Here is a 123,074-nt window from a genome sequence, read left to right as displayed (position 1 = left end):
AATGGTTCTATCTTTAACGCAACCCTATATATATATATATATATATATATATATATTCAAATGAATAATACGTGTGGATAACTGACGTAAAATTATTTGATAAAGAAGAAACACACATTAGGTTTAGCAAACATTAGGCAGTTTTTCATTATATAGAAATATATTCTTAGTATAAGAAAGAGAAAGATATATCATACTATAAAGTAATAAAAGTCAAAATTATTATTGCATGCACGAAAAAACCCATTAATTTATTGAGTAGGTTCCGAAGTATAAACTAAATTATAATCCTTACATATCGATCATCGATGTCATGTAATAGCACGCGCTGCCATTTTTTCTCAACGGTCATAAGTTAGTGAATTTTAATTGGAAATCATTAATTACTACAGAGTTGGAACTTAATTAACAGACCTAATCAACGAATGAACGTCTACTACTATTTATGTAGAAACTTATAGAAAAAAATATCAGCACGTTGCATGCTTTTCTGGACAAATAATTATTTTGATAATTAAGTTGGGGCACAGACAGAATTGGCTGGCAATAATAGATATGTCCATTAACTGAATACTTCATATGAAATTGTCAGATATCCAGAAAATCCACTCTAGAAATACAAAAGAATAAGAAATCAATTAAACTGAACTGGGATAATCCCACTCAATTATTGGCTCGATCGCAATATTGTTTTATCCTTTTATTCAAATACAAAGGTGTACAAAAATAGCATAAGCTCAATAATACATTTTCGTTAGTGCTAACTTTTACCCACTTGATTATTGATAGTCAAAAACCCAAAGTTGTAGGAAAAATAATTTCTTTCTATTTAATTAATATTCCTTGATGCGTTTTATCGATCTTTTATTTCTTTATTATTCCCCTTCCCAAAACAAAATTTTCAACTCTAATGGAAGAAAACTAAATGTTGAAATAGATTTTTATCAATCTCATGGAATTGGGAACTAAAGTGCACCATGGTATTTAATTTTCTTCAATATAAGAATATTGGTTCGAATAAGGAAATGAGCAAAAGATTATGGAAGATTACAACAATTTTGCAAAAAGGGCAAACGCAGAAATTTTTGGGAAGTATTTTGTTTTTAAGTAAACAGTTTCTTTTGTATGGAAAAAGGAGTTCAACACTTCAACTACAAATATTTTTTTATTTTCGGGGATATTATTTTTAAAGGAAGAGATCTATGCAAGAATGTATATTTGGAAAGAGTTTTCATAATACAATCATGGCGATAACACTTTTAAGATTGTTGCAAATGTGATATATGTGGATAAGTACCCAACCTAAAAAAGAAACTTAGAATTTTGGTGGCTAAAAATACCTAATTATACTATAGCTAGTCTTGTTGTTTCCATTATGAAATCTTACTACTACTCTATTATTTGACATCTTTTTGGTTTGAACACTTTGTAACATAAAAAACAAACAATAGATTATTTTGGAAAAAGTTCAAATATGACCTAATTAAAGTATTTTGTAAGCACTAAGACTTGGGTCAATTCAGTCGGGTCGGGTCGGGTCGGGTCGGGTGACTTGGATGAAATTTTGGATTCCTATCTAACATCGTACACATTGATTAAACGAATGCACCAAAGACATAAAACTCCAAAGACTCTCAAAAGAAAATGCAAGTGTTTCAAATATGAAAGGAATCAATGATTACAAAATACCAAAATGTAGACTTGCACATTTTGATGAAAATGCAGGTTGTGCTGCAATGTTGTTGCAGCAAAGTCGGTCAGTTACAACAAATTAGTGCATGTGGCATTTCTGCATATACATGCATGCCTACACTTACAATTTCACCTTTCTAATAATAATAAAGTCACATATAATATTAAATATTTTTGTTCCACTACCCTTTCGTGTATAAAACTTTCACCAGCTTTTAATGAGTTCTTGAGTTGACAATCTTTGCATTCCAAGATTTTATAAATTTTTTAGTTATTTATATATAGCTTTATGTATTTCTGTCTAGACTTCTCTCAAATCACTGATGGAAGTGACAGGTGTCCTTTCCTCGGCCGGTTAATAAACCACTAAATATGACGTGGCATGGAATTAAGAGCATCCACAACCGTGCTCTTGCCAGCGGCACGGTTGTGGGCCCGGGCGGTACTATTCATGCCTGCTCTCTGGCAAGAGCACAACACCCACAACTGTGCTATTCCGCAAGAACGAGCACAATTAATATAAAATCCAATTAAATAAAAACATTTCCATAATATTAAAATCCATTTAAAAACCACAATAAATATTACAAATTACAAATAAAATTAAAAAATACATAATTAAACATTTCCACCCGTAGCGCCCACCGGAGGCACCTTGATCGTCGATTGGGTATGGCCGGTAGCCACTCGGAACGCCCGAATCTTGGGTGAGAGGAGGGGCCGAATATTCCGTTTCCGGACTAGGAAACGGTTGTGAACCGAACCATTCGGGGTTCCAACCGTGGGAGCCCGAAGGGTTATCGTCTTGGCCGGACATAGTGATGTTGTAGGGTATGAGAGAATGAAGATGAAAATGGATATGAGAGAATGGAGATGAGAATGGATATTGGAGAATGATGATGAGAGTTGTGTAGTTTGATGTGAATTTTTGGGGTGAAATTGGGGGTATTTATAGATGAAAGTGTGTATTTTTGGGGTAAAAAAATGAAAAAAAAATTAAAAAGGTGTAAAAACGGTTATAAACGGATATATTTTTTTGGGAAGTGAATTTTTTTATTTTTATTTTTTATCGATTTTTTTAATAAAAAACCGATTTTTAAAAAAAATAAAATAAAAAATGTTTAAACACAACGGCTATGCCGTTGACGAATGGGAGCGCGCCACGTGTGCGTCCGCTGGCACGGACGTGCTCGATACATCGAGCAGCGCCGTGCCAGCGGCGCGAGCGCAGCGGCGGCGGATGGCGTCCGTGCCAGCGGCGCGGACGGCGCCACCGCTGCGCATGCTCTAAGCATTGTACGCATTAATTAGATAGAATCATAAAAAAAGTGATTTATTAAATATTCTAGTTAGCTAACAAAGTTAATAATCTTTTCATTACACATTAAAAATTTCTGAAATCTTTGTCCAATGAAACTTCCGAACACATTAATATAATCTTTTCATTACTAATGATATACTTAATAGTCATAATTTTGTTTTGGTCGTGCGGTTGAAGATTTTGGTGTTGGAACATTGAGATTACAATCTTAATAATTGGAATTGAAGATGAATAAAGGTGTGCGATTCAACTGCTTTGTCTCCCATCTTCCACTAGTTATTATGATTAGGGATAAATATGAGAGGCACATGCTGAGTTGACCTCATATCATTGCTGTACTTGATCCTAATAATTAATATTAGCACATAATTATGCTGTACTAATCTTTGGATTAAATTAGTGATTGTGACACATACCCACCATTCATAATGTCTGAATGCATTTTATTGATATAGGAAGCATGCACCAAATTAAGATCGGCGAGACATGCAAAATAATTAATGATTTATATGCAATTCTTAGTATTTTATTTGTGAATTCAATGATGATGGAGCTTTACGCAATGTCCTTTTTTAGAAATTCGTGCTCGTATCGTTTGGATATGAATAATGAATATGAGCATTGAAATTGCAAATTAATAAACAAAAAAGTAGTAGTACTACTTTCTTACTCGGCGACAAAATTAGTAATTTTCTTTCTTTTTTTTTTTAAATGTAATTTTCTCCTATCTCTTTGATTGATTAAGAATTAATGCGTGGAATATTGAATTCATTCATATATGTTGCTTGCATTACAAAATTAATGCAGTTTTTGATATTTTCTACATGACAAAATTTATCTTTGATTCAATTCAATTTCGGGCAATCTCAAGACAAGTTAAGTTTTTAGGAACAGAACATAGTACTTCCTCCGTCCCATAATAGATGACACACTTAGAGATTGATACGAGAATTTAAGTGATGTTGTTTTGTTTATTAGATGGAGAGAGAAAATAGTATATTTATATCATTGTGAGAGTGAGTTTTTTCCCAAAAAAGTGACATCTTTTATGAGACAAACTAAAAAGGAGAGTATGACATCTATTATGGGACGGAGGGAGTACTATATTAAAATTTCAACAAAAGACATTTTTATACAACTAACTTAGTAAGAGTGTCCACAATAAGACAAGCCACTTTTTTTTGTCCACGACCACAAAAATTTGTTTACCCTAATAGTGGACAAGCCACAGCCACAAATCACATTATTTTTCAATTGTTGGTACAAATCACATTAATTTATCACAAATCAGAATATTTTATCACAAAAAAACTGAAAAAATAAAAAAAAATTAAAAAAACTTTTCCGGCCGCCAGCGCCCCACAATAGGGAGCCGCGGCTCCTATCCCCCCGCCCCGTCCACGCTGAGTAGTCGGCGATGGCGTGTCCGCCCCTCCCTGTCCCGGCTCAGCTGTCCTCTGCAATAGGGAGCCGCGCCGCCGCCGCTGAGTCGGCGGCAGCCGGGGTTCCATATTGTGGACACCCCAAGGGACTTGTAAAAAATAGAGTTAGGAATGGATTGTGACTTGTTTGAAAGTCATATCCAACCAGTCTAAAAGTCAAATTAGTGTGTCATTGCATTCTTCACACTACACGCTGGATATACAAATTATAGCAGTTGAATTATGTCACAATTTGGAGTTACAAGAGGGTTGAATCCATCACCTTTGTTTAATATACATTGATAAATCTAAATCAATTTCTACCAACTAGTGTACACCAATAAAGACAAAATCAAGAGGTCAACGATGCAAAGGCTTTTAGGTATGAGCCACTCTACCTCAACGACCTTGCATGTCCTTTTCATTTCTACAAATAACATACAATGTACCCTGAATAAAAATAAAATACGACCGCAAAACGATGAACCAACACTTGAAATTTTACTTTAAAAAATTTTAAATGAAAAAAAGTTGTCAATGTAAATCCAAGAAGAATTTGGAGAGATGAATTGAAGTAGACAGGCACAATGTCATGCAGTCATGGTAACATAGATAGATGCAAAGCAAGAAGTGGATTCTTAGCAATCTCTTTTGTAAATTGTAATTGCCGAAGCACTTTGCATCCTGCCCGGTTTACAGCATACCTTGAGCAAGGACTCGTAAATGTAAGCATCGAGCTCGAGTCCCTCGTTTAGTAGCTTGGAAAAGTACTCAAATGCTTTTCCAATATCGCCCAACGAGGCATAACCATGCATGATGGATGTGTATGTGTGCTAATTGGGACTAATATCCATGGCATTCTTTATCTAACGATAATAACTTGAAGGAGAAAACGAAAACATGTGTGGCTACGTTCAATACTCCTAATATGCCTAAACTAAAACCATCAAGACGGACAATATTGTAAGAACTGATATTTCAATGAGTAACGTACCTGACACTTTTCGACGAGGCCAGTAATCAGAACATATTAAAAACATCAAGAGCTCTTCTCATTTTTCTAGCCTTTGCAAAAGAATGAATTATGGGCAAAAACATTCTTAAGGTCGGTCTAGGACTCTCCCTTTCATTTCTCACTTAGTTTTCCCCATATGTGAAGATAAAGAAAGCAATTTGTGAAAATTAAGCAAATCACACTTTGATAATTAGGACAGCTCAATAAAGTCGATTGTAAACTTCGTTTCTAAAGTAAGCAGGATAAAACTAGCTTGCAAATCTAGTTAAATTCTAATGCAGCGCTATTTTATGCATTGACTCGGAAACATTTGAAATGAATATGTCATGTAGTACTAAGTAGAGAAAGAAGATACAGCATTATAATATCCACATTCTCAGAAAAACAAACCATTCAGTAATTGCATCTAAAAGTATCAGCTACCTTGATATAAAGGTCGATGAGACACCCATAAGTAACGATTGAAGGCGTAAAGCCATTGCATAATAGTGTGCCAAGAATTCCTGCCCAAAATAGTCACTGTAATAGTTCTATAATCTATTCAGCTTATTACGAGAAGTATCCATTGTACTTGAAGTAGTTGAAAAACATGCTTACGACTACAATATTCTTTATTTGGAAGAATACTCTTCAACACCAATAAGTTAGCATTTACCTTAAGTCTGTGGAAAACCATTAGGCATTTCTCTTCATTATGTACCATCCATCATAGTATGGTATATATCAATTGAAGCATCTATTCCTTGTTCTAATTTGTGCATGGAATGAGTAAATAGAAGCAAGAAATGTGGAGCTCGATCAAAAAGTTACTTAGGAAACAGTTAGTTTAGAATTTGTTGAGCTTAGTTTGTGAGCTGACAAGCGCAAGATACTTTTAAATACTGATTGTAACATACATTTGCGTAAGGGTTGAATAAACTACTATCTTCCCTATTATCTCAATACTTTGTTATTCTCTTTGTTACCTTCGGTATCTTCTCGGTGGCCATTCATCCAAAGGCAATCTTGAAATGGATGAACGGCCACCGAGAAGATAATAGAGGGACGAAGTATTGAGGGAATAGACAAGATAGTGATTAACTGAAATCATGCGCACATGTATGTTACTGTTAAGGGTAATCCCCTCAACGAGTCTTGATCGACGACGCAGAGTCGACGATGAGAAGAAGAACGGCGGACGTCTCAAGCTTGCCTTGAGATCAGCTCCGATTGTAGGGTTTGCGGTAAAGTAAAGAACAAGGAAAAATAAAGAAAACGATAGATTGAGGAAAATAATACGTTATTTCATTGATTGAATTAGAAGAATACAATATCTTCTATTTATAAGACTACTATGACTTAGGGAATAAGAAATAAAGATACTAAGAATATATGGAAAGATATGCTTAATCAATACTAACTAAATAAGAGAGATTTTGGGATATTTGTAGAGATATTCTCGTATCAACTCCCCCTCTGTTAAAATCCACCTTGTCCTCAAGGTGGGAACCACGACATAACGATGAGCGTCACGAACAGAAGCTTTGCTTTGCCGAAAGGCTCCAGTTGCATTGGTATCAAGAATGCGCTCATCAGAAGTGGTGCTCCAATTGGAAAGCTGAAATCAAGTTCGCCAACTGTTTTGACAAAAGTGTGAGTATGATTCTCCACCAACAAGTTAGAACAGCTATATTTGCATGACTCCCAATCTGCCTCGTCGGCCTTATAGCTCCATTTAACAACAAAATCTTCACCTGTTTCGTGCTCACACAGTACTAGAACAGGAGGTGGTGTCTTCTGAAAACATCTGAGAAGGTAAATGCTCGTTGCCTCTTGCTTGACACAATCAACTTCTTGAACCACAGAAACCACCTTTGCTAGCTGCCTGACATCATCCAACACATATGCCAATTCATACTTGGGAAAGGAAAGTCGAGAAACGTCTAACTCCGACATGACATCCCCTGCTTTCAATCCCGCATTAGCAATGCTCTCGGTCGTCTCCTTAGGCAGACATTTACAACTCGTATCTAACTCCAATAGCCTACCACCCGCATCTGTAGCAGACTGTAAATCATGCACCCCTTGCAACCCAAATTGAAGATTGGATGAACCATGGTGTGTGGCTTTTGCGAGAGTGAATGGTGACTTATGTCTATCCATATCGTGCTTCCTATTGTTCAGCCCCAAAACAGAGAACTTGTCTAAACATCCTTGAATTCCCAAACACGACTGTGGTGACGGCGTGTCCTTGCACGGAGGGATTAACCGAGCATCGGCGTCGACCCTTGTTGAATGGTGAACAATGCTTGCAACATTGCTGAGATGCAGATCCACATATACAATTACCTTCTCAACTTCCTCAATGGGACCCTGTCTGTCCTTTTTCAACAAAAAAGAATCAATCCAGTTGCTTAACAATGTACTATACACCCTATCATGCTCCACATCATGTTTTCGGTATGCAAGTGACAATCCAGCAGCAGTACACGAATCATTATTGCCATGAATTGATCCACTAACATCAACACTAGAATGACTAACATTTTTTGTCTGTGCAATCACATTCGACAGATCCATATCAAATTGTGGTTCATCGGATACTTGCAAAAATTCCTCAACTTCTGTCAATTCCTCTTCCTTACCAATTAGATCTTGATGAAGTAGTTGATCAATTACAATATCATAATAAATTTGACGAGATTGCACTGATTCACGATTATCAATATCATCGGCAAGGGACTTCATTGAACCATACCTTATATCTGGGCCGCGCGGCAGGGAGATCGGGGCTGGTGCCTGAGTAGCAGGCATCGGTGCTGTTGAACCGTGGTGGCTCGGTGGATGGCAATAGGCGGGCCAACGTTGCAGTAGTGGTTGGTCAAGCACGGGCTCGTGGTGTTGTTCCCAGTAGGTGTGCTGCTGCTCTGGTGGGTCCCAGGACGACCTTCCTCCGTGAGTTTGATGATCGCTGAAACGAGGACCCAAAGCATCCCATGCCGTGGGGGCGCGCGACGGGAGAGGTGGATCCCACGAAGTGTGTGCGCGCGACGGGGGAGGCAAATCCCATGCCGAGGGAGCACGCGATGTGGGGGGCATAACCCACGGCGCTGTCTGCTGTGCTCGCGACGTGGGCGGCAGATCCCACGACGAGTGTTGTGCGTGTGAAGAGGGGTGCAAATCCCATGGTGCTGCCTGCTGTGATCCCGACGTGGGCGGCAGATCCCACGACGAGCGCTGTGGCCGCGACGTGGGCGGCGGTTCCCACACTGATTGCGGCTGGTCGAACCCTGGTCGAAGCGATCCTGTTGCGCAATTAGGGTTAGGAAGAAACCCCTCGGTGCGGCTCAAACAGGGGGCGGTCGTCGGTAGTGGCGGCATAGCGACGGATACCGCGGCGAAAGGCGGAGTAAACGGCAAGACGACCTCCAGTGAACGAGGGGTCGCGCGACTGTGTGGCGGCTCCGGTTCCGGTCGTAGCTTGTGGAGAGAAGACGGGCGGCGATCGTAGTCGTCCATGCGTGTCTCCACTCTCGCTAAACCTGCCATCACCTGTTCGAACAGAACCCTAATCGGATCTATGGAGGGCGACTCCACCGTGGGTGATAGTATCGGGTCCGTGACAGCGGGTAGGGAGTACATGGCTTCCGTCTGACCCCCGAATGATTGACAATCCGACATGAGATCAACAATGAAAGCACCAATTGTTAAGGGTAATCCCCTCAACGAGTCTTGATCGACGACGCAGAGTCGACGATGAGAAGAAGAACGGCGGACGTCTCAAGCTTGCCTTGAGATCAGCTCCGATTGTAGGGTTTGCGGTAAAGTAAAGAACAAGGAAAAATAAAGAAAACGATAGATTGAGGAAAATAATACGTTATTTCATTGATTGAATTAGAAGAATACAATATCTTCTATTTATAAGACTACTATGACTTAGGGAATAAGAAATAAAGATACTAAGAATATATGGAAAGATATGCTTAATCAATACTAACTAAATAAGAGAGATTTTGGGATATTTGTAGAGATATTCTCGTATCAGTTACACTCATATTTAAAAGCATCTTGTGTTTGCCAGTTGACAAATAAGCTCAGTAGATTCTAACTAACTCATGATTGTTCCCTAACTAACTTTTCAACCGTTCTTGATTGAGCTCCACATCAGCTGCTCTTCCTTTCTTTTTCCTCATTCATGCATTCCATGCACCAAATTCCATCTCTTTTACCAACACTTGAGCACGAGTTAAGTACTCTTTTGGCTGCATTCATGACAAGTATACAAATGATCACATTGAATAGTCTGACTGATTTCTTAAACGAATCTGCAACAAGAAGATACACTTGTGTAAATATTACAATCAACATATTAATGAACATGAAACAATGCTCCCATATATAATGGCATTTAAGCTTGTATGTCCCTGTTTTGCCTCCTAAAATCAAGCTCTGCAGCTCTTCACCAAACAGCAGGTAACAGTATTAGAGAGAGAGGATTTCAAAAGGAGTAATTTAGGGAAAGTCAAGAACTCTTCACCAAAATTACATTGTATCTCATGATTATCCACCTCACTTCCAACCCTATGACTAATTTAATCATAGATAAACCTCAATGTGACTTATCTCATATTGTATCTCACTATTATCTTGTTAATGCCACCAAATAATCTACTTCCAGTTGGTCAAGGTATGACCATTGTACAATAAGATGAAATCCCCACCAACGGCAACTATGGAGATACTTAGAAACTATACTATCTATACACTGTCAAAGTCTTGATAAACTATATTTTCTGAGGTTCTCCTAGTGGAATGCAGAGTCCACAAAAACTTATTATTCATTATGTGATGAGCAATCATATCTCAGTATAGCCCCTAAATTTAGTGGCTACATCTTGGCAAATTGTAACCTTAACAATGCTAAAAAAATTAAATGCATATCCATTATGCTTATTCATTGAAGATAAAAAGTTAATACTGCTTATAGCAAATGAAGAAAACAACAGTACCCCTCAACACTAAGTAGAAATGGGCATCAAAAGACACACTTTACCTTCTTTATCCCAACCTGCAAATTCTCGGATTGAGAGTCTACAGCCTTCATGAATTCCTCTCCTCATGCCACTCACACCGATACGCTTCCCCTTCTTTGCCTTCCACCCACCTCTCTCCTCTCTACATATTTACCTCTAACTTTCTCTTATTTTTCTTTCTACTAGTACTACTCCTACTATTTTTCTCCTTATTTCTGTCTACTTTTTAATCTAAATAATTATGCTAACTTTTTAACAAATATTTCGAAAATTTATTACTATAAGAAATTATCACACTTTTACTTATTCCAAAATATATAAAAAGGTCAATTTTTTTCTTATTTTATCACTAAAAAATGTCAATTTACTAAACCAAAATACAAACATTGTAATGCATGATTTATTCGACAATTAAAATTTTGTAATAAATATTTTGATTACAAACTAGATTATGCATGATTTATTTGATAATTAAAGTTTTGCATTTGTTATAGAAATCATATGAACTTATATACTATACTTATTATTTTTTTATTAAAATAATAGCTATTTAAATTATGAAATTTGGTCAAATTTTAGTTAATCGATCTGTATATAAATTGACATTTTTAGTGATACTAAAAATCAAATTGTTTCAATCAAATAAAATTGATCCTTTAATAATTTTTTGAATATGTTAAAATTTGACTCTTTCATATAAATAATTTAAAATAGTAGAGAGAGAGAGTCAAAGTTTGATCCTTTTATATAAATTTTTGGAAAGATAAAAATTTAGCCTAATTATATTTTTTGTAACAAAGTTAACATAACATAATTAGGTTAATGTGAAAAAAAACGGAGAAAGTATATTGCGTGAATAATGGCAAAATTTAAGAGCCCGCCCCGTTTCATCAAGCCCAGTCCAAGAAACATAAATTCAAAACCCTATTTATGAAAGAACCCTGAATTCATGTTTATTCCTAGTTGAAATTTGAAGTAGAATTAAGGCAACAAAAGGGGAAAGGAAAAAAATTTCAATTTCGTACTATATTTATTCCCTCTATATCGTAATTGCAATCTCCGGCCGCACCAAATTCCGTCGTTCTCCTCTGCAGGTTTTCTTGGTGAGTTTCTTGTTCGCCGTTGATACGAGTTATGCGAAATTGTCTGTGTATAGAAAACCGTGTATAATTTGAGTGCTTTCTTTACTCATTGTTAAAGAAAGTCGAGACTTCTGTTTAGACTGTTTTAATTCGACTGACGCTGTGGTGATAGATATACCTAAATATGCGAAATTCTTGTTTCCAGTAGATTTTAGCTAAGAATTGTTCATTTATTTCTGTTTAGAGGATATGTTAATCGTGTATGTGCTGTTTCTGGGCAGCTGTTTTGCATTTTGGAAAAAAATGAGCGGTACAGGGGAGAAGATGTCGGGCACTAAAACTCCTGCAGATTTTCTGAAATCTATACGTGGGCGACCTGTGGTTGTCAAATTGAACTCCGGTGTCGATTACAGAGGTTAACTTCTTCTCAATTAACCTTCTCTCTCACTCTCGCCAATTGCATTCTGACGTATTTTCTTATATTCACTATTTTTGGGCTCGATTCTTGTATTGAAGATGCTCTATTAAGTCTTTAGTAGACATGCCATTGAGTGTTCACATTGCTATTTACAATTTGTAACTTCAAAAATCAAGACTTTGAGAGCCTAGTTCTGGATTGAGTTGGTAGGGTGAATGTGTGTGTGTGTGTGTGTGTGAGAGAGAGAGAGAGAGAGTGATGATGCTACAGGTCTTGCTCTGTGTTTTGGAGTAATCTCATGGCTCTGTGCTTGGTACCCTTGAAGTAATTTTATTATAATAAAAGGCAGGCTAAACAATATCTTGCACCTGACTTAGGGAAGAGAACTTATATAGTACTATTATGCATATAGTTTGCTGGAATGATAATCTGAAGTTATTTGGCAAACCTGTTCTCACTTTTTTATTCGTGTACCTAATTAGGCTGCTTTAGTAAGTCTTAGTATGCGTGCCATTGAGTGTTTATGCTTGCTATTTACAATTTGTAACTTCCATAACCAAGAATTGAGGTCCTAGTTCTGTTTAAAATTTAGTCCTAATTCATGAAGTATGATTGTTCATTGGAGATCCACTCATTTAGGGGGGAATAGAAAGCTCTTTAAGTGATGTGACCGGCTGCCTTGATGTACCTAAACGTAAACAGAATATCCATTCATGTGATATGGTTGTTGGATCTCTCTCAAAGTGGCTGAATTGGTAGGGGGAATGAATTGGTGCCGGGTGAGAGGAGGGGTGGTGCTCCGTGTTTTGGAGAAAGCTCATGGTGGGTGCTTTGTACCCTTCAAGTAATTTTATACAATAAAATGCAGGCTAAATAATACTCCTCCGTCCCATAAAAATAGGGACTTAGGGGATGGCACTGGTTTTAATGTGAAATTGGTAAAGTAGGAGAGATGTAGAAAGAAAAAGTGATAGAAGTATTGTTAGTGGAGAATGTGGCCTAGCTTATAAGAGAGAAAAGACTTGCCAAAAATAGAAAGGGCTATTTTTGTGGGATGGAGGGAGTATCTCGCACCTAACTTAGGGAAGAGAAATTATATATTGTGCTTGTAGTTTGCCGTGGAATGATAATCTGAAGTTATTTTGCAAACTTGTTCTCGCGCTTTTTAATTCTTGTACCTTGAATTGGCTCAATAGTCAGTATATGAATGAATGTGTTTGATTGTAAGATGGTTTTGAACTGAAGGAAGTTCACTTGCTTCTTTCTTAATATGCCCAAAAACTCACAAGCTTCTTCTTTGTGTTTAATTTTATCATTCAGGTATCCTTGCTTGTCTGGATGGGTACATGAATATTGCAATGGAACAAACAGAGGAGTACGTGAATGGCCAGCTTAAGAACAAATATGGAGATGCCTTCATTCGTGGAAATAATGGTAAGCAACAACTAGCAGATAGGCTTTGTATCTGATGTTCATATGCATTCATCTTTTTCCCTGATCCTAAAGTATTGATTCATTTTGCAGTACTCTACATCAGCACATCGAAGGGAACCTTGGCTGAAGGAGCTTAGCATTGTGATTGTCGCTATTTTGTAACCGTGACTTGCCCAAAAAAGTTCCTACAAATTGCTGCAGCATCTGTAATATGTAAACACAACTTTAATTTTCCCTTCTCCTCAGACATGGTGGATGTGGTTGAATCTGTTTGCTTAATTTGAAATGTAGAATGGTTCTGATTATTCCAAGGTAATTAAATTTTGTTGCTGAGACAAAAATACTCAGGTTCTGATTGGCATTCCAATACCCACTGTTTCTACATAAGTCAAGTAAATATATTGCCACTTGAAAATGTTTCCCATCAAATTTTTTTCCATCACTAATAACAAGGAGTATTGTATTTCAAAATGAGTACTATATCAGCAAAATATTTGTAGTTAGTGAAGAGACATACATATTCTCTTTCATGGTTTGCATCTTCCCATCCACCATCAACGGATGCTTCACAAACATATGGAAAGAAGAAGAAATAATTAAGCTCTGACTCACACTAAAAAAGTGCAGAAAACAAAAACTCTAGGAGAGATTGGAAGCAAAATTTGTAATACTACTAAGTTTAAAAATGAAACAGCACAAATAAATCAGGCTTATAATTAACTGAGTAACTCTAACTCTGTGATGCTGATGCATGCTTTTCCATCCGATAAGAAAACAACACTTAATAAGACTGGAGTCGATGTATGTAAAAGATGCTAGTAAAATTGGTATGCCAATTTGGGTACAAATCACGACAGCAATACTACTAGACAAGATGCTAGTAAAATTGGTATGCCAATTTGGGTATAAATCATGACAGCAATACTACTAGACAACCATACCTGTGGCAGATGATGATCATTGGCAGAGCTGAGTTTCTCCTGCTTTATTCCTAATGAAGTATAGTGGTGGCGATAAGCAGAACTGAAATATCATATCGATCAAGCAGTCTACACAAATCACACACACACAACAGCAAATACTATTACTTTCATTTTTACATCCCACATCGCTGAGATATACAACAATGCTACACGCCAACCTATATAAATATGCATAATTGCTCCTTTGCAAAATCACACAGCTGCGCGTTGAGCACATAGCGAACTATTCTTTCGCCTTTTACTAAAGAATACCGTGTGTTCGTTGCTATTCAATCAGCATATGCCATTTTTTGGAGGGTGTTATATTTACAATAAAACCCCAATAATTTTAGTCTAATTTTTTATTTTTAAGTACTCTATAGCTACTCTATTAGAAAGCCAATCTAATAATATGACTGTTTTTATTTTCCATTTTATGACCAGATTTATTTCAGACAAAAAAAGTGTTGTTGCTATGCTCCTTTATTTCAAAATCAAAATTTATTCGACAATACAACTAATCGCTGAAATCAATTCCATCACTTCCTCTCATTTCCTCTCATTCAATCCTATCATAGTAATCAATTAATGAGTTGTCAACTGTTGGAGTATAATCTCACAATCACCGTTGGATGCAGCAAGCTAAAAATCAATGTCATTCTCAACAGCTGCAGATTTGTTAGAGGTTGAGCTCGTTCAAGATATTATTGAGCTCGGCATATTATTGAGCTCGGCGTTTTATTGAGCTCGGTGAGCTCGGTGTTTTATTGAGCTCGGTGAGCTCGGTGTTTTATTGAGCTCGGCGGTTTATTGAGCTCGGCATTTCATTGAGCTCAGCATTTCATTGAACTTCGGCATCATGCAGCACTTCGGCATCATGCAGCACTTCGGCATGTTGATGCAAACCAAGAAACGGGAAGTAGCCGTTGGAACAGTTATAACTGGTTTGATAACTAACATCTCAAGAGAGCTGTTGGAGGATGAAGGGACTGATATAAAGCAGACGAAGGCTGCATCTGAAATAGTTAATCAGCTACTTCGATATTCAAGAAAAGAGTCTCCAAACTATCACTTGATTAGTTCTTGGTTTAGAATTAGATTAGAGGTGTTGAGTTCTTGGAGAGAGTTCTTGAGTGATTGTAAATCTCTGCATATTTCTCAATATACTGAATCATATTGCCTTTGGCCGTGGACGTAGATCTTACGATCGAACCACGTAAAACTCTAGTGTTCTTTCTTTTTCGCATGGTTGTCATCATCGAACTCTTGCATACTTTCATAACAAGTGGCGCCGTCTGTGGGAAGCGCAATCGGAGTTGATATCGATGACGACGACGAGGTACGAAGCGGAGAAATTCTCGGGGAAGAATGACTTTGGTCTGTGGCAGATCAAGATGAAGGCTCTATTGATCCAGCAAGGGCTCGATGAAGCAATCGAGCCAATTGATCCGAAGGGGAAAGAAAAAGAAGATCTCGATGAGAAGAGCGTGAGGAAGAAGGCTGAGATTGCCAAGAAAGCCCATAGCGCCATTATTCTCAATCTCACGGACAAGGTGTTGCGCGAGGTTGCGAAGGAAACCACAGCGCATGGGGTATGGACGAAGCTCGAAGCGCTGTACATGACCAAGTCGCTTGCTAATCGCCTATACATGAAGCAGCGCCTCTTTTCATACAAGATTCTTGAAGACCGACCCTTCGCAGGGCAGATTGATGATTTCAGCAAGAATCTGGATGATTTGGAGAATGTAGATGGCCCCATGAAGAATGAAGACAAGGCCATCTTGCTCTTGAATGCTCTTCCCAAAACATTCCAGCATCTTAAAGATGCAATGCTGTTTGGCCGGAATGCAGAATCTGGCATCACATATGAAGAAGTTCAGTGTGCTCTTCGATCAAAGGAGCTGGAAAAGAACTCTTCGACGACAAATGAAGGAAGTGGCAGTCAAGCCTTGAATGTAAAGGCTTTCAAAGGCAAGAAAAAGAAATTCAATCAGAATCAAAAGCCTAAGTATCAGAAGCAAAATGAGGAGAAGCGAAGCTGTCATTACTGCAAGAAACCTGGGCATCTCAAAAGGGATTGCTACTCGTGGAAAAGGAAGCAAAACGAAGAGAAGGCTACCCAAAATCAGGCTGATCTTGCAGAAGACACAGATCCACCCCAGATCATGAATGTGGTGAGTGGTGGGATAGAGAGTTCTTGGATAATGGACTCCGGGTGCAGCTTCCATATTTGTTCCAACAAAGCTTGGTTTGAAAACCTTTCTGAGGCAACCGGGTCAGTAATGTTGGGGAATGATCAGATGTGCTACATCAAAGGCATTGGAGATATCAGATTGAGAGCCCATGATGGATCAACAAAACTGCTTACTCAAGTCAGGTACATTCCTGAGATTAAGAGGAATTTGATTTCACTTGGCATGCTTGAATCTAGAGGTTTCAGGTTTTCTTCTGAGAAAGGCTATATGAATGTCTCACTTAATGGAAAAATCTTGCTGATTGCTGAGAGAAGAAACAGTTTATACTATCTAGTAGCAGAAACTGTTGTTGCTTCAGTGAATCTTGCAGAGGACTCTGATATGAGTCTGTGGCACAAGAGGCTCGGCCATCTTGGAGAAAGTGGGATGAGAGAACTGATCAAGAAAGGGGTCATTCCGGCTGGAAGTGATCAGAGGTTCAAGGAATGTGAACACTGTGCTCTGGGAAAGAGCAAGAAGCTACCATACAAGGCTGGTAAACACACCTCCAAATTACCTCTTGACTATGCGCATTGTGATTTATGGGGTCCAGCTCAGCCTGCTTCTATGGGAGGAGGCAGGTATTTTATGTCGATAATAGATGATTATAGCATAAAAGTCTGGATATACATCCTAAAGCAGAAGTCACAAGCATTTGAAAAATTCAGAGAATGGTGCACAGAGATGAAGCTGAAGAAATCCACCACTCTCAAGTGCTTGAGGACTGATAACGGGCTGGAGTTCTTATCTGAAGATTTTGAGTCTTTCTGCAAATCAAATGGGATACAAAGGCATAGGACAGTCCCGGCTAATCCGCAACAAAACGGAGTTGCTGAAAGAATGAACCGAACACTCCTCGATAGAGTCAGATGCATGCTTTTATCATCAGGCTTGCCGAAGATGTTCTGGGGGGAGGCAGTGTGTACTGCTGCAGTGCTAATTAACAGTTCTCCATCATCAGCTATAGGAAATGAAATCCCAGATGTTAGATGGTATGGTGGAGATAGAGAGTACAATCAGTTCAAGGTGTTCGGTTGTAGAGCATATGCCCACTGCAAGCAGGGAAAGCTTGATGCAAGGGCTCAGAAATGTGTGATGGTTGGTTACCAACATGGAGTAAAAGGGTACAGGTTGTGGTGCACTGAAGAGGGGAACAAGAAGATAATTGTGAGCCGAGATGTGGTCTTCCATGAGCATCATATGCCATTCTTGAAGACTGAGGATCAGATGGGTGAAAGAATATCTATTGATCAAGAAGTTCAGCATGGCCAGCCACCACCTAGTGATCCAGATGATCAGAATGGGGGTGGAGCTTCAAGCTCCCATAAAGCTTCAAGTCCACAGCAACCCCAGCAACAAGATCAGATTGATGATGATCAGAGATCACATATTATAGCCAGGGACAGAAACAGAAGAGAGATCAGAAAGCCAGCCAGGTTCAGTGATTATGAGATGAGTTTTTTTGCTCTCTGTGTTGCTGAGGTATTGGAGTGCTTAGAGCCATCCACCTATGCTGAAGCTATGTCAAGTAAGGAAAAGGAGAAATGGCTTGCAGCTATGAGAGAAGAGATCCAGTCACTACTCAAAAACCATACTTGGATTTTGGTGAAGAATCCAGGGACCCAAAAGCTTATTAGCTGCAAATGGATCTTCAAGATGAAGATTGAAGTTGGTGAAGTTGAAAGTGTCAGGTTTAAGGCACGGCTTGTTGCTAGAGGATTCACTCAAGAAGAGGGGATTGATTATAATGATGTGTTCTCTCCGGTTGTAAAACACAGTTCCATCAGGATATTGCTTGCTCTTGTTGCAAAGTATGATTGGGAGTTACACCAACTCGATGTCAAGACAGCCTTCTTGCATGGTGAACTTGAAGAAACAATATATATGCATCAACCCGAGGGGTTCATGGAGGCTGGGAATGAAGACAAAGTGTGTTTGCTCAAGAGAAGTTTGTATGGATTGAAGCAAAGTAGTAGGCAGTGATATCTCAAGTTTGATGAGCATATGATGAGTATTGGTTTCAGAAAATCGCAGTATGATAGCTGTGTTTACATCAGAGAAAGGAATGGTGTACCAATTGCTTTTCTACTTTTGTATGTTGATGATATGCTTGTGGCAGGAGCAGATCTGGGAGTGATTGAGAGAATCAAGGCTGAACTGGAATCCAAGTTTGAAATGAAGGATCTTGGAAATGCAAGGAGAATCCTTGGCATGGATATACTGAGGGATAGGCCAAAGAGAGAGCTCAGGTTGTTGCAGAGGAATTACATCCAGAGAGTTTTGAAGAAATTTCAGGCTGATGACTTCAAACCTGTCTCTACACCATTGGCTGCTCACTTTAAGTTGAGCATGGATCAGAAACCAAAGAATGACTCAGAGAGGAGAGAGCTGAGCAAGATACCTTATGCAAACATCATAGGAAGCATAATGTACACAATGCTATGCACAAGACCAGATTTGGCTCAGGCTATAAGTGTTACTAGCCGATTTATGTCAGACCATGGGAGAGAGCATTGGATAGCATTAAAGTGGTTGCTCAGATACTTGAAGGGTGCTTCAGATTATGGTCTGTTGTACAAGGCAGATTGTAAGGATCAAGGTGGAGCACTGGTGGGGTTTTGCGATTCTGATTATGCATCAAATAGAGATAATAGGAGATCTCAAACTGGATATGTGTTCACCCTAAATGGCACTGCTATAAGCTGGAAATCTGGATTACAACATGTGGTTGCTTTATCTACTACGGAAGCTGAGTACATGGCAATGACAGAGGCTGTGAAAGAAGCAATATGGCTGAAGGGAATCCTAGAAGATTTTGGGGAGAAGCAAGACACAGTGGAGATAAACTGTGACAGCAGCAGCGCCTTATGCCTTGCCAAACACCAGGTGTTTCACGAAAGAAGTAAGCACATAGATGTGCGGATGCACTTCATAAGGGATGAAATACAGAGAGGTGAAGTCAAGATGGTGAAAATATCTACTGAGCATAATGCGGCTGATATGTTGACAAAGCCGTTGCCAGCCATGAAGTTTAAATACTGTTTGGGGCTGGTGGGACTTGTGGAGTGATGAGTTTGAGGTTCTGTCAGAGGATTATGATTCATTGTTGATTCTGAGATTAAGGTGGAGTTTGTTGGAGTATAATCTCACAATCACCGTTGGATGCAGCAAGCTAAAAATCAATGTCATTCTCAACAGCTGCAGATTTGTTAGAGGTTGAGCTCGTTCAAGATATTATTGAGCTCGGCATATTATTGAGCTCGGCGTTTTATTGAGCTCGGTGAGCTCGGTGTTTTATTGAGCTCGGTGAGCTCGGTGTTTTATTGAGCTCGGCGGTTTATTGAGCTCGGCATTTCATTGAGCTCAGCATTTCATTGAACTTCGGCATCATGCAGCACTTCGGCATCATGCAGCACTTCGGCATCATGCAGCACTTCGGCATGTTGATGCAAACCAAGAAACGGGAAGTAGCCGTTGGAACAGTTATAACTGGTTTGATAACTAACATCTCAAGAGAGCTGTTGGAGGATGAAGGGACTGATATAAAGCAGACGAAGGCTGCATCTGAAATAGTTAATCAGCTACTTCGATATTCAAGAAAAGAGTCTCCAAACTATCACTTGATTAGTTCTTGGTTTAGAATTAGATTAGAGGTGTTGAGTTCTTGGAGAGAGTTCTTGAGTGATTGTAAATCTCTGCATATTTCTCAATATACTGAATCATATTGCCTTTGGCCGTGGACGTAGATCTTACGATCGAACCACGTAAAACTCTAGTGTTCTTTCTTTTTCGCATGGTTGTCATCATCGAACTCTTGCATACTTTCATAACATCAACTCTGTTTTTGTGAAGGAAAGAATCTAGATGTCCCACATCGGAAGAGCATGGGATGGAGTCGATGAGTGATCCATACTTATTATTTTTTGTGATCCATAAGACCCATGGCCTAGGTTGGCGACCTCCATTGCACTTCGGAGGGGCGCTCGCCTAAGGTCGGCCTAAGTGGTCGAGCCTGCGTCATAATTTGTGACAGAGGGGCCCTGCGTTCGCGCGTCCCCTGCCAAATGTAGTTCAATTATTTTTTCATCATATAAGCTCTTGAAAAATTTATCTCCTTGTACTTATTATTTTGACATCGTTTGTCTTGGTACCCATTAAAAACATTATGATTGGTTCGTTTGCCTAATTTTGGTATGTTGTACATTAAAGAAAATAAAATGGGGCAACAGTTATTTAAAAATGTCCCCAAAGTCATTCAAAAAATGAGTGATCACCATATTTCAATAAAAAGTCACAATCTTCGTGAGAGTTTCTGGTATGTTTTTGGCTATAATTAACAACCATCCCACATCAGAATTAATTAATGAGTTCTCAATTTTATTTTTGTGAAGCAAAAAGATGAATTAGAAACCAATTATCCTATATTGGAAGAAGAGGTGGGGATGGATTATGAGATCAAAGGTTCATTAAAGTGGGTGGAGAAAGAAAAACCAAAGACAATACTTATATTGATGACGTCAATGGATGATTCATCAGGCCCAATTTTTTGCCAACGTTCCCACTGCCCCTACCCTATTCAATTGTGTTATGTTTTCCACAATATGAGATCTTGGAAATTAATTTGGACATCACAATTTTACGTTTATGTCTTCGTCTCGGCCATGCATTTCTAAAGACTGTTTTGTTGGCCCAATATTACTATATTTTCAATATAATGTATAGAATCACCGGCCCATCCCAAGAAGAAAAGATGGATGATTTTTTATTTATTAAATAAATGTATATTATAACTTTATCTTCGTGCAATCAGTTTTTAAATGATTAAATTCTATGGAGGTAATTTTAAAAATATAAATGAATATTAATAATTAGGATAAACATAACTAAAATTAGATTAAAAATTAAATTTTAGCGGACGGAGGGAGTTCTGCTCTATGAAAATTTGTCGTTTATTTCCATTTGCGTTCGTCCCATAAAATTTATCACATTTCACGTTTACCATTTAGGTAATGGACCCCGCATTTCACTTCTCACTCACATTTTATTATAAATCTAATATATAAAAGTCGGATCCACGTTCCACTAATTTTTTTAACCCACTTTTCATTATATTTTTTAAAGGAAGGTATTTTAAAATAGGATCCACATTTCAATAGCATATACCACCCACTTTATAATTTCTAAAAATTCAAGTCAGGTTAAAGTAAGATACTTAATTATGGATGAATTTCGGTTTGAATTAGATTTTAGGAGTATATATTTATAGAAATTTATGAAACATAACATGAGTGGAATATACATCTCATATTAAAGGCTTTAGTATAATATTTTGATATTAAGTTTGAAATAATTAGATTTGAAAAGCATTTATTAAGATAATTTTAAAATTGTTTGTAATTGACCCGACCCGAGGCGGCCTAAAGTAATTGTAAACAGTGGGTAGGGTTAAGGTTAAGTAGGTCGATTCTGTGACAGTATGATACTCCATTCCTCTCCACCTAAACAACACCAACAATGGCGTTGACATCACTCGCATCGCGCGCTGGATTAATTCGGATCATGGAGGGGAACTTGGCATCATCTACTTACACTCTTCGCTATTTTAGTGATGGTAAAGGCCGTGTCCTCAGTGAAGAAGAGCGCGCTAAGGAAACCGTTTACATTCAGGTTTTCCTCTCTCTCTCTCTCTCTGTTGGATTGAGCTAGATTGTGATAATTGATGTGTATCTATTTTCAATTGTATTGAAGAAAATGGAGAGGGAAAGGTTAGAGAAGCAGAAGAAGAAGGCGGAGCTCGAGAAAACTGACAAGGGCAAATCGGACAAGGTGAAAATACTAATTCCAATTTCATCTTGTTGTTTTTCAAATTCAACGGAAAATGCACTTGTTCTTTTTCCTATGTAATCTGGATTAGTATAACCTAATTTTCTTATGATTGATCCTGTGTCAGATATAATTTACACTTTGGATTTGTTAACACCACACTGATAAAACTTGTCCCTTTGTTTGGTTCTTTTCAAACTAAGCATTTGGAAAATGGACTGTAATCACTTGTTGTAATCACTGATAAACCTAAGCATATTGAAATTTTTGGTCTGATCTAGTTTAAACCTCGGTTTCTTTTTCTAAACATGAATCCAAGTAATGAATCAGAGAATTGTAGGCAAATATTATTGAGGTTGAATATGCAAAACGTAGTGGCTTCATTTGGTTTTTATCTTCAGTTTGTTGTTTTAAAAAAGGGAATGTTTGTGTTTTAATTGAAGGCTGCCGAAGACACCAAGTAGAGCTGAAATGGGATGTCAGTTCACTAGAAATTCTCCTGGTTTGTTTGTTGAAAATAAATGTGTTGGTTTGCTTGGATCATGCACTCAAGTTATATGACTAGTTGGTATTGCTCATGTACTTATGATACATAGTCTTGTGCCAATGTGGTTGTATATTTGATGAAGTTTCTTCCAGTTCCAGTTTAACTTGACTTCTTTTCAGATATTATGTCTCACAGTTTTCAGGAAAGCCTTCTTTTGTGTTTCCTATCATATTATCCCATAATTTGTTCTGGAATTCACAAGTGCGAAGACGACGATGTCTATGTAAGAAACAACTGAAATCTTGATATCAAAGGTAGAATCTGAAATTTCAAAGGAGCTATAAAGAGCTTGTGAGCTAGGAGAATGGTGTATTTGGAATTGTTTCTTTTTGCATTTGTTGAAAACTGACATAAAAAGATTTAAACACAACAGGTTTTTACCACTTTTCAGTTATTGCAGATCGGGGCATGGTATATATATTCACAGCAAACACATGAAAGTGTATAATGCTTAATACTCCTTCAATCCCAAAAAAAAGTAATTTATTGATAAAGTAAGAGAGATGAGGAAAATGGTAGTTAAAATAGCGTTAGCGGATAGTGTGACCCACGTTACTATTGTTTAATGATGGGCTCTAGTGGTATAAGTTATAAATAAATTGATGTATATAGATGATGAATTTGGGAGAACTTTCCATAAATGTAAATGAGATATTTTTATGGGACGGATAAAAAAAATGTCTTTTATTTTATGAGAATGTAGGTCCATCTTTATTAGGAATGTCAATCGTGTCAACCCAATGTATTTACGGTTAACCCTAACCTTGCTCTGGTTGTAGGTTAATCGGGTTTGGACTAATCGAGTTGTGATTTTATCGGGTTAGAAATTTTCAATCCTAATTCAAAATGTTCGAGTATCGGGCTAGCCTTGGGGACTAATCGGATTATTACCAATAAATTTAATATGTGTTCAATCTAATTATAATGACTAAAATTAATCATATTTATAGAATATAAAATATAATTATAATAATTAAAAGTTTGTATAAGTAAAATAATATATGAACATATTTTAAGAAATTTATAGCATATTGTAAAACTGTTTTTTTGGAGTGAATTTGAATTTTCTAACTTATTTATCTGTTGTTATATTAATAAAAATATACTCCTTCCGTCCCATAGAAATAAGCCATTTAGTGTTGGCACGAGTTTTAATGTGTAATTTGATAAAGTAAGGAGAAGGGGAAAAAGTAGTTGAAATTGTATAGTGGATGATGGGACTCATAAATGATAAAGTAAAAGAGAAGAAGAAAAATGTTGTCATAAATGGATATGGACTATTTCTGTGTAGGGATGTCAATGTAACCCGAACCCGCGGGCCGGCCCGAATAACCCGATAAAAATACAGGGTTAGGGTTGTAATTTCACAGCCCGAATTTAAAATCGGGCCATTCGGGCTGACCCGTTCGGGTTGTCGGGTTAGGCGGGCTGACCCGTTCGGGTTACGGGTCGGCCCGTCGGGTTGAAGGCTTCTGCACATCGAGCAGTTTTTGTAACGGTTATAACTTTCTCTACAAAGCTCCGATTGAGGCGTGCAATATATCCACGCGAAGCTCTTTCGAAGACGAAGAGAATGATATGTATTAGAGGTTTATCAGACTTCAAAATCGCGAGAAACATTGACTCAAACAAGGCTGCTGCACATCCACATATTTTGTGTACATTTTCTAATCAATTTTCTATCATTTCTCAACAAACATGTAAACATACCAAAATATAGAAATATAATCAAAATCATCCAAGAAAACCCTCTAAAACCATGCAAAATCCAAATACGTCAACAGACTATATAAGATCACGAAAAAAATCACCATGTGGTTCATGGATTTATAAATACTCGTATATAAAAGCTTTCTTTTAGTATATTTCCAATATAATAGTGCAAAGTGTTTTGACGCCGCTTCGTCAATGAATTATGCGTACTTTGATGATTCTTAAAACATAAATAAATTATTATTTGACTTATTTACAGCTGGAATAAATTAAATTTGACCAATCATAATTCAAGAAAACTTAGAGTTATTCCAATTAGCTAGTATCTTGATAATTCACTCTTTAACAATTCAAAATATTTTTGTTACATCTACGATGCACCTCTCACGTTATGAAAATTTTATTTAATTTTCTACGAATTGATTTATTTTTGAATTTTGAAACAAAGTGTTGATTTATGTTTTAAATACATAAACATAAACATACTATTGATAGATATTTTGTAAATAAAAATAACTTAATCTTTTTTAAAAATATTAAAGAAAATAAAAAATATGTATTTCATTGTTGAATGATTAATTAAAAATATGTATATAATTAAAGAAAATTTAAAATACGTATTATTTTTTGAAAATATTAAAAGAATTAAAAATACCCATTGGCCCGAATAACCCGGTGGGTTAGCCCGAAACCCGAAGGGTTAGGGTTAGGGTCGAACTATTATAACCCGAAAAAATCATAACCCGAATAGCCTGTACCCGAATGGCCCGACAACCTGAACGGGTTGGCCCGAACCCGAACGGGTTGGCCCGATTGACATCCCTATTTCTGTGGACGGACGAAAAAGGAAATATGGCTTATATCTATGGTCCGTCCCATAAAAATAAGAACACTTTCCTATTCGCCGTCCCATAAAATTATCCCATTTTTGTTTATGGAAAGTTCTACCAAATTCATTACATATATACATCAATGTATTTACAACTTACACTACTAGGCTCACTATTAAACACTAATAATAATGTGAGTTTCACTATCCACTGATACTATTTTGACTACGGGGATGGATCCGCTATTGTGCCTAAAAACACAGCACAAGGTGTTGTGCATAGTACGCAAGGTTTTGTGAACAAAACGCAACCACCCCTTTCTCTCTCTTCTTTCAATATTTTCATTCTTTGTTTATATTTATAAAATACTCAAAATGTTGTAAACATCTCTTTCTCTCTTTTTTCAATATTTTCATTCTTTGTTTATATTTATAAAATACTCAAAATGTTGTAGAATTTGAGAGGTATAGTTACCATGAAATAGAAGCTCAAGATATGCAGTCCTTAATTATTTTGTATATGTCTGATGATTTGAAGAGTTATCATTTAAAATCCTTATATTATTTCTTTAATTTTTAACGTATATATTTGATGATTTGAATAGTTATCATTTATAAATACTTATGTATCAAGAAGGAGGAATGTGATCAAATGGAAACTCTAAATATTGTACAAACTCCAAACTATGATATGGATCTTTAAAAAATATCAACAGATTACAAAATAACAGCAATAGAAAATATCAATACAGTGTCAACGGTTGACACTGTGTTGATATTGTGTTGACATTGTATTGACGATATTAAAATCTTGAAATTTTACGATGTGTTGACACTGTGTTGAAAAGTTTAGAGTTTGTACGATATACTCCATGAGTTTGTATTTTATCACTACCATATATATATATATATATATATATATATATATATATATATATATATATATATATATATATATATATATAACTATAATTAATATTTTTGAATTTTACAATATTTTTAGCATTTTATAAAATGAAAACAAAGAATGAAAGAAGAAAATATTTAAAATAGTGAAAGAAAGAGAAGGTATAAAATAAAGAAAAAAGATATTGAAAGAAGAGAGAGAATGAGATGGCTGCGTTTTTTCACAAAACCTCGCCGTATTATGCACAACTCCTGGTGCTGCAGTAGGGGATCCATCCCCATTTTAACTACCATCTCCTCCTCACTGTTACTTCACTAATTATGCATTAATTCTCGTGTCGTCCAAAATGTGTATGGTTTATTAAATATAAAATAGAAGATTAATTTTATTGTATAATTATTTTATTATTTATATTATAAAAGTGATCCATAAATATCGAATTAGTTGTCAAACAATACGGAAGAATAGATAATAGATAATAGATGCACATAGTTATAACCCATCGGATTATGGGTCAGCCTTACTCAACTTGTGGGCTAATTGGATTAAAATTTTATCGAACTAGAATCTTTCAATTCCAACCCTAGCGGGCTACTCAGACCAATATGTGGATTTCGGCCTGCACTGACTTTCATAAGTTTTAGTCATAGTAATTGATGGCGGCCAAATTCTAACTTTGTAGTAGTACTCATATGATCATCGCCTTATTTATGAGTTTTATGTCTAACAACTAATGAAATAGGAATATTCTATATAGAATTAATAGTCATTTAAGTAAAAAAAAATTCAATCAAATTCTTGTCAATTTTATTAGATTTGAAATTAGATTACTAAATTATGAATTTTTCAATTTTTTCAATTATCTTATTTATGTGCAAAATGTAGATTTTTAGTTATTCAAACAACGTATTTCAGTAAAATAATTATTTATTTAAGTTTTTTTTTCTTTTTTTATTCTTATTTAATAAAAAAATATCGTCTAATATCACCAAAATAAGTCATTTTTTATATGGATGAGATCATTTTAAAAATTTGAAATTTCGTAATTCAACAATTGTATATGAAATATTATGAGAATAATAAGAATTTTATCAAATTACAGTATTTAAATAACTTTTTTATGTATATAAATTACAAGATAACTTTTTAAATTTTCTTGTACGAGGTTTAAGCACAGGGAAAGCATAATTATTGCATAAAAATCTTTATTTCAATCCTATGAATCAGCATTAATTTATTGCACAGAGACACATTAAAACATTGACATTGTCCGGTAATAATTGCTCCATTTGGTCTCACTAAATGTCCTATATTTATTTATTTGAATAACTTGTAATACATATTTTATTTTATTTTTAACTTTTTTAATAAGTGAACTCACATTTTATTAAATTATTTTATTCATAATTATTATAGAGGTCATATTTCATTAACTTTTTTTTGCTCATTTTTTTCCTTCATAAAGTCAAACAATTTCTTAAAGGAGATGACTACAATCTCTCTCCCTCTAAGACGGTGATATTGAAAAATTAATTAAATATTTCCAATTCTTCCCATTAACCTACCTGCAGTTGTTCTTCTCTTCTATATCTTCCTTGTCCAATTCTTTCAACATTTCATCCTCTTACTCGTATTTCTCTTCTTCAGAATTATTGCATAAAAATCTTGATTTTAATCCTCTAGATCAGCATGAATTTATTATACAGAGATAAGATATGTTGACACATTGCCATTACTCCCACCAATCTTATTAAATATCTTATATTTTCTTATTTGGACGATAAATCTTTTCCTATTTCCTTTTTTATATTAATTTTTGTAAATATACTTTATATTCATTAATTACTCTATTCGGTCTATTAAATGTCCTATATTTATTTATTTGGAGTATAAAAAAGTCAAAGCCTCAAAGGTGATACCCAAAAAGCTTCACCTGATAGTTCCGGTTTCTACCATAAAACTAGCTGCCGTTTGTTTTTCTCTTCTACTGTATATATATATATATATATATATATGTGTTTGTCAATGTAGTAGACACACACATTCTGATCCCTGCTAAAAACATAGTGCAATGGCAAGCAGTTCTCAGTCCTTTTCCAGCTTCAAATCCTACCTCCACGCCCTCTCCGACACCCCAAACCGCCTCCGCCGCCGCGCCTGCTCCGTCTCCACTTCACTGCAAGAAATGAACAAGGTCCGTTCCCTTTCCGGCTCCGAGATGAAGCGGTCGCTCGGCTGGCACGACCTCATCTGCTTCGGAATCGGCGGGATGGTCGGCGCCGGCGTGTTCATCACCACAGGCCGCGCCAGCCGCCTCTGCGCTGGCCCCGCCGTCGTCCTCTCCTACGCCATTGCCGGCCTCTGCGCACTCCTCTCCGCCTTCTGCTACACCGAGTTCGCCGTCGCCATGCCCGTCGCCGGCGGCTCCTTCAGCTACATCCACGTCACCTTCGGCGAGCTCCCGGCCTTCTTCACCGGCTCCAATCTCATCGTCGACTACGTCCTCTCCAACGCCGCCGTCGCGCGCGGCCTCACTTCCTACCTGGGCACCGCGCTAGGCCTTCCCGCGAGCACGCAGCTGCGGTTCACCGTCCACAGCCTGCCGAAAGGATACAATGAGATCGACTTGATCGCGGTGGTGGTAGTGCTGCTCATCACAATCGTCATCTGCTACAGCACGAAGCAGAGCTCGTGGGTGAACATGTCGCTCACGGCGCTGCACATTCTGTTCATAGCGTTCGTGATCGCGATGGGGTTCTGGAGAGGGAAACTAATCAATTTCACGGAGCCGAGCGATCCTAAAAACGCAGGCGGTTTCTTCCCCTTCGGAGCGTCGGGAGTGTTCGACGGCGCGGCGGTGGTGTACATGAGCTACATCGGGTACGACGCGGTGTCGACGATGGCGGAGGAGGTGGAGAATCCGGCGAAGAACATTCCGATCGGGGTGACGGGGTCGGTGATGATGGTGACGGTATTATACTGCTTGATGGCGGCATCGATGTCGTCGCTTCTGCCATACGATTTGATCGATGCGGAAGCGCCGTTTTCGGGGGCGTTTAAGGAGGGGGCTGAGTGGGTGTCGAATGTGATCGGGGTGGGGGCCAGTTTCGGGATAGTGACGTCTCTCCTGGTGGCGATGCTGGGCCAGGCTCGCTACATGTGTGTCATCGGCCGATCTTGTGTGGTCCCCTCCTGGTTTGCGCAGGTCCACCGCTCCACCTCTACCCCTGTCAACGCCTCTTGCTTCCTCGGTACTCTCTCTCTCTCTCTCTTTGTAACTGTTTTTATCACCATATGGACGTGTCATCGTCATCTGCTGAGTCGATACCCTCTATGTGATTTGTTTTCTTGTTGTTTAAGCCCCATACCTTACTGAGAAAAGACAAGCAAATCAATTTATGGTTTGTGATGCTCACATGTTTTGTGAGGAATTAATGTAACGGCATGAAGAGACGGGAAATAGTAGTACTCCATATGATAGCAGTAATTCTTTCTTTTTGGGTCAACATTTCCAAGATTTGGAGACTTTGCTAAATCATGTAGAAAGAATGGTCGTCCACTTTGAAAAAGCTTTGGGTTTGATGCATATATGCTTTCGTCATGTGAGGGGGCTCATGTTTGCAGGGATGTTGACAGCAGCAATCGCGGTGTTTACTGATCTAGATATCCTGCTGGATTTGGTGTCGATCGGGACTCTGTTCGTGTTCTACATGGTGGCGAATGCAGTGATATACCGGCGCTATGTGGGCATAGGGACGACGAATCCATGGCCGACTCTGTCTTTCCTCTTCTGCTTCTCACTCACTTGTATCCTCTTCACTCTCCTCTGGTACTTGACACCATCAGGCAAGCCCAGGCTCGTGATGCTCGGAGTTTCTGCTGCTCTCGCCATTGCTCTCCTGCAGCTCTTCCTCTTCATGGTCCCTCAGGTCCGGAAGCCCGAGAATTGGGGGGTCCCCTTCATGCCCTGGATCCCCTCCATATCCATCTTTCTCAACATATTCTTGTTGGGTGCCCTCAACAAGGAATCCTATCTCCGATTCGGATACTTCTCCGCTCTCACCCTGCTCCTCTACCTACTGTACAGCCTGCATTCCAGCTTCGACGCCGCTGCAGGAGAGAGCATCAAGGGTACGGAGGAAGTTCATATTCCTTAGCTCTCTTTAAGGTGGTGGGTGGGTGGGTTCAAGGATTACATCAATACTCTCTGCTCAACAACTCTATATCATCCATCTCATTTTGTCTCTCAAATTCGTAATACAAATAAATTACTCTAATAGTAGTAGTAGTACTACTACTTAAGTATGCATATACCTTAATACTCTTGCGTTTGACCATTTGAACCAAAAAAAAGTTGGCTCCAAATTGAAACCTAAATAATCGAAAAAATTGTCAGAACTCACAATCTCAAATTGCTTTGCCGGTTCTAATAAAATAACTACTAGTATAATAATAATATTGTTATATCTACGATTTCATCTGTAATGGTTTAGGCCCTTTTCTAGTTTTTTAAGCCGATGTAATTTATCTATCTTGTAAAAAGAAAGTACTTCTATAAAAGTAGAATCATTCAATAAAGCTCATTATAAACCTACTTTTATCTTTAGCTATTTTTAGTTTAACTTACAGTGTAGCATTTTATTTATTTTTTAGCATTTTTTGTTTAAGATCATTTCGTTTTAATTTTTAATAAAATCACGGTTCCCTCGCTGGACAAATGCAATTGCGTGTTACATTTAAGCCAGCCAAGATTCTTAAAAACAATTAACCGTTTTTGTCTCATGCTAAATGAATAGGGGTGGGTGCCTTTAATATCAGCAATTTGGACTATTCACATCATGGTTAATTACGGTGGGACTAATTGTTGGGTTTAATCAGTCACAATCCACCCAACACCATTTTTTTACTACCATTACAGGTTATTAATAATTAAGTTAAATCTTCTCTTTAGTACAATTTAATTATCCCTAACCTGGATTAGGATTCTAAAAATCTGCCTTACCGAATCAGTTTATAGCTCTTAAATTCTTGTTAAGCTTCCATAGGTTGTAGATAATCCTAACACAAATTCTACCGATTCCTAAAACTATTGGTATTTTTATCAAAATGAAATTATTCAGTGGTTTAATTTAGTAAATCCGACTAATATAGCATCTAAGTGGAGTTGTTTTTTTCTACTCCTTAGGAATTAGTGACAAATTTTGTCTTTCTTTGTTTTTGTTAACTCTACTACTAACTAATAGTATCAGTTTTGTATCGATTTTTCCTGCTTCAAATTGTCTCTTCTATCAATTTTGCTTGCTTGGTTGCTCCTAAAACTTTTTGGTTAAGGTGAAATTAATTTGTAGTACATATTATTATCACTTATCAATTAAAAGAAGTTGCGGAACTCTTACTTCAATGGTAAGTACTATATTGTGCGAGCAATTTAGGAAATTGAAAATTTAATACTAATATTTTGGGTTCAACTAGATAAACAACAAAGTGATCTCCATCATTGTTCGACGTTTTTAAAAACATAATTTGCGATTTATTAAAAATTGTTTGGTCAATTAATTAAAAAGTAAAACGTCACATTTCAAAGCCCAACACAGAAAGTAGTTAAAGCATAATGCGTTTTGTTGTGTTTTGTGATTATTAGTAAATAACAATACATCCATCAACTAAATGCATCTTAGTAAAAGAAAGATTTTGACACTTAGTTGCATTCTCATTATCTCATATGGGTTTTAACTTGAACTCTATATTTTGAACAAACTATAGAAGAGAACGTATTACATACTCGATCTCTATACATCTATATAGTAGAGTACTTAATTGATGTCATGACAATCCATGAGTGGATTTTGTTAGGTCTTCGTCACCTTCTTCTGATATATATTGCCCATCATCTTAAAATCAAATTTTAAATCATCTAAATACACGATGATATCCTACATTTTCATAGAGGGACATTTTGGAATAAAGGTAAATGCGTTCCCTCTATTTATAATTGTAAAAAATATTTTCTATAAAGAATGTAGATTTGTAATGTTCCCCCCAATTCATGGACTATATAATCGAAGATCAAATCTCTCAATGTAATGTTCTCCCGATTAATTATATTTATATGGATTGAAAAGGATTGCTTAGGATTTTGTAATAATTTGTCCTTGATGGATTGCATTTTAAAAAAATGAAAACAATAGTACAATGAAAACTAAAATAAAATCAAACTCGAAACGGAGCAATATGCACAAACATGCGACACATTAATAAGTGGGAATTTGGTTAATGGGGTGATGATGGTGAAATGATGGATGTGAAATTGGTGAAGAGAGGTGATTGGCTAGTTGAATTGTGTAATGATAGATAAATTAATGGGGTTTACACAAATATTCGAGTCTCTCTCGCCTGAAATCTAAATCATTTCCATTGTGATTGTGATTGTGATTGTGATTGTGATTGTGAGTGTGATGGAATTAACTATTAGATGTACTCCATATCCTAAAAGACATCACGGTTGTCTCTTTTCTTTCCTATGTAAAGCTTCTTTTGTTAGTATCTTTCAATTTCAAGAATGAAGAAAAGGGTTAGCAAATTGGGTGAGATCAATTGGTTTTTTGAAAGATTATATAGTTGGGATCCAGCTAAGCCATTTTCAGTTAAATATGTCTTATTTTGTTAGGTTGATATTTGAGTTATTTATTGACACACATTTCGTATAACCCTAAAAGTAGAATGAAAAATACGTATTGATTTTTTTCTTCTCCATATATGTTTTGTTATTGTTTATGAGACCTTTATTCGTTGGTTACTCTAACTTTGTTAGTGTATATTTAGTAATAGCTGCAAATTATGTGGTTTTGAAACATTTTAGTATCACTCTTGGTAATAATTCAGTTGAGCAATTTTGATCATTTTCCCCGAAGTGGCGAAGTGTTAACTCATTTTGTACTTATTGCTTGTCACACTTAAAAGGGGGATTAATACATCTCTCCTAACTTGAGACAAATACGTATACTATTACCAAAAGCTACATTCTCTCATCAATTTATTTTATAAAATTTACATTTCTTTTAGCTATGAGATTTAATAAATTAATATTTAAAGACTAAATAAAGAGATAATAAAAAATGAAAGAAAATAAAGTAAAAAAAAAAGAAAAAGAATAAATTAGGACCGAAAATAAAGAAAGATAGTAAAAAAAGAGTGCAAATAGGTTGTGATGTCCCGAAATGAATATTTATTTGTGCCGAAATGGTATGATAGATTGATAGGTGTTTGAACTTCAATGTCATGTACTCCCATTAAATGCTAGCTTCATTCAACTCTAAACTATTGAATCAAACTTTATATTCACGCCATATTCTAAGGGCGTGTTCACCTTTCCCAATATGCCCATAAATGGGTTCAATTAGGGGGTAAATATGATGTTCATCTTCTATGATTCATTACTTCTCGGCCTTTGAATTAAAGGGAAGCCCGCACTGTTACTCTCGTTTTTGGCCAAATTAAATTCTTTCAAAAATGGTGATATACAAATCTGAGAGGCCAAGTTACTGAGGAATTGTACACAAAATGACTTCTTTAACCCCTGACATAAATCGAAAATTGGTGTCTATTTTATTCACGAGAAAAATCAGTCTGCACACGGCATTGCAGCAAGGTGTGTGTGCCACCGTGGCCAGCGAGCGGTGCTGACACCGACGGATGTGGTGAAGCAACTCCTCCTCCAGCTGAGGGGCAGCCCGAATTGCGGCGTCTAGTACTGCGTGGGGAGGGTGGCGAGGGAGGACGAGATTGGGGCTTTTTTCACAGCAGTACATTTTGCGACGTACAAGGCGGCGGGAGAGGGCTGATGGATGTGTCGCCGGAGAGCGGCGGGGAGGAGAAGTTTGTGGTTACTGGTTCCTACGGCTAGGGCGGTGGCAGAGGGGGCTTTTCGTCCTTTAGCTTAAGAGAGGACCCCTAATCTGATGGCAATCGGGCAACCTGAACACCATTTTCATCTCCACGTTGGTGGGCCACACCCATCTCAAATCTGCTCTAAAACTGCTCAACTTTATTTCTTACTGAATGAATTCTGTGTAACTGAACAGGTCCTAAACATTTATGCATTTCATGAATTTATTATCAATTCTAAACGACGTCTTTTATGGGTTCTAAAACGAACACAGCCCATCTATCGGGATATCGGAAAACTCAATTTAATAGTAGTATTACAGCTTATTGGGTCTATAACACGTAACACACTTCACTTTAGATTTCTTTTTAATGGGCTTTTTATTTATATTGTGGTAGGCTTTTCTATAAACCAATTATTTTGTAGCTCTTTCTTGACGTGAATCTTAGTGTTTAATATCATATATTACAACGGCATCGAAAATTATGGATTGATTGGTATCCGAGAAAAGTGTGAACGTATGACAAGGAGCCAAGCCGAAGCTGGGGTATGTGTCAAACAAATAAACCTATCAAGATAATTTCCAAATGCTAACAACAACTTTATAATTTAAAAGACATTTTATTGTAAGATTCACTTACAATTTAAAAGTACTATCGATTATCCTATCCAACCCCCTATTTTTTATCTATATATAAGATTGCCATGTATATTCAGTATTATGTATAAGTTAGTGGAGTATATGATTTGTTAAAAATGATTTTGGTTAATAAAACATTTATTTTCGTGAATTAAGCCACTTATATTAGAAGAAAATAAAATTCCGTATATTGGAGTGGATGCCAATTTAGGCAAACTATATAATTCAAATTACTACCGTTTCTTGTCTAATGAGATAGTACCACATTGCCAACCGATCTAATACTACTCTAGTACTCCTACTAAAGCCATAAACTTTAGCCAAAATTTAATACTTACTGTATTTCTGAATTGATAGCAAAAATCATAAATTGAATTTGTAACAAAATCCATTTTTGACAACTAATGGGAAATTGACTTCCTTTTTATATCCAAGTTTTATTAGTACTCCATTAAATTTCATTTCGTTGCTCCTATGCTTTTAATAGAATGTCGTTTGCGCCTACTTTGATTCGGCAGAAAAGGCTCGCAGTTGTTGGACAATGCTCCTTCCAAACCAACTCCGTGTCTCGCGCAGAATCAGCTTCCTTCTGCAATCCGGACGCCCACCAGCTGCTCGACGAATTGCCCCAACGCGACGTAAAATCTGTGACAGCTTTGATAGGCCGATTTGCGAAACAAAATCGACACGCAGCGGCCATTGCTTGCTTTACAAAAATGCACCTTTTCGACATCAAACCCAACGAGTACACTCTCGCCACTCTCATTCACTCCTCCGCTGTCCTCAAAGACCTCCGCCTCGCCAAACAGATTCAATCCTACGCCGTGAAAGCCGGATTATGCTCCAACGTCTTTCCAGGCAGCGCCATTTTGGATCTCTACGTCAAGTTGGGCAGTTTTGACGTCATTCTGAGAGCTTTCGAGGATATCAATCACCCAAACGTGTTCTCCTACGCCTCGTTGATCCGTGGCTACACGAAACAAGGAAGATTTGATGAAGCCCGGGATGTTTTCCGATCGATGCCCGAGAGGAATGTGGTTTGTTGGAACACCATGATCAGCGGGTGCAGCCAATCGGGGAGGAACGAGGAAGCTGTGAATCTGTTCAATGAGATGTTGAGGGAGGGCGTTACGCCTATTCAGTCTTCATACCCTTGTGCCATCATCGCGGCTGCCAATATCGGGTCGATAAGATTAGGAAGGAGTATCCATGCCTCTGCAGTGAAGCATTTGGGCCAGCTTGGCTTGTTTATTGCCAATTCTTTGATAAGTTTGCATGCAAAATGTGGGGAAATGGAGGATAGTCTGCTGGCCTTCAGGAAAATGCGCGAGAGGAATGTGGTGTCGTGGAACGCGCTCATCTGTGGCTACGCGCAGAATGGGGAAGGGAACGCTGCGGTGGATGTGTATGACAGGATGAAGCTCACGGGCTTAGAGCCTAACAGTGTGACTCTTCTTGGGTTGCTGCTGGCTTGCAATCATGCCGGCCTTGTTGATGAGGGTTGTGAGTACTTTTACCAAGCGAAGCGTGATGATCCGAGGCTTCTGAGAGCGGAGCACTATGCGTGCTTGGTGGATTTGATGTCTCGAGGTGGGAGGTTTGAGGAAGCAGAGAGGTTTCTTGGTGAGTTGCCATTTGAGCCCGGGATTGGGTTCTGGAAGGCGTTGCTTGGGGGGTGCCGAGTGCATTCAAACTGGGAGTTGGGGGAGGTTGCAGCGAGGCGAATCTTGGAGCTGGATCCAGGAGATGTGTCGTCGTATGTGATGCTGTCGAATGCCCACTCTGCTGCGGGGAGGTGGGAGGAGGTGTGGGAGGTAAGGAGGAGGATGCGAGAGAAAGGGTTGAGTAGGATTGCTGGGAGTAGTTGGATTGAAGTAAGAAGTGAGGTTCATGTTTTTGTTACATCAGATAAAAGGCATAGGGATAAGGCTAAGATTTATGAGGCTTTGAGATTGTTGATTCATCATGTAATGGAGAACCAGGATACCCTCGTCTTAACACGATTTTGAATTAGTTTTTTTCTACTTATTCGGTCGGACATGGATTGCAGATTTGCAGTTTATCTGTTCCTTCAGTTCTAACAGTTAGATCATTCATCAAACTACACATGATTAAATGAACAAATTCTTAATGTGTCGATGCTTAATCTTGCCAAGTACAGAGACCTAGTGATGCTTTGGAAAACATAAGACTAGAATTGGGCAGGGGCCGCGCGAACGCAGGCCCCTTCTGTCACAAATTATGACGCAGGCTCGACCACTTGGGCCGACCTTAGGCGGGCACCCCTCCGTAGTGCAATGGAGGTCACCAACCTAGGCCATGGGTCTTATGGATCGCCCATCGACCCCGTCCAGGTAAGTATGTTTCATCTTTTTCTTTCCTCACTTTATGTAACCTCTTTTCTCATACTCCATCCCATGCTCTTCCGATGTGGGATATCTACTTTCTTTCCTTCACAAAAACAGAGTTGACAACTCATTAATTGATTACTATGATAGGATTGAATGAGAGGAATTGATGGAACTGATTTCAGCGATTAGTTGTATTGTCGAATAAATTTTGATTTTGAAATAAAGGAGCATAGAAACAACACTTTTTGTCTGAAATAAATCTGTTGGTCATAAAATGAAAAATTAAAACAATCAAACTATTAGATTGGCTTTCTAATAGAGTTGCGAGTACTTAAAAATAAAAAAAATTGACTAAAATTGTTGGTGTTTTATTGTAAATAAAACAACCTCCAAAAAATGGCATATACTGCTTGAGTAGCAACGAACACACGATATTCTTTAGTAAAAGGCGAAAGAATAGTTCGCTATGTGCTCGACGCGCAGCTGTGTGATTCTGCAAAGGAGCAATTATGCGTAATTATATAGGTTGGCGTGTAGCCTTGTTCTATATCTCAGCGATGTGGGATGTAAAAATGTAAGTAATAGTATTTGCTGTTGTGTGTGTGTGATATTGAATTAGTTTTTTTCTACTTATTCGGTCGGATATGGATTGCAGATTTGCAGTTTATCTGTTCCTTCAGTTCTAACAGTTACATCATTCATCAAACTACACATGATTAAATGAACAAATTCTTAATGTGTCGATGCTTAATCTTGCCAAGTACAGAGACCTAGTGATGCTTTGGAAAACATAAGACTAGAATTGGGCAGTGGCCGCGCGAACGCAGGCCCCCTCTGTCACAAATTATGACGCAGGCTCGACCACTTGGGCCGACCTTAGGCGGGCACCCCTCCGTAGTGCAATGGAGGTCACCAACCTAGGCCATGGGTCTTATGGATCGCCCATCGACCCCGTCCAGGTAAGTATGTTTCATCTTTTTCTTTCCTCACTTTATGTAACCTCTTTTCTCATACTCCATCCCATGCTCTTCCGATGTGGGATATCTACTTTCTTTCCTTCACAAAAACAGAGTTGACAACTCATTAATTGATTACTATGATAGGATTGAATGAGAGGAATTGATGGAACTGATTTCAGCGATTAGTTGTATTGTCGAATAAATTTTGATTTTGAAATAAAGGAGCATAGCAACAACACTTTTTTTGTCTGAAATAAATCTGTTGGTCATAAAATGAAAAATTAAAACAACCAAACTATTAGATTGGCTTTCTAATAGAGTTGCTATAGAGTACTTAAAAATAAAAAAATTAGACTAAAATTGTTGGTGTTTTATTGTAAATAAAACAACCTCCAAAAAATGGCATATACTGCTTGAGTAGCAACGAACACACGGTATTCTTTAGTAAAAGGCGAAAGAATAGTTCGCTATGTGCTCGACGCGCAGCTGTGTGATTTTGCAAAGGAGCAATTATGCGTATTTATATAGGTTGGCGTGTAGCCTTGTTCTATATCTCAGCGATGTGGGATGTAAAAATGCAAGTAATAGTATTTGCTGTTGTGTGTGTGTGATATTGAATTAGTTTTTTTCTACTTATTCGGTCGGACATGGATTGCAGATTTGCAGTTTATCTGTTCCTTCAGTTCTAACAGTTACATCATTCATCAAACTACACATGATTAAATGAACAAATTCTTAATGTGTCGATGCTTAATCTTGCCAAGTACAGAGACCTAGTGATGCTTTGGAAAACATAAGACTAGAATTGGGCAGGGGCCGCGCGAACGCAGGCCCCCTCTGTCACAAATTATGACGCAGGCTCGACCACTTGGGCCGACCTTAGGCGGGCACCCCTCCGTAGTGCAATGGAGGTCACCAACCTAGGCCATGGGTCTTATGGATCGCCCATCGACCCCGTCCAGGTAAGTATGTTTCATCTTTTTCTTTCCTCACTTTATGTAACCTCTTTTCTCATACTCCATCCCATGCTCTTCCGATGTGGGATATCTACTTTCTTTCCTTCACAAAAACAGAGTTGACAACTCATTAATTGATTACTATGATAGGATTGAATGAGAGGAATTGATGGAACTGATTTCAGCGATTAGTTGTATTGTCGAATAAATTTTGATTTTGAAATAAAGGAGCATAGCAACAACACTTTTTTTGTCTGAAATAAATCTGTTGGTCATAAAATGAAAAATTAAAACAATCAAACTATTAGATTGGCTTTCTAATAGAGTTGCTATAGAGTACTTAAAAATAAAAAAATTAGACTAAAATTGTTGGTGTTTTATTGTAAATAAAACAACCTCCAAAAAATGGCATATACTGCTTGAGTAGCAACGAACACACGGTATTCTTTAGTAAAAGGCGAAAGAATAGTTCGCTATGTGCTCGACGCGCAGCTGTGTGATTTTGCAAAGGAGCAATTATGCGTATTTATATAGGTTGGCGTGTAGCCTTGTTCTATATCTCAGCGATGTGGGATGTAAAAATGTAAGTAATAGTATTTGCTGTTGTGTGTGTGTGATATTGAATTAGTTTTTTTCTACTTATTCGGTCGGACATGGATTGCAGATTTGCAGTTTATCTGTTCCTTCAGTTCTAACAGTTACATCATTCATCAAACTACACATGATTAAATGAACAAATTCTTAATGTGTCGATGCTTAATCTTGCCAAGTACAGAGACCTAGTGATGCTTTGGAAAACATAAGACTAGAATTGGGCAGGGGCCGCGCGAACGCAGGCCCCCTCTGTCACAAATTATGACGCAGGCTCGACCACTTGGGCCGACCTTAGGCGGGCACCCCTCCGTAGTGCAATGGAGGTCACCAACCTAGGCCATGGGTCTTATGGATCGCCCATCGACCCCGTCCAGGTAAGTATGTTTCTTCTTTTTCTTTCCTCACTTTATGTAACCTCTTTTCTCATACTCCATCCCATGCTCTTCCGATGTGGGATATCTACTTTCTTTCCTTCACAAAAACAGAGTTGACAACTCATTAATTGATTACTATGATAGGATTGAATGAGAGGAATTGATGGAACTGATTTCAGCGATTAGTTGTATTGTCGAATAAATTTTGATTTTGAAATAAAGGAGCATAGCAACAACACTTTTTTTGTCTGAAATAAATCTGTTGGTCATAAAATGAAAAATTAAAACAATCAAACTATTAGATTGGCTTTCTAATAGAGTTGCTATAGAGTACTTAAAAATAAAAAAATTAGACTAAAATTGTTGGTGTTTTATTGTAAATAAAACAACCTCCAAAAAATGGCATATACTGCTTGAGTAGCAACGAACACACGGTATTCTTTAGTAAAAGGCGAAAGAATAGTTCGCTATGTGCTCGACGCGCAGCTGTGTGATTTTGCAAAGGAGCAATTATGCGTATTTATATAGGTTGGCGTGTAGCCTTGTTCTATATCTCAGCGATGTGGGATGTAAAAATGTAAGTAATAGTATTTGCTGTTGTGTGTGTGTGATATTGAATTAGTTTTTTTCTACTTATTCGGTCGGACATGGATTGCAGATTTGCAGTTTATCTGTTCCTTCAGTTCTAACAGTTACATCATTCATCAAACTACACATGATTAAATGAACAAATTCTTAATGTGTCGATGCTTAATCTTGCCAAGTACAGAGACCTAGTGATGCTTTGGAAAACATAAGACTAGAATTGGGCAGTGGCCGCGCGAACGCAGGCCCCCTCTGTCACAAATTATGACGCAGGCTCGACCACTTGGGCCGACCTTAGGCGGGCACCCCTCCGTAGTGCAATGGAGGTCACCAACCTAGGCCATGGGTCTTATGGATCGCCCATCGACCCCGTCCAGGTAAGTATGTTTCTTCTTTTTCTTTCCTCACTTTATGTAACCTCTTTTCTCATACTCCATCCCATGCTCTTCCGATGTGGGATATCTACTTTCTTTCCTTCACAAAAACAGAGTTGACAACTCATTAATTGATTACTATGATAGGATTGAATGAGAGGAATTGATGGAACTGATTTCAGCGATTAGTTGTATTGTCGAATAAATTTTGATTTTGAAATAAAGGAGCATAGCAACAACACTTTTTTTGTCTGAAATAAATCTGTTGGTCATAAAATGAAAAATTAAAACAATCAAACTATTAGATTGGCTTTCTAATAGAGTTGCTATAGAGTACTTAAAAATAAAAAAATTAGACTAAAATTGTTGGTGTTTTATTGTAAATAAAACAACCTCCAAAAAATGGCATATACTGCTTGAGTAGCAACGAACACACGGTATTCTTTAGTAAAAGGCGAAAGAATAGTTCGCTATGTGCTCGACGCGCAGCTGTGTGATTTTGCAAAGGAGCAATTATGCGTATTTATATAGGTTGGCGTGTAGCCTTGTTCTATATCTCAGCGATGTGGGATGTAAAAATGTAAGTAATAGTATTTGCTGTTGTGTGTGTGTGATATTGAATTAGTTTTTTTCTACTTATTCGGTCGGACATGGATTGCAGATTTGCAGTTTATCTGTTCCTTCAGTTCTAACAGTTACATCATTCATCAAACTACACATGATTAAATGAACAAATTCTTAATGTGTCGATGCTTAATCTTGCCAAGTACAGAGACCTAGTGATGCTTTGGAAAACATAAGACTAGAATTGGGCAGTGGCCGCGCGAACGCAGGCCCCCTCTGTCACAAATTATGACGCAGGCTCGACCACTTGGGCCGACCTTAGGCGGGCACCCTTCCGTAGTGCAATGGAGGTCACCAACCTAGGCCATGGGTCTTATGGATCGCCCATCGACCCCGTCCAGGTAAGTATGTTTCATCTTTTTCTTTCCTCACTTTATGTAACCTCTTTTCTCATACTCCATCCCATGCTCTTCCGATGTGGGATATCTACTTTCTTTCCTTCACAAAAAAACACAGTGGAGAACTCATTAATTGAGTACTATGGTACTACTAGTTTTATAGAGCAGATTGAATAAGAGGAAGTGATGGAACTGATTTAAGCGATTAGTTGTATTGTTGAATAAATTTTGTTTTTGGAATGAAGAATCATAGAAACAGCACTTTTTTTTTGGAACTGAAATGAATCTGTTGGTGATAAAAATGGACAAATTGAAACAGTCAAAACAATAAGATTGGCTTTCTAATAGAGAGTAACTATAGAGCAATTAAAAATTAGACTTAAATTGTTGGGGTTTTATTATAAATAAAACACCCTCCAAAAAATTGCGTATGCCACGCTTATAGGCAACGAGCACACGGTATTCTTTAGTAAAAGGCGAAAGAATAGTTCGCTATGTGCTCAACGCGCAGCTGTTTTGTGTTTTAGCGATGTGAGAACACAAAATGTATTTGTTGCTGAATATTTCAGGTGTAGTTCACCAAAGCTTGTTTGAGAAGCAGCAGATGCATAACAATCATCTTCTTCCATGGTAGAATTGGCAGCTACTCGAAATTTTAGATTGCTAATGATTACAAAGTTGTGTATTGAGATATGGATGTTTCAAAATGTAGAGAGATATGGATGTTTCAGAATGGAGGCACTATCTTTATCCGACAAGTAAAGAATCAGCCTTCGTATCTACATACAAACGTTGGACCATCGGCATCACGCACTCTTGTCTGACCGTCAAGAAAAGCTGCTGATGGAAAACCCACCTCAAGGAGCCTTCATGATTAAGGCACTGGTCATTGCCCTTTCTTCTAATCTTTGCATAAAACTATTATAAATTAAATTCAATTACAAACACACCATAAGGAGAAGGGAAAGTGGACGTAGATGAAACCTCCACACTGATGAAAGTTCCTTGGGAAAACTAACAACTTGAGCTATCAAGGAGTAATTGTAATAATTGCCTTTAACTTGCACAAAACAGAGCTAAGATTGCAAAACAACCCCAAACAGATAGTGATAGCACCGCAAACCCAAAATTCAAAAAATTATCAAGTGCACACTACCAACGTTCATAATTTAATAACTAGTGCTCATAGGCCTGTAAATTCGGGTACCCGCGGATACCCAACCCGAAATCTCTAAAATATCACACCCAATACCCAATCCGTATATAAATACGGGTACCCTAATAACCGATGCGGGTACCCGTCTTATTATTATGATTCTACGACTATATATAAACTTTTGGCATAAGTCGAACTCAAAAGAGATTATGATAAACTTTTCAAAATTTATTAATAAAAATGTAAATAAAACAGGGAAAGCATAATTGCATATCAAAGACATAACAAATTAACAAGAAAGAACATGAAAAAATGTCCTATCCTAGATAAAATGTTTATCATAAATCCATAAACGGGTATTAATCGGTACTAATCGGGTATCCGAATACGGGTTTCGGATATCCAAAACCTAAAAAAGTCTTACATCAACTACCAAAACCCACAATTTCAGGTTTCAGGTACCCAAAATCCGTTGGGTATCGGGTCGGGATTGGGTATACCGGAAACCCGAGAACTAAATTTGCACCCCTAAGTGCTCAAATTAAAAGGTATACGCCGCATTTAACATATGCAAACGTAGTGATGTAGTTAAATATTAACTATAAATAAAGATTTTTTAGCACCATCAATTACCTAAAAAACACCATTCAACTAATTTGGATTATAAAATGTGAAAATGAGTGCAAGACTTAACATATGCTCGAGAAATTAATCATAGCTAAGTTGAGCCTTACTCTGGAATTGGGGAAATTTTATTAAATAATTGTAGTTGTAGGTGAGTGATAGGAAAGTTTAGTTTGTCCCAACTTATTTGGAGTCGGTTTTTATACTCAATTTGAAAATAATTATTTTAAGGATCGTTTGCAAGGACCATACATAGCCTAACTTGACGTGGTAGTATATAACTGATCGCTCTTGGATTGTGGGAACAACCATTTTGGAAGTTGCAGCTAGGAAGGGAATAATTAATGGGCATCAATATCATAGGAAAGATGAATTTGGAGGTGACCGTTTGTCATCAAACAGAATTTCACTGGCCATATCTCGTTCCAGCAATAAGAGCATCCACATCGGCGAGCATGCAGCCGTCCGTGCCAGCAGCACGGAGACGCTGTCCTCCTCTGCGCTCGCGCCGCTGGCACGGCGCTGCTCGATGCATCGAGCACGTCCGTGCCAGCGAGCAGGCGACGTGGCGCGTTTGAGTAGGATTGCTGGGAGTAGTTGGATTGAGGTAAGAAGTGAGGTTCATGTTTTTGTTACATCAGATAAAAGGCATAGGGATAAGGCTAAGATTTATGAGGCTTTGAGATTGTTGATTCATCATGTAATGGAGAACCAGGATACCCTCGTCTTAACACGATTTTGAATTAGTTTTTTTCTACTTATTCGGTCGGACATGGATTGCAGATTTGCAGTTTATCTGTTCCTTCAGTTCTAACAGTTAGATCATTCATCAAACCACACATAATTAAATGAACAAATTCTTAATGTGTCGATGCTTAATCGTGCCAAGTACAAAGACCTACTGATGCTTTGGAAAACATAAGACTAGAATTGGGCAGGGGCTGCGCGAACGCAGGCCCCCTCTGTCACAAATTATGACACAGGCTCGACCACTTGGGCCGACCTTAGGCGGGAACCCCTCCGTTGTGCAATGGAGGTCACCAACCTAGGCCATGGGTCTTATGGATCGCCCATCGACCCCGTCCAGGTAAGTATGTTTCATCTTTTTCTTTCCTCACTTTATGTAACCTCTTTTCTCATACTCCATCCCATGCTCTTCCGATGTGGGATATCTACTTTCTTTCCTTCACAAAAACAGAGTTGACAACTCATTAATTGATTACTATGATAGGATTGAATGAGAGGAAATGAGAGGAAGTTATGAAACTGATTTCAGCGATTAGTTGTATTGTAGAATAAATTTTGATTTTGAAATAAAGGAGCATAGCAACAACAATTTTTTTGTCTAAAATAAATCTGTTGGTCATAAAATGGAAAATTAAAACAGTCATATTATTAGATTGGCTTTCTAATAGAGTACTTAAAAATAAAAAATTAGAGTAAAATTGTTGGGGTTTTATTGTAAATATAACACCCTCCAAAAAATGGCATATGCTGCTTGAATAGTAACAAACACACGGTATTCTTTAGTAAAAGGCGAAAGAATAGTTCGCTATGTGCTCAACGCGCAGCTGTGTGATTTTGCAAAGGAGCAATTATGCATATTTATATAGGTTGGCGTGTAGCATTGTTCTATATCTCAGCGATGTGGGATGTAAAAATGAAAGTAATAGTATTTGCTGTTGTGTGTGTGTGATTTGTGTAGACTGCTTGATCGATATGATATTTCAGTTCTGCTTATCGCCACCATTATACTTCATAAGGAATAAAGCAGGAGAAACTTAGCTCTGCCAATGATCATCATCTGCCACAGTTATGGTTGTCTAGTAGTATTGCTGTCATGATTTATACCCAAATTGGCATACCAATTTTACTAGCATCTTGTCTAGTAGTATTGCTGTCGTGATTTGTACCCAAATTGGCATACCAATTTTACTAGCATCTTTTACATACATCGACTCCAGTCTTATTAAGTGCTGTTTTCTTATCAGATGGAAAAGCATGCATCAGCATCACAGAGTTAGAGTTATTCAGTTAATTATAAGCCTGATTTATTTGTGCTGTTTCATTTTTAAACTTAGTAGTATTACAAATTTTGCTTCCAATCTCTCCTAGAGTTTTTGTTTTCTGCACTTTTTTAGTGTGAGACAGAGCTTAATTATTTCTTCTTCTTTCCATATGTTTGTGAAGCATCCGTTGATTGTGGATGGGAAGATGCAAACCATGAAATAGAATTTGTATGTCTCTTCTCTAACTACAAATATTTTGCTGATATAGTAACCCAATCATGATGACGGGAGATCACAAGAACTTGGTTCAAAGGGACAACTAAGCTATGAGAGTTCATGAGAAACACTCAACTATATCTATTCCCTAGAGAGTCTATGACTTTTAATGACTCCTAAGGATCTCGAGGAGATTGAGTTCTCAAGGAGACCGAGTAGGGCAAGATACTCGATTAGGAATCACATATATAAGTGTGAAGTGAGGACGCTTCAAATAACACACTTATGAATCCAAAGTGGTGTCCAAGGCCGCAAAGGACACAAAACGTGATAACGGATGAGGTTGAGGTGTTTAAGCGTTAACACCATTGTCTCGGTGCACGCCGTGGGGGATTAGTTCAAAGCATCGCGCTACTAAGCCGCATGTGTATCCGATGGTGTCGACTATGGAGGGTTCAAAGCCAAAAACTACTCATCCTTATGCTTATATACCTCGTGAGGGTTGAGCTTATGTCTGCATATGCATTTGGCTATTTCCACTCATGTGGATGATTGTTGGAATCTTGAATTTAAGATGTCCGGTCAACAAAGTTTGACCAATAATAAATATGACGAGACATTTAATTTTTGGAAATTAAATGATAATGCGTCGATCTACGTTCCGCGTAGATGAGCGTAGTATATTCACTTTCTCAAATCCGATTCCCGGTGAGTGAGAAATAGTGGATAAAAGTTGGTTACATTATAGCTTTTGATAAAGCTATGAGTTGAAAGTGTAGGGTGTAATTAACTAGTGTTAATTATCCCACATAAGAGATGAGACACATCTTTAAATGTGTATTTATTAAGTGACTTACTACACTTAGTAATTATCGTGGACTAAGATGGGTGAAAGAGCCTACACGCGCGCCGAGCCGAGCCGAGCCCTTGCCCTTGGTCTTGGTCTTGGCAATTGGTCTTTGGGCTGTCTCTAGATCTAGACTTACTGTTTTTGGACCACCTCAGTTTTGGGCAGCAGCCTGATCAACTCGACATGCTGCGCCTTGATCAGCAGTCTGATCAACTCGGCCTATTGCGCCTTGAGCGATGGCCTGATCAGTGTCTTGGTCAAGTCACGACGTCCACATATGACGGTTGAACTAGGGCATGTACGACGTCTAGATTCAACGTCGACCACTCCAGCTTTCAAACTCGTAACGGCTGGCGGTTACAGGCCTGCCATGATGAGCCATGATGACAGCCATCAAGGCTGAGTTGACCCCCGCAGTGGACCAAGCCTATACCAGGCTAGTCATTCCTTGCATTAGGAGAATAGAACATCATACGAATATACTCACAAGCATCATACTCTCTCTGCATTGTCTTTCTTCCCGAAGCTCCGCCCTCTCCTCTTCCAGTTCGTCGGAGCTTTGTTAATTGCGGTGCTGCTTCACCAGAGACGTAGCCGTTTTATCTTTGGGGACGACACGCCAAACCGAGAGCACTACCGGGGCGTATCTCGACTTGCGGAAAGAGGCCACCTCGACTCGGCTAAGTTTTATTTCCAGTTTACAGTTTCGATTTCATTGTAATTTTCAGTTTTAGTTCTCCCTTCGTGGGTTGTATTACGCCAGATATTGTTTATCTCTTGTAATTCCAGCAACTTTCTCCCAACAACAAATACCTTAGAATGCTGCTAATTAGGCTCATACATTGACAAAAATGATGAGTCTTAGCAAATTATTAATACCTTAGAATGCAAAGGAAGTTGAAGAGTAACAGATTGAGAAGAAGGGCAAATGTGTCTTTTCACTTCCATATATGGCATCATGTTGTTAGCTATTTTACCTATCAAGCAATAATATAAAATCTCCACCTTGTTCCTAATCAAGACTCTGACCTGTATTTCTTATCACAGGATACAAATCTTGTTATATCCTACCTGGACTATCAAACATGCCCTAAATATATAAGCTCATGAAGATTGTGACTATTATTGAAATATGGTGATCACTCATTTTTTGAATGACTTTGGGGACATTTTTAAATAAAATCTTGTTATATCCTACCCGGACTATCAAACATGCCCTAAATATATAAGCTCATGAAGATTGTGACTTTTATTGAAATATGGTGATCACTCATTTTTTGAATGACTTTGGGGACATTTTTAAATAAAATCTTGTTATATCCTACCCGGACTATCAAACATGCCCTAAATATATAAGCTCATGAAGATTGTGACTTTTATTGAAATATGGTGATTACTCATTTTTTGAATGACTTTGGGGACATTTTTAAATAAATGTTGCCCCATTTTATTTTCTTTAATGTACAACATACCAAAATTAGGCAAACGAACCAATCATAATGAAAACATGACATAATGGGGACAAAGACAAACGATGTCAAAATAATAAGTACAAGGAGATAAACTTTCCAAGAGCTTATATGATGAAAAATAATTGAACTACATTTGGCAGGGGACGCACGAACGCAGGGTCCCTCTGTCACAAATTATGACGCAGGCTCGACCACTTGGGCCGACCTTAGGCGGGCACCCCTCCGTAGTGCAATGGAGGTCACCAGCCTAGGCCATGGGTCTTATGGATCGCCCATCGACCCCGTCCAGGTAAGTATGTTTCATCTTTTTCTTTCCTCACTTTATGTAACCTCTTTTCTCATACTCCATCCCATGCTCTTCCGATGTGGGATATCTACTTTCTTTCCTTCACAAAAACAGAGTTGACAACTCATTAATTGATTACTATGATAGGATTGAATGAGAGGAAGTGATGGAACTGATTTCAGCGATTAGTTGTATTGTCGAATAAATTTTGATTTTGAAATAAAGGAGCATAGCAACAACACTTTTTTTGTCTGAAATAAATCTGTTGGTCATAAAATGAAAAATTAAAACAATCAAACTATTAGATTGGCTTTCTAATAGAGTTGCTATAGAGTACTTAAAAATAAAAAAAAATAGACTAAAATTGTTGGTGTTTTATTGTAAATAAAACAACCTCCAAAAAATGGCATATACTGCTTGAGTAGCAACAAACACACGGTATTCTTTAGTAAAAGGCGAAAGAATAGTTCGCTATGTGCTCGATGCGCAGCTGTGTGATTTTGCAAAGGAGCAATTATGCGTATTTATATAGGTTGGCGTGTAGCCTTGTTCTATATCTCAGCGATGTGGGATGTAAAAATGTAAGTAATAGTATTTGCTGTTGTGTGTGTGTGATTTTGAATTAGTTTTTTTTCTACTTATTCGGTCGGACATGGATTGCAGATTTGCAGTTTATCTGTTCCTTCAGTTCTAACAGTTAGATCATTCATCAAACCACACATAATTAAATGAACAAATTTTTAATGTGTCGATGCTTAATCTTGCCAAGTACAGAGACCTACTGATGCTTTGGAAAACATAAGACTAGAATTGGGCAGGGGCCGCGCGAACGCAGGCCCCCTCTGTCACAAATTATGACGCAGGCTCAACCACTTGGGCCGACCTTAGGCGGGCATCCCTCCGTAGTGCAATGGAGGTCACCAACCTAGGCCATGGGTCTTATGGATGGCCCATCGACCCCGTCCAGGTAAGTATGTTTCATCTTTTTCTTTCCTCACTTTATGTAACCTCTTTTCTCATACTCCATCCCATGCTCTTCCGATGTGGGATATCTACTTTCTTTCCTTCACAAAAAAACACAGTGGAGAACTCATTAATTGAGTACTATGGTACTACTAGTTTTATAGAGCAGATTGAATAAGAGGAAGTGATGGAACTAATTTAAGCGATTAGTTGTATTGTTGAATAAATTTTGTTTTTGGAATGAAGAATCATAGAAACAGCACTTTTTTTTTGGAACTGAAATGAATCTGTTGGTGATAAAAATGGACAAATTGAAACAGTCAAAACAATAAGATTGGCTTTCTAATAGAGAGTAACTATAGAGTAATTAAAAATTAGACTAAAATTGTTGGGGTTTTATTATAAATAAAATAAAATACCCTCCAAAAAATTGTGTATGCCACGCTTATAGGCATCGAGCACACGGTATTCTTTAGTAAAAGGCGAAAGAATAGTTCGCTATGTGCTCAACGCACAACTGTTTCGTGTTTTAGCGACGTGGGAACACAAAATGTATTTGTTGCTGAATATTTCAGGTGTAGTTCACCAAAGCTTGTTTGAGAAGCAGCAGATGCATAACAATCATCTTCTTCCATTGTAGAATTGGCAGCTACTCGAAATTTTAGATTGCTAATGATTACAAAGTTGTGTATTGAGATATGGATGTTTCAAAATGTAGAGAGATATGGATGTTTCAGAATGGAGGCACTATCTTTATCCGACAAGTAAAGAATCAGCCTTCGTATCTACATACAAACGTTGGACCATCGGCATCACGCACTCTTGTCTGACCGTCAAGAAAAGCTGCTGATGGAAAACCCACCTCAAGGAGCCTTCATGATTAAGGCACTGGTCATTGCCCTTTCTTCTAATCTTTGCATAAAACTATTATAAATTAAATTCAAATACAAACACACCATAAGGAGAAGGGAAAGTGGACGTAGATGAAACCTCCACACTGACAAAAGTTCCTTGGGAAAACTAACAACTTGAGCTATCAAGGAGTGATTGTAATAATTGCCTTTAACTTGCACAAAACAGAGCTAAGATTGCAAAACAACCCCAAACCGATAGTGATAGCACCGCAAACCCAAAATACAAAAAATTATCAAGTGCACACTACCAACATTCATAATTTAATAACTAGTGCTCATAGGCATGCATATTCGGGTACCCGCGGATACCCAACCCTAAATCTCTAAAATATCACACCCAATGCCCAATCCGTATATGAATACGGGTACCCTAATAACCGATGCGGGTACCCGTCTTATTATTATGATTCTACGACTATATATAAACTTTTGGCATAAGTCGAACTCAAAAGAGATTATGATAAACTTTTCAAAATTTATTAATAAAAATGTAAATAAAACGGGGAAAGCATAATTGCATATCAAAGACATAACAAATTAACAAGAAAGAACATGAAAAAATGTCCTATCCTAGATAAAATGTTTATCATAAATCCATAAAGGGGTATTAATCGGTACTAATCGGGTATCCGAATACGGGTTTCGGGTATCCAAAATCTGAAAAAGTCTTACATCAACTACCCAAACCCACAATTTCAGGTTTCAGGTACGCAAAATCCGTTGGGTATCGGATCGAGATTGGGTATACCGGAAACCCGAGAACTAAATTTGCACCCCTAAGTGCTCAAATTAAAAGGTATACGCCGCATTTAACATAAGCAAACGTAGTCATGTAGTTAAATATTAACTATAAATAAAGATTTTTTAGCACCATCAATTACCTAAAAAACACCATTCAACTAATTTGGATTATAAAATGTGAAAATGAATGCAAGACTTAACATATGCTCGAGAAATTAATCATAGCTAAGTTGAGACTTACTCTGGAATTGGGGAAATTTTATTAAATAATTGTAGTTGTAGGTGAGTGATAGGAAAGTTTAGTTTGTCCCAACTTATTTGGAGTCGGTTTTTATACTCAATTTGAAAATAATTCTTTTAAGGATCGTTTGCAAGGACCATACATAGCCTAACTTGACGTGGTAGTATATAACTGATCGCTCTTGGATTGTGGGAACAACCATTTTGGAAGTTGCAGCTAGGAAGGGAATAATTAATGGGCATCAATATCATAGGAAAGATGAATTTGGAGGTGACCGTCTGTCATCAAACAGAATTTCACTGGCCGTATCTCGTTCCAGCAATAAGAGCATCCACATCGGCGAGCATGCAGCCGTCCGTGCCAGCAGCACGGAGACGCTGTCCTCCTCTGCGCTCGCGCCGCTGGCACGGCGCTGCTCGATGCATCGAGCACGTCCGTGCCAGCGAGCAGGCGACGTGGCTCGTTTGAGTAGGATTGCTGGGAGTAGTTGGATTGAGGTAAGAAGTGAGGTTCATGTTTTTGTTACATCAGATAAAAGGCATAGGGATAAGGCTAAGATTTATGAGGCTTTGAGATTGTTGATTCATCATGTAATGGAGAACCAGGATACCCTCGTCTTAACACGATTTTGAATTAGTTTTTTTCTACTTATTCGGTCGGACATGGATTGCAGATTTGCAGTTTATCTGTTCCTTCAGTTCTAACAGTTAGATCATTCATCAAACCACACATAATTAAATGAACAAATTCTTAATGTGTCGATGCTTAATCGTGCCAAGTACAAAGACCTACTGATGCTTTGGAAAACATAAGACTAGAATTGGGCAGGGGCTGCGCGAACGCAGGCCCCTCTGTCACAAATTATGACGCAGGTTCGACCACTTGGGCCGACCTTAGGCGGGCACCCCTCCGTAGTGCAATGGAGGTCACCAACCTAGGCCATGGGTCTTATGGATCGCCCATCGACCCCGTCCAGGTAAGTATGTTTCATCTTTTTCTTTCCTCACTTTATGTAACCTCTTTTCTCATACTCCATCCCATGCTCTTCCGATGTGGGATATCTACTTTCTTTCCTTCACAAAAACAGAGTTGACAACTCATTAATTGATTACTATGATAGGATTGAATGAGAGGAAATGAGAGGAAGTGATGGAACTGATTTCAGCGATTAGTTGTATTGTAGAATAAATTTTGATTTTGAAATAAAGGAGCATAGCAAAATTAAAAAATTGTTAGAGATAAATCTGTTGGTCATAAAATGGAAATTAAAACAGTTATATTATTAGATTGGCTTTCTAATAGAGTACTTAAAAATAAAAAATTAGAGTAAAATTGTTGGGGTTTTATTGTAAATATAACACCCTCCAAAAAATGGCATATGCTTCTTGAATAGCAACAAACACACGGTATTCTTTAGTAAAAGGCGAAAGAATAGTTCGCTATGTGCTCGACGCGCAGCTGTGTGATTTTGCAAAGGAGCAATTATGCATATTTATATAGGTTGGCGTGTAGCATTGTTCTATATCTCAGCGATGTGGGATGTAAAAATGAAAGTAATAGTATTTGCTGTTGTGTGTGTGTGATTTATGTAGACTGCTTGATCGATATGATATTTCAGTTCTGCTTATCGCCACCATTATACTTCATAAGGAATAAAGCAGGAGAAACTTAGCTCTGCCAATGATCATCATCTGCCACAGTTATGGTTGTCTAGTAGTATTGCTGTCGTGATTTATACCCAAATTGGCATACCAATTTTACTAGCATCTTTTACATACATCGACTCCAGTCTTATTAAGTGCTGTTTTCTTATCAGATGGAAAAGCATGCATCAGCATCTCAGAGTTAGAGTTATTCAGTTAATTATAAGCCTTATTTATTTGTGCTGTTTCATTTTTAAACTTAGTAGTATTACAAATTTTGCTTCCAATCTCTCCTAGAGTTTTTGTTTTCTGCACTTTTTTAGTGTGAGACAGAGCTTAATTATTTCTTCTTCTTTCCATATGTTTGTGAAGCATCCGTTGATTGTGGATGGGAAGATGCAAACCATGAAAGAGAATTTGTATGTCTCTTCTCTAACTACAAATATTTTGCTGATATAGTAACTCAACCATAATGACTGGAGATCTCAAGAACTTGGTTCAAAGGGAGAACTTGGTTCAAAGGGACAACGAAGCTATGAGAGTTCATGAGAAACACTCAACTATATCTATTCCCTAGAGAGTCTATGACTTTTAATGACTCCTAAGGATCTCGAGGAGAGTGAGTTCTCAGGGTTTAGGATTTAGGGTTTAGGGTTTCGGGTATCCAAAACCTGAAAAAGTCTTACATCAACTACCCAAACCCACAATTTCAGGTTTTAGGTACCCAAAATCCGTTGGGTATCGGGTCGGGATTGGGTATACCGGAAACCCGAGAACTAAATTTGCACCCCTAAGTGCTCAAATTAAAAGGTATACGCCGCATTTAACATAAGCAAACGTAGTCACGTAGTTAAATATTAACTATAAATAAAGATTTTTTAGCACCATCAATTACCTAAAAAACACCATTCAACTAATTTGGATTATAAAATGTGAAAATGAGTGCAAGACTTAACATATGCTCGAGAAATTAATCATAGCTAAGTTGAGCCTTACTCTGGAATTGGGGAAATTTTATTAAATAATTGTAGTTGTAGGTGAGTGATAGGAAAGTTTAGTTTGTCCCAACTTATTTGGAGTCGGTTTTTATACTCGGTTTGAAAATAATTCTTTTAAGGATCGTTTGCAAGGACCATACATAGCCTAACTTGACGTGGTAGTATATAACTGATCGCTCTTGGATTGTGGGAAGCAATAGAACAACCATTTTGGAAGTTGCAGCTAGGAAGGGAATAATTAATGGGCATCAACATCATAGGAAAGATGAATTTGGAGGTGATCGGTCGTACTCTCTGCCGTTGCCATCAAACAGAATTTCACTGGCCATATCTCGTTCCAGCAATAAGAGCATCCACATTGGCGAGCATGCAGCCGTCCGTCCGTCCGTGCCAGCAGCGCGGAGACGCTGTCCTCCGCTGCGCTAGCGCCGCTGGCACGGCGCTGCTCGATGCATCAAGCACGTCCGTGCCAGCGAGCAGGCGACATAGCGCGTTCTGATTGGCCAACGGCATATCAGTTGGAAAATCATTTTTTTTATTTTTTTTTTAAATCGAAGATAATACCAAAAAAAAATCACAATCCCAAAAAAATGGCCGTTTTTTGCCCGTTTTTCTGTATTTTTTTGAATTTTTTTTATTTTCCCCCAAAATCATCTATAAATACACACATTCATCATACATTTTCGCATCAAATCATCTCTCATTCATATTTTTCATACAACTTATCTACACCCTCATCTCTCACTTAAAACCTCAAATGGAATTCACTCATCTCATTGCGGAAGCGGAGCGCGAAGAACAAGAATACTACGAACAATATCGTGCCGCTTATGAAGCATACGTCGCAGCGAATACCCCCGCCCATCATCCTCAACCAACTAGATCAACTCGCCGCTACATTCATCGTGACCGGGAGGGAGCCCAAGAAAGGCTCGTTGCCGACTATTTTTTCGACCAGCCGCGGTTTCCGGAAGATTACTTTAGGCGTCGTTTTTGCATGTCAAAGCACTTGTTTATGCGTATTGTCAACACATTGTCCGCCCGTGTTGAATACTTCCAAACAGGTCCAGATGCAGTCAGTCGGCAAAGTCTCTCGGCGTTGCAGAAGTGTACGTGTGCCATCCGACAACTCACTACTGGGCAAATGGCCGACCTATTCGACGAGTATTTGCATGTCGGTGAGTCCATTAGAATCCTTTGTCTTAAAAAATTTTACGAGGGCGTTTGTTCAGCTTTCGGTGATGAATTCCTTCGGGCACCCACCACCGATGATTGCCAACGGTTGCTTCGTCTTCACGAAACAGTCCATGGCTTTCCCGGTATGCTTGGCAGCATTGACTGCATGCATTGGAGGTGGAAGAATTGTCTGACTGCTTGGAGAGGGCAACACTTAAGCAGCCACAAAGGCGGCGGCCCAACACTTATCCTTGAAGCGGTCGCCGACTACCGCCTATGGATTTGTCATGCATATTTCGGTGTTGCTGGATCCAACAACGACTTGAACGTGCTCTATTCTTCACCCTTCTTCAATGATGTGTTGAATGGTGTAGCACTGGCGATCGACTTCACCGTCAACGGAAATGTATACCACATGGGTTACTATCTCAACGATGGCATCTACCCAAGGTGGTCGACTTTTGTGAAGACGCTCAGCAACCCGCAAGACCCGAGATGGGTTCTTTTTGCGCAGCGTCAAGAGTCCGCGCGGAAAGAAGTCGAAAGAGCCTTTGGGGTCCTTCAAGCCCGATTCAACATTGTGAAGGCCCCGTCTCGGCTGTGGTAGGTGAAAAATATCGCCGATATCATGTACACGTGTATTATCTTACACAACATGATTATAGCCGACGAAGGACTGAGGGCGGCTAGCTTTTACGAGGAGGATGAAGCCGAAAGCTCAAGCGCGAGGTCTCCCCCACGCCGAGGTGTGCATACGACGGTGGGTGAGAGGATCGAAACAAGGCACACAATGTGCGATACCCGAACCCACGTTGAGCTACAAGAAGACCTAATCAAACACATATGGGCGAAATTCGACCACGAGTAGTGGGTTTTTAATTTTATGAATTTAATTATGTAATTTTTAATTTTTAGGAGTTTAATTATGTGATTTTTAATTTTTAGAATTTTAATTATGTAATTTTTAATTTTTAATGTATTTTGTAATATTATTCCGGGTATTTTTAATGCATTTTAATTTTGTAAAATGATTTTATTTAAATTGAATAATGGAATGGTGGGACCCTTGTGCTCGTCCTTGCGGAAGAGCATGGATGTGGGTGTTATGCTCTTGCCTAAGAGCAGTCAGAAAAAGTGAGATCGTGCCCACATCCGTGCTCGTTAGCAAGAGCACGGATGTAGATGCTCTAAGTCATTTGAGTTAAGATGGGGTAAAGAGCACGGATGTGAATGCTCTAAGTCATTTGAGTTAAGATGGGGTAAAGAGCACGGATGTGAATGCTCTAAGTCATTTGAGTTAAAGATGGGGTAACAAAGAATCATTATTGATCATTTTGTTAGAAATGACAACATACAAAAACAAAAGCTCAAATACAAGCTACAGTGTGTGCGTGTGTGTCTGCGAGAGTGAGAATTAAAGCTGCGTGAGTGATATTCCAAAAAATGCATGTACATTTCAATATTAAGTCCAGAAAATATACGGACAATAACAGAAGTATTTTTAAATATAACACAAGTATACAAACATAATTATTACTGAGATGTAATATCTTGTAGCAGAGAGTTAAAATCAGTATGCTTCACAAAAATTCAGGCATATATACTTTCACCTCATTCTACATAGTGCAACCCACAACCCACAACTTCTACTCAGTGGAAATGCCATTTCTGATCCTAACAAATAAGAACTCCGCTCATGTTTATCGGGACCTATGATGATATAGACTCCACAGAGAGGCGATGACAGATGAAGACAAGAATACTCACAAGGTCAAGTTATCCTACAAGAATGAGATATCAATGTAGACAAAAGATCCAAAAAGTGCAATTGGGGCAGAAAGTGCAAGCTAACAACCAATGTCGTACACTATCCAGAAACATCAAGTGGCCAAACTGCATATTTATGTATATCATTGGTGGAGCCTTAGAGTAAATGGTATTGATAATAAAGCAAGCTAATTCAGAGGTTCTAATTCATGAGAGTAAAGGTAATATCCATAACAACCCCAAATTCAACAACTCAAGCAACTCGTAAGGCAAACTTACAGAATAAGCTTGTTTGAATGATGCATCCTGATTGACATCTTGTTCAGAACTTCAACAAGTTGAATAAATTGGTCATGCGGTTTGGAGCTAACCTAGTTTCTTTCTAAATTCCACATGTTACTACGTGAACCACCTAATTCATCCTCCCTAACGCAATGTGTGATGCTTTCACAACCACATTAGTAGGCTGACTATGACAGGTACACTCCATATCATAACACATAGCACTTTAATTAGAGAGAGAGATGCAAAATGCATCCAGCCAGGCCAGCCATATTAGAATCCAACAGCACTAGTTAAACGCAAGTCATAGAAACATCACAACCGAATTATTTATCAGCTTCAAGTGAATATACATGAAGACCCCGTGACTGTCACCCTCTAAGTGAAATGTGAGCCTAACTGCATGAAAATTCATGTTCTAAAACCATGTGCTGATAACCCTCGCCTCTAAACCTGTTCTAACTTATTGACTAAGACGATCCAACAGTTCCAGCAGAGGCAGCTTCACGTTCTTGGCGTCGACGTTCTCTCTGTGTAAATCCAGCATCAACAAGTGAAAATATGAAAAAAGCAACGGATGACAAAACACTACAGGAGCAATAAACTTCAAAGCTGCACATAGAGGATACCATAAGGAGAATGAATAACATTTAGGGTGCGTCTCTTTAAATGGAAAACTTTGGCAAAACAATCAAAATAAAAAAGGCAGAAAAAGTAAACATGTTGCACAATAGCCATCCAAATTGTGGAATAAATGACGCATCATATAACAAGCATTTGGTGGATAAATACAGTAGGAAGTACTAAATGCATGTTAATCAAAGGGAAAACTAAAAAATGCAGACAAAATTGATAGCAATAATCATCTAACAGAATACATCAAAGACGTATAAACATACAAGAAACGCACCCTTCTTTCCCAATATGGAAGGAAGCAGACGAAATCATAAACTGGTCCAAGTGTTGGAAGCAAGAGAGCATTCAAGCCAGTGAAGACCAAGAGCGCTGTCAGAGGTCGAGTTTTGTGTGGCATTATCGTCTAATCTGTGTGCAAACAACTCACAATTAATCAAGCTTGAAAAAAATGTAATTTAGGCAACAGAATTCCCGACAGATTATCTATTCTTCAAATCAAACTGACATAATTTCTGGTCAATACAAATGCCCCCACTACTACAGCTGCTAAAAAATACTAAAGCTTAAACGAGTTTCAACTGATCGCTCAAGAATGTTGCTGGATATCCACATAGTATAAAAAATGGATCACCATATTGAAATCAAAATATATAATTGCATAAATTAAGTTTAACAGTTGTGCATGAAATGAACAAGAGAAGAAATACAGAATAAAGAAGGATGAGAAATAGAAAAACGAACCAGCAGCCCATTACTATTAATTGTGTTTCTTTTTCCTTTTTGGAGCTGCCGGTGAATAATTGAGAGAAGAACGTTACTTGTTTTTGTTTCTTCTAAATCACAAGAGAATTTTATTTATTAGTAAAATAACACTCCCTCCTTTTCCTGGTTAATTGAATTATTTTTTCATTTGGATTAATTCCAAGATAATTGAGTTATTTCTACTTTAAAAAGTAATAATCTCTCATAATTTATTCTTTCTTCATATCTCCTATTTTATTCTCCTTGCATGTGTTATCTCTCGGGGCAAGATTACCTTTCAATATGCCTTTCTTATATCAGCACCAACACACTACAATTTTAAGCATAGACCAAGTTCTCTTTTTAATTTCTTTTATCTATTAAATTTATAATATAACTTGCTATGTAACTTATACTAGCATGACAATTCCTCAAGCTAAATCAAAGTAGCAACACAGATTGCACAAGCTATATTGAAACATTCTACGTTAAATCTACGTTAACATAGCAAGATCATTTTTCCTCCCAATTCACTTCCCCAACTATGTTTAGGAAACTAATTAGTCATAAAAAAAATTAGATTTACAACTAATTTGATTAAACACAAATTTGGAGAGATTCTTGAATATAAACCCTAGCTTTCAATTGAAGATACAATTGAATGAATAAAAGATGTACGGAGACTCCTTACACAATGGGAGGTATGTTAGCCTATGAATTCGTTGGAATCCGGTGATGGCGGCGGCGAAATTGGCCGGACAGCCGTAACGCAGAGAGAGAGTGGCTAGCCTATGTGTGCTCGTGCAGCGGAGAGGGGTTGAGACAGAGAGAGACGAGGAGGAGCCAGCACACGGTCGCCTGAGGCGCGGCTTGTGTGTGTATCGGAGAGTGTGTGTATGTGGTGCAAATTGTGTGTGATGGAGAGATCCGGTAAGCGTGCAGGGAGAGAGAGATTAAAATCTCGCAACTCATTTTTCTTTTTCTTACCCTCAAATTCATTTTATTAGTATTTCTAAATCCGACGCAACAAAACATTGAACGTCATTTTAAGTCTATGAACTTTGCCAAAGTATCATTTTAGGTCCGTGAACTTTGAAAATCTTATTTTAGGTCCGTGAACTTTGAGTTAGTTTCATTTTAGGTCCTTTTTACTATTTCCAAGTTTTTTAGACGAAAATACCCTCAATACCTTAAAATATATATATTTTTAATAAATTTATCATATACTCATATTTTTTATAAATATCTTTACAATATATTTTTGTCAAATTTTCTAAATATAATTTGACCTTAAATATTATCACTTAATTTTGTGACATGCAAGTAAAATTGCTTCTTCAATTTTTTATATTAATTTTTTTAAAATTGAATAAATAACTTTTCTCTAATAATAAAAAATTGAATAAAGATCTTTTCTTGCATGTCACAAAATTAAATTATAATATTGAAGGTCAAATTATATTTAGAAAATTTGTCAAAAATATATTGTAAATATATTTATAAAAAGATCTTTATTCAATTTTTTTATTATTAAAGAAAAGTTCTTTATTCAATTTTTAAAAAAATTAATATAAAAAATTGAAGAAGCAATTTTACTTGCATGTCACAAAATTAAGTGATAATATTTAAGGTCAAATTATATTTAGAAAATTTGATAAAAATATATTGTAAAGATATTTATAAAAAAATATGAGTATATGATAAATTTATTAAAAATATATATATTTTAAGGTATTGAGGGTATTTTCGTCCAAAAAACTTGGAAATAGTAAAAAGGACCTAAAATGATACTAACTCAAAGTTCACGGACCTAAAATAAGATTTTCAAAGTTTACGGACCTAAAATGATACTTTGGCAAAGTTCATGGACCTAAAATGATGTTCCCTCTTTGTATTATTATCAATTAAAATCTACGTATTTCTGATTTCTTTATCTACAACTATTGTGCGCATCTCCAATAAGGAAGGGTAAATAAAAGAGGTATATCATCTATATATTTTCATAAAAAGTGAAATATACTCTTTTAAAAAAAATATACTTCAAAAGAAAAAGATATATAGAAAGATAAATAATTTTTTAAACATAAAATAATAGTACAAAATGCATTAAACATAAAGTGTGATACCTTCTCAAATATTTTCATAAAAAGAAGGCAAATATGTTAGTTATAAAATTTTACCTCTCCATTGATGGAGAGGTAAAGATACCTCTTCAAAATGGAAAAAGGTATAATAGCTTCTCAAATACATCTTCCCTTGAAGAATGATTTTTCATGAAAAAAAGGTAAATATGATAGTTATATAACTTTACCTCTCAATTTACATATCCCCTTGGAGATGCTCTTACCGCAACTACTAATATAATCTAATTTTACTCATGACTTGTGTATCATTAGACGAGATGGAGTTCGCGGCGATCGTAACGTTTAACATTATTTTCAATATTAAGACGATAACAACACCATATAGGTTACACAGACAAAATAATACTCCCTTCGTCTAAGGTAATTGGATAGTTTCTTTTTCGCACTCGTTTTACGAAAATGATACGAATAAATAGTTAAAGTGGTGAGAGAGTAAAGTAAGAGGGAAAAATAATATATAGAAGCCTCTTCGTTACAATATTCTCTCTCTTATATTACATCTCTGCACATTAATTACTCCATCGGTATCATTCAAGATGTTCATATTTCATTTTTAGTTTGTTCCATTTAAGATAACCACTTTCTACATTTGGAAATAAATCCACCCCCCTCTTTAAAATATCCAACTACATCTTTCTCTCTATTTACTACATCTAACAAGTTTTCCTATAATCCCGTGCCACTAAAAAATGTGGACATCTTGAGTGAGAAATAAAGAGTATTTATTAAGTATCATTTTTTAAAACTTAGTGCAAAAAATAAATGACTCAACTACCTTGCGACGGAGAGAGTACATATGGAGAAAATAAATAAATAAATAATATAACAAATTAAAATTAAATTGGGAAGGGGCCGCGCCAACGCTTGCCCCCTCTAGAACAAATTATGACGCAGACTCGACCACTTGTGCCGATCTTAGGCAGGCACCCCTCCAAAGTGCAATGGAGGTCGCCAACCTAGACAATGGGCCTTATGGATCGCCCATTGACCCCGTCCAGGTAATTATACAGCTTGATTTTATTTTCTCTATTTAATGATTTTCTGTTGTCATACTCCATCTATCACACTTCCGATGTGGGATTGGGTAGTTTCTTTTATTAATTGTTTGATTTATTTTAAGCTCTATTTTTCTATTTGTAAGCTTTAATGGAAATTATGAACATTGGGTGAATAGTTGCTATTTTTTCTTCATTTATTTCATTCAGAAAAAATGAGTTGAGAATACCTTATCCATGTTTGGTTGCCAGGATTCTGTCTGAGAAAGTAATCTGATTCCTTAAATTTTAAATTCATGTGTTTGTTTCCGTTTTTAATCAAACTGAGAAAGTAATCAAAATTCTGAAACAAGGAAAGTTAGTACAACTTTCCAGGATTCTGAATCCTAACTTTTCTTAGGTATTCTTTTTCCTAGTTTTAGGATTCTTACATATTTAATGCAATATAGTACATTTTATTATTATTACTATCATCATCATCATCATCATCATCATCATCATCATCGTTATTATTTATTACAATGTTTTAAAAATAATTTAAAAGTATAAACCATACTTAATTTCAAGATAATAAATAACTATAATTCAAATTATCATAATTATAAGTATATTATTAATATTTATTTTTATTTTTATTATCATAATAATAATAATTTATTAAATAATTAAATATAATTATAATTATATAATAATATAATAATAATTAATTTATAAATTAGTAATTAAAAATAAAATTGTAGTGAAATTTTAAATTATAAAATTTATTCAATTAAAAATTAAGTAAATATAATGATGATGATGATAATAATAATAATAATAATAATAATAATCTTATTTATTATTATATTATTATATATTATGATGTATAATCCATATTTAAACTATCCAGCGTAATAATAAATAAAATAATATAATTATTATCATTTGTAATTAATAATTTATTAAATAATATGTATTATTATTTTTTATAAATAAAAAATGATAAGTATATTTTTAGTTTAGTGTTTAAATCAAATATATACTTTCAAATCTTGATATTTTCCAAATACGGGAAAGTAAAGTTATTAGAAATCATATTCCCGGGATTCAGTTTCCCAGGAATCATTTTCCTTGCCAACTTTACTTTCCCGCCAACCAAACATGGCCTAAATAATTATAATTGTATTCCTTCGGGCTGCTAATGTTAGTCATGAATGAAATAAAAACAACCAAAATAATAGTAAGTTTTTTCTAGATAAAATGATATACTTATCAGGTTTCGAACAAAGTACAAATATATATACTACAATATATAATTGAGAAAAATAATCACAAATTAGACTTGAATTTATGGGATTTCATTAGTAAAACACCCTCCAAAAAATGGCATATGCTGCTTGAATAGCGACGAACACACGGTATTCTTTAGTAAACGGTTTAGTATATTTGTTGTTGTGTTGAGCCAGAGTGAATTGAGAAAAGAAAAAATATAGCTCTAATTACAACCATTATCTACTGCAACTAATAAATGAATGTGAATATCTAATTTTACTCATGACTTATGTATCATCAGACAAAAGTTCAACTTCTCGGCGATTGTCTAGTTTAACTTTCTTCATTTTAGGTATTAAGATGTTAAATAACACAATGTAGGCTACACTAACAAAATACTACACAATACAATATATTAGCTTAAAATATTATTCCCTTCGTCCCATAATAGATGTCATACTTTCCTTTTTAGTTTGTCCCACAAAAGATGTCACATTTCCTTTTTTAAAAAAAGTTCTCTCTTACATTAATATAAATATATTATTTTCTCTCTCCACTTAACACGCAAAACAGCATCGCCTAAAATCTCATGCCATTACTCAAGTATGCCATCTTTTATGGGACGGAGGGAGTACATAATGGGAAAAAAATTAATGAAATAAAAAAATTAGAATTAAATTGGGCAGGAGCCGTGCGAACACAGACCCCCTCTAGAACAAATTATGACGCAGACTCTACCACTAGGGCCGATCTTAGGCAGGCACCCCCAAAGTGCAATGGAGGTCGCCAACCTAGGCGATAGGCCTTATGGATAGCACATTGACCTGTCCATTTAAGTATGTATTTTGATTTTCTTTTCTCACTTTAATGAATTTCGTTTCTCATACTCCATCTACCACACTTTCGATGTGGGATTAGGTAGTTTCGTTCATTAGTTTGTCACTTAATTGGTTGATTTATTTTAAGCTCTCTTTGTCTATTTATAAGTTTTATTGGAAATTATGAACATTTGGTGAATAGTTGCTATTTTTTCTTCATTTATTTCAGTTAGAAAAACTAAGTTGAGAATACCTTAAATCATTATAATTGTATTCCTTCGAGCCGGTAATGTTAGTCATAAATGAAAAAAAAAAACAAAATAGTAAGTTTTTTTTGCTTGATAAAATGATATACTTATCAGATTTCCAATAGAGTATAAATATATATATACTACAGTATGTAATTGAGATAATTAATCACAAATTATACTTGAATTTTTGGGATTTCATGAAGAAAAACCCTCCAAAAATGTCGTATGTTGTTTGAACAGCGACGAAGACACAATATTCTTTAGTAAAAGGCGAAAGAATAGTTCGCTATGTGCGGCGCGCAGCTGCATGATTTTGGTAATGAACAATTATCCCATATTTATCTAGGGTGGTGTTGAGCCATGTTTCATGTGTCAACGATGCGGGAAAACAATGTGGTGTATTTGTTGTTGTGCTGAGCCTGAGTGAATTGAGAAAAGAAAAAAAATAGCTCTAACTATGACCATTATCTACCGCAACTAATAATGGACTCTGATTTTACTCATGACTTATGTATCATCAGACAAGAGGTCGACTTCTCGGCGATGGTCCCGTTTAACTTTCTTAATTTTAGGTATTAAGATGTTAACAACACAATATAGAGTTTCTCAACATTATTCTCTCTTACTTTATCATTTTTATAAAACGAGTGTGCCCGGGACTCCTAATGGCGGACGGAGGGGGTATAATTTTATTCCTTCAAGCCGCTAATGTTAGTCATAAAAAATAAAATAAAATAAACAAAATAATAAGTTTTTTTTTCTAGATAAAATGATATACTTATCATAATTCCGACAGAGTATAAATATATATACTATCATATATAATTGAGAAAAATAATCACAAAGTAGACTTGAATTTATGGGGTTTCATGAAGAAAACACCGTCCAAAAATGGCATATGTTGCTTGAATGTCGTAGATACAACTCTCTTTTATATTGTTTTATCTCTTAATTTTACTTTCTCTCCAATTTAAATACTCCCTCCGTCCCGGACTACTTGCACTTATTTCCTTTCTGGGCGTCCCAAGTTATTTGCACTATTTCCATTTTTAGTAAAAATTATCACCTACAGCCGCAATTGTTGACTTTGCTATACACTCATTCATTAATCTCCGTGTCGAAAAGGAAATGTGCAAGTAGTCCAGGACGGAGGGAGTACTGCGTAGTATTTATTATCATATTCGTAAAACATCGGCTAAAAAAGGGCCCTTTTATAGTGGGACATAAGGAGTATATACTATATACGTTTCAAATAGATGATCGTGACTGAAAATATAAATCGTTTCTATATTATTTAATTTAGAATTAAATTTTTGTCACTTATATTATTTAGACGAGGTGCATTGACTGTGCTAGATTCTGACATGTTAGCATTTTATTTTATATTGGCCCAACGAGACGACATACAGAAGGATACATTGTTGGCGGATGAACTGAATATTTCATATTCAGATTTTTAACGCTAATGATGTATTTCAAAAAATTTGGAACTGAAAATGATGTTTTTGGAAAACAAAGAATAAAATTATTGCTCGATGTACGAACATACTTCATATTTATAGTTCAGATTTTTCATAAAATCTTAAAATTAAATGAAGTCACATTAATTTAGGGATTTTTTAATAGCAGTTTTGAAATTTATGTGAATAATGAAGGGTGGTTACTGTTTCTAAATATGGTAAGAAAAAACGGGACTCCTATTCACGGACGGACCGAAATGATAAAACGGGACTTCTATTCACGGACAGAGGAAGTATACTAAATTAAAATATTTCTAGTTCATATTTTTCATAGAGTGAACTACATCAAATATCCCTAACGTTTCCGAAAGTTTCGTTGCTGGCCCCTAACAAAAAAAATATCTCCACATAACCCTAACCTTCAAGGTAATCACAAATCGTGTTTTTTGTGACTATATTGCCCTTTAGGCCTTAAAGGGCATTACCGTCAATTCTGTCCATTGGCTGACATGAGCTTGGGCTGCCCTGCTGTCAAGGTCACTGTGGCTGATGTAGGGGATGGTTGGGTTCGCCGGCGATGTGACATATTGTGCAGCCATTACGTAGGACTCGTTTGAGATTAAAAAAAGGCATGGGGTGGGTATTTGAAACATTTTCAAATTATTCACGAGTAAAATCCTTCGCCTCCACCCCACTTAACCTCCACACCACTTAACCTCTCCCACACCCCTCTCAGTAACCTCTCCTTCGCCTCTGACGGTTCTTGCATGAATGGCCCTAAAATGAAAGCGGGCTGGGTCGTCTGGTGCTTCCTCCTCACGCAATGGGCCTCGGCGTAAAAAACATCGGACACCACCGCCACCGCCATCGTCATCGTCATCGCCACCACGACCACACAGACGTCGACCGAAGGTAATCGATGTGGACGCGGAAACCTGGGATGTCCGAGATCCTGAATTGGATTTTTTCTATCCCGAAGAAGAATACAGTAAGTGAAATGAAATTGAAAAACGCAATTTTCAAATTCACACGTAGATTGGCTCGGTATGTGATATTCTCACTTGTAGATAGGCTCAGTTTGTGATTTAAGGCTCCGAAATTTGTAAATATTGTTAATTTAGAAATATGTCTTGGTTTGATTTAATTTTATTTCATAGTTTGTCTGATTTTGAATATTCTTCACAGGGAACGCTCGTGGTAAGTTTTCCGTTGCGTTCCATCATGGTGGTGCGTTCTTCAAAACCAAAGAAGAGAAGAAGTATGTTGGGGGTGGACTGACTTACTTCGACGAGTGCGACGTTAACCACTTCTGGCTGATAGACTTGTCTAGTATGTTACTTAAGTTGAAGTATGACAGGAAGACAATATGCGAGTTTTATTACTGTCATCCTAAGTACAATCCTGGATGTGGGGCCAAGGCCGTAGGAGGCCCGTTGACGCCCATTGTTGAGGATGAACACCTAGTTGAATTCCTCAAAGTTGCTGCGACGAGCACAAAGTTAGTTCACATATACGTGGTGGAGATTACCCGGGCATACGCTATACTAAAAAAGATGAAAGATGAAACGCAAGAGGTTCTCAAATTCTGGCCTGCGAAATCCACAGGAGTGATTATTGAAGAGATTGACGAACCTCAGCCAACTGCCCCAGTGCGTCCACCGAGAAGGAAGAGAATGCAGGAGCCTGTGGTTGTGCAAAACAAGCAGCCTTTGATGATTGGGTGGTATGAAAAAGATGTAGAGTTTGAGGAATTTCTTATAAATAGTCTAGAAACTGACTGTGTTAGGAGGAAAAGGGACGCCGAGGTAGCCCGTCAAAATCTGGAGAAAGCCTTTGAAGAGGTAGCAGCCGAGGATGGAAAAGTATCAGATGGTATACCAGCATTCATCGAAATTATGCCACAACAAGTTGAACCTGTCCCAGAATTTATTGAAGTTATGCCACAAGTTCAAACAGTCCCCATACCAAATGAAGTTATGCCACAAGTCGAAATAGTCCCAGACATTGTTGAAGCTATACCACAACCAATGCCAGATGAAGGTGAAGCTGTGGCTGATGTCGAGGAAGTTGGAGGAGAAGACTTCCATGCACACGTGCATGAGGTAATTACTTGTGAAGCCAAATAAACTTGTATGGATATATTACCCACGTTTGTGAGTTGTGATTTACATGAATGATTTAGTACCCCATTTGTGATTTTGTTCTGTTTTGTTTGTGTTCGTATGTGTTGATACTGTTCTGTTTTTACTTAGGGTGTACATGGTTCGGCAGAAGACGTATACCATCCGGTAATGGTTATTGGGTGTCAACCTCAAGCAGACATTCAGACTGACAATTCATCATTCCCAGTTGTTGAGGACATAACCCTTGAAGAGTTCATGGCCGACTTGCAGACCCCTGTGCAAGCGATAGGTGCAACTCCTATTCCCGAACCAAATGCAGGACAATTACCCCACAATGAGGAAAATTGCCCTACCGTGGAGTATGTGCCGGACGGATGCCATCTTCATAACGAGGGTTCTCCGAGTGATGATGATGATGAGGACGAGGTTGGACATTTTATCTCTTTGGCAAACATGTGTCGGGATGAGCAACTATTTACATCCTATTACGAATCCCTACATCAGCAACAACCAGATGAAGTTGGGGAACAACAACGGTCGGCGGAAGTGGAGCCCGAAGGACAGGGGTCTGGACATTCGACTGGTGATGGTAGTGGAGGGTCGAAGAAACGGCGCAAGTGTTCTCGTGTTGTAGAACAAAGGAGCGAGACGGATGCAAACCCATTACGCGATCAAGAAACAGTTGATGAGGTACAGGATCTGCAGGATCTAGAAGATTTGGAGGGGTTAGAGAAGAATGGTATAAAGTACACCCCATTCAAACTGACCAGAGAGTTCCAGTTTGGAAGCCTGGTGATATTTTTAAGGATCGAGATTTCTTCTACGAGGTCATTCGCTAGTACGCGATAATGACCAGAAGACCTGTCCATGTAGCAAAAAATGATGGCAAGCGACTTCGTGCCATATGTAGAGGCAAGGCATGTGAATGGTATGTGTATGCAAGGAAGATAGAATCCCACAACAATACCGATTATGTGGTAATAACTATGCAGAGAGATCATGCTCACACGTGTTCGCAAGTGTTGGATCAGAGATGGCTCACGTCAAAGTGGCTAGCCGAGCGATACTTGGAGAAAATCAAAGTGAATCCCCACATTCCATTGTCAGTGATACGACAGTGTGTGGATGAGGAGTTCGGGCTGAAAGTTGGTAGAATGAAGGCATACCGCGCAAGAGACACTGCATTGGAAGGTATTTTTGGCAAGGCCGGACGCCAATACCGGAAACTGTTCGACTATAAATCTGAATTGGAACGAACACATCCTGGGTCGAGTGTGCATATACACTACGAAAACTTCAGGGATCCTGAAGTGGATGGTCCGCGATTCCTGAGGTTTTACTGTTGCCTAGGACCGTTGAAAACTGGGTGGATGCATTTTTGCCGTCCAATTATTTTCTTGGATTCCTGTTTCTTGAGAGGTATGTACCGAGGACAACTTATGACTGTCATGAGAATTGATCCAAACAACGGTTGGTGGCCTATTGCGTGGGCAGTGACTGAGTGCGAGAGCTACGAACAGTGGAAATGGTTCCTTACATACCTCTCGGAGGACCTTCGAATACAGGATAATGCCCCAAGATACGTCTTCATGTCTGATCAGCAGAAGGTACTACTAATGTGATTTCAACAAATAGTGCATACTGTAAATGTGATTAATTGAATAAACGTACATTATCTGTTATTTAGCACTAAATATTAATGTGTTGCATGAATTATAGATGTTGTGATATGGCCTAAACATGTGCTCATGTGTTGCATGAATTTGGTAGGGTCTTGCAAAAGCCATAGTGGAGGATTTCCCACACAGCGAGCATCGCTTCTGTGTTCAGCACATCTACAACAATTTCAAGAAGAGGTTCATTGGGGAAAATTTTAAGGAATTACTGTAGGAGCTTGCATCGAGCACAACCACCGAACAATACGGGGAGATGATGGACGCATTACGGATTATATATTCGCAAGCGCATCAATACCTATTCGGTGTTGCTCCAAAAGAAAAGTGGGTGAAAGCATATTTCGCGTCACATGTTTGCGGTGATATAATCCTTAACAACATCTGCGAGATATTTAATTCGAAGATATCAATTACACGCGAGCTGGCCATTATCACAATGCTAGAGGATATCCGGACGAGTCAGATGGAGAGGATTCAGATCAGAGGCCAGTGGATCAAAGCATACGATCACGCACTGCCACTAGTTATCAAAGAGATCGTCGATAAGTTGTACGCGAGGGCGTATTCCTGGAGATCCACATGGAACGAGCAGGATGAGTACCAAGTGTCGGGACCGGCAGGACAATATGTAGTAAACATGTGTGAATTTACTTGCTCGTGCAGATCATGACAGCTGACTGGGATCCCGTGCACTCATGCCATTGCTACAATTAACAAGAATGGGAAGGATGTATCAGATTACGTCTCCCGCTATTATTTGCGGTCAACAATGTTGATTCTATACGAGAATGTCATATTCCCAATTAATGGGATTGATAACTGGCCCAAGAATACTGAGGTTGGATTTGTACTGGCACCCCCACAGACGAAGAGACAGAGTGGACGGCCAAAGAAAGTGAGGCGTGAAGAGGCCCAAGTTCGTCATCATGCGGATGGATCTGAGTCACTCCGACAAACATTTGTACTTAGATATCGTCGGTGCGGACAAGAGGGTCATAACAGGAGGACATGCACCAATGATCCCCGTGTTGATGCTCGAACCGAAGTTGGAGAGAGTTCACATCCAAGTGAGCCTCCCACGACGGATGGCGGTGTTAGGGCTGAGTCATCTACCATTGCTCCAAACCAAGAGGTACAATTATGTCGTTAGTTATATTAATGCCCTAACCGTTGCCATGTATGTTAATGGCTTGTTTGTTACAGACCAATCAACCTCGTCGGGGACGACCTCGCACACGTCAGTCTACGCGTCCAACCCAAGAGGTAGTTTCCATTATCAATTTTTCACTTTTTGTTTCCTATCCATTGGTAGTCAATTTGACCGTGTTGTTGTTGGTTGCAGAGCAATCCCACTGGTTCAAGGGCCAACACACGTCGCGCTACGACTCAGCAGCAACGATGTGGCCGTTGCGGGGATCGGGATTGAATGTTAGCGTGGATCAAGTGTGAGAACCTGAAATGTCTCAAAATGGTGTTAGTTTAAGTGTGGTTGTTTTGACAAACAGTATGGTTTAAGTGTTGGTTTAACTGTGGGATCAAGTATGGTTGTTTTTTACAAGCAGTATTTTTGTTCTATTAATTCAGTGTATACTTTTGTGTATGCTTTTGGTTTAGAACCTTCTTCTGTGTTCAGTAATTGATTGAGTACTGCATATAGTCTAACTATGTACCCAAAATGTTATTTCATAGGAAGTTTTGTCCATCGGGTGGTATTCAACAAAAGCTGGGTACTTACGGTGGAATTTCGCGAAAAAGCGGGGTACGTAAGTTGTTATTATAATTTAAATTTCAAGTGGGAACCTACTTCAATCGTGTACAATAATCTCTTATCAAAATTCCCCTTATAAGTTCGGTGATGCACAAGTGGTATCATTACATTAGGAAAAAAATTACAACACATAAAACCAATATTAAGATCTTCATTTTTCGACACATTTTGGTGATTTTAACAACTTCTACACTAACACGTTGACACTCCTCAGTCTTCATGCTCAAAGTTAACTTCAACTCTTCACATTCCTCACTATTCTTGCATAATTTTTCTTCAAGATCACACACCTCATTATTCTTGCATCGGAGTTGTTCTTCAAACCTATCTCGTTCGAGCTTGATTCTTTGAAAGTACGTGTCCTGGCTTGGCGATAGACCCGAATCAAACCAACGAAAGAATCTACAATCGTCTTCCTTCCATATTGGACAACGATAGTAACGTCGCCCAGGATTAGCAGCCGACCTTGATATCACGAGCTCTGCCTCAATATCATGCTGACAGTACACAGTTTGAGGACGCGGCCAATCCCAATTGAAACTTGAGCCGAAAGATTGTGAACTAGAGGCAGACATTGTAGTAAGGACCTAATTTGAAAATGTTAACCAACAATGTTGTCACATCTCAGTAACCAACAATGTTTGACAAACGAATGCCCAAAAATTGGAATGACACACCCTAAGACACAACCAACGTCAGTCGCATGAACTTGCAAAAAACACCATACCTTTTACCGGTCACAAGGCAATACATTACCTAAATTGCGATGTGAAACTCAGCGATAGGGAAAAAATACCCCAATTGAAAAAAACCAAAATCAGCCGCATGAACTCACTAAAAACACCCTACCTTTTACCGGTCGGTCACAACCCAATAAATTACCTAAATTGCGATGTGAAACTCAGCGATAGGGAAAAAAACCCCAATTGAACAAAACCGAAATCAGCCGCCAATTGAACAAAAAACCCCCAAATGTTAACTAAAAACATCATACATTTTAACCGGTCACAGAACAGTGGAATAACTCACCTAAAAATTGCGATGTCAAACTCAGCGATATGGATGCCTGAAGGAAAGAGTGCAAGAATGAGTGAATGAGTGCAGGAGTGAAAATGGGGAATTAAGAATCATACTATTTGTGCATTACAGATGTATAGGTCGAATGGGTGGGAATGAAATGATTGTGAACAGTGGTAGTCCATAGGGTAGCTCTGCAACGCCAGATTAGGTCTGCGGTGCATGTCCCCCTATTATGTGGAAGTTTACTGAAAAGCCCCTGAAGGCATTTGGGCAAAATGGTCCGAAAATTGGCTACAAAAACACGATTTGTGATTACCTTGAAGGTTAGGGTTATGTGGAGATATTTTTTTTTGTTAGGGGCCTGCAACGAAACTTTCGGAAACGTTAGGGATATTTGATGTAGTTCACTCTTTTTCATAAAGATTAAATGACTCATATAGATATAAAATATAGAAATACAATGGTTAAACATTATCCTTTAATAATAAAACTGAACATTATCCTTTAATTACCTCAATAATGTCTATGAAATATTTAAATATTTTATATTTATAGTTATTACTATCTCCGTCTACAGAAAATAGACTAGTTTTACCATTTTGGGTTGTCCACAAAAATTAGACAAATTGAAAATTTTAAACATTTAAATATTAGTATTAATAATGTGGATCCCACAATCCACTATTTCTTTCTTTTTTTCGTCTTTCTTATTTTACCAATTGTATATTAAAACTCATGTCATATACTCCTTTCATCCCTGAAAGTTTGTCCCATTTTTCTATTTCCGTTCGTCCCACAAAATTTGTCACATTTCACTTTTTACCATTTTTTGTAGTGGACCCCATATTCCACTAACTCATTTTTACTCACATTTTATTATAAAATTAGTATATAAAAGTAGGACATACATTCTACTAACTTTTTTAACTCACTTTTTATTACATTTCTTAAAACTCATGCCGGGTCAAAATTAGACAATATTTGGGGGACGGAGGGAGTACAACTATGTCTATTTCAAGTGGACAGAGGTAGTAGTATGTGGGCCTGATCTTTTCTATACAACTTAATTTGATTCGATTCAATTCAATTTAAAATTATATAGGAGTATAATTTGATAAACAAAAGCTAATTATTAGTGAACAAAAGGGGAGAGATTTCGGAAAAAAAGGATTAATTTCGCTGATCTTTCAAAATTTGGGATTAAATTTGCTTACCGTTCGAAATATGGGATCGAGGCATGCGATTTTTTCATAATAAGGGATTTTAGCCTTTTTAATCTTTTTTCTCTTATTATCCATCCCAAACATTTATCAATTGACCAAATTATCCCCTCGAAATTGAAACCAAATTCTTAAAAACAGACAAAGATCATTCTCCAAAGAGGGATCGAAATTTCCCTTGATTTCGCTGTTGCAGTAGATCCACCAGATAATGGTTCTGCAAGTGTTGTTCCCAAAGTATAGAAACCTTTTTTGCAGATGTCATTAATTGTATGATCTTCCCATTGCAATTCTTTATATGCAAGCACGTTGCAAAATCATCAATCTTGCCCCAGAAAATATATCATGGCTATCAGAGTACAATTCCAATTTCAAATAATAAGCAATCGTTCTACTGACAACATATATAATTCATTTTGTGAATAAAATTAGTTTGAACAATTGAATATAGTTTACTTCATTTTCTGGTGGATCTACTGCAACAACAAAGTCAAGGAAATTTCAATCGAATTATCTCGTCTGTTTTGTCAAAATTTGGGTTCAATTTTGTGGGGATAATTTAGTCAATTATAAATGTAGGGAGATGAATAATAAAAATAAAGAAGAGAAAGGAAATAAAAAAATAAAAATCACTGAAAAATTAAATTGACCCCTTTTTTCGAAATCTCTCACAAAAGGGCAGAAAGAGTAGTTCCTTACTCCATCCATCGCCACCCTAAAAATCCACTTTTCAATCCTTCTCTCTGTCTGCTAACACCCGATTCGGTTTCCGATCGTATCAAATTCACTCTCTCTTTGTATCTGTTGCTACACGAATTTTAGTTTTTGAATTTAATAGAAAATGGTGTCGGCCAATAGGGAGATGGTGGTGTACTGCTTCGACACACTGGTGGCGCACTACAACAACGAGGAGCCCCCTCTTCCTGCCTTCGATGAGGGCCAACAGTATGGATTACTGCCTTAATTTCGTTTTTTTTTGTGAATTAAACGTGACTCTGGTTTTCATGTGGAATTGTTTTTGCTTAGTTTGAGCATTGTACATTCGGATTCTGACTCCTGTTTTTGCGGTGTTTTTTTTGGTTTTATTGGCGTCGGTGCTGCTCTTTTCTTCAGCGTTATTATGTTTGGAATTGTCTAATGTTTTTCTAAAATGGATTCATCTATAATTATCACTGCTGTGTATGATATGCAACCGAATCATATTTCGGAATTACAAAGTTTCGATTGATAAGTTTGTTTTTTATTTGTGCTGATGCAGGGCCTATGATTCTTACTATTTTCTTCCTTGTCATTGTTTTGATTAATATTTCACCTATGTTTGCCTGGGTGGAATGGTCAATTAAGAATAGACTAGCTAATGCTCTCAAAAGTCTGTTTTTGGGTTTATACTTGTTTCTTTTCTTAATTAAACCCTTGAGATGTCTATAAATTTTCTTCCTTAGTCACTAAAACAATGTCTTGCGCTTTTCAACTGACCGGCTTTGAGTCTTGAGTAAAATAAGGTGCACGGTAGAATCAGAAAAAACACTTATATGGTTTGTGCTTTGTGCACTTATCTGTTTTCAGTCCACTGTTCGTGACCTGGAAAAAAGTGATCAATGGTGGGGAACCTCGTTTACGTGGATGCATAGGGACTTTGGAAGCTCGCGCCATAGTTAATGGTTTCAAGGACTATGCTTTAACAAGGTAATGAAAGAAAAAGGTTTGAACTTCAAGTACCAAGAGTATGAAATGTGCTCTTTATTACTCAGGCATCAGAATTGAGCAGCTTACATTATACTTAATGTTTTTCCTACTTTCCACTGATAAGTCTTTTATGATCAATATTTGAGTTAGATGTTTCTGTTATGCACCTTGTACTTTGTAGTTCTATTACATGCATTCATCTAATTAACTTTTAAACTCCTCCTTGTTAGATGGATGGTCTTCTTTTAAAAATCTTCTTTGAATGTAAATTAGCATCTCATGCTTTCTACATTTCAAACTTTTGGCAAGCCACATCGATATCGGTGATTTTATAAGTCTATATCTTGTTTTCTATGTTGAAATTGTCGAGTTTTACTTGATTCGACATTTGACTGTAATTCCAAAAATCTCAGAGAGCATTGTTTTCATATTTCTTGTTTTAAATGTCTCAGTGCCCTCAGGGATCGACGATTTCCCCCAATACAAGCTAAAGAACTACCTTCCTTAGAATGTACAGTTTCCATTTTGACAAATTATGAAACTGCTCGTGACTACCTCGACTGGGAGGTCAGTGCAACTGTTACCAAATATATGCCCACTTCATGTGGGCAATCAATTACCTTTTTGCTTGCAAACCGCTCCTGACCTATCATTTAACTATCCTCTTGATGCAACTAATCCTTGTAGTTCATCTGGAATTACCTATATTCTAAGTGGCATTTTAGTTGCAATTTCCCCCTTTTTAATGTCTATGTACTGTACTTCATTAACTTCTGAAACTCCTTATTAATGTAATCATTGAATTGCTTGCTCATTATTAAATACTACATAGACTGGTTCTTTGATTCAGGACCTGATTTCTGTTTGTATCAAATGTGAGTATATCCAGGTTGGGAAGCATGGAATAATTATTGAATTTACTGATCCTGACTACAATACAAGGCGAAGTGCCACCTACTTACCTGAGGTTGCTGCTCATGAAGGTAATTTGCATTGCTAAATTCTCTTTTTATTGGATTGACGAACAATTTGGTGTACTATGATTCCCCAACTCTTATGCTTTCAGTTTCTGATATTTCATTCCCTTTATCATGCAAGGGTGGACAATTGTTGAAGCAATTGATTCATTGATTAGAAAAGCGGGTTATAGAGGCACCATCACTGAACAACTGCGAAAGAGCATCCAGCTTACCCGTTACCAAAGCACACTATTTACCATGCCGTACAGTGAATATGTTGCCTATGCGAAGACAACTAGAGGTGTTGCTCCGACTATTAATGGGGTGAAACCATGATAGGTTCATTGACTTCCATTTATGCTGCGAAACTATCGCACCGATCTGAAGGTAATTTATTCAACATAAATTGTGGGGTTCATATTGCCCAGTGATTATTATTCATCTTTTTATGTTTCTTGGGTTTCCTGGATAGTTCTGGTGTGTTGTAAAATTTATGTCGTTAATAAGTAATATTATACGCTAGTGTGGTACAGCATGTTCTAATGGATTGAACAAGTCTGATATTGTTGGTTCATACACAAAATTCAAGCACTAACCAATATGAATGTTTGAACTACATTGCAAATGGTCTCTTTGGTTTTCTCTACATTTTCTTATAGTCATGATTATTATGTTATCAACAAAATCTGAATTGAGTTGAGTCGTCACTCCGGTGTAAGTAGAGTAGAGGAAAAGAGAGACATAAAGAAATATAGAAGAAAACAAATTGTATGTTACTTATTATGAAATCCTGAATTCGGTGAGACGGCAGCAAAGGCTAGAGTGATAAAATGAATTAAGCAATATCCGCTTCCTTGTGAGTCTGGATGACGACGTTGGAGGTGGGGTAGGCGACGCAGGTGAGCACCCATCCTTCATCCATCTGATCGTCGTCGAGGAAGCTGCCGTCGGACTGGTCGACGGTCCCGCTGACGACCTTCCCCGCGCAGGAGGAGCAGGAGCCCGCACGGCACGAGTAGGGCAGATCAATGCCCTTATCCTCGGCCTGGTCCACGATGTACACGTCATCGTCGCAGTCGAACTCCACCTCTCCATCCGGAGTCAACAGCTTCACCTTGTACGTTGCCATGCACGTCGCTCCTCCTCCCCTGCTCGACTTCAGCCCGAACAGAGCCGCCTGATTCAGGTTTGGGAGGGAACGGAGGCTGGTGCTGCTGAATGCCGGCTTGCGGGGTACCACAGCGGCACTGAACATTGTGCTTGCGAGGCTAGCCATTGCTGAGTCTGAGTGAGTGTTTGTATGAAAGGAAAGGAAATCTTTGATCTCAAATTCATGAACTGAGAGTGAAAGGGGCGTTGTAGATATATTGTAGACTCTGATCGGGCCTCATCCGCTACGTGGCCGATTTTTGTGGTTCCTTTTATCATTTTCATTATCTCTTCTTTTTCTCTGATTATTATTGGAAAATACTTGACCAGTATTTTATTTTTCAACACTTCTAATTACTAATTTTAATACTACAATGGTAGTATTGATTTTGTTTTCAAATTTATGCCAAATTAATCCACTTTTTTTGGGTTGACAATTACAATTATGTATATGATAGATTAATTAAGCTAGCGACCAACTTGAAACAACAGCATTATTTTTATTCAACTATTAATCCTATGCAAAATTCGAGTGGCAATGTTATTTATCTTGTACTACGAAAAAGCAGTTTCGTTCTATATTTGGAAACGCAATAAATTTGCTAGGCACCACTTGTCAATATCGAAAGTCTAGGAGTACTACTCCCCCTCCCTCTGTCCCATAATAGATATCACACTTTCCTTTTTGATTTATCTCATAAAAGATGTCACATTTTTTTTAGAAAAAGTTCACTCTCACTATTATATTTTTTGAACAAATGGACAAACTTCAATCTAGATAGATATTCATATTATTATGTGCTTCGGAAATATGCTTTTCTTCTGTGGTTATTAGAGCATCTCCAATGCCGGCGTCAAAATCGCGACGCCGATTTTTCGCCGACGCCGGTTCTGACGCCGAACCATTGGAACCGGCGTCGGCGAAATCGGCGTCAAAATCGGCGTCAAAATCGGCGTGGCCATGCCGATTCGCGCGATGACGCCAGTTCCGACGCCGATCCTCACGGCGCCATTGTGGGTCCCTGATCGGCGTCAAACCGGCGTCAGATTTTATTTTTTATTTTTTTTTCTTTTGAAAACACTATATATACGCGCTTTGAACGTCATTTTCATTCGCACCACTTGTTTTAACGAGTACTCTCTCTCTACCTTACTTTCTGTACAAGATCAATTTAAGAAATGAGTAATCATTCGCACTGCGGCAATCAGGCAGTTGGCCTACGGCACCGCGGCAGACATGTGGGACGAATACCTCCACATCGGTGAGACGACTGCCATCGAATGTATGAAGTATTTCTGTCAGGGCGTGATCGAAGTATTCGGTGATCAGTATCTCCGAAAGCCTACCCCCGAAGATTGCCGGAATCTGCTGCGGATGCACGGGGATCAGCATGGGTTCCCGGAAATGTTAGGCAGCATAGATTGTATGCATTGGGAGTGGAAGAACTGTCCCGCTGCCACGACCGGCTACAAGGGAAAAAATCCCACGATGATCCTCGAGGTCGTAGCTGATTACCGGTTGTGGATTTGACATGCGTATTTTGGGATAGCCGGTTCGAACAACGACCTAAACGTCCTCAACTCGTCGCCCCTTTTCAACGAGCAGTGCCAGGGCGTCGGTCCGGCCATCAGTTTTGTCGCCAACGGCAACCAGCATGATATGGGCTACTACTTGGCGGATGGGATATACCCTAGGTGGCCCGTCTTTGTGAAGACGATCCGGTGTGCATCAGATGCGAAGAAGGCCTACTTTGCGACGCGGCAGGAGTCGGCGCGAAAGGACGTGGAGCGCGCATTTGGTGTGCTTCAGGCTCGATGAGCTGCAGTTAATGGACCAACGCGTTTGTGGAATGTCGACTGCATTGCTGATATACTGTACGCCTGTATTATCATGCACAACATGATTGTCGAAGATGAAGGTGTACAACTGACTGATTGGGCCAACGACGATAATGAGGCCGGTCCAAGCCACGGCGTCGCCACCGCCAACGTACGAGGTGGGGTACCTCACGATGAAGAAGCCCTCCTCCAAGCACATGCCGACATGCGTCAGACGGAGGCTCATATTCGACTCCAAAAGGATTTAGTTGAAGAGTTGTGGGCGCGGAGGATTGCAAGGCGTTAGTTTTTATGTAAATTTATGTAATTTTTTTAAATGTAATTTTTTTAAATTATTGTACTTTTTAAATTTTAATATTATTATTCGAATTTAAAGTATTTGTCTCGTAAATTAAATTCTGTATGTTGATACGATTGTAAATTAAATTATATAATTGTTATTAGTGATGTGGATATGTAGTGTGAAGACTATATGAGGGCTATTTGATGTCCAGTTGATGTGGCAAGCTGATGTGGCAGGAGAATTGTAGTGCTGATGATGTGGCAGTGTGAAGACTATGTGATGGCTATTTGACGTCCAGTCTTACTGGAGATGCTCTTAATAATTCCGAATTTTGAACTCAAAATACTAGTTTCGAGGTGACACCATTTAGCTCCACGAGTGCTTGTGGTTTACACAAGCTCATCTGCCACGTGGCGGATTTCTCTTGTTTCATTGGACGTTAATCTATTCTTATCATCTCCTACTTCTATTTCGTTTTTTGTCATTCTCCTTTTGTCAGTAGACCCATTACAGTGTTAATTAATCCTGTATAAGATTTTATCATATGAAAACTCAAAATTTTAAAACCATTGTCGTAAACTCAAATTGGACTAGATTAGATTTAATAAGAATAGTTAAAGTCAGGACCTGGTGAAGCGAATATTGACTAACTGGCAATTAAAATGAGAATTACTCCTACAAATTTTGTTCTACTACATCTATCCCTCTACAGACAAAACTACTAGTGGAGTAGTATATCTTTATGAATTAATTTGCTTAGTTTCATCCACACACGTCCACATCCATCTACGCTAAATCACACGTCATATTTCAATGTTCATTTGTGTGGCCTTTAATCAATTTTCATATTTGTTAGTAAGTTTTCTAACCCACTGCTGTCACAAAAATTATGCTTCAATATTTTGCCTTAATATTATGATCTATTTAGGCCACTAATTACTGATGTCACTATGTAGGCTTTACTACTCCCTAAAAAAATGCTCGACACACTAAGATTGAGGTTCGATCCAACCCAAACCCATGTCTATAGTGGAATGGGTTGGGCTATGTCAACACAACTCAGTTCAAATTCAGTTGGTAAGTGATTGGGCCGGCCTGCATCAAACGGGTTTAAGAATTAAAAAAATGCAGGGTGGGTGGGTGCATTATGATTATTCATGTCTTTTTTAAATTTATTTTCTTTTGTTTTAAGAATCTATTATTTTTTTAAAAAGGTATAAATACTTTTTGAAAAGATAAATGAGAAATATACCTTCTCAATTTCATTTTCCCCTCGGAGATGTTCTAATTAATTGCCTTAACAAAATAACTGCCATGAAAAGCTTTGGCATCTCCACTTTTGACAAACACAGAGCTTCATGGCGGGAGAAGAAACAATAAATGCAGTTGAATCACAAAATACAACCTTTTAAGTGTCTCAATGCATCGCAATGAAAAGCTCTACAAAAACGTTAGGATTAACAATGTCAATACTGTTCATGTGCCACTAACCGAATATATGGAGTATCAAATATATAGATAATTAATCGGTGACCACTTCCATCATGTATCAAGCTCAAACGAAGCAACACCTTATCCATGAATTTCTTGGTCAAAATCTGATTGAGCTTTTTACCAACTCTTTTCTTAACATGGGTATCAAACATGCCCTAGCAATGCTAATACTCACTTTGTCCTATAATAAATGACACACTTGTATAATGGACAAGATTTTAAGATATATTGTTGTGTGTATTAAGTGGAGTACTCCTACTATTTATAAAAACATGAAACATGATTTTTTTTTTCAGAAAAAAAAATGTGACATTTTTTATAGGACAAACTAAAAAACAAAGTGTGACATATACTATGAACAGAGGGAGTATGAGATACCGTCTAGTCGTCTACAATCTCATTAGAAGCTATACTCCTTCCGTCCCAAAAAATATGTGCATTCTATTTTGGGAATGTTATCCCAATTTATTACCCTTATACATAAACTTATTTATAACTTATACCACCATTAAACAATAGTAATAATGTGAGTCTTACTATCCACTAACACTATTTTAATTACCATTCTCCCCATCTCGTTTACTTTATCAATATTATCTTAATTCCCATGTCATATCAATTGTGTATATTTTTATGGAACGAGGTGAGTATCTCTTTTCGCAAGGATAACATGATATTTTTTTTAAAGGAGAAAGAATAATAATGTACTCTTTTCGTGTATAATAATTAATTGTATTTTTTATTAGTTTCTTGATCACTTTTAACAAATTACTACTACTTTTTTCATATCTTATTTTCAGCTAAAATTACTTTAATAATTTTCTTTCTATCTATATTGAATTTTCTATTTTACTGAATTTTATCAAAATTCATGACATTGTTCTTCTTCATAAATAATTTTGTCCAAAAGAGTGAATATCCTTGGCAAGAGGTGTGACATGTCCACCTCCATTTCCAACTTAATCATACCCATTTTGTCTCCTTGCCATTTCATATTTCTCCTTCACAATCAAACATCCTCACCTACTCAACACCCCCTTCCCCCACCTCCGCCGCCGCCCGCTATTTCTCATCTGACGCAGCCACGACCTCCTGATCTCCTCAATTTATGAATCCAATCCGATAATCTCCTCGTTTATTTTCTTCCGATCGGGTTCCGCTACTTACTTTCACTCTCATCTTGGGAGGATCTAGGGCTTTTTCCCTCTTTTATCAAGTAAATTCATACCACAGTAAGCTCTTTCCTCGGTTTTGACGTTGTATCCGAATTAGGGTTGAAAGATGAGATTTTGAATGTTTCTGGATAATTCATGTAATTAATTCTCTTGTTGACATCGTTGTTGTTTTATCATGCCGTGCGATAATCTTGCTATTTTCACTTTTCAGGGTTCTTTTGATACGTTCCGTATTAATTGGATTTTATTTCCCATTTAATAGAGTGAAATTTGGAAACTTTCTTGGTTTCCTTTATGTAAAGGTGAAATTGTACTGTTATGTTTTCAGCATGTTCTCATTCGATATTCTTTCCATGTCAAGTGATTGAGGTTTTTCTTATAAAATATATAAAAAAAAAGTTGTAAACATAACGCTTGAGCGTAGAGTTTTTTCATTCACTTATTAGTAGACTTCTCAAATAATGAGTAGCTCATAGCTATTATTGGTGCCCAAAGTAATACGGTTGCGTTGTCAGGCTAAGTTTAGTACTGTAGTTGCTTAGAAGTTGGAATGGTGATGGTTGAATAAATGCCACAGCCCGTAAGTAATATGATGCTGTTTATAGCAACTAAGGGAGGAGTCTGGGAATTTTGTTCTACAAGGATAGTTTATAATGGCAAGTTTTTCTTTAAGACTATCTATAATTGACTGGTAAGAATTCTCATGTTGTTTGACCTTTTTTGAACTTTAGGAATGAAGAGGTCGTCGTACTATAATGCGGTTCCTGATGTACCAGATCAGTGGCCAATCAAAAAAGCACTTACACTCTCTGATATTGATATTACCCACCCTTTCCTAACGTTGTCCCGGCAACAAGTTGAAACTAACATCGTATTGTGCATGACACCTCAAGATCAGGAAATCTTAAGAGCTGAAGGACAAGTGGGGTTTAATGCTCAGGATGATGACAATGGCGATATGTATGTGATGAGATTGAAGTGGCGCGGGAGCTATTATAATCTCATTGGAAAATGGGGAAAAGTTATCCGTGGAAAGGGACTTGATGTTGGGCAGGAAATTAGACTACGGTGGTTTAATGGTTGCTTACATTTCTCTGTACCACAACAGCAGATTGTTGTAGTTCCACCACCAGTCCGCTTGATTACAGCACCACCCTTGGTGCAGGACCAAAGGCTGCAGGACCACTGGCCTATTAGAAAAATCCTGACCTCGTCAGATGTTGACACTACTCATCCTTTCCTTCCATTGCCTCGTAAGTTGGTTGAAGAGCATATTCTTTCACAATGGACGCCACAAGAAAGGGAAACTTTGAGGAAAGAAGAGCAGGTGCCGATTAACGTTCGAGACTATGACACAGGTGAAATTTATGGGTTGAAATTAAGGTGGCGTGGGAATTACTATAACCTAGTTGCAAAGTGGGCTAATGTTATTAGACATAAAGGGCTTGGTGTTGGGCAAGAGATCAGATTGCGCTGGTTAAATAATTGCTTATACTTCTCTATTCCAGAGGAGCATTATGTCACAGCAACACCGGGTCCTGATAATTGGCCTATTAAGAAAGCTCTGACATTGTCCGATGTGGATACAAATCATCCTTTCCTTACCTTACCAGGAAAAGCAGTAGAGGATCACATCCTCTTCTACTGGACTCACCAATCTCGGGAGCAGTTAAGGAATGAACATCAAGTTGGAATCAATGCTCGGGATTATGATATGGGTGATGTGTATGTGATGAAGTTGAAGTGGCGTGGAAGTTATTACAACCTGATTGGTAAATGGGGTAAAATCATAAGAGAGAAAAGGCTGCAAGTAGGGAGGGAGATCAGAGTTTGCTGGGACAACGGGTACTTGGTATTCTCAGTTCCTGAGCTATAGGGTCATTTCTTTTAGATATAGGTAGGAAGGTCCTCCTCTGTTTTATGATTTCTACTATTTATTATCAAAGCATGTACGAGGAATGCCCTCGTTCCCACTTCTCCTTGGTGGTTGGACTGACATAGTTACAAACGTTGATTCAGGTTGATATTATCAATGGGGTGGTTTTTCTGGGACTAGAACTTTCAACTTGGTTACCTTTCATTTAGATAGAAGGAGCACTACACTGGTGGGTAACAGCCAAATATCTTCAGTTGAAGTGAGTGATTTGAGATTTGAGATCATGGAACACTTCCACAAGTAGAGTTTATGCTGCTTGAGCTTACAGTTGATTTGAAGGAAGAGATGATTGCCTCATTGTCTTCAGATTTCATTATTGCTGTGTACATACATGTGGAAGATTCTCGGTTTGAGCGTGTTCTTGAAATCGATCGTTTTCTTGACTGCTTCTGCTGATCATTTTACCCGGATTAAGATATACTCAGTGTTAATCCAACCAAGTATTAACATTTAATCTGTTTTTCAAATTTCTGCTCCAGACTCTGCCTGATGAAAGTCTATAATAGTTATCTGCTTCCAGTTTTATATTTATGCATTTGTCTATAAAACGGACTATAGATAGAGAAAAAGAGAGTCATAAATAGAATTATCCTATATATCAAATTTGATTTTATGATAATGGATCTAATTCGAAAATCGAAGTGTCTGTTTGTGGTTGATCGTCCAACGCCAGTATTAGCAAAACAAGTTCATATTCTCATTCAAATTATTGCTATTAAACATGAAATGATCAAGAAAATAAGGTAGCAGTTGACTATTGGGAGGCATGTGCTATTAACAATATATACGAGTATTTGTTTATTTAAAATTGACACTGACACATTTGAAAGTGATCAGTATGATTTAAAATTAATCCAGGAGAGATTGTATGACTAATAATGTTGCTATTCTAACATTCAAACTCGTCAGTACAGGAGTATAAGTGGCCTAAATTATTTATATGAGTCTCATTTTCAACTATGAATGAATCTATGAAAAGAATTAGGATTCGGTCAAAGGCATGGTTTTGTAATTTACTCACATTGTTTAATCACTCTTCAATTACAAATAGTGAGCTTAGGTTTCACAATTAGTTTAATTGGATTTGTTTCTCCTAATTCAGAATAAGTAAACAAAGTGAATTTACTGATTATAGAATTCTAGTGTGATCTAATTTAAATCAAAGCGATTTGTTATGATTGATTTGGATCTTTTAGCATGCTTCAAAATATTAGCAGTAAGTTTTTATATCTATTATTTACAAATATTTAAAAGAATCGAAGAATTAATAGTTTATAATAAAACACATTTTTCTAATTTTAACAATATTATTCTAGATGGAAAATGTGATTTTTTCTAATTAGCAGTATTATTCTTAGATAAATATGCGTATATCTTCTAAGTTCGATTAATGATATGTAATCAAAATATGTGATACATGGAATGTGGTTTTTTCATTTATTAAAGTCGATCCAAGGAGAAAAAAAGTCTCTATTTATAATCTTAGCATATAATTTTTAAATAAAATATAAAATTATAAATTTCAATTTTAAGTATCCACAAAATTCAAAATCGAAACGACCATTTTTATTGCGACTATTAATTTAAAAATACTTATTTTCTGTAAATCGGTGAAATTGGTTGGCAGAGTGTTGAGAAAATCCCAAAACATTGAGTAAGAAGGAGAATGTAACTAAACCTAACTCACATATTCTATGGAAGAAGACGAATTCCGGAAAAGGAATTTCTCCCCAATCCCATAACCTAGACAGAGGTAGAAGAATTCATATACCTACACACAGAGAGTGATTGAGAGAGGCAGAGATGGGCAAGCTGACGTTCCGGCGGAAGAAGAAGTCCGTCCCGCCCACGCTGCCTCCTCCTCCTCCGGCGATCGAGGCTGCGGTGGTCACTACCAGCAAGGCTTCCGCCAAAAAGAAGGCCGTTGGCTCTCGCCTCTGGATGCGGATGGATCGCCTTGGCCAGTCGGAACTGATCGAGTGCGATAAGTCCGTCATCATCAAGCGCGTCTCGATTCCCGCTAGGGATTTGAGGATTCTCGGCCCTATTTTCTCTCATTCCTCCAGCATTCTTGGTACAGAAATCCCCAATTTTGCCTCTTTCAGTTTGTTTTATGCTTGCTGCGCTTCTCTGTTTATTTTGTTGTTTTGCTGGTGAAGTTGATGACCTCAATTCAGCGTCATCTTTGTACGCAACTGATTTCTGTTGGGGTCATGGGTAGTAACCAAAATTACAGTGACTTCTTATTATTTGGAACGAATCTTATATGTTCCTTGTTTATTTTTTCAGCTAGGGAAAAAGCCATGATTGTCAATTTGGAATTTATAAGGGCAATAGTTACAGCGGAAGAAGTGTTGTTACTTGATCCTCTTCGACAGGAGGTTCTGCCATTTGTGGATCAGCTGAGACGGCAATTGCCTCAGAAAACATCTCAAGACAATGAAATGCAATCTGCCACTGCTGGAGAATGGTTAGCTGCTCCAGAAACTGCTGATGGTTTGCAAGATGAACTTCCTTTTGAGTTCCAGGTCCTCGAAATAGCACTAGAGGTTGTGTGCACATATTTAGACTCAAGTGTTGCTGAACTTGAGAGGGATGCTTACCCTGCTTTAGATGAACTGGCCATAAGTGTTAGCACCAAGAACCTTGAGCAAGTGCGGAGTTTAAAAAGTAATCTCACTCGTTTGCTTGCACAGGTACAAAAGGTAAAATTCTTTATGTAGTCTGACAAGAAATACCCTTTTTCTATACACAAATAACTGACTTAATTTTAGTCAGATGTATAAACCTTCTCGATTTCGTAAATCAAGATGTGCAGCTTCGCAAAAGAATTTAGTTTATTACTATGTTGCTAATAGTCCAAAATGCCGTTTCCCTCTATCACAAATTCTACGCCCCCCCCCCCCCCCAAAAAAAAAAGCTATTAAGTGTTGTTTTTTCTTTTTACCATCACCATATGCAAATTTTAGTGGCAACTGTGTAATTTGTCCTTTCACCTTCTATCTCAACTCTAAATCGTGGTGTTAGCAGTTGTATTTATTACATCACCATAGTCCACTGTTGAGCGTCTATTATGTTGCAATTTATGTAGCTTCTCCTTTCACAGTTTTTTTCTATTTACAGTACTGCTTCTACATGAGATCAAATATCATCTATGTCAAAACATCGTCTAGTTTGTAAATGAGGCTTTAGTGTGTCACTAATATTCGTCGTGTGTTCTCATTTCCTTTTCTTGTTCAAGGTTCTGCATGATCACCTTCTTAATGTTTGGACCTTTACTGAATTGAAAGAAAAGTAAAAAGATTGTCAAGCCTTTAGGCATCAATTGGAGGGTAAAGGATAATCAAGCATCGTCTTTCTTGTTTTATATTGGAACTGGAAGTGCTAGATGCACATGACATGCAAGTAAGGCTATTGATTGTTTATGATTGCTAGCATCTGTTAGAGGGACCTCCTAATAGGACCTATGAAACTAGCTAAGTGACTCGATTTAGTGTCAATAATTGCGAAGCCCGGTTCAAGGTTTTCATATCGCTAGCATTGACTCATTGTTCTGGAAGCTATTAAAACCTTATGATAACCTAACTAGTCTTAGTACTGTGAATCTATAATGTAATGTACTGTAAGTATTACTTACTTAGTTGCAACTGAACTCATCCTTCAGCTGGAACTGCATTCTGGATCTAATTCCATCTTTAACTCTCTTTTATTAGATAATGTTGGACATGGAGATTCCTTTTTACCATCAAATTTTCAGATTATCTTATTATGCATACATGAATTAGTTTAAAAAAATAGTATCTCAGTTATGTCATGTCAGTAAGAACGACTAAATGTATTTTTAAGATTATGTATGGTTTGAGATTACGAGTGTAAACTGTAAAGGTAGACTCGAAAGCAAGTAAAACTCCAAGAAACTGGATTACTATTCTTTGGCTGTTATGGCTCGATTACAAGCTGATCAGTCATACTTTACTTTACCATTATGTCTTAAAATGTTCATATTGATGGTTTTTCTTCTTCATAAGAAACATTTATTTCCTCTCATATTTGATTCCACACATGGCATGGTGGTAGGTGAGGGATGAAATTGAACATCTTTTAGATGACAATGAAGATATGGCCCAACTATACTTAACTCGGAAGTGGATACAAAATCAACAAGCTGAGTCCCTTGATCCTGCATCCAATAGCATTGTTCCTGGTGCACCTAATCTCCGTCGGCTCAACTCTGCCAGAAGTGGTAGTCTTGTGAGCAATTATCTGAATGACCAGGATGTAGAGGACCTAGAAATGCTCCTTGAAGCATACTTCATGCAATTGGATGGCACCCGTAATAAAATTCTATCTGTGAGTTTTCTTCTTCCAGCATACTCTGTATTTCTTGATCTTTTAGTGTAGTTATACACTTAGTCAACCTGGCCAGATAAATACAGTTTCACAATTCTCCTCAAGCATCAGTATTAAGCTAAGTTTGTTAGTTGTAGCTATTAAACCTCATAACTATCACTGGTTGCTTAACATATTATCTGTCTTACTTTATATGGCAATATGTTGCCTTCTATTGTTCCCTCTGGTGTTGATTTGTGCAAGCAATGAGTTTTAAATCCCAATTGCTAAAGTTTTCTTCACGGAGAATCTTAGTTTAATAGTACTAGCAAATTATCAGTGAGATGTTTTATTAAGCTATTGTATTGCTGGGAATAGAACTGACCATCTCTTGTACTCTGTGTATAATAAACGTGCAGGTACGAGAGTATATCGATGACACAGAAGATTATGTTAATATCCAGCTTGACAATCAAAGAAACGAACTTATTCAGCTGCAGTTGACTTTGACGAGTGCTTCATTCGCCATTGCAGTGGAAACTGGTCTAGCTGGAATATTTGGAATGAATATTCCATGCACGTTGTACAACATTGATGGGATATTCGGTGAAGTTGTTGGGCTTATGACAGCTGTGTGTGTGGTGCTATTTGTTCTTGTTCTGGGATACGCTCGCTGGAAGAAACTCATTGGATCTTAAGGTATACCTATAAATACAAGTGTGGTATTCATGAATCTATTTCAACGTCCTTCATTCTCTTCTTCACTTGTAATATAGTATAGCCATTGTAGGTACCAAATGTTTCACTCGATTGTTTTGTGGGTGTTTTTATGGCCACCAAATCCTCTGCTGTCTCTCATTTATTTTCTTATTTTTCAACAGTGGTGCTTTGGCCGGCAATACAGATTTTTCTTTTCTAGGCTTATATATATTTTGATTCCTAAATCTATTTCATATGTCCAAAATATACTCCATATTTTTCAAATTCCAGACTTTCCAACAAGGATTCTATTATCAAGATTATTTGGTTGAACGGTAAGAATATTTATATTCTTATGTGACCTATGTTTTTATTTGTTTAATTTTATGGATCAAGTTTATATTAAAGTCAAGAATTCTAATATAAAAGTTTCGATTAAAGAGTTAGAATTCGGGTGTATTGATAACCCTCCTCTCTTACCTCTAATTCTAATATTATTATTATCATGGATATATAAAGAACTCATTACTATATATATGTGATATGTATGGAACTAACGTAAGGTATATGGTATGTGTGCACTAGGGTGCATCCTTAATTAGAGTGTTAACGTACATCCAATCACGTGCTGCCACGTGGCACGCAAAAATGCAATATTGTAAATACAAAAATGCAATACACATTTGTGAAGTTGTACATGCATTTCTACATATTGCATTTTAGATATTGGAAAATTGCATTTTATATTGTTAAGTTTTGCATTTTAAAACAAATTGTCTACAATGCAAAATAAACTATATATAAATGCAATCTGTCTAGATATAAAATGCAAATTAAGCAGTCAATATCTAAAATGCAAAACTCAACAATAACTAAAATGCAATCTACCAAAATTCATCTATCACTTCTACAAATTTATATTGCATTTTTCGTGCCACGTGACAGCACATGATTGGATGTACGTTAGCATTTTGAAATTAGTTAGCATATTAGTATATATCTCTATATATATATATATATATATATATAGAGATGTATTCATTTCCTTTTTGCATCTATTCTCCTATTTTCTTCTTGATCTCAGCCATTCATTCTAAAGATCTAACGGCTCCAAATAATGCCAACTTATGTTAAATTAATTCATTAAAAAATGCGAAAAGGATATTTTAGGGAATTAAAGTTGATGGTAGTTATGGAAAATCACATGATTTTCTCTTCCAAACTAATCGGTTTTTTACACACGTTCAATATTTGATATTTGGTATCTTCAAAAAAAATTTAATTGGATCAAGAAGATTTCGTATCCTAGTATTAGCGTGTCTATTATCTAAGACAAATTAAATGTCTTAGAATAATTGATTTCTATAAATTATTTGTTCACTTACACTAAAATCATATTTTCCAACAGTATGTCATGAGTGCTTGAGGCAAAATGCACCATTTAATTTCGGTATTATATTTTTTAGACTTAGAACATAATACACCCTAGCCCCTAGGCTTGCTAAACCCTTAGGGAACACAAGAAACGTGAACCAAACATCGAAACACGGCACAACTTAAATTAAACGGCTTAGGATAAATGTTCATTACATATCACAAATAATGCATTACAGAAACTAAACTACGCATTATACTATATAATATGTACATTATGTATATCAGTAAAAAAACCTGCGTGCTATGAATTTGCAACCCCAGATGAATTACTGCGGCTCGTGTATTTGGACAACGTTTTGTCGACTTAGAACATACTACACCCTAGCCCCTAGGCTTGTTAAACCCTTAGGGAAAACAAGAAACGTGCGCCAAACATCTAGTATAATGCGCAGTTTAGTTTCTGTAATGCATTATTTGTGATATGTAATGAACATTTATCCTGACCCGTTTAATTTAAGTTGTATCGTGTTTCGATGTTTGGTTCACGTATCTTGTTTTCCCTAATAGTTTTAACAAGTTGTGCCATGTTTCGATGTTTGGTTCATGTTTCTTGTTTTTCCTAAGGGTTTAACAAGCCTAAGGGTTAGGGTGTAGTATGTTCTAAGTCTAAAAAACATTTTCCAAATACACGAGCTGCAGTAATTCAGATGGGGTTGCACATGCATAGCGCGTAGGTATTTTTTTACTGATATACATAATGTACATATTGTAGAGTATAATGCGTATTTTAGTTTATGTAATGCATTATTTGTGATACGTAATGAACGTTTATCCTGACCCGTTTAATTTAAGTTGTGCCGTGTTTTTAGATGTTTGGCGCACGTTTCTTGTTTTCCCTAAGGGTTTAACAAGCCTAGGGGCTAGGGTGTAGTATGTTCTATGTCTACAAAACGTTGTCCAAATACACGAGCTGCAGTAATTCATTTGCGGTTGCACATTCATAGCGCGTAGGTTTTTTTTTTACAGATATACATAATGTACATATTATATAGTATAATGCGCAGTTTAGTTTCTGTAATGCATTATTTGTGATATGTAATGAACATTTATCCTTACCCGTTTAAGTTAAGTTGTGCCGTGTTTCGATGTTTGGTTCACGTTTCTTGTTTTTCCTAAGGGTTTAACAAGCCTAGGGGCTAGGGTGTAGTATGTTCTAAGTCTAAAAAATATTGTCTAAATACACGAGCTACAGTAATTCATCTGGGGTTGCACATGCATAGCGCGTAAGTATTTTTTTAACTGGTATACATAAAGTACATATTGTATAGTATAATGCAGGGACGGATCCAGCTAATAGTTAGCATGGGCAAATGCCCCACCTCAAATTTCATCACATATACATAAATTATACATTATAAAATATATTTGTTTTAATTTCTCACTAATTGCCCCTCTTGAATCTCTTAAATATTATCTATGTATATTTTTGCCCCTCTTCATATAAATTTCTAGATCCGTCCCTGGTATAATGCGTAGTTTAGTTTCTGTAATGCATTATTTGTGATATGTAATGAACATTTATCCTGACCCGTTTAATTTAAGTTATGCCGTGTTTCGATGTTTGGCGCACGTTTCTTGTTTTCCCTAAGGGTTTAGCAAGTCTAGGGGTTAGGGTGTAGTATGTACAAAATAATGCAAAATACTTGACAAACATTGCGTCCCAAAACATAAATAATGTAAATGTTTAATTGACTGATGTAGACATTGATAATTAACTGAGTTAATTTCGAATGCAAAAAAACTTAAAAAACTAAAACCACACGGCTTATAATGACAAAAACAGCAACTCACCCATACACACAATAATTCTAATAATGCCTAATACATTGCAGATAATGACAACTACTTGATACTTAATATGCAGCCTCAATAAACTAACGGGCACACGCCTGATAATGACAAAAGCAGCAATTCACCCATATACACAATAATTATCATAATGCATACTATATTGCAAATAATGATAACTGCTTTATACATAATGCACAACCTCAAACAAATAATGCACATACTATATTGCAAAATAATGGTAAATACTTGATTCATAATGCATAGTCCCAAAATCAGTTTCTTATAGCAAAACGCACATAACAAGTTGTTAACAATATACCACTCCACAAGGTTGCTACGTTCACTTTCCATCATGTGTCTACTTAAAAACGTACAATTTAAATAATCACTCCAGCTACCAATTATCCCATCAACCTCCATCACCCAAGCCGAAACTCTCACGCACTCTAGCCCATAATTCACGACCCCTGCTCGAAGTTGCACTTGGTCGGTATCTCTCTCCAATACCTCATGGCTTTAGACTGGCTTGTGCCGCCTCTAGTGTTGTGCGCACAAGTAAGGAGTGTCTTTGCAAACTTGATTCTAAACATCTCTAAGCTTTTTGTCCGTTTTGCGCTCAGTCCGCACTCACAATCATTCTCCTTCTCCCCGAAGTATGTCTCCATAGGGCGCATGACGTATACCCCGTCTCCATTGTTACTACGTTGTTCCTCCATGGCAATGTCACCACATAAAACATCATAAATTTATTATTAAAAACAGAATAAAACATGATATGGGCTTTATAATGCATAATACTAATGACATCATGCACTTATACATTAAAATAATGTGCACTTTGAAGCTTCAGTGAGTTAATTCACCCATATACACAATACTCTTCATAATGCATAATATACTCCAAATAATGACAATTACATACTACATAATGAACTGCCTAAACCAAATAATGCACATATGTAATCTTCACTGATTTGATTAACCCAAATACAAAATACCTCTCATAATGCATAATATACTCCAAATAATGACAATTAAATACTACATAATGCATTGTCAAAACCAAATACTGCACATATGTAATCTTCACTGAGTTGATTAACTCATATGCATAATACCTCTAATAATGCATAATATACTGCAGATAAGGACAATTAACAGATACATAATGCGCTGCCTAAACCAAATAATGCATATATGTAATCTTCTCTTAGTTGATTAACTCATACACACAATACCTCTAATAATTCATAATATACTGCAGGTAATGACAATTAACAGATTCATAATGCACTACCTACACCAAATAATGCACATACGTATCTTCCAATAACCACAAATTCCCACAACAGCAAATAATGTACATATGTAATCTTGACTGAGTTGCGTAAACATATTCCATTCGGACTGAGTAGATATTACTGCACACCCAATACGCTTATTAATGCATAATTTAGTAAATATAATGCATAAATCATGTTCCATAATGCACAGTATAAACTTAAAAACGCACATATGTACTCTTTCCCGATTGTATTCACTAAAACACAAAACACCATACATATTGCATACTTTTCTGCACATAATGAGGATTTCAGTATGGACATAATGCACTAATCAAACCATCTAACATATAACAGTACGCTTCACTGATTTGCATGAACAATACACGCAATACCCATAAACTGCATCATATACATCAGGTTATGTCCACAAATTTTTACATAATGCCTTACATATACAAAATACTGCACTTACAGATATTTAACAAAACAAATTATCCTGACAACAACTAAAGATCATGGTACCGAATAAACAGACAATGAAATACCCTTCCATAGAAACAACATCTATGCTACCGAATTGCAAGTTCAGCGACATAAATATACCTGCATCTTGAGATGGTTGTGAGCGCGGACGTCCTCGCTTAGACATTTTCGGTAGGTCAGAAAAAATACCTATAAGATACGCGAAACCATGATTTTAAACCAAAAAACTTTGACTTCCCGTCGTTTACGGTGAATACCATGAACAAACTACTACGTATTTCTGATTTACAAACGACACACCATCATTGAAGTTCCAATTTTTAATTTTTAGTAACTACAAAATCAAATCAACGAATTCCAGAAAAATCTTTTCAAAAATACCTGGTTGAATTGTTGATTATAATTGAAATCGTGTAGCCTGCTTTGGTTCGCTGACGCCGCTGGGTGGAGAAATCTCAAAATTTTTCAAACTTCTGACGAATACTCAGAGAGGCGGACGATATTAGGGTTTATGGTAGTGGAGAAAGTGGAGAGAGTGGATAGAGATTACAGAGTTTTGAATGAGGGTGAATGAAAAGACGGTATGCTTCAAATCCCACCAAAATCGGACTTGCCAAATTTTGGTGGTTCATCTAAAATGTGACATGACTATAATACCCTCATAATGCATTAATAAACGCCTTATAATGCAACTCGGCGACAGAATCTTAGAATCAATCTGGGACGTTGATGGATCAGATCTAATGACTAATAATAAGAAGAAGAAATGATCTAAGGGATGAATAAGAGAATAATACTCCCATATATATATATATATACATATATATATATATATATGTATATATATATATATAGGGTTGTGATCAATGTCGAACCAATTTTAAAGACCGAACTAGAGACCAAATCTGGGCCATTAGATCTAGTTTTTTTGATGAGATGTGCTGCTGTGTAAATTTTTCGGTCTTCATTACAAGCCCATTTTACTTCATTGTATAGGTTTATTACTTCATTCCGTACGTAATACCTTGAAACTACAACATGTTTTTACTTTCTTCCAGTAGGTTTTGAAATGATTCAACATATGTTTCATTTGAATTCATTGACCTGAGTTTTTACTTTATTTACATTAAAAAATGCAATTTATTCAAGTGCGTTTATTACTTCATTCAGAAACGTTATTACTTCATTGGATAAGGTTTTTACTTCATTCTAGTAGGACTTCACATACTTCATTCCAATAATTTATTGCATCATTCCATGTGTTTATTACACCATATCAGCGTTGTGGTGGTGGTGATAGATATTGTAGAGAGAAAGAACGGCACACGACGGCGAAACCGCATTTACGTACTGGAATGAAGTAATAATCCTACTGGAATGAAGTAAAAACCTACTGGAATGAAGTAAGGACCGACTGGAATGAAGTTAAATCTTTGTAACATGTTTGTATGACTTATTTACCTTCGGATGAATTAAAATAGGCTCGTGATGAAGGCGAAAATAAATGATAAATTTGTGCCTCTCATCCATAAAAAACTAGATAAAAAACCCTAATTTGGTATGGTTCGGTGGTTCGATCTTTAAGAGTGGATTTGTGAATAATGGGACTATATATATATATATATATATATATATATATATATATATATATATAGGGGAGCGTTATTCTCCTTTTCACATCTTAGATCCTTTTTCCTTCTTAATATTACGCGTTAGATCTAAGGCATCAACGGATCAGATTGATTCTATAAAACTGGTTCCGTGTTGCATTATAGAAGGTGGTTGTATGCATTAAAGGGTTATTACTGACATTTGACGGAAAAGTAACTGCCACATTTTGGTATCTGCGAATAATGCACCACATGGTCACGAGTAATGCATATAATTGACTATATAATGCACAATATGTGAACTGCAATGCATACGAATAAGATGTACCATGTTATGATGTTTGGACACATGTTTCTTGTTTCCCCTAAGGGTTTAATAAGCTTAGGGGCTAGGGTATAGTACGTAGACACGTATGTAATCTTCACATGGTAACGAGTAATGGATATAATTGACTATATAATGCACAATTTGTGAACTGCAATGCATACGAACAAGATGTGCTGTGTTATGATGTTTGACACACGTTTCTTGTTTCCCCTAAGGGTTTAATAAGCTTAGGGGCTAGGGTATAGTACGTACGCATTAATAACAAATTATAAAACGATACGAATAATTCACCAAATTGTCACGAGTAATGGATGTTATTAACTATATAATGCACAATATGTGAACTGCAATGCATACGAATAACATGTACCATGTTATGATGTTTGACACACGTTTCTTGTTTCCCCTACGGGTTTAATAAGCTTAGGGGCTAGGGTATAGTACGTAGACATTACTAACAAATTGTTGTTATTGGAATATACGTATGTGCATTATTTGGTTTAGGTAGTGCATTATGTAGCTGTTAATTGTCATTATCTCAGTATATTATGCATTATTAGAGGTATTGTGTATATGGGTTAATCAACGGATTGAAGATTACATACGTGCATTTAGTAATGTCTACGTACTATACCCTAGCCCCTAAGCTTATTAAACCCTTAGGGGAAACAAGAAACGTGTGTCAAACATCATAACATGATACATCTTATTCGTATGCATTGCAGTTCACATATTGTGCATTATATAGTTAATAACATCCATTACTCGTGACAATTTGGTGAATTATTCGTATCGTTTTATAATTTGTTATTAATGCGTGCGTACTATACCCTAGCCCCTAAGCTTATTAAACCCTTAGGGGAAACAAGAAACGTGTGTCAAACATCATAACACATCACATCTTGTTCGTATGGATTACAGTTCACAAATTGTGCATTATATAGTCAATTATATCCATTACTCGTTACCATGTGAAGATTACATACGTGTCTACGTACTATACCCTAGCCCCTAAGCTTATTAAACCCTTAGGGGAAACAAGAAACGTGTGTCCAAACATCATAACATGGTACATCTTATTCGTATGCATTGCAGTTAACATATTGTGTATTATATAGTCAATTATATGCATTACTCGTGACCATGTGGTGCATTATTCGTAGCGGTTTCCAGCCATTATTAGATTACTATTGTACCCTCATAATGCACAAAATAGGACAAATAATGCAACACGTGATTAATTACCCAATGTTGATCTTGATCGTCCATTTCTCTAATCTAATGGCTGATATTAAGAAGGAAAAAGGAGGAAATATAGGAAAAGGAAATGAATACATCCCTATATATATATATATATATATATATTAAAGTAATGGTAGTTAGTATATATGTATATACATTGCCGTGATTTAAATAAATGGCGGTTACTTATGAAAACCACCACCAAGTTAGTTATCCAATTTTAACCGTTATGTCTTTTGATAAAAGAATCGGTTAGTGTATAATTGGAGTTATATATGAAGAGACACAATCTCTCATAAGGGCGTGTGGTTACTATATATATGTGTATCCATGCAAATAAAAAGATACACAAGAAAAGACATGCACAATACGTGAGTTGCATGACAGAAATCTACATGTCTCTCATATACAAAGTTCACGGTATTATGTATATATATTATACGTTAAAGTTGATTCTTTATCCATTAAAAGAATCATTAAAGGCATACAATAAAGTTGATTCTTTATCCATTAAAAGAATCATTAAAGGCTTGAGGTCAAAGAGGGGATAACATTAATTGGTGGATTTCAACCTCTACATCAATAGTGAAAGAAAGCATGAATGGAGGTTGGTGATTTTATCCCCACTTATATTATAAATGTTATGATTGAATTAATTCAAATCTAGAATTAGATTTCATTATCTAAAGCATTGAGAAATGGCTTACATGAACCTCAAACTCAAATGGACATGTGAGCCTTGTGTGTAATATAATAAGTGACATTTTTATAAGTATTTCATCTTAATCAATTTGCAGTAATATACTTCGTTTCTGTTTACAATTGGAGAGGACCGTCTGTTTACTGACTTGAATGAAAATAGTCAATTTATTTGGGTTAGAGTCGTGGGACAATGTTGATTAAGTAAAACATGAAGAAAGCGTTGACAATGAATGACACGGCAACGATGAACGAAGAACCCTAAAAGCCCACAGCATGCATCCCACCCACTTGCAAGCAAACTTAGATTAATATAATTTATTTTTATATTTTAATATTAATTTTCTACATTTTAACTATTTATGTTTAATTCACCGATATCTTATTTTGAATACATATATAAATTATATTTAGAATAATCAAAAAGTAATGAATTTCAAAAATGTGATTGAAATTTAGCAATTTAATTATTGATTGTTACTAAAATTTAAAGTATTCATTAAGAAGATTACTGAATTATTGATTGTAGACAAAGGAAAATGAAAGGAAAGAAGATTAAAAGGGAAATTATGAAGGGTAGATAAATGAGTGTGAAGTGAGGTATGTTTAGAACTTAGAAGCAAAAGGTATTTAAAAAATATAAAAAAAGTATTCAAAAAATAACTGTTTAATGGTTGTTTTAATTTTTTATTATATATGTAATATTTTTTAACAATAATAAACAGAAAAAATCACACCAATCACATTTAATTCTCCTAAAAGTGTGCTTAAGCACACCAAGCAATGGAGGCGGCACATGCACAATGCCCTAGTGTGTTTATGGATAAGCACGCGACAACGTGCTGAAGCCTCTAAACATATCTATGTCTTTATCCTAAAAAAGGTCTAGGATTTAGTTAAAAGTTTTAAAAAAAAAATTCTCAAATTTTCTAATATAGTCATGACTCATGCGTCATATGAGATGAGTTTTATCATATCATCCCCTAAATTATGCAGCACTAAATAAAAGTAAATGAAATATTATTATTAAAATTATACTTATTGATTTACTTTTAATTAATAATTAATTTTATATTTTTCAATATTAAGAATTAAACTCTTAACTTTTTTTTACAATTATCAATTGTCTGGTATAACTATATTTTTTATGAAATTAGTGATAATGTGAAAGCTGAAATTTTTAAATCACAATTTCAATTTGCAACTCACCTCGATATAAAAGTTTTGATGGTATCTCTATTTCAATCTACATGAATCTCACATAAGTGTTATATCATTAAATAAAGGTTACATAAAAAAAATAGTCTTATAGGACAATTGTGAATCACAGTAAAATTAGTCATTTAATATGTGAACTTAAAAGTTAACCTATAAAATTAAGGGTAACTTACAAAGTCATGAATTTTCAGAATAATTTGGTTTTTCAAGTGAATTTTAAATGTTGCATGAAAAGTCATGAACTTTACCGGACTATATAAATTTCCTATCCGACTCGACCAGATATATTTCCGACACAAACTTATCATAAGTGGTGCGCCGGAAGCGTGACTTGGCAAATGACAAATTTAGGATTCAATTCGAATTGTGGAATTAATGCTACTTTTATGTTGAATTTGATTTGTAAGCTGAATTCGATTTGTATGTTTTCATTTGTACTGCTTGTACGTTTGTGATAAGTACGAGGTCAGAGATTGCAAAAATAGAAGAGAAACAATTAGAATTAGTGGAGTTGCCAAGTCATGCCTCCGACGAGCTACGTAGGATAAGTTGGTGTTGGAAATCTAACGGGTCGGATCGGATGAGAAATTTACACAGTAAATTTATGACTTTTTATGTAACATTTAAAGGTCATGGAAAAAACCAAACTATTTTAAAAGTTAATGACTTTGTAGGCAATTTGCCCTAAGAGTGTCCACTATGGAGTGGACGCGGCTATAGCCGCGAGGGTGGGCAGTTGGCGGGCGGCCTATAGTGGCGAGGTTGTCCGCCCTGGGGGCGGACGTGGCGAGGGTGGGCGGACGTGCGATCGCTGGGTGCGGGGCGAGGACGCGGCGGGGGGGACATAGTCGCGCCTATAGGCACGACGACTATAGTGCGGACATCCGCCGCGGCGCATGCGGCGCGATTTTAAATTTTTTTTTCCTCTATAAATACCACTCCCCACCACCTATTTTTAATCATTTTCACAAAATCCATCCACTCACTATCTACACAACCACTCTCTAAAAAATGCACCGAGGAGACGACGAATCACCCGACTCTCAGGAATCGGGATATGGCACCAATTCATCAAACCCCTCGGCCTATCCTTCACAGCCATCGGGTTTTGGCGGATATGCTTCTCAGCCGTCGGGTTTTGGCGGATATGCGCCTCCGTCCCAGCATTGGAGTTGGAATCAATCTCCCCCACCGTGGGCATCGAGTCCAACCCTTCCTCCATCTCAGTCGTGGAGGTCTTCTCCAACTCCGCCACCTTTACAGCCGAATCTGAGTTGTTCCGCATTTGGAGATTACAGACCCAACCTAGACGCGCTTCACCAGCCGCGTTCGGGTTCCCCTTTCCAAGCCAACCAATCTCCGTTCACCGAAGCAGATCAAGGCGCATTTGATATTATGATGGGTCTGCTCAGTTCTGGCATCCCAGATACGTCGGCAGCATGGGTGGAAACGCCCGTTCCGACCCGAGGAGGTAGCGGCAGTCGTGGCACCGGCCACGTCGGTGGGTGCACGGGCAGTGAGGCCGGCATTCCGAGTGGCGAGGGCAGTGGCACTGGCGGTAGCGGTAGCGGTGGCTCTGGTTCTGGGTCCAACCGGGGCAAGCCATACACCAAAGACGAGAGCATTGCCGTGGCGAAGGCTTTGAATGCTATCACTTCGGACCCCGTGGTGGGCACAGATCAGGCCGAGGGGAGCTTTTGGAGGCGCGTCATGTTTGCATACGAGGAGTTCAAACCCGACGGCGCCGAGAGGCGCGACCCAGAACAGCTCCGAAAAAAGTAGGGTAGGATTCTCCATGCGACCAAGCGGTTCGCGTCCATATACGAGAACAACCTTCGCCACGCTGAGAGTGGCCGCAGCGCAGCAGATGTTAAGAACCTGTCTGAGGGCCAATACCACACGGAGGGCTGGCCCAAGTTCACCTTGCGGGAAGAGTATCTTGTCCTCGCGGATTGTCCGAAATTCAGGTCGATCGTGGCGCACGAGGTGGGAACAGCTCCTGGGCCAAAGCGCACAAGGCAAAACCTTGCCGGCGACTATAGCAGTGGAAGCGGCTCGCAAGAGCTCGAGCAGTCCGACGAACAAGTCGAAGAGCCAGCCGATACTCACACTAGGCGACGACGGCCCATGGGACAACATGCCTCTATCCGCAGAGGGGGTAGAAGTGCCTCCCGCCTATCGGCCGGCGCGTCCGGATCGCGCATCCACCAGCCCGCCCCAATCCCACAGTCCACGGTGCAACCTCATGAGGTATTGGCCAATACCATAGACGTGCAGTTGATGCAACAACTGCAAGACGTATGCATGTCATACGCAGGGGAAACTGACCCGTACGTCAGGAACGTCTACAAGAGGCTCATCACTAGGATTGAGAGTCGACTGGGGTTGGTTGATAATGCGCCTGGGGATACCGTGGCCGGCAGCAGCGAGAGAGGAGGAGAAGAAGAAGAAGAGGGAGACGAGGAAGCCGACTCCGACACCGAGTAGACGATGGCGGAGTTTTGTAGTTGTATTTTATTTTAATTATTCGTTGTATAATTTTACCGGTTTGCAATACAACGAATATTCGGCCCTAATTACCTCATTTTCTAGTTATTTACACTGCGATTATTTAAATTACATTTGATTGAAACTAAAAATATTTTAAAATGAAAATTGATTATAAAATTTGGGGGCTATTGGAGGTGTCCACTATAGTGGCGGAAATAGAATTTTGGGGCTGTGGACAACAAAATTGGGGCTATGGACAAAAACTGGGGCGGGGCTATTGGGCGTGTCCGCCTTATAGTGGACGCCCTAAAATTAATCTAAAGGTACCCTACTGTTCCACAAAAATGATTGTTGCTTGAGCAGTTGGGGTGTTTGGCAAATTTCTTCCAAATATGAAGTGCTAAGGCCATCCGCAATGGGGCGGACGATGGCACGCCCGATGGCGCTCATCGTCCGCGCCCATCATCGTCCTCTCCATTGCGGGTGCGTGACATAGGCCGCGGACGATCGTCGCGCCCTATACTAAGGGCGCGGAGTATAGCGCAGACGATGTCCATCGTCCGCCCCATTGCGGCCTACGCGGGCGATGGCCGCGGACGATAGGCCATCGTCCACCCCACTGTGGGCTACGCGGACGATGGTCGCGGACGATGACACGCGTTTTTGATTTTCTGTTTAAATCTCATTTCTCATTCATTTGTACATACGAACATATCGACTATCTCTTTACATATTCTCTCTCAACATCCAACCAAAATGAATCTCGGCGACGACACCAATAGTTCTAGTTCGTCTGAGTCCGGTAGTTCGACGTCAGAAGCATTAGATGCAGCCGTTGAAGAGGCCATGGCGGCATGCTATGCGGCAATACAGCGCGAGGAAGAGGCGGCGGCAGCGGCGGCTGAGCAAGTCCATAGGCCTATTCGACATAAGACGTATGTCCGACGCGACCACCAGGAAGCTCACAGACGTCTGGTTGAAGACTATTTTGCCGATCAACCACGATGGGGCCCGACTGTTTTCCGCCGCCGGTTTAGAATGTCGCGCTACCTTTTTCTCAGCATTGTTCGGACATTGTCTTCACGTGATGAATACTTCACGTTTCGGGAGGACGGCATCGGCAAACCCGGCCTTACACCATTGCAAAAGTGCACGACTGCTATTCGTCAGTTGGCATACGGCACCACGGCGGACCTTTTTGACGAGTACCTCCACTGCGGGGATTCTACAGGCCGCGAGTGTCTGAAGCGCTTTTGTCGGGGGATAGTAGAGGCCTATGGCGACACATATTTGCGCAAGCCGACTGCCACTGATTGCCAGGGTCTGATGCAGATGCACGAGACGGCGCACGGGTTTCCTGGGATGCTCGGGAGCATCGACTGTATGCACTGGCAGTGGAAGAATTGTCCGACGGCGTGGAGAGGCCAATTCACAAGCGGATACAAGGGCAGCCACCCGACGATGATCCTCGAAGCCGTCGCTGACCATCGACTCTGGAAGATGACCGTGCATCTAGCTCGTCCGGCACGTCGACCGAGACACCCCGATAGAGAGTTACCGTTAGGCTTCAATGAGGTTCTATCTAGACAGGCCTCAATGCGCAACCAACATGATCATGTTCAGCTCATGAGCGACATGATTGAAGAAGTGTGGGCTCGTAACCGCCATCGCTGAGTTTGCATTTTTTTAATTCGCATTGTAATGTATTAATTTTTATTAAATGAAATGAAGTTTTTGAAATTCGTATTTTAATTTATTAATTTTTTTAAATTCATATGGATTTTGTAAATATTAAAAAAATGATGATGTGGGTGCGTTCTACTGCAGGTGGGGAGGTAGGAGAATAAAACTGATGAGGTGGGCGCGCCTTACTGATGCCCTAAAGCAAAATATTTTCTTATTCCACCTCACAATAGGGTCTCAACCATCTGCAAAGAGCAAGTAGTGTAGAGAGAGAAATTTACAGTAAGAAGCCAAAAACCATCTCACACACAGAGGTCTTCCCGAGAACAACAAAACCCTAGGATTAATTATTTTTGTGTATCGATTTTTCTTCAACTTTTGGTTGATTATATCTCACATTGTCAAGATCTTACTACCTAATTATCCAAGGTAGGCATTCATTCAACTCGAATCTATCGATTAATTCGTGATTAATTGCTCGCTCTGAGTTTCATTTTATGGGGTTTTGTTTTCTGTGTCTGGTCTTGCGCTGATTTTAGCTCGTGAGGCTTCAAAACAATGTGGTTTGACAAAATTTGGAACTAATTCTATGTCATCTAGCGGAATTATTAGGACTGATTAAAAGAGGATTAGTGTCGGGGCTTAAATCAAGATTATAGTAGATTTTTTTTTCGCTGCCTTGGAAACAAACTATTACTGGATACTTCGAGAACGGAAGATCTCTATTTAGTTAGATATTCTCAAATTGATATCTTGTAGCATTGTTTTTACTGGAAATCGTGGTGATATTATTCTATAACTCCTTTAGTTACCCAGCTACTTTGACAAATTATTAGCACAAAAATGAGGTCGATGATTTTTATTCTATTTGTAAATGTAAGTTGCGACTTTGCTGATTGGTAGTTGAGGTAGTTATGATTATGAATCACATTCTCAAGTGACTGCTGAAAGAAGAAAAAGGAGGCATCTTTGGGCCTAGATGTGTGGTCTGGTATCAGTACTTATCTTGAATATACGAACATGGTGTGATTTTAAGTTTAGAGCTTCGAGCTGCTGTAATGGGATTTATCATTGCTCTGTATTAGTCACATTAATAATGAGTTACTGTCATTGGAGATGGAGGCAACTCAAAAATGATATACTACAAAACAGGGTTATGATTAATTTTTTTTTTCCGGACATATTGGTGAAAAGAGAAATAAAGATACATTATTGTGATTAGTTTCTCTCCTTTCGAGAACTCATGAACTGATGTTGTTAAACTTCTGCTGGTACTTGGTAATATATCATAAACTGAATATGGTGTAGAGACGGGTTTGCCAGATTTGGTTGAGCATAGTTTTTTCCTTACCTGTGTGATTCAAAATTTCAATATGATGAATGCCCCCCAAATTTTCTAGTCTGGCTTGTAAAAAAGACTTCCAACTGATTGTTTTCCATGGGGATGAATATATATGATTGATTGTATCAATTAATATCTGGAGCATTTACTCTTTTATTTTTGACATTATTATGGATGTTTCTCCTTCTTGCCTGCTAAAAGCTGAGTTTATGTTCCAAGTAAATTGCGTCAATTTTTTCTTAATAAACTAACTGTTCACGTTTCTATTCTCGATATGTTTTCCAAACCCACTTCCCTACCTACACTTTTCTATGTCCAAATGTTGAAAAAAATGCAATAGTAGTTTTAGCCCGTTGGCTATTCAGCTGGTTAAACATGTGTTTTCATAGGTTGCTCTGCAGTTACTGCATCTTACATCATTTGTTTTGTAAAAGTTTTTATGTGAGATGAAGGAGGCATGTGCCAGTTGGTACGTGGTGGAGGATCTTTGTGGTTTTATACTGGTAGAAAGCAACAAAGATAACAAATCATGTTGAGTTGTCAAAACTGTTATTGGAAGTTGTTTTCATTTAAGAGTCCAGTTAACTGCAATAAGGTAGACTGTAATACTGTAGAGAGTGGCAAAGACAGTGGGCAATAAAAGAAGCGAGCCTAAGGATAGGGGTCTCCACAATAGATGAAATCCTATGAATCAAAGCAGAAACTCATAGGAATCCAGTATTTTTTATATTGTTGAATTTTTGCATATGAGATTGCAAATATCTATATCCATAAGTATTGAGGATTAGGGTTAGATCTCACAGTTTCTATGATCTAATCTGTAGATATTTCTGTTTATAGAATTATTATTGCTTGGTCTTCAATTCATTGCAAAAAATTGTAAGTAAAGAACTGAACATAAATATATTTTTCAAACAAAAATAATGTTTCAAGATGATTTAAATTTATGTTACTAAATTACATACTGGTGTGAAGTTTCCTTATACGCTAACATCTTTTTTGCATGAATCTAAGGCCTTCTGTGTATTATTTTTATTGAAAATTCATCCTTTTGTTGGTATAATGAGGTGCTTTGCTGAGCTTCTACCACTGTTACTTGACCTTAATTTTGTTTAAATATAATTCTATAGATCAAGTTCAAGTCAGTTTATGATATTTATCATCAGGTGCGTCTTCACTACTGATCTTATGATTCATGTCGTGCAAGATTGAGGGGTGTAGGTGAGAGGGTTTTGGTGAGTGGGAAGTGCAGAAGGAGAGGCTGTGATTACGAACCTTTGATAATGCTGTAAAAGAAATTGCTAAGTGATCAATGGGATTAAAAAGAGGAGGTGCAAGGTCCTGGAGTCACATGCAGCCAAGTTTCCATAGAGGAACTGCACTGTGCTCCATAAAAGTATTAAACTAATGATCACTTCTAAAGAACATAGATTCTCAAAATCATACACCAATGTAACGAACTATCTCAAAATTATTGAAAATTGGTGTGTACAAGAACAATCATGTATGTAATTGAGGTGGAAATTGTAACCTTTTAAAAAGCTTGTCTTGAAGAAACCCATTATGAAGAAGTGATTTATATTTGCCAAAAGAATGTGTCTTCTCATGTTATGGAAAAAGTGATGGAGATGAAGCTGCAACCTGGGTTTCTTTCTTAGTCAACCATGATCCTCTCAGAATCAAAACAAAAATCAAAATAGGTTTTGTAGAACTAGCCGTTTAGATTTGGTTTGCAAATCTCAAACCGAACTCTTAATCCTATTGGGAGGAAATTACTTTAGTTTCTTAAATCTTAATACTGTTGAAATTCTTTTGTATTTCAAGAAAGGGTTGATCTTCATAGAAAATTGTTGTTGTTTAGTCATTTTTGATTCAGTGATTCTTCTGCCTTCTTTTTGTTCTTAGATAATGCTGCAGCCATGTGTTTTGATATGGTCTCCTGGTCTGGTGTTTGCTTCGGAATGTACAATTCTCATGTTATATGTTAAATGTTTGTTACAGGTACTGGCCTCCTCAACTATGGCAAACTCCAAGGGACCATCTACCGTTAGAAACATGATGTATAATGGGAAGAATCCATTATTGCCTCCTAAAAGTCCATTTCCTAGCATCTCTCCATCATATGCTGAATACATTCCTACTTCAGTGATTGGTCCAAAATCTTTTCCAAAACCCAGAGAAGGAAGTCCACATCATCAACGTACTTCTTCTGAAAGTTTTTTGATAGAGGAACAACCATCTTGGTTAGATGAACTCCTCGATGAACCAGAAACGCCTTTGCGCAAAGGAGGTCATCGTCGCTCATCAAGTGACTCTTTTGCATATATCGATACAGCTAATGCTGGAAGCATGAACTATGCAGCTCAAGATGATATCAAGTTCAAGAATATGATTCCATTGCCTTTATGGGGATCTCAAGACTTTGACTTTCATAGGGACATGCGGCAAAGTTCTTTCTATTTGGATCCAAACCCTTCTGGCAAAACCAAGAACAAGCCATGGGATGCACCTGTGAATTCAATTGCACCTCCTTGTGGCATTCCTTCTAGGAATGTTGCCACCATCCAGAATGCCGGATCAGTGAACTCCTCGCTAGACGCTGATAGAAATCCAACTTCATCTGCTCAAAAGTCAGATGTTGAATCTATTTCTCAAGACCCAAAAGGCCCATCTGAGAAAAAAGACACCCATGTTAAGAATCTGGCATCAGACACTGACACAAAACGAGCCAAGCAGTAAGTGCACCCGTCTTTATTCCATATAAATTGAGTGGTTTTAAGTTAGAGTTTGAACTTCAAGTTCACCTTTTGTGTTTCCTTACCCTTTGTAAGATGTGTTTCCTCTTACTATTAGTTTTAACTTCACTACTATGCTTCTATTGTGAAATACATGATTGAATCATTATATACTTGAATTTAAGCGCATCAATTTCAGGACATTTATCAAATATCTCTTACTTGTGCATGGTGATATCTATGTTTATTAGTAATCACCCCAATTATGAGGTGTAGTTTGTTATTGTCTGTCTGATACTTTTGATAGGCATTATTCTGTCTCAAATATATATAAATGAATCTTATATATAGTTATATGATTCAAAACCCAGTGAATTTTCTTAACTGAAAGTGAAGTGACTGGCTGAGCAGAAAATTGTTGAAACACGTGTCTTGGAATTCTTTGAAGAACCTCTGCAATGATAGATGATCACGTTGATCATGCTATATTAGTAGTAGTAAGGAGTATTTGTCTTTACCGTGGGTACAAGTTTTGCTCTAGTTTTATCTTAGCTGCACTAACATAGGTAGCTAAGTTCTCATCCCAATCCCTATTACGAATGGACGAGTTCTCTTTTCAAAGATAATTTTCTTCTTTTAAGAAAAACCTGATCACTTTGTTCTTATGACGTAATAACTGGTTTCTGTAAGGTGGAAAGTTTGGATAAAAATGTCAAAATTTATATTTTTGATATTTGTCTTATTTATTACAAGACCGTGAGATTTCTTTTCAGGACTATCTAAAATGAGTTGTAATATAATCTGATTAGTTGTTTGTTTAGTGTCACAGGCTTTAACGTATGTTGATGCTCGAGCCCCTATAGGTTGTGGGAAAGAGCTTTATATAGTGTTTAAGTGGTTACATGGGCCTCTAATTCTTTGCAAATTTAAAGATTAGTTGTCTATATGGATGCATGTGAGTGTGACAATGCTTTGCTTTATGGATCTAAATGTAGTCTACTGCTTTTATCTCTTATGTTTTGCTAGGTAAACATATTGAGCTCCAGTGGATCTGTTAACGAGATGAATCTTAAGGCATAGATACTCTTCCATTTGCTATGTTTTTTTATGTTTTATTTTTAGCTCATATTCTGATCACACGATTGAAAAATGTAAAGGCCCTTCACTAAAGAATTTGGTGCATTTTCTGAAGCTGCCATTTTTTTCAGACAATTTTCTGTTATCTTTAATATACCCAATGGATTTGTAAATGCCTAATGCAGGCAATTCGCTCAACGTTCTCGTGTGCGGAAGCTTCAATACATAGCTGAACTTGAAAGACACGTTCAAACTCTACAGGCAAGTATGACAGTGCTTACAAGTCCTAAAATGGTGTATAATCTGCTTATAGTTCAGATTTGGTATTTGACTATGCTTTCTTAGTTGCAGGCAGAAGGCTCTGAAATTTCTGCTGAGCTTGAATTTCTCAACCAGCAAAACCTTATTCTCAGCATGGAAAATAAAGCCCTGAAGCAACGGTTAGAAAATTTATCTCAGGAGCAGCGGATCAAATATTGTGAGTTTCCACCTACTGTATTCATTATTGATAGACGTGCTTCTTTGTCAAGTTTGCCTAGTTGCATTCAAAAGTACTACTCCGTACATAAAATTTTGTTCTGTAGTGTACAGTCAGTTCAATAAAATTTACATATTGTTTGCTGATGGGTATTTCAGTTATGTAAACAAAACAAAGAACCAGGTGTGAGATAGGAGGTTTATGAAGTAAATGGGTCCATTGTTGTTGCATTTTCACTTGCATTTTGACGTGTTAGTTGTTCCGAAATGGTCTCAACTTGAAGCTTGGTAAAGTAATAGTGCTCTTTCTACTGTTTAAATGCATCATCTGTTTAGGGCGTGAGGTCACTCCATGGCATAGAAATTAAAGAAGTTCTAAAATGCATAGGAAGATCTTGACTTATCTAATTGAAATACGACCCCCTTCTTTTTAAGTGGTGGATAGTATCTTCCTATAAATCTTGTGACATTTTATTTTAAGTGCTGGAAGTTTATCCATATATCCTATACCTCATTTTCGGATGCATGTACAGTTGAGCATGACGTATTGGAGAGAGAAGCAGGAAGACTGCGAGGCCTGTATCAGCAGCAGCAGAAGCTGCTGCAAGCAAAACAGCAGATATCTTCTAACCATCAACGTGCCAAGAGCAGAGACCTCGATCAACAGTTGGCTAATCTTTCCCTGAAACTCAAGGAAACAAGTTCTGGTCAGGATTCTCTCTCCGACCAGCTTCATATGTAGAGTAATCATTCTCGACTTCTTGTTGTGTGTTCCAAGTTCTAACCACTCCTCTCAACTGAGGAAGCATGCTGATGATAAAAAATACTCCCCATATGCGGGGAGAAAGCCAGACTGGTCGAACGGTCATGTGCTACAATGCACCTCCTTGTGTTGCTTGTGCTTCTGTTTTCCCTTTTGATCCTTGTAATTCAATTGTAAGCGGCCATCATCTCTCCTAAAGTTAGTGCCATGTGTACCTCGTAGTCCTCGCCCGAAATTAGGAGTTCCGGCGGACGACTCACCCGAGGTGGTTATCAGCCGAAAATGCTAGGTTTATTGTACGTCGAGTGATTAATCCGTTGCCTCCTGCTAGTAACAATCTCCATTTATGTAGTCAATGTTGCATGTGTAGTGTTTAGTTTCATTTCCTGCTATGGACACACTTTTTCACATTTGTAGCCCATATTGTTATGTAATGATTCTTGGGTGGCTTGCTAAAGCTGCTAAGCATCTCTCTCTCTCTCTCTGGATAAGAGCATCTCCAATAACCGGCGTCACCACCGCGACGCCGATTTTTCGCCCACGCCGGTTTGACGCCGAACCATTGGAATCGGCGTGGGCGAAATCGGCGTCAAAATCGGCGTCGCCATGCCGATTCCCGCGCTGACGCCGGTTCCGACGCCGATCCTCACGGGCGCCATTGTGCGTCCCGGATCGGCGCCTAAACCGGCGTCGGATTAAAATTTTTTTTTTGTTTTTCGAAAACACTATATATACGCGCGTTGAACCTCATTTTCATTCGCACCACTTGTTTTAACGAATACTCTCTCTCTACCTTACTTTCTGTACAAGATCAATAACGAGCAATGGAGAACAACTACGAAGGTACTCCAGTTAATCCCGGGGGATGGTCTCAGACTCCCCCGCCTCCCGGTGTAGGGTCTCAGACGCCCCTGACTCCCGGGGCAGGGTCCCATACTTCCCCGGCTCCTGGGGGAGGTGGTTGGCCTCCGATGAGCGGGTACTACAACATGTACCCGTGGCAGAATATGATTCCGGGGTGGGCACCCGGCATGCAGCCACCGGCGCAACAGATGATTCCCCCGGCGCAGGGGACGCACGGGGGGGACAACGCCTATCGGCCGACTTTTGATTTTTCCACCGGTTCTTCGCACACATCGACCCCAACGGATGCACAGTATACGGAGACCTTCTCCTTAGTGGACTTGGGTTTTGATATTAACGAGGTTTCGGAAACTCTCATTCAAAGCCAGGGAGTAGGGCGGGGTAAGAAGAAGGGCAAGGCGAAGAAGGTCGGCGAGTCGTCGCAGCCCCAAGCCGAAATCCGGGGTCGGAGGAAGTGGACAGACACGGAGAACGTTGCGGTTGCCAAGGCGTGGGTGAGTGTCTGCGACGATCCTCTGGTTTCGAACAACCAGAGGATCGTCAACTTGTGGGCCAAGATAGCCGCAGCCTACAGGGCATTTTGCCCTGAAGGGAGACCGTGCACCGGGGAGGAGGTCCGGAAGTGCTGGGACCGAATCAGGGCTGGCGTCTCTCGATTTTCGGGTTTGTACGCCAACGCCCTCCGCATGCAGACCAGTGGCCAAACAAAGGAAGACTGCAGGAGGATTGCGGAGAGAGCCTACCCCGATCCGGATAAGAAGTACTATGAGTTCACCTACTGGAACTGCTACGTTGTGCTCAACGAGTCGGAGAAATTCCGGGCAGGCGTCGACGCTGGCTGGCCGAAGAGGCAGAGACTGAACTATACCGGAGATTATAGCGGCAGCAGCGGTGGTTCGTCAGACCTCCCTGAGACGGCCCAGGAGGTCCCGACTCCTCGGTCGTTCGGTCGCCGACCTCGCCCGGTTGGGCAAAGGCGGGCGCAGCAGGTTGCGAGGGGGGGCACCCCGAGTTCCCAGGACGTCCATTCGGCATCCCCCCTCGGCAGGTCTACCGAGGAGCTCAAATTCTTCGCGCGACAACAAACGCGCGCTCAAATGGTGAAGACCTTAGCCGACTTCCAAGCGGCGGTGGACCCCGAGGTGAAGGATTTTCTTCGTGTATTGCTCCAGAGCCAGCGTGAAGAATTGGAGGCGATGAGGAGGGACACCGGCGGGAATAGCCGCGGCGTAGGTGGCGACGGAGGCGGCGGCGACGACGGTGAAGAAGTGCTGGGCGACGACGGAGACGAGGACGGCGGCGATGAGTGATTTTGTTTTACTTTTTTAAATTAATGTACTTTTTAATTTTTGTACTTTTTTTATATTATTATACTTTTTTTTAAAATTAATGTACTTTTTAAATTTTAATATTATTATTCGAATTTTCCGTATTTGTCTCGTAAATTAAATTCCGTATGTTGATACAAGTGTAAATTAAATTATATAATTGTTATTACTGATGTGGAAATGTAGTGTGAAGGCTATGTGAGGGCTATTTGATGTCCAGTTGATGTGGCAAGCTGATGTGGCAGGAGAATTGTAGTGCTGATGATGTGGCAGTGTGAAGGCTATTTGATGGCTATTTGACGTCCAGTGATATTGGAGATGCTCTAAGAGATGCTTTTTTTTTCTTTTATTTAGAATTGTGTAGTCAATGTTGCATGTGTAGTGTTTAGTTTCATTTCCTGCTATGGACACACTTTTTCACATTTGTAGCCCATATTGTTATGTAATGATTCTTGGGTGGCTTGCTAAAGCTGCTAAGCATCTCTCTCTCTCTCTGGATAAGAGATGCTTTTTTTCTTTTATTTAGAATTGTGTTTCGAAATTAGAACTTTTGCTATTACAAAGTCGTGTGTGGTGGGTGAGATTCTTTTTACTTTTTTGTCATTTGGTTTGTGTTCTGAAATTATAACATTTGCTCAAGTGCATGTAGGAATAACACAAGTCCAAAAAAAAAGGATCCGTCAATATTGTGATGACACGCAGATTATTGATTGATTCTCTTTTGGAGAGTAATGAAACTATGCAAAAAAAAAAAGCCTTGAGTCAGAAATTAAGAATTATTACAAATAAAAGTTTGGCAGTTAGTAATTTATAAAGAAAAGTAGCTACTCATTACTTTAAAAAAATAATAGCGTATCCCCAAAACTTCTTAAAAGGCGAAGAAAAAAAAGCTAAAGGCAAATGTGGTCTCGAAAGAACACCTAATATCCTGACTTCGTCAGCCCCACCTTTGCTTTTTCTCGAATACACTTTCGCTTTTCTCTTAATTATTCCATAAAATAAACTAAAGATTTTGATTCCCCTCTCTCATTTTTCCTAGGGAAAACTTTGAATATTTCTTTATTGAATATTGTTGATCACAAACTTGTATATACATATAATTAGACCCTTTTTACGATGGAAAATAGAAGAAAAATGTACTCGTTTAAAGCGCAAGAAATGGAAGACGCCACCGACGGATTCTCTCCATCGCGGCTGATCGGAAAAGGCAGCCACGGCAGCGTATACAGCGGCGTCCTGAAAGACGGCCGCGTCGTCGCCGTGAAGAAGCAATCCGTGGCCCTCCACGACGACTCCAAGCTCCGCAACGAAGCCCTCATTCTCTCCACCATCACTCCCAACCCATGCACCATCACCTTCCTCGGCGCCACCCCCTCCAACAACATCATCGTCACCGACTACATGCCCAACGGCACTCTCCACCACCTCCTCCACCTCTCCCCCTCCCCTCCGCCCTGGCCGAGGCGCCTCGACATCGCCCTCCAGCTCGCCGCCGCCCTCCGCCACCTCCACGACTCAAACCCTAGCATCGTCCACCGCGACGTCAAATCGGCCAACATATTATTGGACGCCACGTGGAACGCCAGGCTGGCCGATTTTGGACTGGCGGCTCGCCTCTGCGATGACGATGACGTGGACTCCAAGCTCCCCGCGGGGACCATGGGGTACATTGACCCTAGCTACACCGCCCCGGGGATGCTCACCGCCAAAATCGACGTCTTCAGCTACGGCGTCGTGTTGTTGGAGCTCGTCTCCGCGAGGAGAGTCATTGACTTGACTCAATCCCCGGCCTCCATTGTGGATTGGGCGCTCCCCCTGATCCAGCAGGGCAGGGGATTGGAGATTTGTGATAAGAGGATTCGGTCATCTATGTACACGAGACGTGCGATTACGAACCTCTTAGGGGTGGCGGCGCGATGCCTGTCGCCCGAGGAGAGTAGTCGCCCCTCCATGAGTGAGGTCGTGTCGAGTTTGCAAATGACTCGTCCGTGGACGATGGATTACGTGCGAGAGATGGTCCGATCGATGATGAGAAGGAAAAAATCTAGGGTTAGTGGGGCGATAGTGACTAGTGGTGGTGGTGGTGGTGGAAACAATAATTTCTCAAAAGGGGGACTGCTCGTTAGGGAAATCTTGGCTGATATTACATTGAAATGACAGCTTGGCTTAACCCAATATAGTTACTGTTTAGATGAATTTATATTAATTATAATTTAGTCTATCATATTAAATGCTATTGGTATTGTTGAGTTAATATAGTAGAACAAAACATTTTGTTGACTTGTGCGAATTGTGTTTGTTTGTCAACTGAGATATATATGTAGAGGTGAAGCAGAAGTCAACGGTTATTGATCGGTATTTGGAAGATGGAATAATTCATATAAATAATTAAATAATTTATAATATCATATCGTATATATATGCGTGTAAATGGCTAGTTTGGAATAAGGAATGTCAAGCTATTAGTTGAAGATAAACAATTGATCCAACCACTAGAACCCAACTATAAAAAACAAAAGTGGGAATATATCGATATCAAACCATAATTTAAATATGGGAGGCTCATTCATTCTTTCTGATGTTTACACTTCACTAGTTCCTTCGCCATTTTTAATGGACTGTTTTTTTTTCTATCTGACCTATGTGTTAGTATATGAATAGTACTATTATAGCAAATTTGGGAAAATTAACACTTATTTCAAAATCAGCATACCTTACAACATGGATCTTGATTACCTACTTTCTTTTTGACTTGATTCAATTCGCATTTTGGCTTATAAGGTTCTAAGTCACGAGAAATGCATTCATACATGACATGTACATATATTTCGAAGGTACACCTTTTTAATTAGTCCAACTAATTGACTTGAGATTTTCTAAAGTATGGTGCATTATTCAATATTTGAAACTTCTATACTTTCAAATCACACTTTGATTTTGTGTCTACTATTCAGGAGAAAATCTGGATTCTCATTGCAGACGAATGATTAATGTAATTAATTTGTTAGTGTCAACTATTAATTCCTACTAATATAATTCCATATGTATATGCAAATTGCATTAATTATTTGATTGACAAGATTTGTACTAGGTATAGTTAAGCCATATCCATCATTAAGTTATTAACTAACAACTATGTCGTATTTAATTAGAAAGAGAGGTATATATTTGTTATGATTATAAATATTTTTCAAATTTTTAATGACATTTTTTCAATGGCAGGTGGTACTTTTAAAATATTTCAAAAACGTTAAATGTCATAAAGTATAACTTTAAATATATAATTGCATAATATTATATCAAAAACTTCACTACATATTTTCAACTGATATTACGAACGATATATTATAGTAGGAACAAACTTGATGATATTGTATAAGAGAGGAGATGATATTATGTAAGAGAGAAAACGACATTGTATAAGAGATAATGATATTATAAAAATGGTATTATGATATCAAATGAAGGTTTGGGTTCTTCTTTTGTTAAAACTAAATCAATATATGTGAAAAATCCTGTTAGCATATTACTTATTAGAAAACAGAACATATGTTAGAAATCCAATAAGCATATATTAGAAATTCAAACAGTATATATAGAAAATTCAATCAGCATATATTAGTAAATCAATCATCGTATATAAGAAACTCAATCAATACATCTATAAGATACGATTAGCATAACAAATTTCTCCAACGGAACATATGCAGTTTATAATAATTTGTTAGAATTATCATGAAATTACTTTAATTTGATTCATTGTTTATGAAATTTAATTTAAATCAAGAGTTGTATGAAATTTAAAATACTAGGTAACTTTTTATGAGAGAGAAAGTATTTGAAATAATGCAGGAAAGACATGAATTTAAGAATATTCATAACTAAACTCAATGCTTAATGACATTGTCCTTCACTGGATAATACTTTTGTTATTACATCGGCGGTCACATTTACAGGTTGCATTGCATGTTCTCAAAACCTCTTTGTCGCCTCGTGGCCGCCACAACCTTTTTCCTAATTTTTGTTTTTTATATTATTTTAAATACCTCAACTCCATATATAAATATCCCTTTTTCTATCAATTTTTCAGTACATTCATTTCTCTATTTGTTTTTTTGGCCTTTAATTTAGTTTTTACGTAATTTTTTAACTCCATAGTATTTAATTCCATGGGTATTTATTTATTTTTATTTCAATTAATGTAGCTTTAAATTAAAATTCAATTATTTATATAACTCAAAATCATATCCCCTTCGTCTCAACTAAGTTAAATTGTATTCATTTTCAAGATTTTTCAACTAAGTTGAGTCATTTTTTTTGGCAAAATACTAAACATCTAACTACTCTCACTTTATTCAACCTCCAACTTTACTCTATATTATCTCTCCTACTTTATTTTCTTCTCATACTCTCTCTGTCACAGTCTAAGTGAAACGTATTCTTTTTGGGATGTCCCAAACTAAGTGAGATGTATCTTTTTTGGCTATACTTAACTCACTTATCTCTTTTATTTTATCCTCTTATCTCTTCTATTTTATTCTCTCTCTTATTTTATTATCTCGTTCTTTCTCTTAGTATTCTCTTGCTTACTTTATTATCTCTTTTTTTTCGTAGTACTTTCTTATGTCTCTTACTTTACTATTTACTGTATAATTTTATTCCCAAAACACCATTGCCTAAATTCATGTGCTAAAATAAAAACGTCTCGCTTAGGTCGGGACAAAGGGAGTGTTTTATTTTATCTCTATTTAACTCATTCAACACAATTTTTTAATTTCCGTATCCAAATGATTTGCTTCAATTTAGTTTGGACGGAAGGAGTATTAAAAATGGGGGTTGAAATATGGGGTGGGTTGTATCGCAAGTATTGGATGTATTGTCATCAATTTTTTTTTATTTATTTTTTTAAGATGGATCGATGATGGTTCCCCATCTACCCTCGAAGTGACTCGGACCTCCGGCCTAACGGTCGGAGGTGAAGCGTCTTACCACCGAGCTGCGCTTCGTTGTCGGGATGGGAAGGAACGAGTCAGCCAACCTTTCCCCAAGCACGGGTCCAGACCAGTTAACTGATTGTCGGTATTGTCATCAATTCATCGTATACAGTCTAGTTGTCCACTTTTATTATCCATATTTTTCTCAAAAGAAGGCACCACAAAACTTTCTTTTGTTTGCTTATCTTATTTGATTCTCCTAAGTTAAAGATTTTGGGTTCAATGTCGTATATCTATATCCCACATTATCATAATGTAGTCATCCTTTATATAAGTGGCTTTTGGGTTTGAATTTATTTTTCATATTATGATATATTCCTAGTTATTAGTTTATGCTTCATACGTGCCATATTTAAAAAATTAACTAAGTATAGCTATCACTTCAAAAAGTAATAACCAAAATATTAATAAACGATAACGATATTACTCTTCAAACCATATTTTATACTCCAAGTAACACGGGATAATGTTAAACTAAATAAATTTGAGAATTAAAGAATGGGGGCAGTTGAAAAAGAGAAAGAGACGTTTATAAAATTTTATAAACGAATTGTCATTCTCTAGAAAAAAGCATAGAGCCAGATAATCTTCAGCAATATTCCCCTTATCTAAACTTTTTATTATTTTAATCAACACGACTTCGCGAATTAAGCTTATCTTCTAAGAATTAATATATATGGGTGACGTTCGGTTGCCATGACTAATATCATGAGACTATCAATCTAGGATTAAGTTGTGGGATTATTTTAGTTGGAGGGAGAGACTATGACTAATTATCATGAGACTATTCATATAGGATTAAGTTGAAGGGTTCAATCTTATGAACCAAACATGATACATATTTAATCATGAGATTTAATCTTGCCAACCGAACACCCTCATGATGGAGTATAGAGTTTGATCAATGTCGAATCATTCTTAAAGACCGAACTAGAGACCAAATTAGGGCCCTCCATTTTCTTAATCTTGTGGTTAGGATTAATGTAATATTTTATTCAATAAATTTTTTTTATTTTTTTTAATTTTATTATAAAAAATTATTCAATAAAAATTTGCCGGAGTAAATAATGAACTATATTCACTAAATAATGAACTAAATGAATGTATGTTATGAAGTAATTTTGACATGTTATTGAAATACATTAATGATACAACAAATTTTAGTGTTAAACGTTAAGCGGTAGTAATGAACTACATTCAATAAATAATGAACCAAATGAACGTTAGTAATGAAGTAAATATGACATTTTATTGAAATACAATGTTAACAGTGTTAAACGTCAAGAAGTAGTAATGAACTTATTACTCCATTCAATCATGCTATTACTTCATTCCATTAGTTTATTACTTCATTCAGTCATGCTATTACTTCATTCCATTAGTTTATTACTTTATAATGTGTTATGACATAATTATCTTTCAGTTGAAGTAAATTCAGCAGGTAATGAATGCGAAAAATTACTTCATAACATACGTTGATTTAGTTCATTATTTAGTGAACATAGTTCATTATTTACTCCAGCAAGTTTTTATTGAATAATTTTTTTAAAAAAAATTTAAAAAATAAAAAATGAATAAAATATTATATTAATTGTAAATTAATCCTAACCACAAGATTAAGAAAATTGAGGGTCCTAATTTGGTCTCTAGTTCGGTCTTTAAGACTGGATTTGTGAATAATGGTGGAGTTTGAACCCGTAACCTCAACATCACTTTATCTCAGTGCTGCCAACTGCGATACAACCCGATGGTTTTACAAGCTTTTTTTAGTGGAAGATCTTTAACATGAATATTTGAATTTATTCAGTAATTCTCCCTCGACACCCATAAGCTGCTGTGTTACTTATAACAGCCCAAAAATATAATTAATCATTATGGGCCTTCATAGATTTTGTTGTTTGACCCAGTACCGAAAGTCCAAGTTATAAAATTGTTTGTAAATGATAGCTTGGTTTTTTCATTTTTGATATTCCACAATCTTTCTTATTTATTTTTAGCAAATTTATGCTTTGTGCTCAAACAAATTTCTATCAACAACACCTACTTTTTTATTATTTGCGCTTGATGGAGTACGTACTAAACAAGCCCAACAGCAGTAAAGCCCATCAGCCTAAAGCCCAAGAAAGAGTATCAGTTCGGCATGACTAAAGAGTATCAGTCCGGCATGACTAAAGAGTTCAGTTCGGCACAACCAAAGAGTTCGGCCCCAGCCTACAGCTCGGTAAAAGCCAACCAATCAAACTCTGCTCTCAGGTCGGCATCAAGCTGCTCGGCAATAATTCAGCAGTTCGGTCTCAGTATTCGACCGAACTAGGAGATAGTGGACTCATGCAGGATTTCCACCTCCACTACACCCACGATCTATTTAGTGGTGTCAAGCAGTCATTAACTCATGCAGGATAGTGGACCCATGCAAGATCGCCACGATCTCCACGACATCCACTGCCTAGTAAATGGTGCTGCATGCCACGATCTTGGTTCAATGTATAAATAGAACTTAGATCAGATAGAAAAGGGTTAAGTTCTGTTAAGCTCTCTAGAGATAAAATATCAAATAGCAAGTCTGTATTGTAAGCTGTAGAAAACAGATCAAGCAATACAACTCTGCCCTCTTTTCTTCCCGTGGACGTAGATTTACCTCAGTAAATCGAACCACGTAAATCTCTGTGTCGTGATCTGCATTTTCCTGCATTCATCACCATCAAAAATTCGCAGAACCATCACTGGCGCCGTCTGTGGGAAACAGAGAACCAAATTTGTGATAAAGCGAATTTTTGACCCTTTTTCCACCCCAAAAAGATGCATACCAGATCACATACTACCCGTAATACCGTTCGTGATAACCGTGAGGAAGCTAGTCCAGCTCGCAGGTCTGAAAAACGGCCTCGGGAGACATCTACCTCCGGTTCTCACGAAGAAGGAACAAGCCACTCCAGGAGAGATCGCACCGAGTCTTCCCAGCAGCCCGATTTAAATGAAGCTGTCAAGCTGTTCTTGGCTGAGAAGCAGGATGAGTTCTTAACCTTCCTGCAGAAGAGCCAACAGCCGGAGAAGACAACGGCGGATTCTCCCTCCTCATCCAGACATGAAAGTCACTACCGCAGTAGTGACGTGTCTTCCAGGAGAAAGAATCCTCAACCCCGACATGTTCCTGTTCCTCCTCGGTACCGGAACCACAGGAGAACTCCATCTCCTCCGTACCGAAGAGATGTCGGGTTCGCCATGTACGGAGCATTAAAGACTCCGTTCTCGGACGATATCACCCGAACTCCTTTGCCGCGGAACTACCGGACACCGTCAATGACTTATGACGGGCTAGTGGATCCTCATGACTTCTTGGGACGCTATCAGTATAATATGGCGAACCAGGGTCTCAATGAGGTCCATATGTGCAAGCTGTTCCCCGAGCTTCTTATCGGGAACGCGAGAAGGTGGTTCGATAGCCTCCCCCAAGGCAGCATTAGATCTTACCGAGATCTAATGGATGCTTTCCACAGGAGGTTCTTTCAGAAAGCGGAAGCCCGGATCACTTCGGCTCAGCTGCTTTCTATACGTCAAGGTCGCGACGAAAAGATCAGCGACTTCATGACGAGATTCCACAAGGAATGCCTACAAGTAGATGATCTCAACGATCTACTTGTCATTTCGGCATTCCAAAATGGAATCCTGCCCGGAGCTCTCTACAGAAAGCTCGTGGAGTGCGGTCCGCAAACAGCTCAAGAAATGTGGGACATTGCGGACCAATTTTCCCGTGCGGATGAGGCAGACCGTCGAAAACGGTCTTTAGACAGCTCATCCCGAGAAGAGAAAAAGAAGCCCGATCAAAGCGGCCAGGTGCTTCCTCGCCGAACTCCTTTTGAAAGAATTCAAAGGGCACCGGTACAAGGCAGATTGGGGCCACGTCTCAATCCTGAGAAGCTGCCCGCTCAGTTCGTACCATTAAACAAGTCAAGAGCGGAAATTTTCGAACTACATTCCGATATGTTCGAAAAACCAAAGCGGATGACGAAATCAGCCGCGCGGCGACCTCAGGATCAATATTGCTCCTTCCATCAAGCCCACGGTCACGATACCGAGGAGTGCCGAAATTTGGCTGCAGGTATTGATGTTCTTGTGAAAACAGGAACGTTAAAAAAATACCAAAGCAAGCAGCCGAAAAAGAACAAAAGGCAGAGAGGTGCGAACTGCAATCCTCAGGATCCGAAAAGGCATGAGGATCCTGAAGACGACGACGAGCCGCAATATGATGGAGTAATCCAGACTATTGATGCTCTCCCTGCCGGGAAGACTAAGTCGTCCCTAAAAGCAGAACGCAGAGGTTCCAATCAAGAGGAGCCAACACATAAAAGGCTGAAGAAAGACGAAGTGATTACATTTTCAGATGCCGATCCCGTCCCAGCCATCTCTCCTCACCAAGACGCTATTGTCATTCAAGCCGGAGTGGCAAACAAACTGATCCACAGAGTATTTGTGGATACAGGAGCGTCAGTCAGCATTCTTTTTAAAGAATGTTTCGATAAAATGGAAGTAGATCCAGCTCGGCTCAGTCCGGCTCCACTTCCTCTGAAAAGTTTCGCCCAGGAAGACACCCGCCCTGAAGGTATTATCAGCCTTCCGATCACGGTGGGAAAAGCGCCTACAAGCTCCAATACGATGATCGAGTTCTTTGTGGTGAAAGCTCGGTCCCCGTACAACATCATCCTGGGGAGAGACTGGCTCAACACAGTTCGGGCCGTTTGCTCTACTTATCACCTCACCATCAAGATCCCCACTAAAGGTGGGATAGCGGTCATCCGAGGTGATCAAAAGAGAGCAAAAGAATGTCTGCAGATTGCGCTTAAAAGTGCCGAGCAATCAGTTCGGCACCATCAAGCATAGCAATCACAGCAACCGGAGTCAGAGGCAAGCAAGATGACCGAAGTCACTTCAGAGCCGAACTCAATGACCGTTCAGTTATACGAAGATGATCCATCCAGAACGGTCAAGATCGGCTTCGCAGGAACGCCTCTACTCCGGGAAAAGACCATTCAGCTCCTCAAGGAGTACAAAGATGTCTTTGCATGGTCTCCGTTGGACATGACCGGAGTGCCCCCCGAGGTAATCACTCATCGGTTAAATATTGATCCTTCAATCCGGCCAGTAAAACAGAAGCAAAGACTCTTTGCGGCAGAAAGAAGCCAAGTCATCCATGACGAAGTCCGCCAATTACTAAAAGCGGATGTACTATTCGAGGTGAAATATCCTTCTTGGGTGGCCAATCCTGTGATGATCAAGAAAAAAGAAGGAGGATGGCGGATGTGCATAGATTTTACCGATCTAAACAAGCACTGTCCTAAAGATTGCTATCCCCTTCCGAATATAGATAAAAAAGTAGAAGCTTTGATCGGCTTCGAAATTTTCTGTTTTCTTGATTTATACAAAGGATATCACCAAGTGTTGATGGATGAGAGTGACGCTCCGAAAACAGCTTTCATTACCGATTTCGGCATTTTCGCTTATAAAAAGATGCCATTCGGTTTAAAGAATGCCGGAGCCACTTATCAAAGGATGGTAGACAAGCTTTTTCGGCACCTAATCGGAAAACAGGTTGAAGTGTATGTCGACGACATAGTTGTCAAAAGCAAAAGCACTTCGGAGTACGAAGACAACCTCAAATCCACTCTCGACGTGCTCCGAAAAGCCAACCTCAAACTCAACCCCCAAAAATGTACCTTTTTGGTAGATTCGGGAAAATTTCTGGGTTGTTGGGTTTCAAAGGACGGACTCAAGGCAAATCCCTCAAAAGTTCAAGTTATTCAGAACATGGCGATGCCGAAGTCCATACACGATGTGCAAAGACTAACTGGATGTCTAGCCGCATTGAATAGATTCCTTTCCCAAGCAGCCGAAAAGCAACTGCCGTTCTTCAAAGTGTTAAAAAAGGCACCAAAGTTCGAGTGGGGAGCCGAGCAGAAAAAGGCCTTTGACGAGCTCAAAAGTTATCTAGCCGAGCTTCCTATTCTCTCTGCTCCAACCGAAGCCGAAGTAATATTCTTATACTTAGCGGCATCGGATCAAACCATCAGCGCGGTGCTTGTACGAGAAGAAGGCCTAAAGCAGCTTCCCATCTATTTTACAAGCCGAGCATTAAGAGGTCCAGAAACCAGG

At 37.9% G+C, this 123,074-nt stretch overlaps 12 protein-coding genes, 24 non-coding genes and 1 pseudogene across 44 annotated transcripts; 12 read left to right on the top strand and 25 right to left on the bottom strand.

The window, feature by feature from the left end:
* Positions 1–6,876: 6,876 nt before the first annotated feature.
* LOC121799845 lies at positions 6,877–9,296 on the bottom strand. Its single transcript, XM_042199352.1, has 2 exons — positions 8,187–9,296; positions 6,877–7,805 (listed from the first exon to the last, which is right to left on the bottom strand). Exons 1-2 carry the CDS (start codon positions 9,107–9,109, stop codon positions 6,926–6,928), a joined length of 1,803 nt encoding a protein of 600 aa, XP_042055286.1. The 5' UTR covers positions 9,110–9,296; the 3' UTR covers positions 6,877–6,925.
* A 2,110-nt stretch (positions 9,297–11,406) lies between these two features.
* LOC121799836 (sm-like protein LSM36B) lies at positions 11,407–13,736 on the top strand. The gene is made up of 4 exons (XM_042199339.1): positions 11,407–11,564; positions 11,825–11,958; positions 13,282–13,395; positions 13,486–13,736. Exons 2-4 carry the CDS (start codon positions 11,847–11,849, stop codon positions 13,530–13,532), a joined length of 273 nt encoding a protein of 90 aa, XP_042055273.1. The 5' UTR covers positions 11,407–11,564; positions 11,825–11,846; the 3' UTR covers positions 13,533–13,736.
* Positions 13,737–14,575: 839 nt separating this feature from the next.
* LOC121758412 lies at positions 14,576–14,693 on the top strand. Its single transcript, XR_006041446.1, has one exon. It is a non-coding gene; the product is annotated as a U5 spliceosomal RNA (small nuclear RNA).
* Positions 14,694–20,500: 5,807 nt separating this feature from the next.
* Positions 20,501–20,652, top strand: LOC121758308 (annotated as a pseudogene).
* A 1,396-nt stretch (positions 20,653–22,048) lies between these two features.
* Positions 22,049–23,351, top strand: LOC121799819 (uncharacterized protein At2g27730, mitochondrial-like). Of its 3 annotated transcripts, none has more exons than XM_042199313.1 (3): positions 22,049–22,258; positions 22,340–22,417; positions 23,097–23,351. In XM_042199313.1, the coding sequence occupies exons 1-3, from the start codon at positions 22,106–22,108 to the stop codon at positions 23,205–23,207; spliced, it is 342 nt and encodes a 113-aa protein (XP_042055247.1). In that variant the 5' UTR covers positions 22,049–22,105; the 3' UTR covers positions 23,208–23,351. The 3 variants fall into 3 exon arrangements, with proteins under 3 accessions (XP_042055247.1, XP_042055256.1, XP_042055264.1); XM_042199322.1 differs by having other exon boundaries at positions 22,050–22,258; positions 23,081–23,351; XM_042199330.1 differs by having other exon boundaries at positions 22,055–22,258; positions 22,858–23,107.
* Positions 23,352–28,350: 4,999 nt separating this feature from the next.
* On the top strand, positions 28,351–31,016 carry LOC121799811 (cationic amino acid transporter 7, chloroplastic-like). The gene is made up of 2 exons (XM_042199301.1): positions 28,351–29,661; positions 30,035–31,016. The coding sequence occupies exons 1-2, from the start codon at positions 28,482–28,484 to the stop codon at positions 30,565–30,567; spliced, it is 1,713 nt and encodes a 570-aa protein (XP_042055235.1). The 5' UTR covers positions 28,351–28,481; the 3' UTR covers positions 30,568–31,016.
* Positions 31,017–35,214: 4,198 nt separating this feature from the next.
* LOC121749404 (pentatricopeptide repeat-containing protein At5g42450, mitochondrial-like) lies at positions 35,215–44,684 on the top strand. 2 transcript variants are annotated; one of them, XM_042143979.1, is made up of 2 exons: positions 35,215–36,809; positions 44,478–44,684. In XM_042143979.1, exons 1-2 carry the CDS (start codon positions 35,424–35,426, stop codon positions 44,610–44,612), a joined length of 1,521 nt encoding a protein of 506 aa, XP_041999913.1. In that variant the 5' UTR covers positions 35,215–35,423; the 3' UTR covers positions 44,613–44,684. The 2 variants fall into 2 exon arrangements, with proteins under 2 accessions (XP_041999913.1, XP_041999918.1); XM_042143984.1 differs by lacking the exon at positions 44,478–44,684 and having other exon boundaries at positions 35,215–37,016.
* On the bottom strand, positions 37,137–37,297 carry LOC121758367. The gene has a single exon (XR_006041428.1). It is a non-coding gene; the product is annotated as a U1 spliceosomal RNA (small nuclear RNA).
* LOC121758400 lies at positions 37,653–37,771 on the bottom strand. The gene has a single exon (XR_006041444.1). It is a non-coding gene; the product is annotated as a U5 spliceosomal RNA (small nuclear RNA).
* LOC121758216 lies at positions 38,093–38,253 on the bottom strand. Its single transcript, XR_006041379.1, has one exon. It is a non-coding gene; the product is annotated as a U1 spliceosomal RNA (small nuclear RNA).
* On the bottom strand, positions 38,615–38,733 carry LOC121758360. The gene has a single exon (XR_006041427.1). It is a non-coding gene; the product is annotated as a U5 spliceosomal RNA (small nuclear RNA).
* Positions 39,055–39,215, bottom strand: LOC121758512. The gene has a single exon (XR_006041491.1). It is a non-coding gene; the product is annotated as a U1 spliceosomal RNA (small nuclear RNA).
* LOC121758355 lies at positions 39,577–39,695 on the bottom strand. The gene has a single exon (XR_006041426.1). It is a non-coding gene; the product is annotated as a U5 spliceosomal RNA (small nuclear RNA).
* LOC121758441 lies at positions 40,017–40,177 on the bottom strand. Its single transcript, XR_006041459.1, has one exon. It is a non-coding gene; the product is annotated as a U1 spliceosomal RNA (small nuclear RNA).
* Positions 40,539–40,657, bottom strand: LOC121758349. The gene has a single exon (XR_006041425.1). It is a non-coding gene; the product is annotated as a U5 spliceosomal RNA (small nuclear RNA).
* Positions 40,979–41,139, bottom strand: LOC121758139. Its single transcript, XR_006041349.1, has one exon. It is a non-coding gene; the product is annotated as a U1 spliceosomal RNA (small nuclear RNA).
* Positions 41,501–41,619, bottom strand: LOC121758342. The gene has a single exon (XR_006041424.1). It is a non-coding gene; the product is annotated as a U5 spliceosomal RNA (small nuclear RNA).
* On the bottom strand, positions 41,941–42,101 carry LOC121758265. The gene has a single exon (XR_006041396.1). It is a non-coding gene; the product is annotated as a U1 spliceosomal RNA (small nuclear RNA).
* On the bottom strand, positions 42,483–42,603 carry LOC121758393. The gene has a single exon (XR_006041443.1). It is a non-coding gene; the product is annotated as a U5 spliceosomal RNA (small nuclear RNA).
* A 120-nt stretch (positions 44,685–44,804) lies between the features above and the next one.
* LOC121757995 lies at positions 44,805–44,965 on the bottom strand. Its single transcript, XR_006041300.1, has one exon. It is a non-coding gene; the product is annotated as a U1 spliceosomal RNA (small nuclear RNA).
* Positions 44,966–45,326: 361 nt separating this feature from the next.
* On the bottom strand, positions 45,327–45,443 carry LOC121758406. The gene has a single exon (XR_006041445.1). It is a non-coding gene; the product is annotated as a U5 spliceosomal RNA (small nuclear RNA).
* Positions 45,444–48,553: 3,110 nt separating this feature from the next.
* Positions 48,554–48,714, bottom strand: LOC121758277. Its single transcript, XR_006041400.1, has one exon. It is a non-coding gene; the product is annotated as a U1 spliceosomal RNA (small nuclear RNA).
* Positions 48,715–49,076: 362 nt separating this feature from the next.
* Positions 49,077–49,195, bottom strand: LOC121758373. Its single transcript, XR_006041430.1, has one exon. It is a non-coding gene; the product is annotated as a U5 spliceosomal RNA (small nuclear RNA).
* Positions 49,196–49,517: 322 nt separating this feature from the next.
* LOC121758068 lies at positions 49,518–49,678 on the bottom strand. Its single transcript, XR_006041320.1, has one exon. It is a non-coding gene; the product is annotated as a U1 spliceosomal RNA (small nuclear RNA).
* Positions 49,679–50,067: 389 nt separating this feature from the next.
* LOC121758386 lies at positions 50,068–50,186 on the bottom strand. The gene has a single exon (XR_006041441.1). It is a non-coding gene; the product is annotated as a U5 spliceosomal RNA (small nuclear RNA).
* A 2,200-nt stretch (positions 50,187–52,386) lies between these two features.
* Positions 52,387–52,546, bottom strand: LOC121757927. The gene has a single exon (XR_006041259.1). It is a non-coding gene; the product is annotated as a U1 spliceosomal RNA (small nuclear RNA).
* Positions 52,547–52,905: 359 nt separating this feature from the next.
* LOC121758425 lies at positions 52,906–53,022 on the bottom strand. Its single transcript, XR_006041452.1, has one exon. It is a non-coding gene; the product is annotated as a U5 spliceosomal RNA (small nuclear RNA).
* An 8,772-nt stretch (positions 53,023–61,794) lies between these two features.
* Positions 61,795–61,955, bottom strand: LOC121758283. Its single transcript, XR_006041401.1, has one exon. It is a non-coding gene; the product is annotated as a U1 spliceosomal RNA (small nuclear RNA).
* A 1,922-nt stretch (positions 61,956–63,877) lies between these two features.
* Positions 63,878–64,035, bottom strand: LOC121758304. Its single transcript, XR_006041408.1, has one exon. It is a non-coding gene; the product is annotated as a U1 spliceosomal RNA (small nuclear RNA).
* Positions 64,036–64,454: 419 nt separating this feature from the next.
* Positions 64,455–64,570, bottom strand: LOC121758433. The gene has a single exon (XR_006041457.1). It is a non-coding gene; the product is annotated as a U5 spliceosomal RNA (small nuclear RNA).
* A 4,125-nt stretch (positions 64,571–68,695) lies between these two features.
* On the top strand, positions 68,696–69,737 carry LOC121784906. Its single transcript, XM_042183212.1, has 2 exons — positions 68,696–69,454; positions 69,618–69,737. The coding sequence occupies exons 1-2, from the start codon at positions 68,696–68,698 to the stop codon at positions 69,735–69,737; spliced, it is 879 nt and encodes a 292-aa protein (XP_042039146.1).
* Positions 69,738–74,179: 4,442 nt separating this feature from the next.
* LOC121749391 (uncharacterized protein At2g38710-like) lies at positions 74,180–76,737 on the top strand. Its single transcript, XM_042143965.1, has 5 exons — positions 74,180–74,476; positions 75,098–75,217; positions 75,670–75,784; positions 76,107–76,200; positions 76,316–76,737. Exons 1-5 carry the CDS (start codon positions 74,373–74,375, stop codon positions 76,510–76,512), a joined length of 630 nt encoding a protein of 209 aa, XP_041999899.1. The 5' UTR covers positions 74,180–74,372; the 3' UTR covers positions 76,513–76,737.
* Positions 76,738–76,926: 189 nt separating this feature from the next.
* Positions 76,927–77,523, bottom strand: LOC121749399 (ferredoxin-A-like). The gene has a single exon (XM_042143971.1). It carries the CDS (start codon positions 77,450–77,452, stop codon positions 77,012–77,014), a length of 441 nt encoding a protein of 146 aa, XP_041999905.1. The 5' UTR covers positions 77,453–77,523; the 3' UTR covers positions 76,927–77,011.
* Positions 77,524–81,863: 4,340 nt separating this feature from the next.
* Positions 81,864–84,579, top strand: LOC121749374. 4 transcript variants are annotated; one of them, XM_042143950.1, is made up of 3 exons: positions 81,865–82,173; positions 82,848–84,013; positions 84,136–84,579. In XM_042143950.1, the coding sequence occupies exon 2, from the start codon at positions 82,850–82,852 to the stop codon at positions 83,990–83,992; it is 1,143 nt and encodes a 380-aa protein (XP_041999884.1). In that variant the 5' UTR covers positions 81,865–82,173; positions 82,848–82,849; the 3' UTR covers positions 83,993–84,013; positions 84,136–84,579. The 4 variants fall into 4 exon arrangements, with proteins under 4 accessions (XP_041999888.1, XP_041999884.1, XP_041999882.1 ...); XM_042143954.1 differs by having other exon boundaries at positions 81,864–82,157; positions 82,848–84,579; XM_042143948.1 differs by having other exon boundaries at positions 82,848–84,579.
* Positions 84,580–85,683: 1,104 nt separating this feature from the next.
* LOC121749363 (magnesium transporter MRS2-4-like) lies at positions 85,684–89,329 on the top strand. Of its 2 annotated transcripts, none has more exons than XM_042143942.1 (4): positions 85,684–86,126; positions 86,342–86,748; positions 88,130–88,402; positions 88,801–89,329. In XM_042143942.1, the coding sequence occupies exons 1-4, from the start codon at positions 85,856–85,858 to the stop codon at positions 89,077–89,079; spliced, it is 1,230 nt and encodes a 409-aa protein (XP_041999876.1). In that variant the 5' UTR covers positions 85,684–85,855; the 3' UTR covers positions 89,080–89,329. The 2 variants fall into 2 exon arrangements, with proteins under 2 accessions (XP_041999876.1, XP_041999874.1); XM_042143940.1 differs by having other exon boundaries at positions 86,342–86,757.
* A 14,262-nt stretch (positions 89,330–103,591) lies between these two features.
* Positions 103,592–110,219, top strand: LOC121749351 (uncharacterized protein At4g06598-like). Of its 2 annotated transcripts, none has more exons than XM_042143934.1 (5): positions 103,592–103,776; positions 106,691–107,424; positions 108,687–108,762; positions 108,853–108,979; positions 109,512–110,219. In XM_042143934.1, exons 2-5 carry the CDS (start codon positions 106,709–106,711, stop codon positions 109,718–109,720), a joined length of 1,128 nt encoding a protein of 375 aa, XP_041999868.1. In that variant the 5' UTR covers positions 103,592–103,776; positions 106,691–106,708; the 3' UTR covers positions 109,721–110,219. The 2 variants fall into 2 exon arrangements, with proteins under 2 accessions (XP_041999868.1, XP_041999862.1); XM_042143928.1 differs by having other exon boundaries at positions 108,847–108,979.
* A 2,748-nt stretch (positions 110,220–112,967) lies between these two features.
* Positions 112,968–114,223, top strand: LOC121799796 (serine/threonine-protein kinase-like protein At5g23170). The gene has a single exon (XM_042199277.1). It carries the CDS (start codon positions 113,050–113,052, stop codon positions 114,088–114,090), a length of 1,041 nt encoding a protein of 346 aa, XP_042055211.1. The 5' UTR covers positions 112,968–113,049; the 3' UTR covers positions 114,091–114,223.
* Positions 114,224–123,074: the final 8,851 nt, after the last annotated feature.

Source organism: Salvia splendens, chromosome 1 (assembly GCF_004379255.2).
Source record: "Salvia splendens isolate huo1 chromosome 1, SspV2, whole genome shotgun sequence".
Lineage (NCBI taxonomy): Eukaryota > Viridiplantae > Streptophyta > Magnoliopsida > Lamiales > Lamiaceae > Salvia > Salvia splendens.
This window is presented reverse-complemented; position numbering and strand designations above follow the sequence as displayed.

Excerpts from the sequence above, each read along its gene's own strand:
- LOC121799811 (XM_042199301.1), top strand. The coding sequence starts at position 28,482 with ATGGCAAGCAGTTCTCAGTCCTTTTCCAGCTTCAAATCCTACCTCCAC. Across the intron at positions 29,662-30,034 it reads CAACGCCTCTTGCTTCCTCG|GGATGTTGACAGCAGCAATC; the intron begins GTACTCTCTCTC and ends TCATGTTTGCAG.
- LOC121749351 (XM_042143928.1), top strand. The coding sequence starts at position 106,709 with ATGGCAAACTCCAAGGGACCATCTACCGTTAGAAACATGATGTATAAT. Across the intron at positions 108,763-108,846 it reads GACACGTTCAAACTCTACAG|TTGCAGGCAGAAGGCTCTGA; the intron begins GCAAGTATGACA and ends ATGCTTTCTTAG. Across the intron at positions 108,980-109,511 it reads GGAGCAGCGGATCAAATATT|TTGAGCATGACGTATTGGAG; the intron begins GTGAGTTTCCAC and ends ATGCATGTACAG.
- LOC121799836 (XM_042199339.1), top strand. The coding sequence starts at position 11,847 with ATGAGCGGTACAGGGGAGAAGATGTCGGGCACTAAAACTCCTGCAGAT. Across the intron at positions 11,959-13,281 it reads CTCCGGTGTCGATTACAGAG|GTATCCTTGCTTGTCTGGAT; the intron begins GTTAACTTCTTC and ends TTTATCATTCAG. Across the intron at positions 13,396-13,485 it reads CTTCATTCGTGGAAATAATG|TACTCTACATCAGCACATCG; the intron begins GTAAGCAACAAC and ends TTCATTTTGCAG.
- LOC121749374 (XM_042143954.1), top strand. The coding sequence starts at position 82,850 with ATGAAGAGGTCGTCGTACTATAATGCGGTTCCTGATGTACCAGATCAG.
- LOC121799796 (XM_042199277.1), top strand. The coding sequence starts at position 113,050 with ATGGAAAATAGAAGAAAAATGTACTCGTTTAAAGCGCAAGAAATGGAA.
- LOC121749391 (XM_042143965.1), top strand. The coding sequence starts at position 74,373 with ATGGTGTCGGCCAATAGGGAGATGGTGGTGTACTGCTTCGACACACTG. Across the intron at positions 75,218-75,669 it reads AAGGACTATGCTTTAACAAG|TGCCCTCAGGGATCGACGAT; the intron begins GTAATGAAAGAA and ends TAAATGTCTCAG. Across the intron at positions 76,201-76,315 it reads TGAGGTTGCTGCTCATGAAG|GGTGGACAATTGTTGAAGCA; the intron begins GTAATTTGCATT and ends TTATCATGCAAG.
- LOC121799819 (XM_042199313.1), top strand. The coding sequence starts at position 22,106 with ATGGCGTTGACATCACTCGCATCGCGCGCTGGATTAATTCGGATCATG. Across the intron at positions 22,259-22,339 it reads AGGAAACCGTTTACATTCAG|AAAATGGAGAGGGAAAGGTT; the intron begins GTTTTCCTCTCT and ends ATTGTATTGAAG. Across the intron at positions 22,418-23,096 it reads ACAAGGGCAAATCGGACAAG|TTTTCAGGAAAGCCTTCTTT; the intron begins GTGAAAATACTA and ends TATGTCTCACAG.
- LOC121799845 (XM_042199352.1), bottom strand. The coding sequence starts at position 9,109 with ATGTCGGATTGTCAATCATTCGGGGGTCAGACGGAAGCCATGTACTCC. Across the intron at positions 7,806-8,186 it reads CCGCGCGGCCCAGATATAAG|ACAGGGTCCCATTGAGGAAG; the intron begins GTATGGTTCAAT and ends GAAAAAGGACAG.
- LOC121749399 (XM_042143971.1), bottom strand. The coding sequence starts at position 77,452 with ATGGCTAGCCTCGCAAGCACAATGTTCAGTGCCGCTGTGGTACCCCGC.
- LOC121749404 (XM_042143979.1), top strand. The coding sequence starts at position 35,424 with ATGTCGTTTGCGCCTACTTTGATTCGGCAGAAAAGGCTCGCAGTTGTT. Across the intron at positions 36,810-44,477 it reads CTGGGAGTAGTTGGATTGAA|GTAAGAAGTGAGGTTCATGT; the intron begins GTAAGAAGTGAG and ends AGTTGGATTGAG.
- LOC121784906 (XM_042183212.1), top strand. The coding sequence starts at position 68,696 with ATGACCAGAAGACCTGTCCATGTAGCAAAAAATGATGGCAAGCGACTT. Across the intron at positions 69,455-69,617 it reads TCATGTCTGATCAGCAGAAG|GGTCTTGCAAAAGCCATAGT; the intron begins GTACTACTAATG and ends TGAATTTGGTAG.
- LOC121749363 (XM_042143940.1), top strand. The coding sequence starts at position 85,856 with ATGGGCAAGCTGACGTTCCGGCGGAAGAAGAAGTCCGTCCCGCCCACG. Across the intron at positions 86,758-88,129 it reads TGCTTGCACAGGTACAAAAG|GTGAGGGATGAAATTGAACA; the intron begins GTAAAATTCTTT and ends GCATGGTGGTAG. Across the intron at positions 88,403-88,800 it reads CCCGTAATAAAATTCTATCT|GTACGAGAGTATATCGATGA; the intron begins GTGAGTTTTCTT and ends ATAAACGTGCAG.